Source organism: Melopsittacus undulatus, chromosome 4 (assembly GCF_012275295.1).
Source record: "Melopsittacus undulatus isolate bMelUnd1 chromosome 4, bMelUnd1.mat.Z, whole genome shotgun sequence".
In the NCBI taxonomy this organism is placed as follows: domain Eukaryota; kingdom Metazoa; phylum Chordata; class Aves; order Psittaciformes; family Psittaculidae; genus Melopsittacus; species Melopsittacus undulatus.
The window spans coordinates 93,503,650-93,625,545 of record NC_047530.1 but is presented as its reverse complement, the minus strand read 5'-3'; the positions used below and the strand labels follow the sequence as shown (position 1 = coordinate 93,625,545).

At 42.8% G+C, this 121,896-nt stretch overlaps 5 protein-coding genes and 2 long non-coding RNA genes across 13 annotated transcripts; 2 read left to right on the top strand and 5 right to left on the bottom strand.

The window, feature by feature from the left end:
• Positions 1–368: 368 nt before the first annotated feature.
• On the bottom strand, positions 369–16,990 carry LOC101876772 (lipase member M-like). 2 transcript variants are annotated; one of them, XM_031044637.2, is made up of 10 exons: positions 16,775–16,990; positions 9,132–9,270; positions 8,188–8,302; positions 7,731–7,929; positions 6,887–6,996; positions 5,911–6,047; positions 4,817–4,957; positions 3,788–3,859; positions 2,639–2,707; positions 369–1,209 (listed from the first exon to the last, which is right to left on the bottom strand). In XM_031044637.2, exons 1-10 carry the CDS (start codon positions 16,873–16,875, stop codon positions 976–978), a joined length of 1,317 nt encoding a protein of 438 aa, XP_030900497.1. In that variant the 5' UTR covers positions 16,876–16,990; the 3' UTR covers positions 369–975. The 2 variants fall into 2 exon arrangements, with proteins under 2 accessions (XP_030900497.1, XP_005144087.1); XM_005144030.3 differs by lacking the exon at positions 16,775–16,990 and adding an exon at positions 11,224–11,366.
• A 1,805-nt stretch (positions 16,991–18,795) lies between these two features.
• ANKRD22 (ankyrin repeat domain 22) lies at positions 18,796–27,746 on the top strand. Of its 3 annotated transcripts, none has more exons than XM_005144029.3 (6): positions 18,799–19,355; positions 23,404–23,595; positions 25,057–25,164; positions 25,487–25,564; positions 26,430–26,528; positions 27,277–27,746. In XM_005144029.3, the coding sequence occupies exons 1-6, from the start codon at positions 19,335–19,337 to the stop codon at positions 27,352–27,354; spliced, it is 576 nt and encodes a 191-aa protein (XP_005144086.1). In that variant the 5' UTR covers positions 18,799–19,334; the 3' UTR covers positions 27,355–27,746. The 3 variants fall into 3 exon arrangements, with proteins under 3 accessions (XP_030900533.1, XP_005144086.1, XP_030900532.1); XM_031044672.2 differs by lacking the exon at positions 18,799–19,355 and adding an exon at positions 22,291–22,353; XM_031044673.2 differs by lacking the exon at positions 25,487–25,564 and having other exon boundaries at positions 18,796–19,355.
• Positions 27,747–29,531: 1,785 nt separating this feature from the next.
• LOC101876441 (lipase member M-like) lies at positions 29,532–43,954 on the bottom strand. 2 transcript variants are annotated; one of them, XM_031044675.2, is made up of 11 exons: positions 43,936–43,954; positions 43,612–43,698; positions 39,858–39,996; positions 38,452–38,566; positions 37,148–37,346; positions 36,780–36,889; positions 35,348–35,484; positions 34,626–34,766; positions 32,278–32,349; positions 31,097–31,165; positions 29,532–30,235 (listed from the first exon to the last, which is right to left on the bottom strand). In XM_031044675.2, the coding sequence occupies exons 3-11, from the start codon at positions 39,987–39,989 to the stop codon at positions 30,005–30,007; spliced, it is 1,206 nt and encodes a 401-aa protein (XP_030900535.2). In that variant the 5' UTR covers positions 39,990–39,996; positions 43,612–43,698; positions 43,936–43,954; the 3' UTR covers positions 29,532–30,004. The 2 variants fall into 2 exon arrangements, with proteins under 2 accessions (XP_030900535.2, XP_030900534.2); XM_031044674.2 differs by lacking the exon at positions 43,936–43,954 and having other exon boundaries at positions 43,612–43,850.
• A 2,236-nt stretch (positions 43,955–46,190) lies between these two features.
• On the bottom strand, positions 46,191–58,293 carry LOC101870992 (lipase member M-like). Its single transcript, XM_031044676.2, has 9 exons — positions 57,896–58,293; positions 56,628–56,745; positions 55,767–55,965; positions 54,946–55,055; positions 53,577–53,713; positions 52,861–53,007; positions 51,718–51,789; positions 48,127–48,198; positions 46,191–46,992 (listed from the first exon to the last, which is right to left on the bottom strand). The coding sequence occupies exons 1-9, from the start codon at positions 57,977–57,979 to the stop codon at positions 46,759–46,761; spliced, it is 1,173 nt and encodes a 390-aa protein (XP_030900536.1). The 5' UTR covers positions 57,980–58,293; the 3' UTR covers positions 46,191–46,758.
• LOC115945667 (uncharacterized) lies at positions 53,644–57,923 on the top strand. Its single transcript, XR_004079947.2, has 3 exons — positions 53,644–53,730; positions 55,132–55,330; positions 57,728–57,923. It is a non-coding gene; the product is annotated as an uncharacterized lncRNA (long non-coding RNA).
• Positions 58,294–63,430: 5,137 nt separating the features above from the next.
• LOC117436088 (uncharacterized) lies at positions 63,431–66,297 on the bottom strand. The gene is made up of 3 exons (XR_004549573.1): positions 66,183–66,297; positions 65,359–66,090; positions 63,431–63,483 (listed from the first exon to the last, which is right to left on the bottom strand). It is a non-coding gene; the product is annotated as an uncharacterized lncRNA (long non-coding RNA).
• A 9,175-nt stretch (positions 66,298–75,472) lies between these two features.
• On the bottom strand, positions 75,473–83,825 carry TMEM72 (transmembrane protein 72). Of its 3 annotated transcripts, XM_005144027.4 has the most exons (5): positions 83,410–83,825; positions 79,493–79,559; positions 79,004–79,075; positions 78,121–78,260; positions 75,473–77,944 (listed from the first exon to the last, which is right to left on the bottom strand). In XM_005144027.4, the coding sequence occupies exons 1-5, from the start codon at positions 83,477–83,479 to the stop codon at positions 77,484–77,486; spliced, it is 810 nt and encodes a 269-aa protein (XP_005144084.1). In that variant the 5' UTR covers positions 83,480–83,825; the 3' UTR covers positions 75,473–77,483. The 3 variants fall into 3 exon arrangements, with proteins under 3 accessions (XP_005144084.1, XP_030900569.1, XP_030900570.1); XM_031044709.2 differs by lacking the exon at positions 79,004–79,075; XM_031044710.2 differs by lacking the exons at positions 79,004–79,075; positions 79,493–79,559; positions 83,410–83,825 and adding an exon at positions 78,852–78,987.
• Positions 83,826–121,896: the final 38,071 nt, after the last annotated feature.

The window sequence follows — 121,896 nt, the reverse complement described above, 5'->3', positions numbered from 1 at the left end:
CTGAGAAGCCAGAAGAACTTGAAACAGCTTCTTCACTGACAGTGCCAGGAACATTTATTGAGGTGGATCTGTCATTCCTTGTGTGTATTTCCTCAGCTGCCAGGTTAAGAGCATGAAGACAGTTGTGCTTTTTGTAGTAAGGGAGCTAACAAACCATTAGTGTGAGGATAAGTGAACTTCTGCACCTGTCCAACAATCAAATGATTTCACTCTGACGTAGGCTTTCTGATGTTGGATTGATTGGCATTTGGGCCATTAGAACCAGCTACTGCCTGCTTAGACGCCAGGGTAATCTCACACATGAAGATCTTTTGGGTCTGGCTTGCTGCTGTTAGTTATGTGATGAGAGGAAAACAGGTAAAACGCGCTGTCAAAAGGATAGATGATTTAATTTAAGCAAAGATCAGTAGTACTTCAGCAGAGAAAAAAGTATCTTCCGTTTTGGATTTTCCATGGGATAACACCTCTGTCTCAGGTTAAATATATTGATGTACAAGGGAAGAAAAAATGAAATCTTAGTTGTAATAAAACCAGTCCTAAAAAGCTAAAATCTTCCAAACAAAGTGATCCATGAAGCATTCCTTCTAATATGTTTGTATTTTCAGTGGTCATTCCCATGTACCTCAACTTCTTCAGAGGGACTGCAGTCACCAAGATAATGTAACACCATGGAAAATAATGTTAGAGAGTTGCAAACCCATCAACAGTGGCTTGTAAATGCCTATACCAATCCCTGTACACCTATTCTACCACTAAATAGAAATCTTTGGGGGTTTTACTGAGTGATTGTATAATGTAACCATTGATAATGTAACACCAAGCTAATGTAACACCATGGAAAACAATGTTAGAAAGTTGCAGACTCATCAACAGCGGCTTGTAAATGCCTATACCAATTCCCATATCCGTATTCTACCACTAAATAGAAATCTTTGGAGGGTAAACTGAGAGATTGTATTCCCTGTGTGTGAATCTTTAAGGATATTTTTCTAGCAGTTCAATGATTTTCCGATACATTTTCTGAGTTGCATCAAGGCCCCAGATGAAACTAAGATGACCCCAAGAAGGAAAATGCTCATGATAAATGAGATTTTTAATCCGAGGGAGCAGCTTTGCTGTGTCTTTTGGATCTGCAAATTTGTCCCGTCCACCACTCCAGACAGCAATTGGTGTGCTTATTTCCTCTATCTTGTACACAGGAGGAGTAGGCTGTAAGAAAGAGAGGAGACTTGGGTGAATGCTGTTATAGCAGGGATTGCATTTAGAAGAAGGATTCTATGGAAGCACCTCTCTTTCCCTTCTGCACTCACTGCAATTAAACAGTAAGGATGACGCTCACCCTCTTAGTGTCTATTTCCCTAACACCATTCCCTGTCTACCATGAAAGGGAACAATCCATCCTATTTCTAGGTCTTTCCTTAATATACAGCTATGAATTGACATCTACTTGTGTACTAAAGAGGTGGGTGTATGGAAAGAGCAGTGTGTTTATCAGGCAAGGATTGCAGAGCAATTGTTCTTATGTGTCCTGTTTTTGGCTTATGTAGGGTCCTCTACATGCTTTTATGGGGGCAGGGAGTGAAAGACTTTCAGTTGTATTAGACCAGACTTCACTTGACACTGTAGGTCACAATATTGATACTGATGGAGTAATATCATTATAGAGGGAATCAAAAAACATGGGCAAGTAGAATGGAGATCTTCTGAGACAGGAGGCAAATGACTTAATGCAGGATGGCTATTAGTCGACAGGGTGGTAAGGGACCATGCACAACATGCTTTTAAATTTACCCTTATAATCTAAGGGTGGTTCTATTATTTTTCTCATTGACTGCTTTTTGGGGGCAGTTCCCTAACCATCCAAATTATTGGGAATAGAATATTGCCACTTGAAAATTTAAACTGCAGTATTTAAAGACCGTATGTGTCTTTAAATGCAAGGTGTGTGAGCAATCTCTGTAGTTTTTCTCCACCTGTAAAATAGCGTGCCAACCATAAAATAACTTGCCCTGACTCAGAAAAGCTCATTGTAGGTCAACTGATTAGATCAAATCTAAAAAAACTGTCAGGTAAGTTACCAGTGTTGCAGGAGTGAAGTATTTCTGAGTGTTGACTAAGAAGTAACCAAAGTGCCTAGTGACTGAGTTTTGTCTCTCCTTTTTTCTGTACAGGATATATTAGTTCGTCACAGCAGTAGTCTCCATTGTGCTGTACTGAATCATCCCTTCTGTTTCATCTTTGCAGTAAGTAGCTTCCCAAAACCAAGGTATACATACCCACTTTTAGCTGTGAGATTAATTTCTTCCCTTAACTGAAAGGCAGACCTTGAGGATTTTGGGGGCAGTGAAGAGCTCCATACTCATCCAGTTCTAGGACTTGGCTATGGCTCTTAGCCTTTTGGAAAAGTTTTTGGACACATGTCTGCATCAGTAGGAGAGGCAAACCAAACTTTCTTAGCTGTCTGCAAGGACCTGCCTATGCCTTCTCTGTGAATAGACTTTTATGAGTATTAAATTCAGGTGAAACATTACCTCAGACACTCTCTTTCTGTATCACCTACAGCTGCTGAAATGTGAATTTTTCTGTTATTTTTTTCAGGACCTGAGGATGAGTTCTCAGGAAAACTGTATTGCCTTACCTGGTTGTATTTCTTCATGTTTTCCTTAGAGCCATAGTCATAAGCTTGCAATTGGTCTGCATATATTACCTATAAATATTGTAACAAGGACAATAAAATTAAAGTGTTAAGAGGCAGAGCAGAGTGCAGGAGGCATTTTCCTGCCTGTGACTGAAGGCAAGGCTCAGGCAGTGAATAGTATTCAAGGGGTACTGAGGATGAACCGTAGGGTGAACGGCTTCGTCACTTTTCCCCTTGCTAACTTTCTGCCCTGATCCTCAGCCACAACCCTTGTTATGTTTTGCTATTAAAATTTTGCTTGACTATCTTAGCTTGGTAGCTGGTGTCCCTGTTTGTGACACAGAAGTGTTCCAGGACTGTTACTAGTCTAGCGTAACATATGATACCTCTGCACACACCTTGGCACAGAGACTCTGGACTTCTTATAGAAGTTGTGATTATCTTAACACTAAACTGTTGTCTTCCTGAATGTGCTATGTCTAAAAGAAAAAACAAACAAAAAACCAAAAACAAACCCAAAAGATTAACCTGCTTTACTGAAAATATGTGCGCATTTTTTTTTAATCAAACCTTTAAGTAACTGAGGATATGCTAGAAATCTGTTGGCTTATCTCTTTTTCTGGCTCTGGGTGCTGGTGGTCTGGGAATGTTAGTCAGGGGTGTGTGCAGGAGTATGCATGTATTTAAGCGCTGGCAGAAGTAACACAATTCTCTGCACATACAGTCATGTGTTTCTGGGCCAACACTCTTTTGCCCTTGTCTGATTTGAAACATTGGCAGAACAAGCTTAGCTCTGAGAGTGGCATAAGATGAGCAGAAGAGGCAGGTCCTCACTTCCTGCTTGCGCCAGCAGAATAGTTTGTGTGGTTAACTGGCTTTGGGAGGTGAGCCAGGCTGCAATTAACTCTCTGGGAATAAAGCTTAACCTGGATCACTTCTTTGGCTTGTTGCCTGGCCTGATACCAAAGGGGCAATTCAGGTAATGGTCTGGTGTGCCATGGGAAACAGTGCTGCCTGTGGCAGGTGCTCATGGCAGCATGTGAGAAGATGGGATGGGTAGTTTCCCAAACCCACCCTCTCTGGACTTCCCTTGTGGGCTGTTTGTTGTATAAAAAGCAGTAGTAAGAGTGTGTCAGTATGCAGTTATACCTGATGCCAATGAAGAACATTCTGTACTGATGTTCCAGCAGGGTAATGTCCTACATATACGTCTATTCGACTCTATAGAGAAAGCAGAATTGGTATAAGTGCAGAGATCCAATGCTGTGACAGAATAAAGCTGTGAGGAACCTGAGCAACATACTGCTCCTGTGTTAAACCCCATTTTAATGGGATATTTGTTAAGTATCAAAAAGAACATAGAGGAGAAACATGTGTGAGATTACAGTAGGAATGAGTATGTAGAATTTTATCCATTTGGGAGCTTCTTTTCCACATTAGTGCTTAGTCATAAGGAAAACATGATTTGGGGACTCTGTATGGCCTTTGTATTTTCCCGTTTCTGCAGTTTGTATGAAGTTTAGTGCTGTGCTTAATCAGTAAAGGATTGTTAATACATTGTCTGCTTGAGCATAATGAGGCTACATGTGTGGGAGGTTTTTATGGGAACACTTGTTAAATAGTCTTAGTATGAGAGATGGAAGGCCATTGGAGAACAGACATTTGGCATGCCTGCAAGAAAAAAAGCTATCAGCCAGCATAAAGGAATTAAATCTTGCCATTGGGAGAAATCTGAAGAAACAAGTTTGAAAATGTTTTGATGGGTAACAACCAAAAGGAAACAATCTTTTATGTTCAGATGATCTGGATGTCTTCCTATTTAGGAAGGAAAATATGAATTGTGCAAAAGAAAAGAGATCTTTCTCCATCCAGTTTTCAATTTTAAAAAGCTTTGGTATCTGTGCAATTTTTCTTTGGCTTAGCCCCATAGGAGAGGACACTGAGGGACATCATTGCAAGATGGAACCATCCTGAATTCAGCCTTTCTTCCTTATGTGATTTGAATGTGTCAGGTGGTACACCTCGTCACTAGCTGAGGTCCTAGTTGGCGTTTCCTGAAAACCCTAACACATTTCTCTATGCCTCTGCAACTGTGTGTAGCCATAAGGCAGAAAAAATTGTTTTCCTTTAAAATTACGTGAGTTATGCTTACATCAAGGTGTTCTTGCACATGCTTACCGTGTTCAGATTTTGTAGCTTGTCCCCAGCTGTGAAGCTTAAGACACTGCCACAAAATTTTCCCAGAGATTCACAGATCCGTACTAGAGAGGGTTTCAGCAGTTTATTCTGGTGAAGAACTCCTTTGCAGCCAGTCAATAACTGAGGGAATCAAAAATGCAAACCTTTTTCTTCTTCTTGTAGGATTATTTCACATAGAAAAAAGTCATACCTTCTTCTCTACAACCTTACCTCTTAACTAAGATTGCTGAAACTGCTTGCCATCCCAGTATCCTTTAAGTGTGTTCCAAGTTTAAGTGTGTCCCAAGACCACACCACAGGTTCTTCCTGCTGTTTATTGTTAGGCATGAGTTCTGCAGGTCACTGTCTGTTTTTAGTGCACTGACTTCAGTGAGAAGGGGGAGTTGGCTGCACTCATAACTGCAAAGTCTCGGAAATCCCTTTTTGCCCTAATATTTCTCCCAGGAAGGTGCACAAACTGTATTGTGAGTACTGCTGCTAAGTAAAAAGGGAGCAGACAAATGAGAAGGGTGTAAAGCTGGATGGTCTATATCACATAGTGGGTACAACTTCGGCAGAAAGAGCATGTGCTCTGGCAGTTTAACATAAAGTATAGCATGCAGGATTTCCACCATTCCCACCAAATTCTATTAAATTGGCAAATTACGCCAACTATTCTATGATTCTATGATTCAGGTGTGAAATAGGTATTTTCCTGTAAGGAAATGTTCATAAGCATAAGTGAACTGTGTGTCTAATAAAATTAAGGTATTTCATTTGTAGTTTTCTACTAGTGCTCAAGGCTAGATTTAGTAGATTTAGATTGTGGTATTTATGAGCTTCTTTCAAAAACATTTAATTTAAACAAATACAAGTGAAAGTATGCCTCTTAGCTGAAAGTAGTTGCAAAAGAGATACCGTATCAAACCTTGCAGATTAGATCTGTGCAAAGTCTTAAGTCTACCAGCACTGTCAGCAGTCTGATACACTGAATTAATTCTAAACTCACCACCCCCTTAAAATCATTTTAGGTTGAGTGATTTTAGTAGAGACAAAGCAGACAATTATGTATTTTAGCAAGAGGAATGGCATACCTTGATTAGAAACTGGGGAAGCCGTGTATATAGTACCAGAGGGCTGGTACCATATGTGGTTGTGACTACTGGTCCCAAAGCGAAGAACACTTTAACCCTTTGAGCCAATTCAGGATAAGTAGCAAATGCTATAAAGCCTGCAAAAGCAGAAGACACAAGCCAAGTTAGTGAAGATCTCCTTAGATCAAATAAATAAAAAAGCAGTAGGCAACAAATTGAGATGAGATTAGCAGCCCATTGGCAGTTGCCCATTTCTGTGCTGCAGGCCTGAAGGAAGTGTTTGATTCTTATTTGGGAGACAGAGTTCACTCTAAATATAGAGGCTCATTAGAGCACATCTAGGTATTGGTTTTCTCAGAACTGAAAAAGTTGTGTTCAGTCCAATTTGGGGGGGAGAAGTTGCTTTAATCAGATTTTCTTAATGCAAATTCCTTCTAAAGTTCCCCAAACTCTAATAAAAGCTTGCATTCTCTGAAAGACTGTATATATTTATGCTGACACGCAGTAATACAAAAATTATCTGAAGATTAAGAGCAGAGTTTTTATTCGTAACTAAGAGTAAACCCAGGTAACAGTGAATGCACACATAAAGAAGGAGTATGGAAAAGGAAAAAGGGAAGAAAAAACAAAAAGGATGTATCACATCCTGTTTCCTGAACATTTCTCCACTGCTGCATTTGCTGAGAACTTTAACTGGTTGCCTAAAACATAGGAATCTAAAGACAAAGATGGGGATGTTTTGGCCTAAATTATTTGTTCTGGAAAAAGACCCTTAGAATACACATATGAGAAGAATGAAGAATTGCCTAAGAATGTGGTCATTTACATTTTCTCCTGTTTCTGAGTTTATTTTTGCAAAATGCAGTGGCACACCATGGCATAAATCCCAATGTCTGCTTGTAGATCTTATACATATATATATACATATCATAAACAGCAACATTAACTGTTTTGGACCAGGCAGTTCTAACATTACCTGCAGTTGCAGCCTCTGAGTGACCAATAAAATATACATCCTTCTGTCCAGTTTTATTCATTATGAAGTACAGCTCTCCTCGAACATCGTATTTACCTATCTCATCAAAGCTACAGGGGAGAAACAAAGAAAGCTATCAGATAATTTAGCTGTTACTGTGGGAGCTGCTGAACATAATTTTTTTTCATTGCACCAAGCAGGACTCATTTAAAGATGATGTTTCATGCTTTGTTTGCATTCTTGCTTGAGTTGGGGAAGGGAGTAGAGGGACACAGTGAATTGCGAGGCTGTCTGATGCCTTGCGCTCTCTGCAAAGGAGGTGTTAGTTTTGTCTCTTAGCTGAGGGTCTTGCAGAAGTGAATGTAATCATTGTTCTCACCAGCATGGGTTACAAAACAACATTTCTCAGCTGATATCAGTTGTGCTAGATAAGATTTGTACACTGAGCTGAGGAGTCTCCTCTCCTGTCTGCACCCAGGACATGGTATGGGAGGCTTCAAAGTTACAGATGTATCCCAATTTTGGAAGTATTTTTCCCAAAGGAACCAGCACTGTTTGGAGAAAGGTGACCTGTGTGCTTGCAGATGTGCTTCTGTATATGGTGATTCCAAAAGGGCCTGCCCAGATCATGCAGCCAAGACCTTGTTACATCCCCCCTGACATAACCAGAAGTGGCTGCATCTGTAGCTCTAGTCTCCTCATATGATGCACATCCCACTTGAAGTCAGATTATATGAAAACTATAATGGTCATATAATGCAGAAGGTTATATTTTTCATATAACCAGAAAGGGAGAGGTCCCCTGAGAGTTGCCTTCTTCAGTGATTCTTTTTCCATGGAGTACCTGAACTGCCAAAACTCCTTCTGGCAGGGCTTAAGGGTCTTGTGTTTTAAAGACCAGGTGTTTCCTCGGCTGTTTCCCAGCCAGACGTCATAGCCAGCATCTGCGAGGATGAAGCCCAAGCTGTTGTTGGGCAGGTTAGAAATCCAGTGAATAGAATCTCCTAAAGTGCCATGGTGTAGCAAAACTGCAGGCTTTTTCCCTGAAAAAGAAGAGGGTTTTCTTATGCTGTAGTAGGTAATGCCTAGTTAAAACTGGGGTGCAGAGTTTGGTTTTGCAGGATTTTTTTAACCTGTATACCAAATTCACGCCACACTCCTGACTAGGTGCTCTTGCTGAGACTGAAAAGTGTGGAACATGTCACGAAATGTGCAAAGGAGAAAGATTAGGGACCCATAGAAGGGTAGACTCTCAGGCTTTCTCCTATTTTTGCTCCTTCCATCCTATGACTGTGTCATACCTGTATTTTGGCTGTTCCTCCCAGCAGGAATTCTGAAAACACGAAGAATGTACCCATCCTCCGTAGTAACTTCGTATTCCTCGCTGGGGTATCCATGATATCTGATAATTTCACTCTGTGAGAAGGCAAAGGAGAGTTTGTGAACATGCAGGTTGTCCTGTTTTGGAGGCTAACCAAACTGAGCAGTGTGGGTATGGGCTGTTCTGAGACATCAGTGCAAGGCCCCTGGCCACCATGGCTGAGAATGATTAAGACAGGTCTTGTAAAAAGAGTTACCAAAGTCTTCAGTCCTGCTTAAGTGGTAGTTGTTTGGTATTCAACAGCACATTATGGGATGAAACAGGACTGTACTGAGTGACTAACCTTTTGGGAGATAGTTCTGTTTTGCAAGGCTGATAGAGAGTGTACTTTTCTATAAATTAAATACATAGGAGTGTTGATATAAGACAATGCCAAAAGCTGTGGGTTTTGGTTCAGAATTAGTCCTTCCTTATCAAAGTGCAGTTAGGTAAGCCAGGTAGGGCGGATCTCCTATTAGAAATTCACTTACAGCACCACCTATTACACTCTTGCCAGTAACGTGAGGAAATCTTTGATGATTCAGAGCAATGGGTCTTGGATTACTTTGTGTAATTCCAATCTGCTGTTGAAGGAGGAATTCATCATCCATTGCCACTATACAAGTTGTTACAGAGAGAGGTCTTTGCTTACTTTGAGACTAGAAACTAGTCTTTGCCTCCAGAGCAAAGGAAGTCTTTTCTCTGGCAGCTTGGACTGTTTGGATGGAAGCATCAAGGTGCTAGCACTGGCTTCTAGGCTAGTGCGCTCTCTCACGTTGTTGGAGCTACTTTTAACCTCCTCACTGGGACTGTTAGTGGTGGGGTAGTGGTAGTGGTATTGGGAGACACTTTAGAAAGAAAGGGAGAGAAAAAGACCAAACTTACAACATTCATAAAAGATTCAGGGTCACGAATCTTCCTGAACCGGCTTTCATCTGAGTTCAGAGTGGATGGTGTTGTGAATCCTGCTGAAAAGGCAATTGCTTGAGAGCAGAGCAGCATGAGGAGGCACCACATCTTGGCGCTGAGTGAAAGAACACATGCAGGGTTGTTTGCATTAGTAATGGTGTGGAATTCCACAGGAAAAGCCAAGTGGGGAGACTTCTGAAGGTTGTCCATGATCTGTTCCCCAAGCGCCTGCCAGAATAAGTACCTGTGTGAGGAGGGACTTTCTGCAGCTCACCCTGTTCAACAAGGAACAGGATTGCGTCAAAGGCTCCTGGAGGATGTGGAACCAACTTGGGGCAATGCGCTTGTATAATACTGGTGCTAATTTGTGTCATAAGTTCTTTCATTTCTTTCTCACATGTAGTCCTCCCTATCGTAAATCTGTGCCTTGGCCACCTGAAGAAAAGATTGTATTTGCATGGTTTTTTATGGGTTGACCAATGGTCACAGGGTAGCTCTTCTGAATAGAAATCTTAGAAAGCATTTTACTTAGTGCTCTGCTTTTGGGCTGCAGCCACCTTTGTAATCAGCATAGAGGAAACAGGTCATAAAACCAGAGTGTCTTATATGACCATATCATGGGGAAAATTTTTAATATTTGGAGAGCCTGAAAAGGATAGCTTAAGGTTTTGTTTTCTTTGAACTTCATGAGGGAGGGAGTTCTCAATTCTTTACATTTTTTATTAAATCTGTCATATCCCTTGAGTCACTGAAACATTTGGATTAAACCAAAACTGAATGTATTCAGGTCCACCCACTTGGTAGGAGAATACTTCAATTATTGTCATACAGAATAGCATTGTGCTCTGGAAGCACAATTTTATACGTGATATTCCACTGATTTCTGCTGCTTTATTCAGTTCATACAGAAGTAAAACCTGTTCTTCTATTTATACATGTGGAACAACATTTGAGAACAAAACTGAAAAGTTCAGCTTAAGTCACAATTCGTTTTTTACTGCAATAGGGTAGCTAAATTGTTGCCTTTAGAGGGCATACTTTTTCCCATATACTGTATTGTCACCTGACTTAGCTGGCATGTTTTGACACACTTTCAGATTAATGCTTTTTAAATCAGAGTGCATCAATTAACTCCAAGGCTTGGCATGTGATGTCTCATTAATTTCAGTGGCAAAGTCTTGAGTGTAGGAGCCTTGAAGAGCAATCTGTTCTTTTTATGTAATGAAACAACAAGAGTAGGATTTACCATGACAAACTGGAATTAACTGAAATATTTCATTAAAAAAAAAGAAAGGTAAAGGAAGAGGCCTGAAAGACACACTCAAAATGCCATTTCTGGAGATTGTTGGTATTTAATGAAAATAGGCTTTTAATCTTCTAAAAATTCATCAGTGTACTATTGAGAGACTCATATTTTATTTTTTTTTCACATACACTGTACATGGAACAGAAAAGCACCAGTGCAGTTAATGTGGCTAGCAAATGTCAAAATTTCCTGGTTAAATTACAAGGAAAGCTTACTTGCGATTGGAACTATGAGAGCAAAATGTTCTATTTATGCACATTATTTCAATACTGAGATTATCCCACATCCACAGTGCCATCCTTAGGAAAACCCCCCAGCAATTAGAACAAAATTAAACCATCAGATACTCCTTTTTCCTGTTTGCCCAGGGCAAAGACATCTTCTCAACTTATCAAACATGCACTTTGATGCATAGCATCAGGCTTGCAAACCAGAAAAGATGCAGGCTGTCTACTCTGACTTGCAACTGCACAAAGGCAAGGCTGTACATGTTTATGGAGAAAGGCAGCAGAGAAAAATATATATAGTTGCTCTTGTTCTTCCTTTTGTGCAAGTTAAACTTCTTTGTCTTCTATCGTGAGCCAACAAGCGCTTCTGGGTATACCACTAGGCATACAGATCAGAGAGGAAAAAGCTGTCTATTCTTACATGCAACTGCATAAAAATAAGACTGAATGTCTTTGTGGAGACAGGCAACAGAGAAAAAAGACATTACATACATATGACAGGACATACATATGAAGACATGTATAAGCAACTTACCTCTGTATTGACTGCCTTGCTTGTGTCCTCTGCCTCAGTTCCTAGTCTGTCTCCACTAGCAGACTGATCGACTGGCAGAAAACTTTGCCAATAAAAGGAGCAGCAGTAGAGTGCTGTGTGATGTCTGGACGTATGGGAGAGCATGTTTAAGTGCTGATTTGGCAGTATTTAAGGAGTGGAGTTATTTTATGATAAACAGCACCTTTGCATGACATTCTGAATGACTCAATTGCATCTTGGAGGAGATGTAAAGGTGTCTAACCTGTGAGTAAGATACTTAGCAAGGACTTGGGGGATTCTTGTCCCCTGAGGCTGTGACAGATCTTGTTCTGTACTGCTGCCTGTGTTGGCGACTGCTGTGGCCACATTATTTTAAGATGAAGGGAGTTAAAATCAAGTTTTTCGCAACACTTCCTACCCATGAACATGGTCTCTGCAGCTCTGGCTTGCATAGAAGCTGGTGTGGTCACTGATTCCACACCTGCCACTTGTTTTCTGAACTGCTGTTTGCATGTTGCTCAGGGACAATTCTTCTTTGTTAGGTAATCTTAGAATAAAAATACAAGTGATCTGAAAGGTGTGTGTTTAACCTCAAACATACATGCCTAAATCTGCTGTTCCATGAATGTCACAACTTGCAAAGACCAGTTTTCCCTGAGTTAGCCTGCTTATGTAAGGATTCTCAGGTATTGAATTAAATTTGAAAATGTGTAAACTTTGAGTCAGAGAGGATGGTAACCAGATTTTTTGCTTCTTCTATGCCGTTTCCATGAACTCTCTGAAAACACTGTATGTTTGAAGACCTCTGCCTAACCACTGAACTAATTGTAGTCAGCCCAGGGGCTCTGTACTCACTCAACCTGGCCTGGTGCCCTGGTACATCAAATTCTCTGGAATGTGGGTGCTATTTTGTATAGGCAAATGGAGTGAAGTAAGTCTGTGTTAGTAAACAAAACCAGATAGTCACCACATAAACAATGCTGCTTTATAGAGTGCAGTCCATGGAAAAGCCAAAAGTGATTTCTCAATGAAAAACATTACAGCTTGCACATTTCATACCCCTGCCTAGTGAGAGATACGTGTCGTAGTTTAAACCAAGTCCCCCTACTCCCGGAGAGTTAGGAAGGAGAATCCAAAGAATGTAGCCCCCACGGATTGAGATAAGAACGGTTTAATTGCTAAGGCATAACACAAAACCCCTACTGCCATTTACTACTACAAATAATAATGATACAGCAAACAGCAAGTGAAGAGAATACAACACCCCACCAGCCACCAACCCATAACTCACTCCACCCTGCCTGGCCGAGCACCATGTGCTCCCTCCTCCATTTTTCTCCAGAGCTCCCCCCTCCAGCCTTCTCTTTCCCAGTATGCATCCTGGGCATCACGTGCTATGGTATGGAATACCTCATTGACTAGCCTGAGTCAGGTGCCCTGTCTCTCCTTCCTCCCGGACTCCCCTCCTCCACCTGGCTGGAAAAAAACCTTGAACAAAAACACCCTCAAAACATGCTCAAACCATGACAATACGGAAGATTTTTCTCTGCTTTATTCCCAGCTAATGACATACTACATTTTTTTGTTTTGTAAAACTGTCAGCCTGGAATGATCTGCAACATTATACTAGTTTCACCAGAGATGTGTGATATCGTTTGTGATACTGTTAGTACGAATCTAGGGAGGAATGAAAGGTGGGTTAACCTACCTGAACAGGGAAAAGAGACTATGAAAGTACTGCCTGTAAAAAGAGCACAGGAAACAGAAAACCTAAAACTATCAGTCAGGTGGTTTTCCCAGGGCAAGGCTCATCCGGGTGTGCTGACCCCTGTGATTTCCCCAAATGCAGGAAATTCAACTGCCCACTCAACATACCCACTCAACATACCCACTCAGCTGTGCTAGTGGGGGACTGCATTTGCACTCTCTCCCTCCTATATCTTCTCTCTGTAGCAGTAGGATGCCTTTTGTTAACAGCTGAGACATGGGTTGGTACATGTGAGGAGCTGGATAGATCATTGCATAGATAGTCTCTCAACTGTCTGAACACCTGGGACAGTTTTTTTACAGCTGAAATGATGGAAAAGGTGACATTTTTTTTCAAACTCTCAGAGTTTCTGGTTTATTGCTGCCAAACAGTGGGCATATGATGCTGGTGCACTCTGTGTAAATTTCCGCCACACCTGTCATCTACATTCAACTTCATCTGGATCTAGGGACGCATTCCCAGCATCTGGCCTGTGACAGATCATCTCTGCAATGGCTGATGCCCTCAGAGACTGGATGTCTTTCTCTATCTTGGTCCAGTTGGCTGTACGACTCATAACATCATCCTTGTATGGAAACCTTTCTTTCACAGCTGCCAAGAGCTGCCTCCAAAGGCTGAGGGATTGTTTAGCTTTTGCAATTGCTTTGTCAATTCCCCCTTTCTTAGCAAGTGATCCCAGCTGCTTGGCTTCCTGACCTTCTAGTTCGTGACTGTCAGCCCCATTGTCCCAGCGTTGAAGCAACCAGGTGATGATGTGCTCCCTGATTGATGGGTAAAATATTTTCTCATATTCTGTAGCTCGGTTGAGGGCCAGGGTTGAGAAGCATCTCTTCCTCTTCTTCCTCTGATTCACGTAATAATAACTCTTGATCAGATGCTGTAGTAAGTGCATTGGTTCTTGATCTTTCTTCACTGTATGGGTTGCTTTTTGTGTCTCTTTTTTGCCTTTCTCCTTGCATACAGGGGCAACTGGTATTGGCACAAATTGGTCCTCTGGTTTAGCTACAGTGATTATCACTGCAGTATCTGTTGTTGGGGTTGGTGCAGCTGCTGTACTTGGGGATTGAGTAGCAACAGCAGCTGTGCTGTCTGTTGCTGTCAGGGTTTGAATAGCTGCTGTACTTGTTGCTGGGGCTGGCGTAGCTGCTGTGCTTGGAGCTGGAGTAGCTGTGTTATCTGTTGTAGTCAGAGTTTGAGTACGTGTCAATGGGGTTGGTGTACCTGCTGTACTTGGAGTTGGAGTAGCTGCGCTGTCTGTTGCTTTGCCATCAGACCCAGAGACATTTTTTTTTTCCCTTTGAAGGTGCTGGATAGTGTTGAACAGGGCTCTGTAAGCATACGCCAAGCCCCAGCATGTTGTCGTGATTTGTCCCTCTCTGGTATGACCAGGATGACAGCATACCTCGTTTAAGTGTTTTACTAATTTTTCTGGATTTTGCATTTGTTCAGTGGTGAAATTCCAAAGCACTGGAGGGGCCCACTGACCTAGATACTGCCCATACTGTCCCACACACCCTGCCACTCATGACTGTCCAGCATCGGGGAAGATCTTTAGGTCCTCCTATGTCATTGTCTAACCCTAAATAAGACCCAAACCTGACTCTGCTTAACTTTCGAGATCAGATGAAATGGTCATGAGTAAAACACACTATGTATGTGTGCCGACATGGTGATCCCCATCACAGTCAGTGGGCAGGTCTCAGGGGTGCCCAAAGGCCATTCAAAACCTTCAGAACACTCGAATGATGCTGTATGGTGGGGGAGCTGGGAACATAAGGGAATGTCTCCTTCATAGATTGACCACCCGAGGAGGGAAAAAAAGGTGTGTAATTGCTAAATACTTCCATTATATACCCTCCAAAGTATAGAGGTGGTGACCAAACTGGGAATGCAAGCCAGATCAGTTTCATGATCAATGAGTCTATTGTATTACAAATCATTACCATAAAGTGCAGTGAAACAAGAATCTTAGCCCAAGCTCCCCAGCTGGTAAAGATTAAACCAACAAATACTGGCTGCAAGTAACATGCTGAAACTCTGAGATCAAGAACAACAACTTTGAGAGCCAATAAATCAGCATTGTGACAAGTGACTATTAATCAGAAAAAAATGAGTGCTTATCACAAATACGATTGGACACACTCTGGTCAGATCTGTCATTATTTCAACCCTTCAGGCCCCATGCTGAGTGCCACAAAGAACTGTCATGGTTTAAGCCCAGCCTGTAACTCAGAACCACACAGCTGCTTGCTCACTCCCCCACCTTCTTCCTGCCCCGGCTCATGGAGGGATGGGGAGGAAAATCGAAAGAATTTAACTCCCATGGATTGAGATAAGAGCAGCCCAGTTACCAAGGTATAACACAAATCACTGCTGCTGCCACCAATAATAATAATGATAAGGGAAATAACAAGGGAAGAGAATACAACCTCTCACCATCTGCTGACTGATACCCAGCCTGACCCAAGGAGTAACCCTTCTGGGTAACTGTCCTCAGTTTATATAGTGGGCATTATGTGCTGTGGTATGGAATACCTCTTTGGTTAGCTTGGGTCAGGTGTCCTGTTTCTGCTTCCTCCTGGCTTCCTCTCCTCCCTGGTAGAGCATGAGACTGAGAAAGTCCTTGGTCAGAGCAAACATTACTGAGCACCAACTAAAACCATCAGTGTTATCAGCGCTGTTCCCAGGCTGAGAGTCAAAACCATCGCACTGCACCAGCTACTAAGAAGGAGAAAAATGACTGCCACTGCTGAACCCAGGACAGGTATACAGAAAATTATCAGGGTGTGCTGTCCTTACTTAGAGAGGCATGACAGCTGAGATGGTAATATTTTGTTTTGAAAGTGCTGGAGCAAAAGTTTCAGATAGTATGAAGTATCCAGCTATATCTTAACCCCCAGTGTCTGTCAGCTCTTTCTTAAGTACCCCAGAGGTAGCCTGTTCCTCTAAACACATCCCTGATCATCTGCAGGCTTGGAGGGGGAGGACAAAGAGGAATACATGTTTTTTCACTTTTGCAAAGACTGTAAAATACAAAAGTAGCATTCATCTAAGAAAATAGTCTGTATACGCTTTTCCTTTTGCCTTGGAACCCTATTCTTCTTCTCAAGTACTTTTATGGTTCTCATCAATTTTCTCCCTGCCTTTCACAAAATGAATCATAGAATCACAGAATGGTTTGGGTTAGAAGGGACCTTAAATGATCTAGTACATGGTGACCACGCCTATGGCAAGGGGGTTGGCACTAGATGATCAAAAGGTCCTTTCCAACAATAATTATTCTATGATTCAAGAGTCCTTGCCACAGGCAGGGACACTGTCCACTAGACCATGTTGTTCAAAGCCACATCCAACCTGGCCTTGAACACTTCCAGGGATGGGACAACCACAACTTCTCTGGGCAACCTGTGCCAGTGCATCACCACCCTCATAGTGAAGAATTTATTGCCAATGTCTAATCTAAATCTACCCTCTTTCAGTTTAAAACCATTCCCCCTCATCCTATCACCACTTATCCCTGTAAAAAGTCCCTCATGAGCTTTCCTGTAGGTCCCCTTAGGTATTGGAAGACTGTTATGAGGTCTACTGTGAGCCTTCCCAAGGCAGAACAACCCCAGCTCTCTCAGCCTGTCTCCATAGGAGAGGTGCTCCAACCCTCAGCATCTCTGGCCTCCTCTGGAATCACTCCAACAGCTCTACGTCCCTCTTGTGTTGGGGTCCCCAGAGTTGAATGCAGTATTTCAGGTGGGGTCTCATGAGAGCAGAGTAGAGAGGCAGACTCACCTCTCTTGACATGCTGGCCTTGGTCCTGTTGATGCAGCCCAGTATACAGCTCGCTTTCTGGGCTGGGAGCGCACACTGCCAGCTCCTGTTGAGTTCCTCATCAATCAACACCTCCAAGTTGTCCTCAGGGCTGCTCTCAATTCAAACTCCACCCAGCCCGTAGCTGTGCTTGGGATTGCCCCTACCCAGGTGCGTTTTCCACATGATTATCTGTTGTTGAGCAGGCATGTATGGGAAAGAAGCTAGCTGTTTATGAAATGCCTCAGTCTGCTGAGGTATCACCCAGTCACTATGCTACTTGGCCAATTTTAAATTAAGAATTAGCATATGTGATACTATTGATCGTGCAAATGCATACATGTGTCAGCAGGTTTGTACAGCCCCATTGGCTTTTACAGGACTGCTGTGCTCTACATTGTGCCCATGAACTGATTATGGGGATCGGGATCTCATGTAGGCTAGGATCAGCCTGCTGGCTGAACTGCTGGACCTGAGCCACAGGATGGGCTGTAACTGAAATAATCCAGTAGTCACTAGATGAGCACCTTATTCTTTCTCTGGTGAAGGCCCTTCTGACAAATTCTTAGCTCATTCCTGGCTCCCATGAAATTTTTGAAGTACAGTAAAATCCTTTCAGGAAGTAAGAAGCAGATTTCTTGCACAGACTGAGTAGGTGACAGTTTGCTCAGGTATCGAGTCTTGGCACCTTCTTGAGAAAAAAAGACTTATTCAGCAAAGAAAGATAAAATTTTCAGGATTCAAATCCTCATAAGCATAGTAATGAAACTAAGAGCAATATGTGAAGCAGAATTGGACCTGTCTACATAAATTTGCATAAATCTAATACCTCCTCATGGTTGTGCTGCTTATCTGCTCTCCAGCTAAAGCTCTAATCAAAGTAACACTTAACTGGTTCTCAAGAGAGCTTAAGATGTGATGTTGGATTAAATGGTAATTTACACAGTCTTTGGAAAGGTGTTGCCTGAAGCTATCGCTGTGCTTTATGGAGGAGAGTGTGTTTTGGGTTGATTGCTTGGTTTATTTTTCTGTTTGTTGGGTTTTTTTTTTTAAATACTTTCCATGTTACCATGCATTTATAGATTGGTGTTTGTTTGGGGAAGATTAAGTAAGCTACTGAGATATTTTATGTAACAGCTGAGCAATTTGATGTTTCTTTCAACAAGTTATAGTTTATAAATTCATGTTTATAACAACCTGGCTAGTTAATGTAGGAGAATATCCATTTCTTAGGAACTGGGTGTGAAGAAACACTGTCAAAGAGTATTTTTTCACCTTTGAGTTGTTAATCACTCCTCCATGTCTTTAGGCCAACAGAAATATCCACCATATGCTGAAAGATCAGTTTATTGAGATCCTCCCAATAGATTGTTACAAATGGGTGTCGTGTATATTTGTGTTACACACAAACCTAATTTTCTTCAGATAAACAACCACTGAAAGGGTTAGAACTGGTGCTAGCAAACTAACGCTACTATCAGTAGTGCTGTACTACTTCAACCAGAGAAGGATAGAAAGACTGTAAGTGATTTTATATGATCCTCCACCTCACTGAAGAATAAATATGAAAATGATATGGGAATAAAAGCTCTCAAACATAAGATAGGGGACTTGGATTTAAGACTGACAGTTACATGCGTTGTTTTAAAACATGTTTTAAAATATACTTGAAACATGAATTTTAACTATAAAGGAAGAAGATACTTTGGGTTGTCTGCAGCCACTTGAAATGCACATGCCCTACTTGGAAAGAGTGTACTACAGAAATACTATCAGCATCTTATCCTCAGAGCCATGAACACACAAAGGGGGTGGAGACATCCACAAAAATTCTCTTCCCAAGGAAGACCTAATGAAATTTACATACAAAATTATCAGGTTAAACATGAAACACATTAATTTTTTTTGGGCTGGGCTAGGAAGAGAAACCTAAGCAAAAGATGAAAGCAGCTGCTAATTTAATGAGACAGAAGCTAGTTATACCGGGAGGTCTTATGAAAGGTGTGGGATCTAGTGGCTTCTGTTTTCCCAGTAGGCATCTCAAGCTGTTCTTGCAGAGGGTTTGGAATGCATTTCATTCAGAAGTAGCTTGGGTGACAAACCAGCTACCATTCATAGTTACTTGTTTTAAGTATTTAGTTCATGGGTTTTTTTTTTTTACCTTTTTTTCCTCCCTTTCTTCACTTGTGAAACCTTCTTCCTCTCTTGCTCCTACCTTCCTCAGCCTGTTTTGCTACTTTCCTTTTTAGGCAACTGGAGGGTGTTATTGCAAAAATGACAAAGGAAAATGCTTGTGTGTTGTAACTTGTTCTGTCAGTCTCCCACAAGCTGCTGTTCTCAGGTTTACCTCCTTGGGTTGGGTTTCTGAAGACAATTGTTTCATGCTATCAAGTGGAAAACATTTGAAGGAAACGTATCTAAAGAAAGAGTGAAACTTTTAAGTTAGGTATTAACCAGATTCAAACAAGCTCAAGAATATTTCAAGTGAGGTTAACTTGCTGGGCTGGTGAACAAGAACAAACTCAAGCAGTGAAGAATAGGCATGGGGATACTCTATTCAGAGGTAGGTGACAATTTTTTGCACAGTAACTGAAGCTATTGAAGATACAGATATTCACTGGGTTTGATTTGTTCCCTTTGCAGCCTCCCATACAAGGCTTAAACAGATCTGGAAGTTCTTTCCCTTTGGAGATGCTGTACTTCACTATTACAAATTGTCAAAAGTACAGTTTGTAGGAGTAAATAAAATGCAATAATCAGTATAACTTGTGATTTCAAGGAGAAAGTACGTGTTTAACACTTTTTGTTCTTTGTTGAGATCAGAATGATTCTGAGCATGGTGCAAACAACTGCACAAACTGCAAACAACTTGCTTGTGTTGAATATAGCTAATAAAAAGCTACTGCCCAAGGGAACATTCCCTCCCACTTGATTTCTTTTTTAGCTCTTATCTTTATGGGTTTGTCCCCAGACCATGGTTCATTTAGCTTACCCCTGGATTTTAGCATAAATGCTACCTAAATCTATTCATTATTTCATAAAGTTTCCATTTGCACACTTAGGAGCAAGTGAGAATTTTGGTTCTTTTCAACTGTGAATACAGTGGATTACACTGTTTCTTTTCCCGGAGATAGCATTTACATAGCTGCTCCTTTAAAAGGTTACATTTCTGTGCTGAAAGCCATCCTTTTATTTTTAAAAGGCTACTAGATGAAATCAGGCATCTTCTCCTTTTTATGTGTTACAGGGAGCCTGAATCTGTACATTCAAAAGGTGATGGGCTGGGTAGACTGCACCTTGTCCTGAAAGGATTTGTTGCCTCTCTGCATGTGTACTACTCTGAGTTAGTATTTTACAAGAAAACAGGGTCAATTAGCTTAATTAAAGTGGTGTTTAGAGAATGTTCAAATGCTGTCCATATCTTCCATGATTATTAGTTAATATTTCATATTTAAAATTTTTGAATGAGATAGAGTTTTCTGGATAAAGTATGATTCATTTATACAGTCTAGAAATCTAGAGCAATGCATATAAGAAGGTGTATGTTGCCTTTTCTGAGGAGCAAGTGATCAAATACTAGTGCACTCAGTATCACAAACATGATTTAGACTTTCATGTTCAGTTCTTGGCCTTTGGATGCATTTTAGTGCACAGAAAGAGACTATGGATTAGTTCAGAATACCTGGATGTTCTGAAGTGACTCCTTTTTGTCTAAACAACTGCAAAGTGTTGGTGCAATTTAGGCAATCCCCTGCATTTCTTGAAGGAGGAAGCAATTATAATCTGAAATTGTGCTCCCAGTTGCAAGACTTGCTTTACCTTACCCTCCCCCTGGCTGAGTGTTTTGTCCTTAGTGCCATGCCTTTAGTTTTTATGTCACGTTTGGTAGAACTTGCTGAATAGCTTGTGGTTTTTCTTTACCTCAGCAAAGCTAAGCAGAGGGAGTTGCAAGAAGCTCTGGAAACAAGTAGACAAATGTGTTCAAGTGGATCAGAGTAAACTACCAGGGCCTGTTTGCAACCCCATTGCCCTCAATTGATAAAACATAAAAATAATTAAGAATTCAGTTGTGTAGAGGTATTGTCCTTCCTGACAGCAAAAGTTCTTTTTACTTTTCTTGCACCCCTTCTCTGGTGATCTCGTACTGAGTGATCTCAGCCGTAAAACCCCTTGCCTGTTCTATGACTACTTCTCACCTTTCCTGAAGCCTCTATATCTATTATTCTAGTTAAGTGCCTTCTATAACGGCTTTCTTTTCTTTCTGTGGGAAAGACTGCCTAATATAACATTTGCCACTGGTTGGAGCTTCTGATGCCTTTCTTACACAGGTGAAAGATTGCCACCTATTTGTATTTTTTCTTATCCTTATTCTTTCCTAAAACTTTTTTTTCTGAAGTCCTATTGCTATTAAAATAATGAACTTATATTTATTTTGACTTTTTGTGTCCTTACTTAAAATATTCTGCTACTATGTTAGCTCCTTCAGTCATGGAGTTGTATGTGTCAATGTGGGAGGTATATTACAGGTCTGATTTATAGGACTTTTTTCTGATTTATAAGGACTATTTCTTTGACTAAAAGAGGCATTTTCTAGAATGAAAACCAGAGGAGTGGGTCTCAAGAAAATCCTATAAAACCAGGAAAAAGTTTGAGGTTTTTTTTCTATGATTGAGACATATTAATGTGTGAAAGAATCAATCCTACATAGACCCCCCAACTACAGTGAAATAATAATAATTTTAAAAAATGTATCCAGTACATCAATTATTCATGCATTAGCTGTTGGAATGGATGAGAACTGCTTCCTTGCTTTCTTTGTACCCTGGATGTTTTCTGGTTTCAGTGGCTAAAAAAGCATGAATGACTTTCGTGTGCTGGTCTCTGTGGATGACTTCAGCCTCAAATAACATAGTCTTTTAGGGAATGGTAAATGTTCCATCATTATTAATGGCACTAGAACTGGGTTCAACAGTAGTGTAAGCTTAAAAAGATTGCATGAGTCAGTGAGAGTATAGGTCAGAAATGTTTTGTGTTTAAGGGCCTAGCAAGTTTAACTCTTTGAAGCAGAATAGAAAGAAAATCACAAAAGCACATAATTTGGTGACACAAGCTGCTGAACTAACAAGAATCAGAGTAGAAAAGGAGAAAGGTAGGAAAAGCAGAGGTGCAGACTGTGCCTGACCTTGTCTTTCCTGGAGAAGTTGCACTATTAGGCATCAACATGACAGAGAGTGAGGTTCTAGGGCATACTCATCTATTTAGATGGCATTGGTGTGCAGGTCACAACAAGAGGGGTTTAAAAAAGGAGTTTCTCCTCAAAATCATTAAACTGGTTCTGATTCTGGAGGAGTGTAAAATAGCAAATGGTATATGTAGGCTTTTATAAGAATACAGACAGATGCACAATATTGCATGTATTCTTTGTAGATTTTCTTCTGATAAAATAAAAACAAAGCAAGAAGTGTTGTGAGGTTTGATAAACTTGTAAATAATCTCTTTAAAAAGGAAAATCACTTCTCTTACGAAGCTGTCCAGAAGACTAAGCAGCAGTGATGCTGGAGGTAAACTTCTGTTTGTCTGAAGTGAAAATGTAAATAGGATTAATCTTTATAATGGGGGGGGGGGGAGGGGAGGGGAAGCCAACTGCAGGCAGAGTGAGGAAAGGGCTCAGAGTTCAGGGTTAGATCTTGTTCATGTAGTGTATATAGGATGTAATAAAAGGAGGATGGGAAGGAAAACATGCAGATATTATTCAAAGAAAATGTGTATCTTGCAAATTGGTGAATAAAAACCTCAGTATCAAAAAGAAGAAACTCATTCTCTTTTCCACTGGAGAACTCCAAATGCTACCAGTCTGCTGTACTTCCCACTGTTATAGGCCATTAGAAACTCAGTACTGTCATTCTCAGCCACTCCTTAGATTGAGTTCTTGCTGCTGGAGAGGAAGGGAGTTGCAGGATATGTGAAGGGTGCATAGAGATAGTGAGTAAATAGTTAAGCAGCAAATAGTTCTCAAAAGCCATACTGAGCTGTGGGCATACATGTGTGTATTTTTCAGGTTTGAGGTTTAACCTCAAGCCCTGAAAAGATACATTGTGGGGGTTTGATTTTTCAGGTCTTTGTTGAAAGTGTGGTTTTGTTCTGGGAACTGGTGAGTGAAAAGTGATACCTCATTCAGCAGTGCTCATCCAAAAGGAAAGCCTGTTGTAAACTTTGAGAGGCATGGGCTTGTTCGTGCTTGCTTCTTAATACAGTGAATAACTCTGTAATATTGGAAGCTGGCTTTATTTAATGGTTGCAAATGAACTGGATTTATTTCTTGGATTATATATCTTCACATATATATTGAATATGTATATTATTATGGTCCAAAATGAACAGAAAGTTCATTCCATTGTGCAAAGGCTGTGACTCTCCAGATTGCGAGCTGCTGTGTGGCAGCTGCAGAAGTATCTCTTACCACCATCTTCTGGAAGTCGCTTAGAATTACAAACTCTGTCAAAAGTGCTTGGCAGTGCTTGCATATTTTGGGATTTGCAAGTAAAGTCAGAATGGGAGGTAGGTATGTTTCAGTGAAATGTGTGCTGATTATTACTATCTTCTTTCTGCAGCCCATTTGTCAGGCAGCTTATAATAACGATTTCAGTGAAGTTCAGTTCCTTCTGGAGCGTGACAGCAACTGTCTGAATATCCAGGACAGCTTCAGTGGAGACACCCCGTTAATTTGTGCATGTAAACAAGGAAACAACAGGATAGTTAGCTATCTTCTAAAAAGAAATGCTGATGTCAACCTCAGAAACAAGGTAAGTGGCCACCCTTCTGTAGCCTTTCTTTGCCTCTCGCTTTTTCTTCACCCTGGTTAAAAAGAAGGTCTGAAGGAGAACCTGTCAATCTCTCACAAATGTATGCATGTGGAGAAACTGACTCCACAGAAACCTGCCTTATTGCCACTGCAGACCTGCTTTTGTCATGCTACAGTACAATAGCATGACACATAATAACATGCTGGGGGGCAAGGAGGGAAGCCTTCCACTGTTCTTCCCGTGTTCCCTATTCTAAATTCCTACTTGTCATGCACATGAGCTGTGACTCCCTATTTTCCTTAAGGTGATGAGGAAGTATGGTTTTGTGGTAGGTTACAAATAAAAAGTAGCTGAAATGTGTGTGCTCTGGTTTCATTAGTAACTTATGATGTTAGGGGTGATAAATAACCAGGGAAAAGAACCCCAGACTTTGTCTATTCTATTGTATTATCTGATACTCCAAGGCAATGTTTAGCAAGTTCATATACTTTTGTGGATGATCTTCTGTCTCTGGTTTCCAGTGCATTTGTTTATTTCACAGGAAGGCAGCAAATTATCATGAGGTCAGTGGCGTATTCCATCCCATCTCTTCTTCCTGATGCAAAAGGCTCTCTATCATCTTACCTCAAAGTCCCTTTGAAAGGGCTCAGTATTTTGCAGTAAAGTAATTTTAATTGTATTTGCAGCCCTTCACTAGCTGCGCTTGCCTTTCTTGAACGTGTCTTTGCTTCACCTTCACAGATGGAATCAGGCCTTTTGGTGCAGAGCTCAGCTGTGGTTCTTAGGAATGAGAACAGGAACAAAGGATAACACAGAAAAGCTATTCTGCTTATTTTGGCCACAGTGTAGCACTGTAACCTGGTTTCTCTAACTCCATTTGGACAACATACAGGAGGTTTAACACCAGTAGTCTTTAACATACAGCTCTACCCTTTAGTTGCTTTGATACACTTGGTATTCACAGTTTTTTTTAAACTCTGTTCTCACTAGAGAATACGGGCAGGTATTGCTGCTTGCCTGTGTTTCTTATGTGTGCCAAAGGAGATGCCATAAACTCTCATATGTTTTTGCTTCTGTAACCAGCACCTCTATAGGAAGAGTCACTGTGGGGATTCTTCCTACTCGTTTAACTTTCTGGGTGGCAGTAACAGTCACCTGTCTACTCTGCCCTCTTTTTCCCTGCAACTATGTCCAAGTTTGCAGACATACACATGGAATCCTTTGGATCCCACATCCTTCTTGCATGTAGAGCCCCATGTACATGACCCCGTATATGTTAAATGTGCGTCTGCTTAAGGAAGTAAAAGACATGTCTGTTTCTGCCTGAAAATCAGAAAATATTTCCAGTAGATAACCGAAAAGAAAGTCTATGAAATATAAAATGGTCTACTATTGTCAATATTAAATAAGAATAATCAGATCACTGAATCTGGTACTAATCAGAGTTATGTTGCGTTTTAGAAGGACCGCACTTGTCTGCATTATGCTGTGAGAAAAAGGTTTACCTTCCTTGACTACGTGCTCATCATTATCCTCATGCCAGTGATGCTTATTGGATATCTTCTTATGGTGAGTCTGGGTGAAAGCAGGAAAAACCCTGTACCTTTTCCTTTCCTCTTATCACCTTTCTCATGGCAGTATTTCAGGCCAGGAACCTGTATAGGATATAGACTGCTTTTTTAAAGCAAAGACTGATGGAAAGCAACAGAAGAAGCAGGGATTTTGTTATGACTATAGCTAGTGAAGCCACAGAACTGTATCACTGCTTCAGTCTGGCATTTGCAGAAGCGAATTTCCTTTAGGAAATTATACAGCATTTAGCCATAATCTACTTTGTACTATATGCAGATGGACTGTCTTACTGTATTACTCCTTCCCTTGTACCAAACAGGTCTCAAAGACTAAACAGAATGAAAATCTGATCAAGATGTTGCTTAGATCTGGAGCTGATGTTAATGCTACAGACTTTGTAAGTGGGTTTATACAAATGCAGATGTGTTTCTTATGTATGCAACAATACAAATAAACTTACAAATCTTCCAGCACCAGAGTCCTGCTTTCAGAGTAAGATCTAGGACTGAACTGACTGTCATGCACTAGGAAGATTCAGTGTTTCTCCTCAACACTTAGGCAGTGGTTTTGAGATGTACACAGAAATATTTCTCCACTGACCAACTAATTTCCCCTTTCTGACCAATGCCATCTTAAAAGAATCCAGGCAAGCTGGATGAGACACTTACATATTAAATACTTGATCCTATAAAGATTCTAGTGATATAAGGGTCTGAGTTTATAATTATTTATGAACTGTATTGGACTGGAGCAGATATGATGGCAAAGACCATGCCACAATGCTAAACCCTGTGTCTTCTCTTGGTCTTCAGAGTGCATTGATCTGCCATTTGTGGAGTTCAGTATCCACTGCCCTACTTGGGTGTGGAAGACAGCTCCCCTACTCTAATGTAGAAAAGGATAACACCCAATTCCAGCAGCAACCAAGTTCTAAAACTGAACTGTGAAAAAGACAGTACTGCTTAAGACATAGCTGTTGAGATCAAGATTGTGTAATCCTCTGATTTTAGTAAAGAACTGTTGGCCTCCTGCTGAAGATGACAGACCTGTTCTAGCTTCTGCATCCCAGGGAAGAAATGATTTTTTGTTCCTGTTGCTCTTACACAAATGTATCTTTTTGTTGTGTAGTGTCATGTCTTTTGCATACAGGTGTTAGGGGGAAGCTGCTAAGGCATCGTAGTAGTACTTAGGTAGTCATACTTACCTATAATTTACTGAAGAAGTAATAGAACTAAAGTTCATCTGCTTCTGTTTCCCTTTAGTCAGGAAGCACAGCACTTCACTATGCTTGTAAAATGAACAACCAGGCAGTTATTCCTCTACTGCTTCAAGCTCATGCAGACACTTCTTTAAAGAATCAGGTAAGAAGGTGAAGTTGATAACTGTATTTCCTTATCGTGATGGTGAACCAGCACATTGTAGGCCTTAGCTGGTGTACAGCAGTTTAAAAAAAGAGTGCACAGCTTCCTGGCAGCAGTCTTGTTTGCTGTGGGGTTTAAAGCAAAGTTTGCTCCAGCGCCTTTGCTGGCAAGAGCAACTGTAAAGTCCACATCCTTCACTGCTGGATTTCCACCAGTAAACATTGCCTGGATGTCTAGTGGATCTTCTTAACTCAGAACTGCCATGCAGTTGTTCTTAAGATGCAGGTTGCAGGGAAGTGGCAACAGCCTTCTGAGGTGCTTTTTGTGCCACTGGATACTGTTCTTCTGAGAGGGACAAAGTCAAGCTGCTTCTGTCATCAGAATAGCTCAAATGTTATCCAGATAAATACTGACCTGGGAGTGTCTGCATTATTGAGTTGAAGTGAGCAATTTACTGCTCATGTTTCTCTTGAAATCAGCCACTAACTTAGCTCTGCACTGACTCTAGACATTAGCCCAGGAAGCAGTGGAACGGCTGTTGCTGCTGGAGGGGAGGACAGAATTCTGCCCCTGGCTTCAGTGAAAGAAGGATTAGAACCAACATGTGCTGAAACCTCTGTTTTAGAGCAAAGGTGTGACAGTGAAACTTGTGCAGCAGTGCACTGTATCTGGGTGGCAAATTCAGGAAAGCTCTTTGTACTTGACCCCTATCTATCATCCTGCAACATGTGTCATTTGTTTCTTTCAGGATGGTGAGACTCCCTTAGATATAGCGAGAAGACTGCAGTTCCACAACATTGAAAGTATGCTAAGGAAAAATTCCTAGTCATTGAGGACTCCTGAACATGCAGAAAATTACCTCATCTGGCAATCCATCTTGTGCAGCAGCAGGAGTCCTGCAGAGGGTTGAGGGCTCCTTCTTCATAAAGACTTGGTTCAAATCTACTCTTTCGTTGCTGCAGACTTTTGACTATTTTGTGTGAGATTTGTCAGTAACATCTAAAGCCACGTGCACTGGAAAGTGTTAATTTGATCTTACTAAGCCTTGAATGATTACAGGAGTGTTCAAAATATTGACCTGCTCATCTGCTTCCCCAGTTTTATGGCTTGGCTTGTGAGGACAGTGGATTTTGAAAGCTAACTTTAACATGTCTGAATGCCTAATGATGATGGTTGGCAGCCAATAGAAAAATAAAATGCCCTTTAGAGTGTGTGTTACTTATTCTGCAGGGTATACAGTTGACAACTGAACAATGTGCCACAGCATTTTATACAAAGGCTGGTACCTTCCCCTTAGTATTTCTCTTCCTACAATGGCAGTGATTTTTTTGTTTTCTATTCATATAAGAAACAGCAAAAAGAGATTCTATTCAGCCTGGAGAAGAGAAGGCTGCATGGAGACCTCATAGCAGCCTTCCAGTATCTGAAGCGGGCCTACAGGGATGCTGGGGAGGGACTCTTCATTAGGGACTGTAGTGATAGGACAAGGGGTAATGGGTTAAAACTTAAACAGTGGAAGTTTAGATTGGATATAAGGAGGAAGTTCTTTACTGTAAGGGTGGTGAGGCACTGGAATGGGTTGCCCAGGGAAGCTGTGAATGCTCCATCCCTGGCAGTGTTCAAAGCCAGGTTGGACAGAGCCTTGGTTGACATGGTTTAGTGTGAGGTGTCCCTGCCCATGGCAGGCGGGTTGGAACCTGATGATCTTAAGGTCCTTTCCAATCCTAACTATTCTGTGATTCTATAATTCAAAGAGTTACTGGAGACCAAAAAGAAAGCCAATTCACAGGTTGGTTTAGTGCATTAAAAAATCATTTAAAAGTGTTTGGTGTGGTAGATAAACAAGTCTCTTGATCACTTTTCCATTATAAACAGTGTACTAAAGAAAAAAATCAGTAAATGGATTGCTGTTGATGTATCCTCCCCATGGGACTGGACAGGACAGCATGCTTCTCAGAGTGGTGCAGCAGAGAGGATGCATGTACCACAATAATAATAAATTCATGAGTCTTCTCTTGCCTAGGTGAAGGCAGAAGAAAACCTGTAGTGGTAAGCATGTATGAATGTGGCCTGGCACTTTGTGATTTAATAATATAGCAATAAAGGGAAATTTCCTTTCAGATGCTGTTGTATCATGCTTTCCTCATCTAATAGATCTTTAGTTTTGTTGACAGTTTTGGTAATTTCCTGTGAGCTGCCATAAGTTCACAAGATAGGTGCCATCATCAGCACTGCTAATGGCTGCTAGACTAGGTACGTGGACCAGCTAGTGTATTTGTCCTGTGTTGAAGAACAGATATATTTTTCAGTGTAAGTATTCTATTGGATGCTGACTCCAAGTATAAAGGGTCTTGGTTGGGCAATGGGAGTTTGAGGTCCCACCCAGAAACACCTCAGGAAAAAAAGCTACCCTGTCAGAGTCTGTAGCAATGAACACTTTGGGTGTAACCTGGGGACAGAAACTCCTACCTTCAGATCAAGTTGTAGGTGAGCAGATGTGAGGCACTTGCAGGGTAATAAAGATGCTATCTCTTTGGGCTAATGGCTGGGAAAGGAGCTGACACAGGCTGAAAACAGCTGACTGCTTTTCCATGCTGTAGGAACTGCTTGAACAAAGACAAAAGTCAAGACAAAGAATTATTTGGAAGTTAAAGCTGATAGCTCAGAGTGCTTGCAACAACTTCATTGGTGGTGTCAAGGGTAATTCATAGGGTAGAAGCTGTATTGTTAGGAGTGCAACTTGCCTGGCAAGTCTATATCTCATTCCTCAGCTGCCACCATGGTCTTTGAAGTTGGGGGGTATAGAGTGCATGACCAAATGTTTTTGTGACATCTAGGCATGGAGGGCAGGAAAACATTTCTACCAGTTTTTCTGACGTTGGATTCTTTGTTGTTTGGAAGTCATCTATTGCCTGCTCAGTTACCTGTGTCTCAAGATCTCTTGACTGTGTCGATACGGTAAGTAAATGTGAGGAGGGAAAAATAAATAAAAAAACCACCAAGTTTTCTGCCAAGTAGATAAATGATTTAATTTAAACAAAGGTCAGTTGTACTTCAACAAACAGATGAACAAATCCTACATTTTGGTCTTCATCGGAAAATACAAATTGGGCATGGGAATGGCTCTGTGGGGCATGTAAGATACACATGAGACCAACAGAGTTTAGCCTTAGGAAAATCAGTCTTGCAGTCTTGTGGAAATAAAAATTGTGCAACTTCAGTGATCTCTGCAGCGTGTGCTCAAGTGTATTCATGTTTTCCGTTTTCATTCCTATATACCTCAAACTTCTCAGGAAGACTGCAGTCACAGTAACACCATAAAAACATTCAAACTATGAGGAATGCAAGAAACAAATGCAGGTAAATACTGCTATCCACTATGTGTGTCTCTGTGTTTACCTCTTTCCCAGGTATCACCCTTATTGCAAAACAGAAATTCTGGAGATTTCTGCTGAGTGAATCATGTGTGTGTGGTTTCAATATTTTGTCATTAGTTCAATGATTTTCCGATACATTTTCTCAGTTGCTTCAAGGCCCCAGATGAAATCAAGATGACCCCAAGAAGGAAAATGCTCATGATAAAGGAGATTTTTAATCCGAGGGAGCAGCTTTGCTGTGTCTTTTGGATCTGCAAATTTATCCTGTCCAGCACTCCAGACAGCAATTGGTGTGCTTATTTCCTCTATCTTGTACACAGGAGGAGTAGGCTGTAAGAAAGAGAGAAGACTTGGGTGAATGCTGTTATAGCAGGAGTTGTGTTTAGAGGAAGGATTTTGTGCAGGCACTTCTCTTTCCCTTCTGCACTCACTGCAATAAAATAGTAAGGATGAAGACCACGCTCTTAGTGTCTATTTCCCTAATCCCGTTCCCTGCCTACTGTGAAAAGTAATGATCCATTCTGTTCCTGTGTCTTTCCATAAAATGTGGCAGAGTTGTCTTGCAGTTTAAAGCCTGCTTTTGCCTTCAGAACAGATACGAAAAGAGCCATTTCTGTTTACCAGTCAAGAACTGTGGAGCTTATTAATGTGTATATTTAGAATGAGAAGATCTTTAAGTTTTGTTGGAGCATGGAGTGAGGCTGTTGGTCTTATTTGTTATGCTTTGGATTTAAGTGTCAAGGAAATACTTTGGTCATTTATAATTTCACTCTAGAAATTTTCTGAGCTTCCCCAAACCAAGGTATGAATTTCACTTTTAGCTGTAAGAATAATTTCTTTCCTTAGCTGAAAGGCAGACCTTGAGGATTTTTGGGGCAGTGAAGAGCTCCACACTCATCCAGTCTTAGGATTGGCTGTTAGCCTTTTGGGAATGGCAGGTAAATTGACATATCATTGGACACATGTCTGCATTGGTAGAACAGGCAAACCAAAAGTTCTTAGCAATCTGCAGGGACCTGCCTATGCTTTCTCTGTGAATAGGCTCCTATGAGTATTAAATTCAGGTGAAACATTACCTCAGACACTTTCTCCCTCTGTCTGTTTCACCTACAGCTGCTGAAATGTGAATTCTTATGTTCTTGGCTTTTTTTTGGGACCTGAGGATAGTTTTCAGGGAAACTATTGCCTTACCTGGTTGTATTTCTTCATGTTTTCCTTAGAGCCATAGTCATAAGCTTGCAATTGGCCTGCAAATCTTATCTGTCAAAAGAACAGATAGAAGTGTTGAGGGACGGAGAAGTGGCATGCAGGAGACATTTTCCTGCCTGTAATTGAAAACAAGGCTTAGACAGTGAACTCTGACTTACTCCCATCCCTTCTCTGGCTGCAGGCTTCCATGGACATTGAGGATGGATTGTAGGGTAAATAGCTCCATCCTTTCCTCTTGCTAACTTTTCCTCCTAATCCCCAGTCACCTCCCTTGGTATGTTTTGTTATTAAATTTTCACTTGAGTACCTTAATTAACTAAAGCTGGAGTCCTTGTTTGTGATGCACAGCTGGGTTCAGTTGTCACACACGAGTAGGACCTGAATGTCTAGAACATTTCAGGTTTATTACTAAATTATTACTAGTCTAGCATAATATAAGATCTCTCTTTACACAGCATGTCTTTTGTTTGTCAGATTTGTCTGGCCTGTTCACAGCAGTGGTGACACTTGCAAAGGCTCTGTAGTTACATGAGTTTGGCTATACATGAGTTGTGCCCTGACAACAGTTTTGAGGCAGAACATCACAGCCTGCCTGATCTGGTTGTCTGGAAGAGATGTTATATGCCCTGCAGGACTGATGAGTAAAGAGTTAAGTACACGTCTTTTGAGGATTTTTTGTTTGGTTTGGTTTTTTTGTGTGTTTTGGTGTTGGTTATTTTTGTTTGCTTTTGTGTGTGTGTGTTGGTTTTCTTTTTTTTTTATTTTTGTCACTTTATTTTGCACTAAAGCAATTTCATTTGTGAGTGGTTGCATGTAATAAATGAGTGTCTGGCAGTTTAGAAAACCTTGACTTCAAGGCTTCAAGTAGCTGGGAATGCTAGAAAACTGCTTGCTGTATTGCCTTTGCTATTTTTTTTTATCCTGATCCTTACTGTCTGATATGTCCTGAGAAAATCTCAGTGTCTGGTACCAAAGGGGCAATTCAGACAATGGTTTGGTGTTCCATGGGAAACAGTGCTCCTTCTGGCAGGTGCCAATGGAAGCATGTGAGAGAATGTGATGGGCAGTTTCCCAAATCCACCCTCTTTGGACTTCTTTGTGAGCTGTTGGCTGCATTAAAAGCAGTAGTAAGAGTTTGTTTATAAGGCAGTATGCAGTTATACCTGATGCCAATGGATAATATTCTGTACTGAGGTTCCAGCAGGAGAATGTCCTACGTACGTATCTATTCGACTCTGGAGAGAAAGCAGAAGTGTTATAAATGCAGTGATCACAGACTCACAGAATCCCAAGGGTTGGAAGGGACCACAAAAGATCATCTAGTCCAACCCCCCTGCAAGAGCAGGGTAACCTAGAGTACATCACACAGGAACTTGTCCAGGCGGGCCTTGAATATCTCCAATGTAGGAGACTCCACAAGCCCCCTGGGTAACCTGTTCCAGTGCTCTGTCACTCTTACAGTAAAGAAGTTCTTCCTGATGTTAACGTGGAACCTCCTATGCTCCAGATTACACACATTGTCCCTTGTCCTATCACTGGATATCACTGAAAAAATCCTAGCTCCATCATCCTGACACCCACCTTTTACATGGTCATCCTCCTATCCACCAGGACCCCCAGGTCCCTTTCCCCTTCACTCCTTTCCAGCAGGTCAACCCCCAACCTGTACTGGTCCGTGGGGTTGTTCTTCCCCAGATGTAAGACTCTACACTTGCCCTTGTTGAATTTCATCAAGTTTCTCCCCGCCCAACTCTCCAGCCTGTCCATATCTCGCTGAATGGCAACACAGCCTTCTGGTGTGTCAGCCACTCCTCCCAGTTTAGTGTCATCAGTGAACTTCCTGAGGGTACACTCAGTTCTCTCATCCAGGTCGTTGATGAAAATATTAAACAGCACTGGTCCCAGCACCAACCCCTGAGGGACTCCACTAGTACAGACCTCCAGCTAGATTCTGTGCCATTGACCACAACTTTCTGCCTTCTTCCTTTCAACCAGTTCTTGATCCACCTCACTACCTGATCATCAAGCCCACACTTCCTTAGCTTATCTCTCAGGATCCAAAGTGTTATAAATGTTGTGACAGAATAAAGCTGTGAAGGACCTGAGCAACATACTGCTTCTGTGTTAACCCCCCATTTTAATAGGTTATGCTTCAAATATTAGACAGAAAACTGAGAAGCAGACTTAGGAATAGCTGTATAATTGTATGTGCCTGCACACTTTCTCCATGAAAGCAAGTCTGCTCCCCAAAGACAGTACTGTGGGATCCTGTGGTTCAGCAACAGTAGGGGAAAAACCTTCCAGTCCTTGCCAAGTAGATTCCTCAACTCACATCAAATTCCTATGCATGTATAAGTCTTTCGAAACTTTGGTTTCCTCTTCACTTTACTCCTAGTGCTAAAGAAGCCAACTTACAAAACTGATTGCTTTTTCTTCTGGATTTTTAGTTCTGCATTTTTATAGTTCTGTTAGGGAGATGTTCTAACTCCATCTCCCCAGATTCCTCCTCAGGCTTGTTATCTTGCCCTGAGAACCACATTAATGATTTAACCCAAGTCAGGAAAGATCGTTAATGGTTTAGCTCTGCAATTCAAAGGGACTGCAGTGCCTCTAATTGCTTTTGCATTGAACCTTCGATTCTCACTGCTTTCCTGCATATGCTTTTACAAGTGGTTGTAGATGGAGAAAAATGGTCCTCAGTCTTTACAGATGTTGTAGTAATAAACATTACACAGGCCAGCTTCTGCATACTTTGGCCACTGTAAGGGGAATTTAAGACACACTACAGCATCCAGATGTCAGTAAGCATAGGGACAAGTCTCCTGTCTCTCCTGTCCACTCTGCCTGACACGCTAATCTCTGTGAATCCCACTGTAGATGTGTTGCACTCCATAGACACAACGGAAGGGCTTCCTGTACCTCTACAGATTTTTTGCAGATTAAGTTGTTGAGCACAGTTCTAAGGACAACAAAAAAAAAAAAAAAAAAAAAAAAAAAAGAAAATGCCCCGTACTATAGCTCTTTAGGTCCAAGTTTTGGTACAAGCAGTCTGAAAAGTGGGAAGGGAAAACGAGCTTTTTAGTTATTCCAGTGTTTAGAGGACCCTTGGTGTCTGCATGTTAAAGAAGAAAACTGGGAACTGCATTACCAAGAAGTCTGACTCCATCATCCATTTGCTCTTTTTAAAGAGCATCTGTGTATGACCGAAACATGGTTGACTTAGCCTCAAAAGAGCGAACATCTATTGACATGTGCAGTATAGCTCCAGACTGCTTTCTATCCTTTCTGTGACTAGGATTTGCCTAATTGTTGCTCCCATCTGTCATTAGATCTAGTCCTGTTTGGCACAATGTCCTGGCATTCCCTCCTTCTGCTGAGAACTATGTTGTGATTTATATATTTTTACATTCCTGACAGTTACTAGATAAGGATAGACAGCACAGATGTAACTTCTGTAACTTCTGATGTCACCTCAGTTTTTCTTTGAGTAGGTGTTCTTGCATATACTTACTGTGTTCAGATTTTTTATGCTACCTCCAGCTACATAACAGAGTATGTGGCCACAAAACTTATCCAGGCTTGCACATAACTGTGTCACAGGTCGTCTCAGAAAACCAATCTGGTGCATTAATCCTTTGCAACCGAATAGTAACTAAGGGAAGGAAAAACAATCACAGCACTTTATTTTTTTTCCTTGTTATGGGAGTATTTTATGCATGAAACTGTTGCTAATAGCCTAGCCTCCTAACTCTGTACTCAAAGATTGCTAAAGAAGGTTGCCCTCCCAGTACCCCTTGCAACACGCTTTTCCCCATAGTGCATCAATTATCCTTCCTTCTTGTTACTGTCATCAATACTGGAAGAAACCATCCTCCATTTCTACTGAAATTACCTCAGTGCTCACTCATTTCTGAAGTCCCAGAGATTGTATAGCTGCTACTGTAGCTCTGGTTTAGTTCCTCCTGCATGAGGCCAGCAAAATATTAGTTAAGTTCAAGAGTCCTATGATGAGAGAGTTTCACAAGTCTCCTGCTTGACTGGGACCTGCTGCTACAAGCCCTATATCTCCAGTACTTTCCTCACAGAGTGTGAGAACATATTTTTCAAAAGCACTCAATTCATCCCAAGCTCAGCATCAGCATGTCATCTCTTCAAGAACACTTTGCCTCAGACTGAGTGAACCCTGTGAAGTTAAGTCAAGCACTGGGACTCTTAGAGGGAAAAGTGACATACCCGCATCAGTGGTTCAGGAAGACTTGTCATCTTAATCAGAGGGCTTGTAGCGTATGAACATGAGGTTACTGGGCCCAGAGCGCAGAATATTTTCACCCTTTTAGCCAGCTCAGGGTATGTAGAAAATGCTATGAAGCCTGCAAGTGCATAAGAGACAGCCTGAGTTAGTGAAGACATCTTCCACAGACAAGATAAACAAATAAGCAGTAGGTAGCAAATGAGAAATTAGTCTAGATCTGCAGCCCATTGTCTGTTGTTCATGTTTGTCTGTGCTTCATGTTTTACCTAAGGCGAATGTTGAAGCTAAGAACTGAAACTGATCTTATTTGGGAGCAAATTTCATTCTGAGTTTTAGAACATGTCTGGATATTGCATTTATCAGAACAGTTTTTGTAGGCAACATGTCAACGAGGTTTTTGTGATAAAATCAATTCCCGCTAAAGTTGAAAAACTCTCATAAAAACTGAGTTTTTTCATATTACAGTCTCTAAAAGTCTATGTATGTTCATGCTTCCATTAAACTGCAGAATAATTAGCTGGGAGCTTTGAATCTTTTCAACTGATTGTTTGCATCTAAGGCAGCTGAAGAAGTTGTAGATCATTACTTTGTTTTGCCATGAGGGTCTTTAAATAATTTCATGAGAGGAAAAGAAAAAAAATGTCTGGAACTGTGACAATATATGATTTTCCCACATCTTCTTCTCTTTTCTTCTGGGTCATTTTACCTTAATGAACTGGCAGTTGCTCATTTTCTAGTCAATGTGCATTCATGGCTCTTACACTTAAACTGTAAACATCAGGAACTCTCAACTTACTCTAAAATAAAGTTAGTTGCATTCAGAGGCCATGCAGTGAGTTAATGCTAAAGAGAAAATAAGTTATTGACACTTTTTTCCTAATGTTTAGTCTCTGACACTATCATTTTAAACAGTAATATTGCCAGTTAAAGCAATGCATAAACTATGCTTTAAATTTTAACATTGCCACTAAGTCACATGTCTTAGTAATGTTAAGGTTCTTTTTCCTTGTCCTGTTATTTGAAGTCATGCATTATATTTGCTGTTTTATCTTTTTAGCTTTTCCTTCCTGTTCACAAAGGAATTAACTGAATGTTTTAATACAAAAGAGGAACTGGAAAACTCCTGTTGCTAAGAATTTAAGAAAAATATCTGAAGTACACAGTAAATAACTACTCTCATGTCTCTAATTATACGAAAAATTGAACTGCATTTGGATCTACTATTAAGGGTTTCTTTGCTTATTAAGGGTAGTCAAAGCTCAGTTTAGAAAAGTTTTGCATATTTTCCAAGAAGACACTTCTGTGTTTGCTAGGTCTCCATAAACAAGAAAAACAACTGAATCAATAGGGTGACCCACATCCTGATCAGATATAAACATGAGTGGTTGTGAACCATGAGTGTCCTGACATTACCTGTTGTTGTGCCTTCAGAGTGACCAACATAATATACATCCTTCTGTCCAGTTTTATTCATGATGAAGTACAGCTCTGCTGGAATATCATATTTACCCATTTCATCAAAGCTACAGAGGAGAAACACAGAAGTTAGCAAGCAATTTAGCTATCACAGTGTGAATTACTGAGTATTCCATTTTGTTTCCCAGTCTGAAATCTCTTCCCCAGCCAATGCTCTCAACTCTGAGTAGTAGTGAGCATCCTTCATCTGGTTCTTTACTCTCCTTGGTTGTTGTAGACCCTGTTCTGGTGTTGGTTTAGGTAAAAACCATCAGACTGAAACTATCTAGTGCCCTCAGAATTTTTGTCTGAGTAATTTTCAGTACCTGAACCGCCAGAAGGCTTTCTGGCTGGGATTAAGGGTCTTGTGTTTTAAAGACCAAGTATTCCCTCGGCTGTTTCCCATCCAGACATCATAGCCAGCATCTGCGAGGAGAAAGCCCAAGCTGTTGTTGGGCAGGTTAGAAATCCAGTGTGTAGCATCTCCTAGAAGAGCATGTTGTAGGAAGACTACAGGCTTTTGCCCTGGAAAAGAAAAATATTCTTATATTGGAGCAGTTGTTAATGTGTATTTAAGATTGGGGTGAGAGTTTAGCTTGTAAGAGGGTTTAAATCTTTCCTTCTTCAAGAAGCTCCCAGGAGAACTATGCATAGATATTGGTTGGAGAAACCTGACGGGTTTGTTCCATGTAAGCAGGAAACATTTAATGACATTTCATAACTATTTCATTACAGGACTGGCAAATAAGGAATTTAATGAGGAGGCCTGTCCCCAACTCCTTTTGTATTGGAAAGCAAACTTACAGGTGCCTATACTGAAACCATCTATCCACAGCTGAAAGCTGCTGAAGGCATATGTGTATGAAATACAAACATTATTTTTTTTTATTTGTAAATATATTTTGTAAATATAAATACTGTATGAAAGATAAAGCAGCATTATCTACCCTTAGGTCTATTTAGTAGCCAAATGAGCAGGCCTCCTGATCTAACTTTGGTTAACCTTACTCTGACAAAGGCTGGTCCAGATGATCTCTGAAGGAGGAGATCCAAATAGGAGTAGGCATTCAGAATGAATTATCCTATAGTTCTAATAAGGTGTAATAAACAAAATAGCATCATAGAGGCACCTCAAATTCCAGGTGAAAATTCTTTCTCCATTCAGAAAACATGATAAAAAAATGAAATGCATTTGCTTTTCACTGATGACCTTATATCAACTTGCTTAAGAATATCTCTGTCCTTCGAAGGCTGGGAACTAATATTCATATGCCCAATCTGGGAGACTTTGTTGTCAGGCTTCTATTTTAAATGTATATTACTTAGAATGCTAATGCAAAACCTTCCAAAATCCAGTTTAACACATCCTCCCCAGCCCACATGAAAGAACAAACCTATGATATTACAAAATTATTAGAAAAGTCTCAAATAGTAATAGAGACACTGAATGCATAGATTTCAGGTGGACTCAGAATTCAGGCCAGATTCCTGAGTAGGTGCTCTTGCTGAGACTGAAAAGTGTGGAACATGTCACGAAATGTGCAAAGGAGAAAGATTAGGGACCCATAGAAGGGTTGACTCTCAGGCTTTCTCCTATTTTTGCTCCTTCCATCCTATGACTGTGTCATACCTGTATTTTGGCTGTTCCTCCCAGCAGGAATTCTGAAAACACGAAGAATGTACCCATCCTCCGTAGTAACTTCATATTCCTCACTGGGGTATCCATGATATCTGATAATTTCACTCTGTGAGAAGGCAAAGGAGAGTTTGTGAACATGCAGGTTGTCCTGTTTTGGAGGCTAACCAAACTGAGCAGTGTGGATGTGGGCTGTTCTGAGACATCAATGCAAGGCCCCTGGCCACCATGGCTGAGAATGATTAATACAGGTCTTGTAAAAAGAGTCACCAAAGTCTTCAGTCCTGCATAAGTGGTAGTTGTTTGGTATTTGACAGCACATTATGGGATGAAACAGGACTGTATTGACTAACCTTTTGGGAGATAGTTCTGTTTTGCAAGGCTGATAGAGAGTGTACTTTTCTATAAATTAAATACATAGGAGTGTTGATATAAGACAATGCCAAAAGCTGTGGGTTTTGGTCCATAACCAATCTTTCCTTGCCCAAGTGTAGTTAGGCAAGCTAAGTAGGCAAGGCAAACAAGGGTGGAGCTCGTCACTAAGGAACTCATAAGACCACCTACACCTAATTTTGCATGTACTGTGAGGAAATTTTTGGTGATTCAGAGCAATGGGTCCTGGATTACCTTGTGTAATGAGAATCTGCTGTTTGAAGGAGGAATTCAACCTCCCCTGCTACTATACTGAGGAAAGAGGTTGCTACAGAAAGGGAGGGCTTTGCTTACTTTGAGACTAGAAACCAGTCTTTGCCTCCAGAGCAAAGGAATTCTTATCTGGCAGCTTGGACTGTTTAGATCTTTTTTCTTAGCTGGTGCTCCCTATCATAGTGCTGGAGGATCTTTGTCCTCTTGCCAGGTTCATACCTTCCCTTCTTTGTACAGTAGCCAGAAATACCAATGTGTGTTGAGAAAGGTGACTGCAAAAAGGTGTCATGAGGCATCGCCCAGCCTTGTGTTCATTGTTTTTCTGTTTGGGTTCACCCTAAATGCAGGCAATGAAATTCTGCTGTTCAGTTGGTATAGACTGAAGAGTGTGGTCTGGCTTTGGTCACAGTCCAGAGATGAGTCCTGTTGCTGGAGTCAAAATACAGTAGCCTGGATCTCCAGTGCCCCTCTGGGGATTTACCTGTCCTTGGAGTCAAAAGTAGCAGCCAGCACCCTCCATTGCAGTGTTATGTGTCTGTCCTCATGCCATATTCAAGAATTGCATCTGTCCCTGGCACATTCATAGCCAACCCTCATTGCAGCGGTGACTGTAATGCAGTGGTTTTGGAAAAGGCAGGTTGAGAAAACAAGAAATGCAGAAGGGGCACTTTTTAGCCTCCTCCCTGGAACTCTAAGTGGTGGGCTATCGGGAGAGACACTTGAGAAGGAAAGCAAGAGAAAATGACCAAACTTACAACATCCATAAGGGATTCAGGGTTACGAGCCTTCCTGAGCTGGCTTTCATCTGAGTTCAGAGTGGAAGGTGTTGTGAATCCTGCTGAAAAGGCAATTGCTTGAGAGCAGAGCAGCATGAGGAGGCACCACATCTTGGGGCTGAGTGAAAGAACACATGCAGGGTTGTTTGCATTAGGAGTGACATGGAATTCCACAGGAAGACACAACTGGGGAGTTGAAGAAGGTTGCCCATAATCTGTTCCCCAAGGGGCTGCCATAATAAGTATCTCTGTGAGGAAGCACTCTCTGCAGCTCACCCTGTTCAAGAGGCAGGGTTGCAGAACAGGTGAGGAAAACACTTTGACATACCGCATGTGAACATGCCTGAACGCTCTGCAGGTGACAAGGGAGCTGTGGTTGGCAGACAGGGCCAGGTGTTGGCATGAATCTAGCAGAAGCCTGACAAAGAAGCATGAGTACTTGAGATGACCATCACCCAGATTGTCTGCCTTTATCTGCCTCCTCTTCTCTGCCAGCAGAAGTGAAAGGAGAAAAAAGCACTGTTTATTTCTTGTCTCGCCAGAAAGGAGGTGAGAGAAGTCTCTTTCTACCTGCCCTCTCCTCCTTTGGGTTCAAATTCCATTCTTGGTGCCAGTCAGTGGTGTGCTGGGGTGACAGACAGTCAGTGAGGCTTGTGAAAGGTGCAGAGGCAGTTATTCAAGGACTCTGGGAGAAGATTTAATGGGCTTATGGCACTATGCTTGCACCACGTCAGTGCTAGCTTGTGCTTTCACTGTGGGGTGATGTGCCCCAGACTAGGTTCAAGTTCTGTTTGAAACTAGCTCCTCTGATAGCATGAAGTGAACAATGTCACCATGTGTGGCTCCCCAGAAGCCCCATAAGTCAATTCCCTGTCAGCCTTGCCCTTCAGATTGAAACCAAGTCACCTAGGTCTCCATTTATCAGCCCCTCAGGCTTCTTCACTAGCCCCTTGCTGCCTGCTTCTTCCAAAACCCCTCTCTGTTATCCCCAGAAATTGCATTTTTCCTGCTGCTATTTCTGAGTCCAATGTTTCTGTCTCAAAATCAATGGCTACCACCACCAAGAAACCATTGAACAATAGAGGCAGAGACTGACTTCATGTTGCCAAGGGTCTACCTCCCATATTTTTTAGAAATGGCACTCCATATTGCAAATCTTGTATTGGTCATGGGAAGGTGAGACCTTGCCCTTGCCTGGGTTGACTGATGGTATCAGATTAGCTTCTCTGAATGCAGAGTACAGTCTATCTAGCACCAGGTTATGCTGACTTCACCTACAGTACACATGCTTCCAGGTTCTAGGCTTTATTTTCCAGAACCCAGTCAACAAATGCAGGAACACTTTCTTAGCTGTCAACATGCAAACGTTGACTTAGATGCTCCCTAGAAAAGGGAAGAGAAGTTTCTGCATCCCAGAAGGTTACTGGATGTGGGACTGTAAGTTAAAATTCCTTGAAGAACAAGAAAAGCAGTCCTTGCCTCAAGAGAGCTGAAAGTAAGTAGGATAGGATTTTTCTTTCCAATCTGAAGAACTGTACAAAAATGATTCATACATGAAGTTCAGGACTGTGCTTACACATTCGAGAAAAGCCCTTGTATATCTCATAGTTGTATGCTATGCCTGCATCTGTGAGGAGAGAATGAATGTTGCAAAGAGAAAAGTAGAGGCCATTCTGCATGTGGATAAAGACCATAAAGATCAGACAGGCTATATAAAAGTTCAGCAAGAGAATCCATGGGACAAAAGGGTCAGGTAATGCATTGTAAGGCTTCACCTCATCAAGGCATCTAGTAAAATTGCCTCACCAGTAATGACTGGGGACATTACTGCTTTTGTAAGCTTGGTTTCCTCAGAAGAAGAGGGCATACTTCTATGACTGCAGTGTGTTTATGTTAGTTCACCTTTCTGTCCATCCTGTAATTAACTCTGGATGTCATCTGTAAATATCTGCCATGTTCAGCACTGAGATACAAGCTTGTAAGGGAATAGATTCACAGGATTTTCTGAGGACTGTTTGCTGCAGGACACTACTCAATGGGGTTAGCGTGTTGCTGTGGGGAAGGCAGGCCAAAGACAGCTGCTGTATGTTCTGCAACTAGTTTAACAGTCAGCAAGAGTGAACTAGACAACTAGACAGTGCCCATGTAGCTTGAAAGTAGGCACAGCATGGCTGGGCATCAGTGTTTGTGAGAGAATGTCATAGGAGACCTGCCTTTATTATAGTTTGCATTAGGAAGTTAAGCAGACTAAGTAAACACGTTTTTCTGAAACCAGACATTGCTAGGTCCATTAGACATGGAGAATCCAATGTTTAATGAAGAATAGAGGTTTTCATGCAGCCACATGTTTCTGGAGTCTGCTTCTAGCATAAGACATCTGCTATGAGGAGACATGGTGCTCTATGAAGTGTATTTTGACTTGGAAATGGAGCTACAGATCAAGATAAAATAAGAAAGTATTCGCTGGTAAGTAATGGGGAAGATGAGCGGGATTTGTGGGAATTAGGGAGGGGGAACCAAGATACTTTTGCACTCTTTAAGTCTCTTTATAGGAAAAGGAATTTCAGATTTTTCTGGTACTTAACCAGAAATTTAACCTTTAAATTTGACTGAACAATTTTAAAGGAGTCAAACTTCATGAGTCATTGGAGAGTTCGAATGAACCGGTGTTTGGAAAAACCCAGAACTTTAAATTTGGCATCAAAACACACTGCATTCAATTCCCTTTGTATATTAAATCCCTCTTAATTTCTCTTGTCAAAACAAGAAGTCTCGCAGCTGCATAGCCAGCCAAACTCTTCTTAGCTTTCTGCTGTTTTATTCCATTCTAATGGCAGTAAATTATGCTTCTGCCTCCCTGCACAGGGAATCTTATTTGGGAAGAAAAAGTTCGGTTAATCTCAGCTTGTTTTCAAATCACTTTCAAAACAAGTCAATGCAGCGCAGAGGCTAAACTATTCCTCTTGTTAAGGCAAACTTTTCTCAGTGCCCTTTAATATCACCTGGCTTAGCTGGCATGGCTCATGGACTTTCAGTTATTTGCCTTTTAAACCAGATATAGTGGGCTAAGCAGTATCAGTCTTGGCAGACCACTGCTCCCTAAGCTTCAGGAGTAAAGACAATTAGGAGATACGAGCAACATTTTACCTAGTGAGATGGATGGGCATGTTAAACTGTCATTAAAGAATGCTTAGAAGTTAAAAAGGTCAGAGAGAGAAATGCCCTTGAAAGTTCTTTAGGTACTTTTAATGAAACTAAGATAGAAGCCCTCCAGAAATTTATCAATCTTTGTTCTTTAAGCAGTCTGAATTTGTTTCATGTAAGTTTTGAGGCACGCACACACCAACCAGAGAAGCAACTATGACTGAATGTATATGAGAATGTGCTGCCTTGCCTTACTTACAAAACATGCATGTGCATTACACTGCAATAGCAGGAGGTCCAGTTTACACGCACTGTTGCAACCCTGCGACTTTCATTCCCTTGTTCTCAGCCTGAAGAAAACAAGCTGAAAGAAATGAAATAGTTGTTCTTCCTTTTGTGCAGATTAAACTTCTTTGTCTTCTGTTGTGAGCCAACAAGCACTTCTGTGTATACCAATAGGCATACAGATCAGAGAGGCAAAAAGCTGTCTATTCTTACAAGCAACTGCACAAAAACAAGACTGAATGTCTTTATGGAGTCAGGCAACAGAGAAAAAAGACTTATGAAGACATATGTATAAGCAACTTACCTCTGTATTGACTGCCTTGCTTGTGTCCTCTGCCTCAGTTCCTAGTCTGTCTCCACTAGCAGACTGATTCACTGGCAGAAACCTGCGCTGATAAAAGGAAGCCAGAATACAATGAGCACTTCAGGGTAACAGCTGTCAGTGTCATGAGTTGGCAGCATGTATTGTAGAGCGTGTTTAAGTGTTGCTTTGGCAATGTTTCAGAAATGGGGAAATCTTTGAGATGAAAAAGATCTTCTGGTGAAATTTGCAAACCTAAAATGAGCTCTGGAGCAGGAGAGTTTAAGAAGTACCTGCAAATCAGTAATTAGGATGTTTAGCTTGTACCTGGGTGTTCCAGTTCCCTGAGGCTGTGGCAGACCTTGCCCTGTACTGTCATCCAGCTGAGGGGCTGTTCCAGATGTAATCTTTTCAAGACGAAGAGGAGGAAGCGTCCAGCTTCTTTCAACATACATGTTCAAGAGCACTGTCTCTGCTATTGCTTTTCATTTGCTTTATGTTAACTTTAACATTACAGACTGTCTTGTTTTTCAGTGAGCAGCACAACTCCTGAAACCCATCTCATTCTGCATTAGTTGCTCAGAGTTGATATGGCTTCTGTAAGGACACTCTGCTGCTAAAGAAGACTTGAAAACATCATACAACTTTTCTCTCTGAGGGAGCAAACACGGGTTCTTTCTTCTCCCAGGCCATTTTCATCAATTCTGAAAAGACAGTACCGCTGGTGATCTTTGCCTGACTGCTGAGTTACTTATAGACAGCCTGGGGACTCAGTCTTCACTGAAATTTGCTTAATAACCCTGGGCAGAAGGATGCCTTCTGTGTCCTTAGGCAGCTACAAACAAAGTAGGATCCTCCTATGTGAGGAGCAGCCTTTTTAGCCAATTAATTGATAATTGTCTTCAGAAGATCTTGTGGCTCATTATGGACTGATGAGCATTTAGAAGTACACCAGGTGAAAAGATGTGTTCTTGGGAGCAGCACTGCAAATAATATGATGCCATTGGGTGGTGCGGGAAGTGAAATAAGAACAGGATATCAGTGAAACCACAGTAACACTTCCCCTTTGCATGCAAAGTAGACAACATTTTTTGTGATAATGAAAAGGTAGTTTGGTAATTTCTCAGTGAAAATGAACGTTATCTCAGCTGCCTTGATGTCTTTAAGTGACAAACAATAAATTAATCACCTTGAAGGGCTTCTGCACCATGATGTCTAGTCCCTCCTCATGTTCCCAGGTGGGATCAGCAGTCCCCATGATTTTTCCAAAGCTCCTTGCCTAACCCGATTCTTACTGTTTTTCCAGAAAATTTAACACCCTGCCTCCCTTATGGTCTCCAAGGTTGCAAAATAGCTGAATGGCTGAAATCTCTTTCTTGGGTGAATTTAGGGGTTGCTTTGCTTCTTTCAGGTATATCGCTGTTTTATTTCCCATTTTAAGCGTTGAAAACTCATAAAGTAGGTCTCAAGTCCTCATGTGTTCTACAAGCAATGAGTTAGTTGAAGGGCTGACTTTCTGGAGGGTATTTTCCCCCTGGAATTTGCATCGGATGTAAGGAATGTTCTTGTCTGGAGGGGAGCTGTTTTGTTTGGTTCAAACTCTACTTATATTCATGGAGAACAAAGCAATGGGACAGGCTTCAGCAGTGGGCTCAGGAAATGAAACAGACCCGTTGTTTGTCTTGGAAGGGAAAGGAACAGAAATGGTACCAGGCATGGTTAATTTGTTCAGCTAATGAACCATATCACAGAGTGAGGCATTGACCCTTTGGTTATAGAGTATAACCAGTGAACTGTTTTAGTGCAACAGCTGTACCTGCCCTGGTTAACATCCCAGATTAGTCCATGTTAGCATTTGATTCAAATGGAGAACGATGGTGTCACTCTGAAAGGAAACCCCTAAATGCACTGTGTTTCTTTTCATAGTGAAGCTAATGGTATTTCATTGTGGAGGGACAGTGACCCATGGTGCTGTAAGCTAATAACCATGGAGGGTATCCTTTAAGGCAGAGTCTTTGTGCAATAAGTACCTATTTGAAACAAGATTGGTAGAGCCAGAGTTCCCCAGAAAATTAAATAGGATGACAATTTCTTCAGCACTGTTTTCAAAGCAGCCCTTCCCACTAATGGGCAAAGGGCTCTAATTACGCATGGGATGGAGATAATGGATTCTTTCTAGCTGTGGTTGGGTACTTTTCATTTTAGTGTTTAAAACCCAAAGGGGCTTCTCATAGCCATGATAAGGGTTAGAACAGCTCAGCTCTTTGGCAGCCAGTAGCTTCCATGTGAAATGGCAAGAGATGGGAGGTTCCTGCTGGGTTCAGAGTGTAACTTTGAACCAAAGTGACCCATTGGAGTGCTGTCATTGCCAAGATGAAGCTAGCTCCTTTCTCCCACCCTGGAGTGCTCATGTATACAGATCCTGAAGCTGTTGTCAGCAAAGATTGAATTTGCCGAGATTTTTCTGTGTTGGAGGAAGGGCAGGTATTGAACCCAAATTTGCTGTCTTCCAAGTGCATGCTTGACCCATGAGACTAACTACTGTTTTCTGCTGCATTTACCCTCCCTGTGTCCCTCACTCTTTCTCATGAAAAAAGAGAGCAGCCCTGTTTCAAATGAATACAAACCATCATCTTGTCAGGAGTGAGTTTTTTGTGTGAACTCAGTTTTTACTTTCTGTTCATTGTCTCATCTAATAATAAAATTAATCGATACCGTAACTGCTAGAATTAGTCTTGGCTTACTTTGTAATAACTGCAAACCCCATAAACTGAGAAATAATACACAAAGTGGAAAAAGCCTTGAACTCTCTGGTGTTCACATATCCAGAGAAAGTTAGTGCATTCACTACTGTTATGGTTTAAAGAAGAAAGCAGGCTGCAAAAAAAACCTTTCTTCTGTTAGCAAAGTACAGTTATTGCAGAACAAGGATGTATCAATTAAAAAGTGATTACTGATCCACAAGGTTGCCAGAATATATGAAGTGTATCATCAGGATGCAAAAGGCATTGCACTGACATGTAGTGGGAAATTAGCATCAGGAGGAATCCTTTCTCTGACTCCAACAGAAACCATCAGATGCAAAGTTTCGTGTACACCCAGTGAACGTAAGTGTCTTTGCATGAATCAGGTATGGCTACTGGTTGTGGGTTAAGGATTCTTCTGCATCAAATCAATAACTTCATTGTACACATGCAAAGGTGCATCCAATCCCCAGATGAAATCCAGGTGTGCCCATCCAGGAATCCTTTTATGATAGATGAGCCTTTTAATTTGAGACAGTAAAATGGATGCATCCTTGGGATCTGCAAGCAAGTCTTGTCCCCCAGTCCATACTGCTGTTGGTACAGTCATCTCTTCTACATTGTAGAGAGGAGGAGTAGCCTGGAAAACATGAAGCAGTACAGGAATGGATGTCTAGGAAAGCACAGCAAACTTTAGATGTGCATTTGAGGTTTCCTTTAGCGAGTGTTCAAAGTAAAGCTGCCTAAACCAAACAGGAAGAAGTTCCCTTGCTTGCCTTTTCTGTCTGCTTGCAGGGATGGCCCAACTGACAACACAGACAAAGGAAAATTGCCTCTTGAGTTGACAGTGTTACTATTGTTCTTTGCTTTCTCAGTCAGGAATTCACAGGACAGGAAATTGCAACAAGACAGAAAATGTCAGGATGCCTCTATAAACCCTCATCTTGTTCCTTCTGAAGCACTGGTCAGCCCCAGAAGACTTACACGGTCAAGTTAGAAAACACATGTGACAAGGATGAAAAGGAGTCTGGAATGACAAATAGCTTAGGACTCCTGGGTTTGGAAAATAGAGCCAGAGCAGGTTCAGGTGACAGAATTATACAGTCAAAAATGATATTAAAAAGGAGCACAGGAAGGAATCACCCTATTACTTCTCATAACACAAAACTTAGAAAACATCCAGTGACTTCACAGGGGCAAGCAAATTCAAGACAAACCAAAGGAAGCTGTGTTTCGTGCAAGCTGTCATTAAAACATGTAATTCACAATGACAGGCTGTTGTGGAGACCTAAAGTGTAGGAGGGTCAAGGACATTGAATTGAGGACAAATTCCTTATGCCTCTGGCTTCTAGAATCCAGGGTGGTTATTAGCTTTCCAGTTGCCCTCTTCCTAATATTGTTCTCCTGAGCACTTACACATTGGCAACTGCTTTGATCACGCTAGTAGGCAAGATGCTTCTTTAGTCTTATCAAATAGATGTACTTTCCTTTTTTCAAACTCATTTTTCTGTCTTTCCTGACCTTATTTCTTTTTATTTTTATTGATAATTTAATTTAAATGTTTCTGTCTCCCCTCACTCCTTTTAAAAAAGAAAATAATAAATTAGTGTTGCCATTAGTGCTTGCATGCTTTCTCTGTTGAATTCCAAACTGGAAAGTAGTAATACTTCCATCTACAGGTATTCTGAAAATGTGTCTCCTACCACATCCTTGCTCTCTTCCTGTGTGCTTCTGTGTTGTCCGAGTGTTACAATATTATTTCACCAAAATATACCTGTTGATATCTTTCCATGTTCTTCTTTGAACTGCCCCAGTCATAAGCTTGGAACTTCCCTGAATGGGCTTCCTAGAAGGAGGAACAAGAGAAGGGTAGTTACAAAGCCATCATCTAAGAAGTTTGTGAGTACTTTCCCTGCTGAGCCTCTGACTTCAATCTAAAGCCTCAGCAAAAGTTCTAAGAGCTCTGAAAAAGCCAACATTAAATTAACTAAAAGTCTCAATCAGTGAAAAGGAGTCAAATGTTTTTGTTACAACCAAAACTATCATGGCTTCTGCCCAGAAAGACCCAGGGATGCCTTTGCAGGCAATTTGTTCCAGTACTTCACTGCTGCTGATGTGTCTTCTCCTGACAGTCATGTTACCATCACTAACCTCTGTGAGAGACTCCTTCTTATGTTTTTAATTCCCTCTCTGGTTTGAATAAAGAAGTCACCATTTTTAGTTCTTGCCTTATGTTCCTTAGCTTTGCCTACAGCGTGGTTTGTTATTACTGTGAGAGACAAAATCAATGGGATCAAAACATTGAAGGTAAACTATCTGTTAACTCCTTTAATAGTAAGAACAGCAATGACAATGAAGGCTTAGGAATATTAGACTTGCATGTTTGTGCTTGCCAGTCTGTGGCTAGATGCTGAATTAAACCTGAGTCAATTTGCAGAGCTCCCCCCATTACGCTTTTGCAACCCTTTTTCTTTACAGGCCTAGGATGGTCACAAAAGCAATTTAATCAAATCTAAGATTTTATGTAAATTCACAGCCAAAAGTATTGTTTGATTTTGAGTAAATGCCTGTGCAGGTGTTACCCAAACTTATTTGTGCTGTGTTAAAAAGTGCATTAACACACTTGCAAGCTCACTATGTTTGCAGCTGCTTCCTGCTTTGCTCCAGAGCCTGCAGTGCTGCTGGAAAACCTGTCCTGCATGCAGCAACTTCTGTGACTGAGCCCAGACTCTATGAATCATGAAAGTGTGAAACCAAAGCCTGAAAGGCAGCTTTCCTCAGCACTGCTGCTGAAGATGTACTGTCGCAGTATCTTGCAAATAAAGCATATAACAAGTGTACTAAATGAAGAGTATACTATTTATAGCACTATTGCTGCTCAGACATTGAGAGCTTTGGAAACAAGTGATGAAAATACAAGGGCTTTTACCAGTAAAATCTGGTACTTTACAAAGCAGCCTATGTCTTGCTCATTTCTTGACTCCATAGAATCATAGAATAATTAGGATTGGAAAGGACCTTCAGCTACATCTAGTTCCAACCCGCCTGCCATGGGCAGAGACACCTCACACTAAACCATGTCACCCAAGGCTCTGTCCAACCTGGCCTTGAACGCTGCCAGGGATGGAGCATTCACAGCTTCCTTGGACAACCCATTCCATAGGTCTCACCACCCTAACAGTAAAGAATTTCTTCCTTATATCCAATCTAAACCTCCCCTGTTTAAGTTTTAACCCACTACACCTTGTCCTGTTGCTACGGTCCCTAACAAAAAATCCCTCCTCAGCATCCCTATAGGCTCCCTTCAGATACTGGAAGGCTGCTATGAGGTCTCCACGCAGCCTTCTCTTCTCCAGGCTGAACAGCCCCAGCTTTTGCAGCCTCTCTTCATATGGGAGGTGCTCCAGTTCCCTGATCATCCTCATGGCCCTCCTCTAGACTTGTTCCAACAGTTCCATGTCCTTTTTATGTTGAGGACACCAGAACTGTACACAATACTCCAAGTGAGGTGTCATGAGAGCAGAGCAGAGGGGGAAGTTCACCCCCTTTGACCTGCTGGTCACGCCCCTTTTGATGCAGCCCAGAATATGGTTGGCTTTCTGAGCTGAGAGCACACACTGAAGCCGGCTCATGTTCATTTTCTCATCGAACAACACCCCCAAGTCCTCCTCAGGGCTGCCCTGAATCTCTTCTCTGCCCAAACTGTAGCTGTGCCTGAGACTGCTTCGACCCAGGTGTAGGACCTTGCACTTGTCATGGTTAAACTTCATAAGGTTGGCATCAGCCCACCTCACAAGTGTGTCAAGGTCCCTCTGGATGGCATTCCTTCCCTCCAGTGTATCAACCAAGCCACACAGCTTGGTGTCATCAGCAAACTTGCTGAGGGTGCACTCAATCCCACTGTTGATGTCAGCAACAAAGATGTTACACAAGACCACTCCCAATACTGATCCCTGAGGGAAACCACTCGTTACTGATCTCCAGCCGGACATTGAGCCATTGACCACAATTCTTTGCATGCGACCATCCAGCCAGTTCTTTATGCACTGAGTGGTCCACCTATCATACTGATGTTCCTCCAATTTAGAGACAAGGATGTTGTGTGGGACAGTGTTGAACACTTTGCACAAGTCCAAGTAGATGACGTCAACTGCTCTACCCCTGTCCATCAGTTCTGTAGACCCGTCATAGAAGGCCACCAAATTGGTCAGTCAGGATTTCCCCTTAGTGAGCCCATGCTGGCTGTCACCAAGCACCTTGTTGATTTTCATGTGCCTTAGCACATTTTAAAATGTGCTCCACATTGGAAACATACTAATTTCTTAAGGTAAAGTGTACAGAACTGTGGACATAACTTATAAAAGTTCCTGGTTACACAGGAGGGAGAAAGATATATACATCTGTATACACATGCCAGCATACATGTTTTCACAGAAATACCATGTTTCATTGTTGGCTTCAAATGTACCTGTATCACATAGGGTACTTCTATCCTGCTGGCAAAGGATCAATGAAAAATAGTGGTTTGAATTATGGAGTCACATAATCACAGAATCCCAAAGGTTAGAAGGGACCACAAAAGATCATCTAGTCCAACCCCCCTGCAAGAGCAGGGTAACCTAGAGTACATCACACAGGAACTTGTCCAGGCGGGCCTTGAATATCTCCAATGTAGGAGACTCCACAACCTCCCTGGGCAACCTGTTCCAGTGCTCTGTCACTCTTACAGTAAAGAAGTTCTTCCTGATGTTCACATGGAACCTCCTATGCTCCAGTTTACATCCATTGTCCCTTGTCCTATCACTGGATATCACTGAAAAAATCCTAGCTCAATCATCCTGACACCCACCCTTTACGTATTTGTAAACACTGATGAGGTCACCCCTCAGTCTCCTCTTCTCCAAGCTAAAAAGACCCAGCTCCCTCAGCCTCTCCTCATAAGGGAGGTGTTCCACTCCCTTCATCATCTTTGTGGCTCTGCGCTGGACTCTTTCAAGCAATTCCCTGTCTTTCTTGAACTGGGGGGCCCAGAACTGGACACAGTATTCCAGATGTGGCCTCACCAAGGCAGAGTAGAGGGGGAGGAGAACCTCTCTTGCCCTACTAACCACACCCTTTCCAATGCACCCTAGGATGCCATTTGCCTTCTTGGCCACAGGGGCACATTGCTGGCTCATGGTCATCCTCCTATCCACCAGGACCCCCAGGTCCCTTTCCCCTTTGAAGATTTCAATTGTAAACCACAAGTTGCATGTATTTCCAAGAAGTTAACTATGGATTCATGGCAGGATATCAGCTTATACCCATTCTATACCATTCAGACAGAAGTGAGTATCTATTTTGATTTCCAGAAGTTTCTTAGTACCTGACTCCAGTGGACTATGTTCTGCACAGAAGTTCCAGCAGTGGTTTGTGCAATATACACATTGATTCGATTCTGAAAGAAAATATTCAGTGAGTATTCTCTTCCTCCCTTCTATTCAGATTTAGAACAAAATATCTGCCACAGCAGAGTAGTGTAACAACAGAAACAACAGAAATTGGAGTGGTATGGTCACCGAATCCTGCAGAGTTACTCCAGGTGTAGCAATGTCTCAGGTTTGGAGAAGCACTGAAAGAACAACCCCCAACCAGAACATTTTCTTGGATGACTGAGAATCTAAAAGAATCTACAGATAGAAAGGATAGTATAGCAAGTCAGCAACTTAGATCTCACACTAGATGGGCTCTTTTTTGGCAGGAGTCTATAACACATCCTGTGTGAGAGAGGATCGTTGTTGGGCAGAACAGCAAAAGGAACTGCAACTGCCTGAGGACTGTGTGACTGCTTCAAATAAAACACATCCTACTTCTGCAGGGGTTTCTTAACAAGTTGCTATGTAATCCTTCCTCAGTGAATGTGCTTGGAGATGTTTCTGGAAAAGGCTGGAGCAAGTTTGATGCCAGCTGGTCTGACCTACTGCTGTACTTAGCACAAGGTGTCCAAGTATATCTTAGTCCCCAGTGGCTGCCAACTCTCTGTCAGGTACCCCCAGGTATCCTGTGCCTCTGAGCAAATCCCTGGTGGTGCAAGGCTTGGAGGAGGAAGACAAGGGGGTGTGCTCCTTTCTCTGGAGCTCCTGAAAGCATGAAGCAAGTAGGGGTTTTATTTCTCTTCCCATCGTGTGCCAGTATACTGAAGACCTCTGATGAGACCAGTAGTCATAGTGTGAACCAAGAGACAGTGCCCTAGGTGAGGTCTGGCAGAAGGCAGACTGCAGAGTTTTGGGGGGACTTTGAGCAGCTGTTGATTGGAGGGATAGTGCCAAGTGCTCTTCTAAGGAGTGAGGCAGTGGTTCACTGCCAGTGATGGGGCAACCACCAGATATTGCTGTGCAGTAGTGGGGACTGTTCCTTAACAATGTGATGCTGACTAATAGAAATTCAGGATTCACTTCACACCATAGAATGTAAGTTTTGGGAGCAGAAGCTTAAACCCTCAGTAGAGCTGTAAAAGAGTTGTACATACCACGTCAATGTTTCTCAGGTTACAGCCACCCAGACTGAAAAAGACACTTCTACAAAGTCTGGCAAAAGCAGGGTTGCTGCAGACAGGAACTATTAGCCTTCTCAGACACTCAGTCTGAGGAAGGAATTCTCGTTTGCCAAGCAAACCCTGTGAAATACAAAGGTAACATTTATTTAAGAATGTACACTTGTATATTGTGCTGTTCTTTTAAAAAGGTGTTTGTGTCCTGTTCCTCTTCTCTAGCACTTTCAGTGGTTCTCAGTTGCTTTCTCTTCATTTGCCAGATGATGTCCACATAAACAAGAGAGAAATTAGGTGGTGGGTTTTTTTTTTCCATTGCATCAGCCTGCTCAGGCATTACTTAATTTGGGTTACATCACTTTTAATGAAGAGATGTGTTAAATGTTAACTCCAATTCATAGTTTAGGTCTAAGCTTGAACATTGATTGTGGCTTTGTCTACAGGAATCTTGGAAACCTTTGAGGATCTGCACCTCTGTACCTCTGTGGGAGACCTATCCCAATACTCTACTACTGCCCTAGATAAAAAGCTTCTCTTAATGTCCAGTCTGAACTTCCAAAGACTTCAGACATGAGGTAAACCTACCCACACACAGATGATTAGACTTTGTAAAGCCTTATACTTTCTGTTGATTCATTTTAAAACCTAAACAAACAAGTATATGGTTAAGGAGTTGAAATCAAGATATCACATACCCTGAGCAATGTTTCTGGAAGGTAGAGAAGTTTTGTCACTGGGCTTCTAGCGTACTTAATAGTAGTGACAGGTGCCAACGCCAAATAAAGTTTGATTTTTTGAGCCAGCTCTGGCATTGTTGAAAAGGCAATGAAAGCTGAGAAAACAAAAAAGGTGAGTTAAAGAAAATCATAATTTTTACATCAGACTATATTCATTATTTATAAATACCATTCTGCAATTTCAAACCTACAAGCAACCTTGTAGTTAGTTGTTGTTGTTAGTTGTTGTCCTGGGTTTAGCAGTAGCAGTCAATTTTTCTCCTTCTTAGTAGCTGGTGCGGTGCTGTGTTTTTGACTTTCAGCCTGGGAGCAGAGCTGGTAACACTGATGTTTACTCTGACCAAGGACTTTGTGAGTCTCATGCTCTGCCAGGAAGGAAGGGAGGCTGGGAGAAAGCAGAGACAGGACACCTGTTCCAAGCTAGCCAAAGAGGTATTCCATACCATAGCACTTCATGCCCAGGGAGGTAGCTGGGAGCTACCTGGAAGGGCACTCTCTTCTTGGTTGGGCTCGTTTTGGCGGGTGGTATCATATTCTGTTCCCTTGTTATTTTCCTTATAATTATTATTATTGGTGGCAGCAGCAGTGATTTGTGTTATACTTTAGTTACTGGACTGTTCTTATCTCAGCCCATGTGAGTTACATTCTTTTGATTCTCCTTCCCATCCCTCCGGGAGCAGGGCAGAGGGGAAGGAAAGAAAGAGGAGGGGGGAGTAAAAAATGCGTGGCTGACTGGGTTTAAACCACGACAGTTGTTCAGAGATTACAATTCAGCCTCAATTTGTGTTAAATCCCTCTTCTCCATGTGTTACCAGATTGTAGTTTTATTTAGCTCTTCGGAGACAAATTTCTGTCTATATTTTGCCTTTGCAGCTTTTTTTCAAACCCATTTAAACATAAATGCACACTTCTGATGTACATTCATACATTTCATGTACTGCTGGGAGGTGTAGTTTTTTTCCTATGGTCAATCTAATTTCATATTTTCTTTTTTTTTTTTTTTTGTGTGTGTGTCCTTTTTTTTTTGTCCTGTCCAAACTGGCCAACTTCTCTTTCTGTACTTTCATCTTCCTGTTTTGTTTATTTTGGTCAACTGACCAGCTGCTGTTGGGCACACCCTGGCCCACAATAATATCCAGTATAACTAAATCAATAGACTTAGAGGAGCAGTGCTCTTGGCCCATTATGTTTTACTGTCTTTATAATAAATAAAAAAAAATCCCATATGCTGAAAACAGCTTATCCCATGTTTTTCACACCTGCATAGAGCTGATAAAAACCCCAGGTGCATTCAGAATCACAGTACCTCAATTCACATTTTACTTACCGATGGTAGTACCTTGTGAATAGCCAATATAGTACAACTTTTCCTGTCCTGTTTTCTCCACAATGAAATTTATTGCTGCTGGAAGATCAAACTTTGCCATCTCATCAAAACTGCAGGCAGGAAATTGAAAGAGTTATGCATAAATTAAAAATCAGACTTTGAACTGAATTCACATTTCTATTACAGGCTTGTCAGCACAGAAACAGCATGAATTGTGAAGTGAATCATTCTGCTATTTCTCTGGCACTGGATACAGAAGAGACTACTCAAAATTTTCTGGGGTATTTTCTCCATGGGTTATTTTCTCCCTTTACATCAAAGGAAGGATTATAACTTCAAGAAGTGTCAGGCTGAATTGCAAGCGTCTATACAAAAGGGACAAGAGGTAATACAGTTACAGAGCTTCTTCTAGGGAACTACTAATTTATACAATCTGTCATTAAATAAAAAGTCTGATTTTAAAAGCTCATCAAAATAAGTGCAATAATTATTTACATTTTCTCCTTTTGTGATTTTTGTATTATTGTAATATACAGACTAGTGCTTCTAAATAATAGCTTTCAAAGCTGCCTCTGGAACTAAGGAAAGGCTTGGAGATGACCTCTGCAGATTCTTCTGTGTTGCTCTGCTGTTATGCCTCTAGAAACTTTTCTAGCAGTAATTAGTCTCCATTACTATTAAAGTTCACATATGTGTATAAGTGCACCTCGGCAAAAGTGAACATAGAGAATGCTTTATAAAAGATAGCATATGTAAAGCCCTGATTTAGCCAGCTTAAATAAATATGGGCAATGGAGATGCTCTTCAATGGTTCCATCTACCTGAAAGCCCAGAATTCGTCTTGATCAATGGAATAATTTTGATGTTTCCTGGACCAGCGATTCCCTCTGCTATTTCCCATCCAAACATCAAAACCAGCATCAGCTAGTAAGAAGCCCAAGCTGTTGTTGGGCAGGTTTGTGACCCAGTTACTAGCGTCTCCCAGTAATCCGTGTTGGAGAAACACAGCAGGTTTTAAAGCTGAAAAACAAATAGAAACAAAACAATTCATTTTCTTTTTTTTTCCTGGTAGTTCAGGGATATTACTGCCAGTACAGGATTTGTTCCTGCACCACCAATTTAAAGGGAGAAAACTAATAAAAACAAAACTGTAAAGAGAGAACTTCTAAGCTTCTGTAAGGATTTATGGAAAGATCTGCCTGACACAAGTGAAAACTAGTTTGGCACCCTCTGGTCACTGTATAGCTCAGCTGCATTAGTTTGAGATTCTCAACACTGATATAACGAATGAAGGTGTGGGATTGTTTGCAGAGGTTTCCTTTACCCAAAATATAATCATTACCTGATATTTACCAGGTGTAAGCAAAACCAAAGCAGAATCAGAAGCTGGAACAGCTTTCACAAAACAGGCTAATTGGGCAGATTACAGCCTTTATGCTATTTTTTTAAAAATAAAAAGTTTTTACTTATCAGCTCTTATTATGAGGGTATACACTTCATATATAGTGGATTTTTATTATAAATAGGTATGCTTGACATAAATCAGGTTAGTCTTGCCATAATTCTCTGCTAAAATTTCACTTGCATAAACAAGCTTTGATGGACATTTTATAAATATAAGGTATCTCTTTCCAGATCGTGCACTATCTAAGCTAGTTTTGTCTCATATTAACAAACTGTACCTGGGTTTCCCTGATTCTGTGTACCATAAGGGATCCGGTTAAGGGTAATAGTATAACCATCTTCTGTTGTCACTTCATACTCCTCACTGGGGTACCCCTTGTAAGTAATGAGCTCATTCTAGAAGAGAAGTTAAATGTATTTGTTTGCAGAAATCTGTTTTATATATAATATGCACAAGATATTCACAATGAAGAAATGTTAGAAAGCAGATACAACTGGGGATTTAGTCTACATATATTAAGCATCTGAATAAAGCAATATCAGGTGGGATATTGTAACCCTAATACTACAACAAATTTTCTTTGTTCTTTGTATTAGATCTAGGATTCAACTGCTCAGTTACAATCTGTTAAAAAAACCCTGTATTATACTACTGCTGTACAATCATCACAAGCCCTTGCACTCTGGTGATATAAGAATCATTATAAGCTCATAGAAATAGCTTATGATTCCATTAGCTTCTCTCTCATCTTCCCTTAGAGATGAAGAGCTGCTCAGATGCATGTTCCAGATCTGCTGTCATGCAAGTGAAACCAGTTTATTTAAACTAACTTCAGAGAAATCCATGGAGTTTCACAGCTGCCCTTTTGTGAATGGCACATATGCAGAGAGTACCACTGAATAACTGACTACATTATGGAAAAAACAAGAACAGCCACTTGCATAGTCACTAGGGAAATCCCTAGCACAGCCACTATTAAGCTCTGAAATAAAGTACCACTTTTGACATGTAACACTCAACCTGTTATAAAAGAGGATTGGTTTTTATACCTTGTACTCAGTGAATTACGCAATGTAATTTGCCACATGGCACAGAAACCCCAAGATTTTAACAAGTGACTAAAGATCTAAACAAGCTTGCTTGGCAAGAGGTGCTCTTCTGAAAAGCTGGCCACTATGCTGATCATTCAAAAAAATGAGAAAACATGCACCATTAGTTATTTAGAGTTGTCTTTGCTGAAGATATGCTGACATTCCAAAGGGTCATTCTTTCAGACAGGGAGATAGTGCCAGCAATAGCAAACTGGTAACTGATATTTAAAATTAAATTAACTCTGGAGATTTACTAAGGAAAGTTGTCTGCTTTAATTTCTATCAGACTCAAGAAGAGGAAGAGAAGATGAAGAGGAGAGAAGAGAAAAGAGAAGTAGTATATGCAATGATTAGAGATGATGGGTTAAATAAAGGCAGCTTATCCACTCTGTTATTCCTAACACCTAGAAACCCCTCTGCTCTGAGACATGTATGTATCTATTGAGCAACTTACAATATTCATAAATGCTTCAGGATCCACAGCTCTCTGAGTTCTTCTGAGTTCTTCTGAATAAGTAATTCCCTGCAACAAACACATCACAGCAACAAAGAGCCATATCTTCTTTCTGGATAAAACAGTATATTCATCTGTCAGTAGTCCTCCTCAGCACTTGTAATCCAGACAGGTTCCCTACTTTTTGGATGAGGGAAGTGCTGCCTAATACTGAATGAGCTGGTCTGGTACTCCTCACTTGTTAATTAAATGGAACAAAGCTGACTTTGAACACCTATCTAAAGGAGTTTGGCAGCAATCTGAATTATCTGCTAAGGTTTTGACCAGAATGCTGCTTTCAATCGGGGCAAAAATATCAGTGAATCCAAGGAAAGGAGCAAAGGATTCAGAGAAAAGGATTTCACTCATTCTTCTGAGAAGCAAGTCACTTGCATTACCATGCCATGCATTTGCTCTGTAGATTAATTAGGAAACTTTTTTTACTAACTCTGGGGAAAACTAGTTACTGGACAACTTGTAGCTAAATCGATCATTGTCACAGTGAAGTTTCCAAAGTGCAGACAACCAAGTTGTAGGATAGGTGGCTGAAAAAGCAGACAATTGAAAATAAACAGAATTAAGTATTTCTCATTTAATGAAGAACTTAGAAACCTAAATGGTAAAATTTATCCACTCCATAGGATGAGGATGAGAAAAGGAAAACAAAGCTTTGCTAAATATAATGCTAGCTAAAAACTGAGTGCAGAGAGGTCCAGTTTTATTCAGGAAATAAGAGACAAAAAACTGAGAGGAAAACTAGCTTGCTCAGAGATGCACATAGCAGCTCCGCAGTCTGTGAACACCTGCATACTCTTAGCTCAAACAAAATATAGAGTGTTTGAATTATCATTCTCTCTACACCATGCAAACCCCTAGAGGCTATGTGTAAGCCTCTGTTACAGACTTCTAAGCTAGACTGAATCAGCTAAAAGTCCATTGCATTTATTATTTTCCCAATCAAGAAGACTTTGTAACGTTTTTCTCAAACAATATGAATACCTAATACTTTTCTTATCACAGAACAACAATTTATAGTCTAACCTATAATACATACTCATATAATCTGTATCTTGGAAATGTTTAGCTCCTTTTGTAGAAAAAGGAATAACCTTTTTTAAAAAAACCCTTTCTTTTACAGAGTAAACATCTTTTGGTTGAAAGCTGCTGGAATCATATTCCCACATTTGCCATTTCCCCATGCCTCTCCAGTTATCCCAGATTTACCTAATTCAGGCTAGACAAGTCATGCTACTCGCTTTTAGCTGAAAGGAATCTTTCAAGAAATAGCCCTCCTGTCACTTATATAAGTTACAAGCAAAACAACACAATGAAATACATTTGTTCTCAAATAATTAAGTAACTCCTCAAGCCCAGGTTTGATACCATCTTTTTCAGTCTTCACTAGTTTGAGTGAGATGATTCAGAGATGAATTAAAGTGTTACTGACCTTGTGTCAGAAATCATGTGTTCAGCTGAGCAACAGAAACAACAGAAGAATGGAGAGAGTTCTAGGCTGTTTGGAAGCAGTGCTTGGTAAAGATGGCAATAAAATTATGGTCATGCGCTGTTTTTTCCCCAGTCATGCAGTACCTTGATGATAAACATCTATTTCTTCTCCACTCCTCATTTGTTCTGCTATCACTTCAGCTTTTCCCTAGGGTAGCACCAGGGAGAGGGGACTCCTTTTATTCTCACACCTTGTGCTTTTCATCTTAGCCACCACAGCTATAACAAGGCTCTTTTTACTATCTCAGATTGCTGGATTTTTAAGGAGAATACCAGCCTCTGTGGAGTGGCAGAGCAGGATCAGGAATTTTGAAAATAAATACATTTCATAGATACACCTTATCATATCGATTGAAATTGTCAATAAACTTCTTTTACTAACAACTTGCCAATTCCAGCTTCTTACGTTATGTGGAAAGGATGGAAAGAACTCGGATCCTTGGATATTTCTATATATGTTATAGCACATACTTTTATTCTTTTAATGCTTATATTGCTGTTCTACCTTGTTGCAGGAGTGGTTTCAGGAGATTTTCCTTTATTCATATTTCATCTCAAAAATGGCCACAGAATAAAGAGGTATTTCCTATATAAATAGTTATGAGGCTAGAATAATTTTTCTTTATCTGTATGGACTCAGGAAACATTACCATAATGGCCACTTGCCCCAGGGATCTCAAGCATACAGGGAGTAGGCCAATATTGCCCAGGAGCAGAAATTAGGCAGGTCTGAGTAAACTGTTAAGTCTTCAGTATAGTGACCTTTGTAAGCCTCTTCTTTTTGTGGAGTACAAGCACAATGCTCCCTAACTGGTGTCCTAGCTACCTACCAAGGTTTTAAATAGGCTTTGATACTTGTATTTATATGGTAGTTTGCATATTTTCTCCTTGCAATTGTTAGACCAGAATTATTACATATACCCTCAAAGGCAATTTTCTTTAACATTTACAGACCAGAAAGCAATATGAAATAAAATTTCAGGAGAAGACCTGTTCCTGCAAGATTTGCTAGGAGGTCTTCAAATACAACTATAAAGATCCATGCTCAGCTTTTGGCAGGGAATTAGGAGTGGAAATGCTCACAACCCAAAAAGCCAACCTGGGCTGCATCAAAAGGAGTGTGACCAGCAGGTCACAGGATGTGATTCTGCCCTCTACTCTGCTTTTGTGAGACCTCACTTGGAGTATTGTGTGCAGTTCTGGTGTCCTCAACATAAAAAGCACATGGAACTGTTGGAACAAGTCCAGAGGAGGCCACGAGGATGATGAGGGGACTGGAGCACCTCCCATATGAAGACAGGCTGAGAAAGTTGGGGCTGTTCAACCTGGAGAAGAGAAGGCTGTGTGGAGACCTCATAGCAGCCTTCCAGTATCTGAAGGGGACCTACAGGGATGCTGGGGAGGGACTCTTACTTAGGGACTGTAGTGACAGGACAAGGGGTAATGGGTTGAAACTTAAACAGCAGAGGTTTAGACTGGATATAAGGAAGAAATTCTTTACTGTGAGGGTGGTGAGGTACTGGAATGGGTTGCCCAGGGAGGTTGTGAATGCTCTATCCTTAGTGGTGTTCAAGGCCAGGTTGGATGAAGCCTTGGGTGATATGGTTTAATGTGAGGTGTCCCTGCCCATGGCAGGGGGGTTGGAACTAGATGATCTTGAGGTCCTTTCCAAAGCTAACTATTCTATGATTCTATGATTTTTAAAGAGCTGGTTAAGAACATGGAATGTTTCCAAATAATTGACTCTACATGAGGTGGGATTTCTTTTTCTGATCCTTCTTTATTTCCTTTCATATATTTTAAGATCTTTCATCTTCCCTCTTCAAAAAATACATTTTCTCTTTTCAAAATTCTTGAGTCTTCTAAAGCTCGAGATGAATTCCATGAATGAACTGTTTAAATATGTACTTGCTTTTAAGTACCTCATGGTATTCTAACTCATTAACATGTGCTAATAACCCACTGTAAACAAAGCCAGCTTCATTCCTTAATGCAAAGCAATGCTCCAGTGACAGAAAGAACTCACTAAAACAATATTGAGTAAAAGGACAATGTATAAATGGCATAATACTATAAACAGTGAACTAAGGGATAAAGTCATCATTGAAGGTTAGTGGCAGCACATTTGAAGTGACTGTTTGAGATGGGGAAAGAAGGTAAACAAGGGTGTGTAGGCTGTTTTTTTTTAAAACAAAGATGCACACTGCTGTAAGTTCACATGTTTCAGGGCAAGTTCTCACCCTACAAGCAGGCATAGAATTCAGTGGAAATGCTTAAAGGTTGAAATGTTACTGACAGAGGTGTGGCTGCAGCTTCACTAATGTGGTCATGAGCAAGTGAACTTTAAAGTGGTCCCTTTAGGTGCCTGTATATAAATAAGTGCCTTTTTAAAAATTATTGACTATGGTTTATGAAGCCTCAGCTCCTTCCAGTGCTCTTTCTGCATAACCTCTCTATCCCCAAAGAAATCCGAAGCAGCAATGGACAGGATATACTCCCTAGCATTTTGGTGTTTTCTGCCAACTCTTTGCTCCCCCCATTCCCTCCTGCTTCAAAAATTAGACCTGGCTGTGTAAGTGACTTAAGAATGGAAGATATTTGTGAGCAGCTGAATATAGCAGTTCTTCATGGACCAAATATGTCCTTTTGGATTCTTCATCTACATACATAGCTAGTGTACGTAGCTATCAGAAATATTTAGCTATTTTGAGTATGTTAAGGAGCGCCTTTAAAGGAAGATGCACTTTATTGAGAGACAGACTTGTTTTTGTCCAGATTTCCAGCCAGGAGTCTCCAAGGGAACACACAGCAGCAAAAACGGAAGGAACCCCTCTGTGTGCTCATATAGCTTTAAAAATATTCATGCCGTGAACGTGTAAACAGTTGTTTCTTGAGAGTGAGCAAAACACTGGGAATTATGAACAGGGTATAACAGTGTGTTCTCCACAGCATCCCTGGGGAAACACCCAGTTTCTGGCAGCGGGGATGTAATGCCTGCCCTCAGCCACCCCATCCCATGCTATTGCCTTGGCTGGAGTGCTGTCAGCTCCCAGAACAGGCACATCTGGGGGTGAAGGCCGAGCCCCCCCGTCCCACAATGGCTCCCACACCTGCAAAGAGAGAAGGGATTACTTCCAGTGGAGTCCACAGACAAAGAGACACAAGTGCAAAAGCAGAAAGCAGTAGTGAGAACATGTACTGCTTGGGTGAGACATTCCCCTCAGGTCTGTCAGATATTCAAAAATATACCTGGTGCTCATCATCAAGGTAAATGGCAAGAGCTTGCCTGGAGAATTTCCATCACACTAGAGTGGCATGATATTAAGCAATGAGTGAGGTAGCTCTGAGCTGGCACTTAACATCATTATGAATCTTCTGTGTGACAAAGGTGAAGTAAGAAGTGTTCCAAGAAAGGGTTCAGGAGGGACATAGCCCTCCTCACACTGGTGACACCTTGTCTGGGAATGCTCCAGGCAGCGCTGCCCTCCTCAGTCACTCATAGTAAGGCAGCTTGCAACCCCAAAGCTTAGCACCAGCTCCTCTGTTGACCTGTCCAAAGGCAACACAATTTCTGAAAATGGCCATCATTTCCATGGTACTTTTTGGCTGATGAAGAAGTTTGTGAAATGGATTGTCATGGTTTAGCCACAGCCAGCAACTAAGCACCACGCAGCCGCTTGCTCGCTCACGACACCTGCCCCCCCCCCCCCCCCAAAGGGATGGGAGGAGCATTGGAAAAAGGTAAAAACCGTGGGTAAAACCCATAAGAACAGTTTCATAATTTAAATGAAGTAAAATATACTATTACTACTATTAAAAGGAAATAGAGAGAGGAATAAAACCCCAGAAAGACAAGTGATGCACTATACAATTGCTCACCATCTGCTGATCAATACCCATCCCGACCCCAATCACTGATTGGCCCTCTCCAGACAACTCCCCCCAGTTCCTATACTGAGTGTGACATACTATGGTATGGAATATTCCTTTGGCTAGTTTGGGTCAGCTGTCCTGGCTCTGCTCTCTCCTGGCTTCTTGTATCCCTGGCAGAGGATGAGAAAACAGAAAGTTCTCGATTTAGAGTAAGCACTACTTAGCAACAACTAAAACACTGGTGTGTTATCAACATTATTCTCATACTAAATCCGAAATACAGGAGTGTACCAGCTATTAGAAAGAAAATTAACTCTATCCCAGCCAAAACCAGGACACATAGGCAAGCCAGGATTTCTTCACTTCTGAGGGTGGATGAAGTCTCTGTTGCAATTCATGAGCTTTTCATAGCTGTTCAAAGTGTTTTGCCCCCCAATCCACGAGTAATTTTTTTTATCATTCCACTAATTTTGTGGCAATGTATACAGCAATATCTCCTCATCCACACATGTGTCAACTGTAATTAGAAAAACACAGAATTCACACGTCTGTGTACACATGAGTGGACAGCTGAATTAGGAAGAGTTAATTTATCTTGCTTTTGCTGCTTAATGAAAGTCTTGGTAGTGTGAACTCCAATCTTCTGGCAGAAGCACTGGAACCAGCATGAGCACTAAGCAGGAGTTACGCTCAGTATGCACCAATCAGTCCTGGTGAGTGTGTGCTATTAAGCAAAGATGAGCAGAGTATGGACTGGATATGTGGCTGGGATTGGGTCAGGCAATTTGTTCCAGCCAGTGTTGTGTTGGCATCAGCAGAAGCCATCCAGGTATTTTTAAGGATATGGGTTGAAGAGTCTGTGAGCAGAGTGGCTTGGGTTTTTCTTAGGGCTAAGAATTAAAGTAATGGGTTTGCTCTGGAACAGAAGGAGGCTACTGGGGGTTAGAGGTTGCAACACAAAACCTCCATCTTCTGGTCAAACTGGGATTTTGCATATCTATAACTAGGTAGGACCAGGGTTGAGGTGGCTGCAGCCCAGAGTGGGCAGTGAGCTGAGGTCAGGGCTGGGCTCTGGTGGCTGGCAGCTGCGACTGACAGCTCTCTTACTGTGAAAACCCTTCTTCTCGCCTGTTTTCTACTGAAAAATTCTCTTCAAATGTGAATTCCATTCCTAATTACCTCAGTTCTGGCTTTGAATTGTTTTCATGCATAACAAACAATTTCTCACCAACTTTTATTAGGCAAACACCTTGGATAATTGTATCTCTGTCTTTCCGAATTGTAAAGCACTTAGTTTTGTGGGGGTTTTTTTTGTTTGTTCGTTTTTGGTTGGTTTTTTTTTTTTTTTTTTTTTTTTACTTTTATCTTTATACACAGTAGGGATTTCTTTTGAAACAGTGAGCATATAGCTAACTCATAGATATGGTCCTTTTTCTTTAAAAAGTGAAGATACAGTTACCAATACAAATAGCTGGTCTGCTCTTTTTTTCCCAAATAGAATCATAGAATGGTTTGGGTTGGAAAGAACCTTCAAATCATCTAGTTTCAATGACCCTGCTGTGGGCAGGGACAAAAAAATAGTCCCCATAAAATAATAAAAATAATCACAAAATTAAAATGATTACCCTGCATTTAGGACTCAGAATATTGTGTTTGTAAGGAAAATGGAACACGATACAAGTATTTTAACCTTAGCTATAGAAATGCACTTTAAATATCAAATACAGTCTGTGTTTTCAATAACAGCTTTCCTTATAGAGACAAAATTTGTCTACTGACCCCAAAGTGATATTTTTCAGAACCAAATGAAAAGTTCACATATTCTATTTTTCTTATGTCAACAATATTTCATTCTCTTTCTATGTGAAGGAAGTTTACTTATAAAATGTTAATGCCAACACACAGTCTCATACAGAAATAAGATAAATGAAACCACTTTCAAGCTCTGCTCCATTTGATGTTGCACTAGACATTCAAAGTTTCCGTGAAACAAGGGAGTATTCGTTCATTCAGCCAAGTAATGTCAGACAAAGTGTAATTCTTACCATCACAAAGAAAATCTATGTCTTTTTGATGGTCAGGATGACCTCTCTTCTTTGGAAACATTTTGTGAAGAGCCTTGAGGTAGGAAGATCCCTTGTGTGTCTGGATGTTTCATTCCCCTGGAGCATGTAACAGTTGCCATCTGAAAAGTGGTGAATTCCTAAGGATAGTAGCACCACATGTCCTTCACCAGGGATGCCTCATGACTCTGTTCTTTCTGCTAGTGGGACTGTCAATCTGCAGAAGAGGAGCTCCAATGCTGAACAAGAAACAGGTCTGAAAAGTCAGCAATTTGTATTTTCCTTTTGAAAGCCAACAGGAAAACTGCTTATGTCTTCACTGCCCAACAAGTTGTTGTGCGGTGATCCTCAGGCTGATTCTGATCTGAGCTGGCAGCATCACTACAGAGCTGCATATAGAGGTACCAGCATGAACCTGGCTGTGGCAGAATCACTTTTAGGGTGCTCTTTGCACTGCATTGCAGCCTGACCCTCAGATGGCAAAGCCAGGTTGGCATCTCCATACTACACTCACCAGCATCACTGAGTCACTTCTCAGCCAAAAATCCCTCTGCACTTCTTGTATCCAGTCTTGCTCAGGTCATCCTGGCACCTTGAAATATCTGTCCAGGTCTAATGAGTAGGACGTTGAAGCACTGGTCACTGTTGTGTGATTCTGCTCAAGTCATTTTGATCTCCAGGTCTTTTGTTTTCTTCCTGTTGTCCAGCTGGCACCTGTTTGAGGGATATTTCAGTTCAAACTGCATTCTTATTAATCTGAATGAATATTCAGATGAGTGAATGAAAATCATGGCTGAAATACTTACTTTCATGCCCTAAGGGATGTCAGACCTTATTCATATAAGCCCTAAAGACAGACATGTACTTATTCCAAGTTGTATTAGCAAAGACTTAAGAGAGTGGACTACTGGAGGTAAAGAAGTCACTGACGAGCTTTTATTCTGAAAAAAAAGAAAGGAATATCTGGAAAAAAAAGATTTAAACAGATTTTTAACAGGCAGATAGATCCTTGGAGCTAGCAATGTTGTTAAAGTTTTCATTCAATCCTATTAGAGTTCTTCTGTGTTTAAAAAATCATTCCCTGAGCACTAGATGTAGTAACACTGGTTTCCTGTCAGTTTGTACCTTACAGCTGTTTGCCAATTCCAGTTAAATATTTCCAATGGCTGGGGTATCTCTCTTGCTCTTATTCTTCCTCTTTTCACCTTCTAATCATGCTGCAGGACAACTATGGTGCTATCAGTGAAAACTGACCACAGGGCTCAAAATTTACAGGGGAACATGGGAAAACACAGACAGCATAATCTCCTGAGCACTGTTTCTTTAGGAAGGCAGCTAAACCATCCTCCCGTATGCCTTTGAATGAAATCATTGTGTGGTTCTAAGCTGTTACCAGATTGCTCTTGTCTTCATGTTTTAAAAAAGGATTGTGCCACTTCAAAACAATATAAATTTTAAGACTAGTATGATTTTTCAATTATATAGACAAGTGCAAATATTTTGCATAAATGAGTTATACTCTAGACCCTCTGATGTTAGAGATTCACCCTTAACCTAATGGGCAATGTGCAGCATAAAACTTGCATGAGGTGCATATACTGGGTACCTGGCCTCTTAATTTTGTGAGAAAACATTTGTTTTCCACAGAATGCACCGGCTTAGGAAGAACCTGAAGTTAGTGCTGTTCCTTTCGTGGGCTGTGCGTGATTCAATTTCAATGAAGTAAGAACTGAAACTAGACCTGTTCAGAGAAAACCTCACAAGACTCACCTAACAATGGACAGGAGTCCCCAGTCTCCAAGGGTTTTGGCATGTACACAGAAAGATACATTACCATTTTTCACAGTGTGAATTCTCACCTGGTATGTTCAGCACTCTGGAGGTTCTTCCAGATTGTACAGAAGTGAACCATGTCAGTGTGTCATGTCTTTGTCAGAGCTCATGTCCTAGTGACGGATGCTGAAGAGGGTCATCGGGCTGACCTGTGGAAGGATCCAGCCTTCCCTTCTTCACTGCAGGACTGCTTAGTTCAGCAGATCTCCCAAATGATGTCTTCTCTGCATGTGATGACTTTCCCACGTGCAATGCCTTCCCCGGGCTGTTTGGGCCACCGGCGCCTGGGAGGGTGAGCAGCATCAGGGGCAGGTCAGCTCTCAGATGGCTTCTATGACTACTGCTCTGTAATTTTCATGTGGAACTGCAGAGAATTACAGCCTTGGAGCTTGTTTATTTATTAGAAGTTAAAATCAAAGCCAGAGCTAGATAACTGCTTACGGCAAACTGACTTCTCTATGTGGTACACCAGCTGCCAGCTCCTAGTGGGTGAAATCATAAATACAGGGTTTACATGCAAACAGGGTGCACGCATGCAATCTTCTACTCACAATAGCTATTTCTTACCTTAGATGACAACTCACGTCGGAGGGAATCTGGGGCAGAATTGTTTTGCAGTGTCACAGAATTTCAGTCACTAATCTGTCTGCTTTATTTTATAATTATTTTTTTTTTTAATTCTTTGGACACAACTACCTGTGGAACACTGGACACAGAAAAGGAGTGTAGCAAGATAAGGGGCTACTCAACACACCAGTAATCTGTCCCTGATATGGCAAAAAGAAGTAACCAATAATGGATTCTAGTGCCATTTGAGATGTCCTTGGGCATCCTGCCTGCCTCTGTGATTCATCCTAGGTTTTGTGTGTATTCATTTTGGCTGAACTAGTTTCTTGCTCCATTGTTTCTGGAGGGTGAGAAGTGTTTTATCTTTATCAGTTAAAGATGGCTTTATTTACAAAAATATTAGTAAATAAGACTGGATTTGCAGGTATCCTCACTTGATTTTTGCAAAGCAGCAGCTGGATTTTTCTCTACGACTGAGGCACTTCTTTGAACAGAAACCGAGTGTCTGATATCCTCACATGACTCCAGGAACTGCAATTTTAATGGAAATGCCAACCAAACTTTCTATAAAATCTTTATTTATTTATAACACCATTATAATTTAATTAAAGTTATGACTTTTCATAGCTACTGCAAGCATAGCAAGAATTAATATGAACATATAGGGTTTGATGTTATCCTTTGACTTCAGAATACTTGATAGGTAATGTTTTAGTTTTTTATCCACGTCTTTGATTTTTTGCAGGTTTCAGAATTTTTTTTGTTAGCTCTGGTTTGTTATTTTGTGCTTTTTTTTGTTTGTTTGTGTTTTTCCCCATTACTGATATATTTGGGTTTGGAATTAACTCTAGTGATGACACTATTTACGCCCAGACTTCTAGTCTTGATGTGTTTCATTACATGCAACAGGCCATTGTGCTTGCACAGTTCTGTACAGCACACAGAGTGAATGTGTGTGTAACTGAAAAGTGTGTGCTGCAGAGGTTAGCTCTGTTAGTGTGCTAATCCTAGAGGGTTTTCTGCCCTTGAAACATCAAATACACTATGTGTCAGCTACCCAGAATGCACACATGCATTTCTGTCTGGGAAATGGCAGTCAGAAATTGTGTAACTGCAACTAATTGGAGACAATCATTCTGATATTTCACATCAAAGCAATGTGGATTTACCAGAGTGACACAAAATAAAATTGCAGGCTCTTGCTATGCAATGCACATTTGTCTTGTTTATTAGTAATAGATAGGGGAGCTCATTTAGGATGAGCCTGGTTTGACTAAACACAATTGTAGCATGAAGAGGTGTGGTATCTCCTGTACAAGCTGAGGAAAATCTGGTTAGCTGCAATCATGGTGCTATGAGAACGTTCCATTCCCATACACGCCCTGGTGTACCATGTCTGTGAGCCCCATCCAGGCATCTTCATCTGTGCTGAGAGGTGGTGTATTTTGTCCCACTTGTCCTCCCACAAAACCACACAGCTATGCTGCAAGAAGCAGAGTATTGCATAATGTGTTCAAATCATCTCAGAATTAACAAGCTGATGGAAAAGTTATACAGGGTAATTAATCATCATTTATCCAGGTTTGCTGCATTTGCTTTCTTCAGTCTGCCTTCTGGTCTTTGTAGGAGAAGGAGCCATTCCTAGTACATGTGACAATTTCAGTTCCAAATTTAACTACATGTTGCCAATACTCAGGATTATCGGAACAAATCTTTATTTAGCATCTCTTTTTCCATTAAGTGAGGCCAGCTCCTAACTAGCCAGTGTCCTGTCCCTTGTCTACTTTTCTGAACTTCAGCTGTCTCCTCAGTCCTGTTAATGCCCTCTACTCCCACTGTTTTCTTGCATGCCCCAAACACCTCCTGTCCCTCGTTTGTTTTTCATTTCAGTGTCTTGTCATGTTTTCTTACCTATCTTTTGTCCTTTTGTCCTTACCTAACTTTTTGTCCTACCTTACTTACCTGTGTCCTTTTCCATCTCTTCAGCCTTTTATAAATTCCTCCCATTTATTGGCTTTCCCACACACCCTTTTCTATTCTGCATTCATGATCCTCATATGTATTTTCTTGCCTCACAGCTGTTTCTCTTCTGTCCACCACGTCTTTACATCACATCAAATGCTTAGGCATATCAACACCTCAAGTGAAATCCCAGCGCTTCTAGTCATGGAATTTCTTCTATTAAATCAGATCACTGATCTGAAGAAGGTTATACCATTGCTCTCTTTCTTCAGACTCTGTAGCAGTTGGCATGGCCTTTTTTAGTTTACAGAGAGGACAAGCAGATGTGGGGGAAACATACATATGAGAAATTATCACAGTTTTAAGACAGGATCACTAACTTACCTCGGATTTCAGCCCTGGTCCATCAATGACCAGCCCTCAGCAATTCCACTCTATTCTAGTAGTGGCAACTTGAAATTACATCTGAATTGGAATTGCATTTATATTAGCTGAAGCTATTTCTTTCCATTTCAGTCTAGTCAAATCTAGTTTAGTCCATTCCACCTACTCCATTCCCTGACCCATGTATCCTCCTGAAACTCAATATATTCTTTTTATGGAAGACTATAATAGAAACTGTTGTCCCAGGTCTTTTTCTGAATATCAGGTATATATAGTAGAGGTTATTCCTGAGATGTTGCCCATAAAACTATTTCCTGACTGTTTTTTGCACAAGCTCATTTGTGAGGAATTCATACAAGGTAGAGCTGATTTACAGACTTGTGAACTCAGAGGTCTGTTAAAGTTTTTTGTTACTATTTTGAATAAATCAGATTTTAAACATGATTAGGTAGATCAAAGGAAATATAAACCACAGTATAGTAAAACAGAAATTCTACCTGGCTTTAGAGCAACTTGTTCTTAGCAGCTATCCTGTGTACTTATTGAACCATATACACACCTACTCAGCTTCATAAGAAACTTTTTAGATGTCAGTCTTTTTCCTAAAAGGATAGAACAAAGGCAAAATGCTATTAATAAAAAAGCTTTCATCTTAGTAACTACAGCATTAAACACATTGAGACTGCCAAAAGAAATGATTGTTTTCAAAAATATGACTTAAAAATCTAATTACTGTTACATGAAAGCTCTGCAAAACTTGATTACAAGTTATTGTTAATGATTTTCTACTTGATACTAGCTTTGACTGTATCCCATTCAGCTTGTAATTTGCACTGTACTTGCTGAGATTTACAATCTTTTTTATCAAGAGAGAAAACCCATATGAATGGCTCATCTGAATTCCAGTAATACGGGAGTTATAGTCTTATAAAATAGTGTAATACATTGCCTAAGCTAATTTTTATTACAGTTTTCTTACTGTTTTAAGGACTTAGCTGCTTGTCAAATAATTACTTTTTTTTCAATAAAACTATTGAATAACAAAACTAAGCTCTTGCATGGTAGCTCCATGCAGCCCTTGGTGGCTGTATGGACATTTCACAGGTGTCAGCCACACAAGAGTGAAAAACACAGAAGATGCTAGAACGAGCAAGCAGCTGGAGCTGAACTCTGGGTATTTTTCCACTGTCATTTACAGATCTAAGCAAGTAGAAAGAAAGAAGAGAATCTGTACAGAATGGCATGCAGGATGCTGTTTCAGGGCAGAGCCAACATAGTGGCTGCAATAACATTTCCATGGCAATATGAATTCTCTATGTTATCATAGAATCATAGAATGTTTTGGGTTGGAAATGACCTTGAGGTCACCTCATTCCAACCTCCCTGCCATGGGCAGGGACACCTCACTCTAGACGATGTCATCCAAGGCTCTGTCCATCTGTTTTCCTTTGCCTTGTCTGGTAGTTTGTATTGCATGACCTGTCATGGTACCTTGCCTATAAACACAGTGTTCACTGTTGATGAAGTAATTTATACATGTGGTACTTGTTTGGGAAAGAGTAATGCTGTAATTAATGGGTTTGGGGCATTTTTAATTGCAGCTGCAGGGCACAAAGCCAGAAATATTTTGCATTTTGTGCCAGCTTTTGTACAGTGGAAAGTGCTATGTAAGTGGAAAACAATGACACACAGTGGCAGCATATGAATAATGTCAGAATGCAAAAAGGTAATTTGTATTTATAACTATCTGATAAATAATTAGCAGAGGGACTGTGTTTTGCTTTCATTTGGAATTTTGATTTAGAAGGAATCAGCTTGAATGAGTGAATGATTGTGTCTGTGACTACTAGCTGAAAGTGAAGAAATCACAAAACAAGTTAGCAAGAGATTGATAAAATATTTATAGCATAAATGTGATAGTTTAGTACGGGATAAAAGCCAGGAGAAGTAACAACATCAGCAGAGCCTTTTCTGTTTCCAAACCAGTCAGCAGGAATTTGCTATTTCCTTCTTATAGCACTTCCACATGAGAGATGTTGACAGCATACAAGATTGTCATATTTTTACACTGTAACCATATGCAGTCCCAATGTGAAACACATAACTTGTCTATTTCTGGAGAATCATAGGAACATAAAACCATAGAATGGTTTGGGTTGGAAGTGACCTTAAAGCTCACCCCCCTGTCATGGGCAGGGACACCTTCTACTAAGACCAGGTTGGTCAAACCCCCGTCCAACCTGGCCTTGAACATTTCCAAGAAAGACACTTTGATTTCCATTTATGCAGCTGATGATTTCTTCTGAGCTTGCAGATGCTTACATGAGAAACAGATGCTGCGAGGACACACAGATTTCACAAAACTAGTTAGCACGAGATTGATAAAATATTTATAGCATAAATGTGGTAGTTTAGTACTGGGTAAGAGTCGGGAGAAGTAACAACAGCAGAGCCTTTACCATTTCCAAACCAGTCAGCAGGAATTTGTTTGCTATTTCCTTTTTATGGCACTTCCACATGAGAGATGTTGGCAGTAAGTCAAGGCTTACAACACGGCTAACAAGCAAGGCTGGGCATCTAGGTGACTATCAAACCCAGCCCCTCTTACAGGGGAGTTTCAGAGAGGGAAGCAGTAGAAGAATTAGGGTAAGAAGGAACTGTGCAATCACATCACTAGGGCAGGGAGGAACTGTGCAATCATATCACAGTGTGTATGAGTTTGTTCAGCATGGATTGGTCAATGTGGTGGAAAAAGGCTGGTATGAAGGAGTGATTAGGCAGAAGGAAGAGATGAGAGTGGGATGGGAATTATTGTTAACATGCTGTTTACAACTTCATCCTGTGCTGCATAAAGTTCCCTTTAGGTACAGGTTTGGATGAGCAGGAGCTGTGACAAGAAACATTATTCTTCTGGGGTTTTTTGTTTGCTTGTTGGGTTTTTTTTCTCTTTCTTTCTCTTTCTTCCAGCCCTCCTATCCCACTAGCCCCCTCCCCCACCCAGTCTGAAATACAGATTGCCTCTTTAGTCCGTGATCCAAAGACTCACATTGGAAAATTGGGTTCCTTGTGTTTTGCATCATGCCTCAAAATAAGACTCAATAAAATCACATGCTGAGTGAATAACTAGAATTAGTGTCCTTAAGGTACCTTAATCATTCACCAGGATATAACCTAAGTGCAGTCATTTTACCAGTAGTATGTAAGCTGATACATAGTGGCTGGAAGCCAGGTTCCTCCTTTTGCACACACCATGACAAGCAGATAAGGAAACTGACAGCTCCAAGGCATCCCAAGCAGGTATGAGAACTATTTCATGGTTCCTGCACAAAATGAAGGAGTCCAGCGAAAACAGAAGTTGCATTTCTGGCCCAACATGTGGGAGAATCTCCTGAATGGGACAGGAGAAGGTGCTCAGTGTGTGAGCATTCAGCATTTGAAATTAAGTGCAGACAGGTCCTTTCCTGCATGTGGATATGACTCAACATTGAACTAGGAGCCACCCACACTACTGATGTGACTATCAGTGTTTGCTGCCATGAGTGCTGCACATGAAGCCAGGATATTTCTGAGTACTGACACTGCAGAAACCAAACACTTTTCTTTCCAAATGTACCTGATTTTAGTACACATACTAGTTCACTAAGTTGTTATGGGAATTGTCAAGTAGCATTGCAAGTGTTTCCACTGAATATGTACATGCAAAGCAGGTGGATTTTATCTTGTGCAGAGAAATCTTTGGATGAAATTTTGAAGGACACAATTTCTGCCAGGATTACCAGGATCAACTCACAGAGTTTTACCTTACACTTGTATTTGTTTTGGATGACTCACCTTCTTTCATTTCAGTATGTGAATTCATAGGAATTTATAGTTTTATGCACTCTAACTCAGTGGATTAATCTCAATGGATTAGCTATATCAACTGTAATGGGGGCAAAAATTCTATAGCAGTGTTCATGTAGTGCTGATTGTCCAGGCAGCTCAAATTCTGGTATCACTGCACTGCACAGTTAATAAACTTCTTCCTTTTCTTCTTTTCCTGCAATTACCCTGCATATATGAGAGGTTTTCAAATACAGACACCCTCCCACCCCAGGAGCTCTCTAAAGCATCTCTGGTGCTTTCAACAGCCACTGGGACACCCCTCACAGCTATCTGTATGGAGAGGAGCCAACACAGAAGTGCACACTTGAGGGAATAACCTCTGAGCCCTTTGCAGTCATCTGACGTCCCCTGAGGCTGACCATTACCTCTGCACCGGGATTTTAAAGAAAGCCTGAGACTGTATTTCTTTAAGCTGCTCTAACAGCCTGCTGCTTGTGAAAGAGGTGGTTTTATTCCCCATCCTCTTCATTTTGTAGCTGGCCCTTCCTTCCATGAATTTATTTGGCTCATTACCCAAGAAGATAGCTACTTGCTTTCTTTTTCTGAATTATTTTTCCTCTGAGCTAACAAGCTCTGTATGCTGATGGAGCTGAAAGACAGCACCAGGGGTGGGATGGGTAGTGACGAGCAGAGCAGGGATGTACAAATGGACTCTTTGGCAGGGGCAATCCAGGGAGCAGGTCAGTGCCTGCAGTGGGATCGTACCAGTCTGGTGCCATTTGGGGCACAGCTGCCTCTCAGGAGCATCTACTTCCCTGGCACTGGTGCAGGCTCTTGGCAGACTCCAGGTGAGCCAGCCATGTACATTAAGTGATCAGGCAATTTAATACCACAAAAAAGATGAGCAACTGTTTTTCCAACCTTCCGTCTCTTGGGCCAGCTAGCTGTAGGGCTGGAGAAGATCCAGGCCAACACAAGTGAGTAGGCAAGAAAAGCAATCAGGTCCAATACTGTCTCCAGCAAGGTTCAACAACCACCTCACTTCTAGATTCTCCCAGTCTTGCTCCCTAAGGGAAACCTACAACAGACTTTTAAAAGAAGAGTCTAAATCCTGGAATGTCTAATTCTGCAAACTAATGATGGCAAACTCGTTTTATGCATTTCACGGAGCAATTCAATCTGCTCCTCACACACTTCATGGTGCCATGGATGCTCTTAACACATCACTTCTCCCCTTACCATGTGGCCCCATTGCTCCACCAGTAGGAAGCATGGGGATGAATGTGCAAGAGCTGAAGAATGAAATTTTTCATGGAGCAGTTGTCCTCCCCCAAGCTGCTCTGGAGCTTTGCTCAAGGCTAGAGAGGCAGCTGAAGAAATGTAGTCTTTCTGTAGTAAGCAGATTGCTGATGTAGTGGGAGCAGTGCCTTTTCGACAAACCTTATCTCTGTGTGTGTAATTATATAGTGTTCAAAGAGCATCAGATGATGCAGAAAGCAGAGTTTGCTAATGAGAGTGGGTTTAATTGCAGAGCAGATGTGTGTTCGAGGTGGGGAGCTAGCTCCAAGCTCAGTCTTTAGGGGCAGAGTTGGCAGGGGGGGTACCCTGTTGGCATGGCTGGGTCAGGAACTTTGTTGGTGCAGGTAGGCTGTTCAGTCACCAAGTGTAGAGGAAAACAGCCTCATGTTCAGTTATTAATGTGATGAATACACTAGCTTAAGAGCACAGCTGTGGCTGGATCCTGGACTTGCTGCTATCACTTGTGCAGTGTTAGGCTGTAAAAGGACACAACTTTCTGAAGACATTTTTGCAGGTGGAAAACCTCTTTAAAGGCAGATGTGTACGTGACTCTTCCTCAACACGCAATTACGGGGAGGAGGTTTAATTTGTGCAGCCAGATGGAGGAAGTATCTAATCCATGTATCGTGTTTAGAACATATTGATAAGAACTATCAATTTAAATGTTGGTGATGCAACAAAAAACTTTTTGTTTATATCTGTTTGTAGGACTGAGAAGTGTGTGCAACCATTCATAAGCAGTTCTTGTAGACAGAGTTGCATTATCAAATACAGGCAGTCGAATACCGTGAGTCAGTATATTCCACCTTCTTCCCAATCCATCTCCCAAATTAAGAGTCACTTAAAAAGAGTTTATTAAGAAACAGCACTGTGTTCTTATCTCAATTACCTTCTGATTTTGAACTCCTACACTTTACGTTTTCACACTCGACTGCTTTACTAAATGAACATGGTGATTGAGACTCAGATCACTAAGCCCCACTGGCTTCTATCTTATAAATAATTTTAGCAAGTCTCAGAGATCTTCTCTCCTTACCACGACCTCCCCCCAGTACTGTGTGCCTCTTCATCCCAGCAGTGGTGTCAGTGTAGCTTCACGCCCCATGCCTGAGAAAACCATGATACCCAAGTTCTCTCCCATGTCCAGCCAAAAGACCTGCATGACACTGATGAGAGGGTGTTAGTGTTGGTACAGGCACAAACAGCATTTGCCATCTGGAAGCAGAAAGTCTTAGTCCTCAGTTGGGAGAAAGCCAAGGGGATGAGTTGAACAGAAGAGAAATGCCTGATTATAGGTAGATGGTCCTCAAAGGGAATAAAACGTGGTAGGATTAAGCCAGAAGTAAAGGGTTCATGGAAGATTTGGCATGGAGGGGACTGGTGGGACAGTGCTGTAACTTTTATTATTGCCTCTGCCCTCTGGGGTCCATAATTAAATCACATTGGGACTTCCACAGAATCTGCTGTGCCAGCATGGTGCTGAATCTCATCACCTGAGCTGCCACATCATCCCAAAGCTCTTCTAACTCAAGAGGGCTGTCCAGGCATGGGACATGAGAAAACTCCAGTGTCCTTGCTCCTCCATAGGTGTCCCCAAGGCCAGAAGTGATCTCTCTGCAGGGCTCAGAGTGTGTTTCAGGGAAGTGCACTTAGCAGGTGCCAGCCCCAGGGGTGTGCTTGGTCTCATCCCATCTCTGAAACGACATTTTGGATGCCTTAGGCCTGGTGCAGCTGCTGCAGATGCTGAATGCGACCTGTGCTGAATGTGTCCCAGCACTGAGCTCTTCATTGTGCAGCAAGAGCAGGAGGGAGACAACTGTCCCCAGCAGAGGCTGCCCTGGGGACATGGTGGTCTCCCCTCCTCCTGCCTGCTGCTGCTTCATGGGAGGCACACACCATGGCTGTGATGTTAGGCAGGAGGAGCCACTCTGAAGTGTAGTGCCATAACAGGGGAGTGACCCATGTGTGAAGCCATGGGAACAGGAACCTGACTGTCTCAGCACTATCCTGGCTGAACCACCACCTGTCTCCTGAGCACGGAGCTGCAGGGGCTGGGGATCACCACTGGCTCTGTCACAAGGTGCGGGACCATGGAGTGCAGGAGGTGATACAGTTGTCACCCTGAAGCAGGGAGGGCAAGGAAGGCCACTTCTCAGGGCACTTTGGCTGCTGAAGTGGCAGGGAAAGATGCCAGTGCCAGGGGTAGCAGCTTTGTCCCATCCTCATTCCTGCTCAGCTTAAAATAGGCCTGTGGTGCTGAGGGGAGAGAGGATGACAGGTGCATCAGGTGGTGTGAGGATCGGTGTGGTGTCTGACGTGGTCTCTTCAGCCTCGCTGTCCACATCCTCCAAGCTCTCACTAACAGAGGGGATAATCTGCACCACCTTCTCCTGGAAGTGCACTTGCTTGCGTGGGGCTGGCAGGGCTGTTGGTTCAGTGGGACCTACTGGGGCTGGGCTCCTGTCCTTGCTGCCCTTCAGGATGCTTTTCACGTGTCCCAGCAGCGAACGGTGCTGCTCCCTCTGGGCCCCATGGAAGGTGTAGGTCTGCTCAGTGTCACCAGCAATGGTTGTGGCTGCAACGGTGGCTGAAGGGTCTGCATATTGGCCTGCCTCAGGATGCGTCTCTTTGTGCCCTGGGCTCTTCCTTCTCTTGCTCAAGAGGAAGTAGGCCAGGGCGGTAAGCACCAGCATGGACCCTGGGGAGAAGAACATGTTGGCTGAGGTGTGGTGCAAGGCAAAGGTCTTGGTCTAGCTAGCTCAGCACCATCTGCAACTGGACCAGCACCTTGCACATCCCCACCCTCTCTGGCGCTCAAAAGACCATGCTTCTCTTCTATCTGCGCTACTCCCCACCCCAGCATGGGCTTCTCACCAGGGATGGTGACATGCCAGATGAGGACAGGATGCAGGAAGCAAGCCACTGAGAGAAGCGTGTACCCCAGGAATTTCTGGAAGCTCCCTGGCCGTCTAGCTCGCTTCCAGCAGGCGTGTGCCAGGGAGTCAGGCTCATATCTGGGGAGAGAAACACAGGTCCTTGAGGGATGGGGCACATGGCACATGGCAAGAAGAATTGGACCTAACCATCCCCCATCTAGACGTGCAGATCCTCCCTCTGGTTTCCCAGGAAACCATTATGTTGGTCAGGGAAGGTAAACAAAGCCTGAGACTCTCCCATAGCCAGAAGAGGCCAGGGGCTACATCTGCCAGATGTCAGCAACTCAGGTCATCTCTCCTTGGTGTGTTTGCCCACATGGCTACTAGCTGAATGCGTACTAGCTGGACTAAGGTATTGCTTCTAAGATATCAGGGCTTTTGAGTTTATGCTAAAAGAAAGCAAAAGTGTTCAGCCTTTGAGAAGTACATAAGGATTTTCTACATTTTCACTTGAACTTCTGCAATGTCTCTGGGAATGGGTTGCAGCTCTCCCTGGGAATATGGCTCTTCCCTCAATCCCATTTCCTTGCAGGGCTTCATACTGTGTGTTAAGCAGGTACCACAGACCAGGGTTTGTTGTGTTGATGCTCAGCGAATTATGGCACAAGCCTGGCCTAAAACACAGGTTTAATTGGCTGTGGACATGGTCCCGGACATGGCCCCACTTACCTCCCCCCTGCCTGAATGCACCTGCCATGGCATTAGGGGCAGGACCTTTGGTTTGGTGCTTGTAGCTCAGCTAAGTCTTGTGTTGCCTGTAAGGTGCAAGTTGCCTCAGGAGGTCCCACCAAGGCTGAGAAGACTGGACAGGGTCTACTCACGTGAAGCACATCTCCAGGAACAAACTGATAAAGAAGAAGCCTTCACAGACAGTAACTGCAACCCCTGAAAAACTGAAAGGTGGAGCTGTCAGGGGGGCAGAGCTGGGCTTCAGTATTCTCTCCAGTTGGTAGAAGGGGCAAAGAGGGCCAGGCTTTACTATCCAGTTCACAATGAAGTCTGTGTGCTGGGATCTGAACACCCTCTGCTCAGCTGGTTTGTGGAGGAGAGCTCAAAGCCCTTCTGTCCTTGGGGGGTCAACTTGCAGGCAGTGTCACTTCTGGCCTGAGTCTGTAGTAGCATGGGTGATGCTGTAGCATCATTTTTTCTAACAGAAATAGCTTACTTTTCTGAAACCTGGAGACCTGAACTCCCCAAAGCTTCGGACACTGCTCCCTGCTGCTGTTGCAGTCTAGTCTGATGTGAAATATGGTGGAGGGGTCGAATAAGTCACCCCTGCCAGCTCTGACTTGAAGGACAAAAATACTCACAGAAGATAGAAAGCCAGGCTTTTGAACTGTCCTCGCTGCAGAGTTTCTATGGCCACACCGATCAGCACTAGAAAGAGAAGGTAGGAAAGATGCTGACTGCAGGGTTGATTCCCGACTCTCTGGTGCCCTGTGAGCTCCCAGGATCAATGCACCAGCTTCCCCAAGGGCTGATGAGGCTGATCCTCCCACGCTGTGCAGCACATTAGGACTGCCAGCACCAGTGATTCATGCTGACACAGCAGTCCAGAGTGGTCAGAGCTGAATGCTGGGCTTGACATACAGTCTAGAAACCCATTCCAGCAGCATCCCTATCACAGCAGTCTTGAGAGGTTCTCTGGGGATACCAGCTCACCTTGAACAGCTGTGGGAGGTGAGCACCAGTGTTCTGTGTCCCTTCCACCCCCTGCCATGCTGCTCCATCATAGCTGCCACAGAGACTTCCCTCCCAGTGCCCCATCCTCTGCCACCTTGGACCTCTCTGCCATGTACCCTCACTCCCCTGCCCCCACTGCTTGCCCAAGCCTGCTGCGCTCAACATGCAGCTGTAGGGCAGCAGCAGGACACAGGAACCACACCAGCTGCCTTCCCAAAGGGTCGTAGCCATGGCATCAAGATCCTTTGCTAGCCAAACAGAAAAACATATAACTGGAGCAAGCAGATTAAAACCAGGGCCAGCACAGCACACTGGGGAGTCAGTTTAAGGAGGATTAAGAGTATTAGCAAGGGTAAAATCTTCACTGGACTGGCTGTTGGGGGCAAATAGCTTCAGGAATGGAAAATTTCCTTCAACATCCTCCAGTTTCCCAAAAGACTATCTCCAATATGCAGTGGAAATGAAGTGCCTCACTCTAGCTGAAGTAAGTTGGTTGGTATGTGATCAGCCATAGCACAAAAGTTCCAGCAGCACGTTGCTGAGCAGAGCCTGGTTTGCATGGCCAAGCCATTGCTCTAGGCAATCACTGCACTCTTGTGGCCACCTGATGTCTCCATATCTTCCTGCCTTGCACTGGTGCTCAGGAAGTTCATTGCTGGTCACGCTCAATGCACACTAAGGCCTGGGGTGCCAGTTGGCTTCCTTTCTCTGAGCTGTGGTTTGTCCCAGCTGGAGAAGGGTACCAGGCTCCTAAACAGGGATGCAGACCAGTGTCCATGACGCCTGTGAGGTAGGTCAATGCTGAAGGTCTGTGCCTGAGCAAGCAGCTCTTCCACCTGGGCTGAACAAAGGCACTCTGTGTCACCCGCAGACATGGCCCCTGTCAACTAGGTGAAGGCATGGGACCCATCTAGCACCTCTCCAGCCCCGAGCAGAGGCACAGGGGGCCAGTTTCATCAAAGGGCTGTGAAGCTGTGGGAGTTGTGTAATCCTACATACAAAGTATTGTCCTTTACTATCTCGTGACTGAGAACCCTTCTTTATAACCGTTCTTACAAATGTGGAGTTTGTTCATTCATTCATTCCCTATGGATGAATGGAGAATTTAACAGCTTGGCTGTTACGCTCGAGTCTCTGATCTGGATGAGGAAGTTTCCTCATTTTGCACAGCTTCTGCTTTATCCACAAAGCTGTTTGGATGAACAATCTGAAAAAAAGCCAAGGGCTGTTTCCGACATGTTTGTTTGACCAGTTGCTGCCTTGATTTGGATCTTATCCAAACCATGTGGTTAAAGGCACATGATTAGGAATTAAATGGTTGAAAGCATGAGAATTAAGAATTAAGTAAGGATTCTCTCCTAGATGCAGAAATCACAAGGCCTAAAATCTCTAAGCTACAGAGATATCCCAAACACTGCAATGAATTCCAGGGCTGTTTGGTCACTCTCTGCTAACTTGCCATGAGGGTCAGCTGCTGGCAGGGCTGTCTGATTTCTCACATACAAGAAACCCTGCAGCCCCATCATTGCAGATAGCCTTTACCTCCAAGATCCTGGGGGAAGGGAGGTTTATATTATGTGGGTAACCTTCTGTGTTTGCTAACAGCTTATGGAGCTGGCCAAGCCTTCTCAGAATCAATTAGTGAGGCTGATGCACTCTACTCTCCCTTTCATTCCATTTTTTTTTCTAAATAAACCCTGTGGGATTCTCTTCTGCATGGTTTCCATTTCATGCACAAACCTCACACACCTCATCAGGCACTAAACACTGCACCAAGCTGTTTTCTTACTCCACTGAGACACACAGAGGAATGAAACACAGGCGCTTCTCATTCTTCACTGTCTTTTTGGGAAAGACAGGTGATACTGGGAATGCATCAGAGCTATGGAAAAGTGGAGATCAGTAGTGCAGAGGTCTATGCTCTGTGATGCTCAGCAGAGCGACAACCGAACTATTCATTCCAAGAAGAACTACAGAAAGAGGTTCAGATGATGCAAAAAGATGACAAGAAAACAACCAGGAGAGAGAGACATTATATTCCACTATGACACTTCCAGACTGTAAGCTTCCTTCAATTTTGCTGGTCTAAGTTTAGTTTTCCCATAGCGACAAGCTCGTATTTTCTCCCAGGAAGTTCTCTGCTGTGTTTCCTTGGAGTTTTAACAGAGAACATGACCAGCATGAAGTTCATGTGGGCCCCAGATGGATGAGGATGGAGGAAGGAAAAGATTTGTATTTGCTGGTTAAAGTTGTGTCCCAGCTCCTACCTGTTGCAGTCCCATCATGATATGCACTTATCTACTGTGAGTTTGTATAAACTCTGAGACTCAAATCTCTGCCTCTTATCAGTCATTTAAAGTGCATTCCAGAGCACAGCCTCCAGCTTCCCAGTTGAGGATTGGGTGTCCCTGAGGACCCAGGCTTTCTTCAGCTGACCTCTGTGCTCTTTACTTTGCCCCTCGCTTGAACAAAGTGTCTCTCATGGCTGTCTGCAGTTGATAAAGGAAACACAAAGGTAGGAGAGCCTCTGCAACCTATTCTGCAGTGTCTGACTCTGAAATTCCCAAAGGCCTGACACAGGAATCACAGGTACCACCTCAAGTCACCTCTTACCAGGAACTTCTGGTTGGTCTCTCCAGCAATTAGGTAAATCAGGCACTTTGATCTCTATTTTACTGATGGGGAAACTGAGGCAGACAGAGCAGTTTATCCTGTCATGTAACAGTGAGTCAGCAGCAGTACCAGAATGAACCCAAGGCCTTTGCTTTAGCTGCTTCCCCACGTCCCATCTGGAGATATGACCCATGTGAGGGGATCATCCACCACAGTTAAGTTCTTCTGGGTTAGACACTGTGCCTGACACATCCAGCTCAAAACACCTGTGTCTCACCTGAAACCAAGCTCTTGGATATGTCACCAAACCCAGAAGACACTGGTCCCAAGCAGCTCCGGCCAGTGGGTGAGAGGATGTAACTAGCCAGGTGGGTGAATTTATGATGTTTGAACTGCAACTATAACCTGAACTGCTTCCTGAGCCTGCTCCCTGATGGGTTACTAGAGAGGTAAAGCAGCACTCTGGCAGTAAGTGTACTGTAATGGCTGGGACCTCTCCATCCTGCCTGGCACAGGACATCTCACTGTGCACAACACAAGGTGCTCCTCCTTTTTCACATCCCACAGAGCAGCCTGGCAGTTTTGCACAGCTATGAGTATTTTGCTTTTCAGTCTCATTCACATCTTGCCTGTGCCCATGTTTGTTTTACAAAAACATAATTTAGTTTTCTGTTCTATTTGTGCTTTAGCCTGTCCTCTGCCATACTGAGTGCTGGCTCTCACTGTGTCTCATACAGCATTTGGAAAGAGCCTGATCAGGCACCCAGCACTCCCCCTCCCTGCATCCCAAAGCAAAAGTGATGAAGTTTCCTTGTCCCCCTCATAGTATGGAACAGTGGCTGCTCTGGACCAGAGGCAGGGAGACAGCTCAGGGGTCCCCACACCCACTCAGTGCCTTTTAATGCCTAAGAAAGAGAGAGCTCGCTCTTACCTGCTGCAGTGGAGATGCCCAGCAGCCGGCAGGTGTACTCCAGGGCACTCCAAAATGCCTTGTGCCGCATGGTGAAGAGATGGAGACTGTGGTGCCAACCAGGCAGAAGGTCCTCTTCAGGGCTCCTGCCTCACGCGTACCCAGCAGCTCCCAGCCACAGCGCGAAGCCTTGGACACCCAGGACCAAGTGACCTTCCTGAAGGAAAGGGCAGTGCACGCAGGACCAGCCACCTCCACGGGGCCTCCCAGCAGAGGGTGGTCGGAAGGGGAGCTGCCTCCCTCCACAGGGAACCGGCCAGCACTGCTTCCCGCTGCTCCCGCTCGGGTGCCAACACTCGGCCTTTCCTGCTGCTTGCTCTCTTTTCTGGCCCAGCGGTGATTAATGATTGGTAAGGGGGGTGTGTGTGAAGCTTTGGGAGCATTTGCACCAGTGCGCACCACGGCCTTTCCTGCTGTGGAAGGAGGAGGCTCTGGAAGCCCAAGCTGATTAAATGCATGTGAAGTCATTAGTGCTGTGCAGCTCCCGGCAGGTTAACCATTTGTGAGGATGGCAATGTTTGCTCCTGACGAGAGAGCACCATGTTGCTGGCTAGTCGCAAGGCTCCCAGGGCACCCCAACCCTGCTGCCTCCTGCTGCTGACCTCCGCCATGGCTACTGCCACTGTGCAGAGCTTGCCAGTCTCTGACTAGTACTGCTCAGGCAGTGCTCAGGCTGATGTGTGACCACAGGAACAAGGAGCTTAGGTCTGTTCCCAATGGTTCTACAGATCCAGGCCAACCATAGTAGGGAAAATGTGTATTTCTCTCCTTGGGAGCCCCAGTGAGATGTATTTCTGTGTTGTAGTCACCAGGGCCACTTGAATGGCACCAGGGTTGCACAACTGTTCTGACACGTGGAACAGGGTGCATAGGTACTCTGACCTCTTTGTACTGGATTCAGCAATCTCATTAGGGGCCTTCAGCTTGTCTCTGAAGGATGCACTGCCTCTGGAGAGGGCAGCCTTAGGCATGTCTGAAAGCCAAAACAGGACAGCATGGGCCTACTCTGGACACCAATTCCACATTCCTGTGTGCTTGAACATGGTGCATCTCACTGTGGCTCAACATGGATCCCCATGCTGCTGCTCAGAGAAGACGCGGTGTGGCAGCATCATCTGGTCACAGCAGTCTTGGTGAGAGGGGCATGTGAGCAAGAGCACAGTCCCAGTGGGCAGAGCAAACGGCTGTTGCCTGCGGGGTTCACAGGTCAGTGAGCTCACCTTGTGCTGCAGCTGCCATTGGTGAGCGGCTGAGGCCCCTGCCCCTTGCTGTGCTTGCTGTGAAGCAGCAGTGGCGACAGCGAGGGCCTGGGTGACTCACATTGAGTTCATACCCACGCTATCCTGCGGGGACGTGGCAACCTGCTGAGCCTGTCTCCAGTGATCCCTTCTGCCCTGTCTGAGACAACACTGAACCTGGCTGGTACATGTTGCACTGATGTCTACAGGGGGTAGAGACGACTTTGTCCAAGGTCACAGCAACAGCTTTTCATCCAATGGATGTTGGTCTGTATTTCAGACTGGGATTTTCCTGACAGCCAAATTCCTGAACTCATGAATGGGTCCCTAATTCCTGTAAATAACTGCAGATAGTGGTTTTCTAAACACAATGTGGTGGGTAGCAGGGATTTTGCAGCAGGCAATGTTGATGGTTTTGGGCAGAGCATTTTCCATGTGAACAGTGGAAAGCCCCACTGGACAAGAGCCTTCCTAGTGTCCTGAGGGACAGTGCTGAATGGTGCAGATCCAAAGTGTATCTTTGCCATGTAGCTCTCTGCCTTTGGTGTTCCCATTTCCTCTTGTCCTCCCACACTACACTGGGTGCTGGAAGGAACTGCTGCTTTTCCACAACTGATGACTCAGCAGTGTGTCAAAACTTCCTTTTCAAGAGAGACACAAAGAGAGAAACAGAGTCATGCCAGTGGGGAAGGTCACATGAAGGCTGGGAAAGAGCCCAGCCTGGGTGATCCCTGTACCCTTGCACAGAGCATTGCTGTAGGCTCCAGGAGTACCCTCCACTTCCAGAAACCATGAAATTAGTGGCTTGAGAGCCCTGAGGTTGTACAAACAGTCTGGATTGTTTTTTTCCCAGCTATCCTGATTTGTTGTTTTTTTTTTTTTTAATATTCATATATTGAATATCAGGTATTTCTTTACAAACATGAAAGCTAGAAAACTACTTAAAACACCTAAAAAGCAAATAGAGTTTTCCAGAATCCCACAGAGCCATGAGCTTAGGCTTGCACAAAAACAGCAAACACCATAGTGCAACCCTGAGCGCTGTCAGCACCCACCCTTCAGCAGCACCCAGTGCCTCTCAATGCAGCAAGCTGCTGCCTCTCTCCATGGCAGCGATCCCTGTTGCCAAAATGGACAGTGCAGCACACTGGGCTGTTACTCTGGAGCTCTTATTAAACTGTGCTGAGCCTCGGCCCAGAAACTAAATGACTTTGTCTAAGTGCCCTTGACAGCAATGTTTCCTTTCTGGAAAGCAACAAGCCCCAGGGTTCAAAATAAATGTGAATTTATGGGGAGGTGGGGGTGGAGAGGGGGTAGTGGTGATTGAGGAATGGAATCTATTTGGGAAAGGCAGATTAATAGTTAACAATTTAAACCTCCTGTGTCCCTCTCATATTCCCAACCTCCATCCTGTAGTGATGCATCGGCCTTCCTGAGGGTCCTTGTCCCCTGCCTGGGGAGGTCTGTGGTAACTTAGTCTTCTCCGTTCTCTGTTCATTGGTGCTGTAGTGCTTCTCTTATGCCAGTGCCCAGGAGGGGAGCATGGAATGAGCAGGACTGGTATCCTCAGGCTTGCTTTGTACCAACATGCCTTTAGCAGCTCCTTCCTTCCTTGTAGGACTTTTTTGGCTAGTACTCCTACAAGGCAACCTCATATGAATCTGATTTTTCATGGTAGAGGTGTCTCTTCTCGTTCTGTCTCTGTTCAAGTGGGGAGATTACATCCTCAATGAAACTGTGTCATTTGCCTGTGTTTTGGTGAGGTTTTTAAGGAATGAGCTTATGTAATTGGAAGAAGACTGAGAACTTCCGAACTTAGAGTTTAATAGCCTGTAACCAACACTGCAAAACCTATGCACCAGCACAGCCTGTTCTGTAAAAGCAGTGATCCCCATTACACATTAAGCCACTTCTCTTGCACAGAGACTTACCATTTGCACTTTGGCTGCCGGCCAGGATTCACATTTACAGGCTGCTTCCAGTGATAATATGGGTTGGTTTGAGAGGATCTAGTATCAGTGTCAGGGTTTCATTGTGGTGTTAGTCCTCATCCTCTCTCCTTCCTTGCACTTTACCCAAGTCATTTTGCTGTGGCACAGCCATTGGGGCTGTTCTTGTGTGACCAAAGCGACAGTGCAGTATCTGTGAAGAGCAGCCATCTTTGGAAAGCTGTGGTGAGCAGCATGCACCTTGTGCCTGGCCTCTGCTGAGAGCGGAGATTCCCCTCACAGAGTGTAGGGCACCACAAACCATGCTCTGGCAAAAACCTATGGGTACATGCTTGACTTAGCTATTCTCACTCCCTGCCTATCCTGTAAAAGCAGTTCCCAAACTGCCTTGCACAGTGCTCCAGAAATTTGTTTCTGTTGTTTCCCGCACTTCTTTCTCTAAGCCCTCAGCTATAACCACTATGTCAAGCAGCCTTGCTTGGTAGCCTTGGTCCCCTCTCTGAGCAATAGCAGCAGAGGTGGGATCTCTTTATACCATCTGAGACAGATTGACACCAATGCTCTCCCTTGGCTGCCAAAGAACAGTCTGTCAGCAGGTCCAGAGCCTTTGCTGTGGTGCCATATGCTGCCTCCCTGGGCCCTCCTTCCACCAGGTCACCTGTCATGGAAAGGAAATGGATTTTCATGGCAGCTGGCTGATGATAGACAGACCCAGTCGTTTAGAAGCACCAATAAATGGCAGCTGCGGGTTCACTGGGTACCATCTCCTTGCAGTTAGCAGGAGTTTCACTCTGCCTTGTATTGCCAGTGGTCCAAACCAGCTCATTCAGACTGGTTTGGACCAAGCTCATCCTGAGGTGAGCTTGGAGACTTCCCTCCTCCCCTGCAGCAGGGAAAAAGCCATGGCACTAGGGTGCCTGAAGCCACATGAACAGCAGAACTGCAGAGAAAATCTTTGGTGTGCCCCCTCTTCCTCTGCTGTAACCACTAAATCATGCATTGTGGAGACTTCAGACCTGGAGCAGCACCACAAGCCATGCTGGGGATGCCCGGCAGGGGACAGCAGGATCCCACCACTGCACCACTATCCCACTGCGCCCTGCAAAAGGCAGGCTGCAGGCAGCCCTCTGCAAGGCGGGGGTGAAAAGGCATCATGAAGTTTTACTGTCTGAACAAGAAAAACGTGATAGACACCACATGGATCTGAAAGGGGCCGGGGAGAGCCCAGAGCTGCAGTGAACATGAATCAATAACTGGCCTGTTTTGCTTTTATGCTCTACGATCAAAGGGTGTCTGACATGCTGCTGAACACTCACCCACTCCTCTGGGAATTCCCACCCCTCCAAGGACGGGGTCAAGGCTCAGCAGTATACTGCCTTGATTGTCCCTCACTGGGACAGCACAGCCCCAGTGCCGCAGGCTAGGCCAGCAGAGAGAGTGAGCTGCAGGGGCTGGTGAAGGGCCTTTGTGCTCACACTCTCCTGGGGACCTCTCACTGATGGCATGGATAGAGAGCCATTGCCTTTGTCCTGGGGCCAGGCCTTGCACTTGCGCAGGATATGTCTTGTGCCTGGTAGTGGCCAGGGGATGAGCTCTCATCCAGATATCCAGAGTTACACAAGCTCATCACACTATGGAGTGGGATGGTGTTGGGTGCTGCCAGGGAAGGGGGCAGAGCTTGGTGGCTCTGTGTCAAAGGCAATCGTAAACAGAAACTGGATGTGGGAACACATGTGTTGCAGCTGTGAGGGTCTCACAGACCTCTACTGCACCTATATCAGCCTCTGGTGGATGAGGGCCAGGGGTTCAAGTAGACTGTGCCTCTCACTTACTGGTAACTCCTGGTTTCCCTGTGAAATCTGCAAGCCTTCTCCCAAAAATCCCAAGGCTAATTCCCCTTGCTCAGAGGGGACCTCCTGGCAAATCAGCATAAACTTACCTTCTCTTATTTGGTCACCTGTTTAACACCAACCTTAGAGGCTTTCCAAAGTGTGGACTAACACTGATTCCCTGCAGCAGGATGTGTGAGAGACTCCTGGCTGGCCATCCCCCAGGGCTCTGCCAAGGACAGCTGGGACCAGTCCTCATCCCAGTGCCACCCTGCTCTGGGCGGGCTGGGCACTCTGCTGAGTTGGTGGTATTTTACGTTGGGCTTGACAGGGAGATGTGTGATCAGGATGTACTTGTGTGTGTATGTATGCATGCACTGAAACCCCACGTGTGTATCTTAGACCAAGCTATAATAACAAGAACTATCCAAAGTAGATTTATTTACTATGCATCTGTTCTCTAGTTCAATAGCAGGGCTCCCAGAGGTTGGTGGCCAGCTCCCAGAACCATGTGATTATGCAAGACTCTGCATTAAAACACAATTTAAATCACAGAATTGCAGAGAAGAGTAGCAAAAAGAGATTCAAAACCTAGAAAAAAATCCCAAGTGAAATAAAACTTTTTTGCTATTATTAGTAGTTTTACTTCTAATTGCATGATTTATATTAATGACCTTTGGGGGATTACAGTAAACCCAAACCAAGAATGCTGCAGTGGAATGAGGGAGAGGAGATATCAGGAGAGCTGAGACTAAATTCAAGGCACTAAGTTCAAGGCTAAGCCCCAAGGAAATGAATGCCTCCAATCTTGCCACTTCTCAGCTGCCTGTGAAGTGTTTTTGCTGACAACAAAGTGTGAGTGATTGGGAGGGCTGAGTTAGGAGTGGGACTGGGAGCTGAAAAGCACTGTGGAGGAAGCAGAGCCCTGACAGGGACAGGGGTGCTCCCCCAGATTAACAAGGAGGAGGGGGCGCCAGCTGGTGGGATGCACAAGCCTCCTGTCCAGAGAGCAGCAGGCTGCTCCTGCCATCAGGGATGTGCTCAGTACACCAAGCAGTGGGATGCTCCATGTTGCAGGCAGAAGCCCTCTTCAGTGGCACCATGTCTGCTGTGCTGAGGGGCAACACAGGAAAGTCTTCAGTGACTGAGAGTAGGGCAAAGCCTCAGCATGATGGGATTACATGTGGCATCCCCAGGGCAAAGGGAGCAGTGCAGGGTTTGGTGGTGGGGACTTGGGGCCTCATTGCTCTTTTTGGGGCAGACCAGGCTCTGGTCTTCAGGAGCCTGATCCTGGCTGTCAAGTGGATGACAGATCTTGAGTTGGCATGTAAAGAGGGAAGGGAGACATAAGGGAGCTGTGTGTGATCCAGAAACATGACTACACCCTGCACAAGTCTTTGCATGTCCTCTGTATGCCTGCTGCCCCTCAGTTCCCATCGTTTCTTGCAGGAGTGTGGGCCTAGTCAGACACCCTTGCAGTGAGTTGCTCCCGTACTATGGCTACTGGGACTCCAGATATCTTCAAAGATAAACTGATATGGCACATAGACCACATTACACACACATGCAGCAACCCCCCACCATGAAGCAGTCAGTCTGCTGCAAAACTCGGGAGGGAAACATCATACTGAAGCTGGCATCAGTGCCTCCCAAGCAACTGCTACACTAAAACCAGATCTATCTCCTTTTCCATAGAGTCTGCACATCTGGGCTGAAGTCTATAAAAACCCTAGCAGGTGGATTGGTTAGTATCATCTAAAAGGCAGCTAGAAGTGACTGGTAAGGCAGACAGGTAGGCAGAGCAGGTCAAAAAGACTATGCTTAAGATCATGTATGGCAATATAGACCTAGCTTGTGGCCTGTATGTGAACGCCATGGATTTCAGCCCCTCGGGAGGATGTGATCCATGTGAGCAGACATCCACTTTTCTCACTGGCACTGAGAAATCCCTCACCACACAAGAAGTCCCATGGTACTGAAGTGATCAAATAGGGAGGTGAGTAAAAGTCTTGAAAGACCCATCCACATAATACCAGTTTGTTACTAGCAGTAGGCTATATAAAGTCCAGCCCTGCAACACAAGAAAGCACAAAGCCCAGGGGGTATAAAAGATAACTACACAGCAGCAGTGCAGAGGCAGAAAAATAACCCATTAAATACTTGAGAGAAGCCTCAGTCTGTTTGTATGTAGCTAAAGAAGGGATGAAATCAGTCACACACATTGTGTCTGAATCAGCAGTTCAGCTGATGTTGGGACCCCTGAATAAAGATTGCAGCCTGCTCCTAAAGCCAGCCAGATCCTTCCTCAGTAGCTGCCAGTCGATAGGAGCTCTGGGCTGCCACACTAGGTGTTTGAACTGCTGGTCAAGCAGCTTAAGGCTCCATTTTCCTCTTCCAATTTCTTCATCCCTCCAGCCATCTCTCTACAAAAACATTGCTAATATGAGCTGTCACCCTGGGAGACAGCAACTTGTAGCAGCAATGCAGGAGCCATGAGCAGGGATGTGAAGGTGTTCACAAGGAGAAGCATGACATGTTACAGTGTACTGCAGGCTGACTCTCATCACTAGGACCCGTCGAGTGCTATGGCAATATAAATGGTCTCAGTTTTTATATTGCACTGACTCATTTCTGTTTTGAATGGGGAAACTGAGGCAGGGTGATGTCTTGATCCTGCCATTATCCCACAGCTTGTCAACAGCACAGCTCATTTGAGGATGATGAATCTTGCCTGCCTGTCAACGAGTCTGCACATGCCTTGTGAAATCCAGGGGTAGCTCTCAATCAAGAGAGTTACCCAGTTAAACCCTAACCTAAAAACATGATTCATTCCCAGAGCTCAGAATAAATGCTAAAAGTTGTGCTGTGATGACGAAGAGTAAGACTCACATCTGTGTGGAGCAGGTCTGTAACAAGATTGATACACCACTTTAACACCACAGAATAAGGCTGCTGTTTTACTTATTCCTGTATGGAGAGGAATTGCCACCACAGGAGGAAATGTAATAGTGTAAAACAGCTCACAAAGAGATCAAATATTCATGTGCAGGCTCTTGCTCTGGAGTATATTTCATAAGGATGGATGGAAGAGGAGTATTTTATCAACTAGTGGGAGGAAGGAGTGCTAGTAACTCTCAGTATAAACAAGCTCTGTGGATGGAAGTTTAGCCCACAGACATTTATCCATCCATCAAAACCATTTGACTTTTTGCCCTCTCTTCTGGCAGAGGGGACCTGTAACTTCTCCCTGCATGGGAGCAAACAAGGTGTGCGAAGCAGTGATTGATGCACCTGGTGATTGAGACGTAAATCAAAGAGCCTGCTTGCTACATTTTGAGACCCAGTGACCAATTTGTAGAAGGGTTTATGCAGATAAATAACCAGAGAGATTTATGTGAAACAACACAAAACACATGTTTTGGGCTGCAGAGATGTAGAAATGAGGACTTGAGGACTGGCAAGCTGTGTAGCTGAGATTATTTGTGAAAATGTTCCTGTTCAGTGGGATTTATTCTTGGGACTTTATTTTATTTGGCATTGCCTCCAAGAAACCACAAAGCAAACAAGCACAGCAGGATCCATCACTTTATTTACTATGTTGTCTAAAAGGGTTTCAAGCATATAAGTTTAAAACCAGGAGGGTTGTCATGTGACCCATACATAGGGCTGAACACAGGAAAGGACTGAGAGCAAGGAGAAGCAGCAGCAAAAGAGACAGACCTCCTGGAGACAAACTGGATGAGATTAGATGAGTCCCTGGAGGAAGCACAAATGCCAATTCTCTGTCACACTTTGCACTGATGGCTAGTCCCTGAACCTGGTGTAGGCTCTTCTAAGCCTGCTGGAAAGTAGGAGCAGCTCAGTGCTCTGCTAGTGTGACAGTGAGCTAGAGCTTGGGTTTGATTTCACTCTGTCCCATCCTTCAAACTCACCCTCTTAGGTGGCTGTGTGCACTGGACTACCTTCCTCCTGCTCCTTTGCACCCATGGGGAGGCAAAGAGGACTGTATCAGAGTGGTTAGCTTCATGAAGACTTCTTCAGTCAGAAGTGACCCACTGTGGTGCAGGTTAACAGTCACCCTCTAACCTAGCAGAGGGGTGTGCACCAGTGAGAGCTCACACTTCACACACCCAGTCCCACCACATTACATGCATCCCATGGCACATCGACTCACCTGACAGAGGGTCAGATCCCCTAGTGCCATGGGATATTGCATGTGGAAAGGTAGCTGTCTGGCAGTCTTCTGAGCTGCCCCGCTGGCCTATTTTTCCAGTCTGAGCTTCTTCTCTTTCAGGAAGGAACAAGGGAGTTGCTCAAACAAATTACTCCTAACATGCCCAGAGCCGTCCCCATATGGCGTGTACACATACACTAGAAACAGTAGGATGGAGAAATTCTTCTCCTTCTGGTTGCATACCACTTATCCCTTAAAATTCTTCACTCGATGTCATCCTGCCCTCTGACCCTCTCCTCCATGTCTCCATCTCGTGGTGCTGGAGGCAGATCTTAGTGCTGCCTGTAACTGGCATTTCTCACTCCAGGTAGAGAAAAGATCAGCTCTTTTATGAAAAATTGTGACTGCTCCTAAATGTTAGGCTCTCTTTCCCTGTGCAGGAGTGCAGGGCTTGGGATATGCTTGGCAATCAGCCTTCCTGTCCATGGGAAAAGGCCCCTGCCCTCATGTGTGCTCACCACATGGGCCATTTTATTTACATAGCTGGGTCCACATTTATATTTAGTACATTTGAGAGGCCACCCCAGGCATAAGCTAAAAAAAAGGGTGTAAGAAAATACATGAAGTTTAAGGAGAGGGGAGATGAGTGAAAAATGAGTGAGGAGGCTGGGCTTGCTTGGTTGTGTGGCCATAAGTGCTGGCACATCCTGCTTGCAAGCAAAGGGCCAGGAGTTCACCTTTGGATGTGAACTCTGGTCAGATTCAGGCCCTTCTTTAAGCATTGTCACCTCAATATGACTTAACTTTGCCTTCTCAAAACCCAGTTCAGCCTTGTCCTAGACTATAGGATATCTATGTATCTGTCTATACAGAGAAAGTCTTATACTTGTTTTGTAATCTGTGGTTACCGCCTAAGTCTGACCATAGTCAGGGCTAATGTTTCTAAAAGCAGTACTTTTAACTCAGACCTTTCATATGAGCCCCCAAGATATTTGCTGCTGATCCCTTAGTGTGAACCCCACTAGTAGAAGAAACCATTTGATGACAGTTGGGAGCCAATTATGCATTCCTCTTCCTCCCACACCACTCATGTCTGATATGCATTTATCTTCTTTTGTTTACTAGAAATACGCTGTGGGGCAGCATTTGCTTTCCAATTTGGAATACTTATTAAAAATGAAACATTAGACAGGACCATTGCTCAGTTGTTGTGGGCATGGTGCAGCTGCTGGGTTACCCTCTCACCTCCTCAGCCCTGGGATACTTGAGGGTGGTCTGCTTGTGGGCAGAGGGGTGAGTTTGAGGAATAGTTTGGGACTAGATTGTCCTGCCAAATAGAAAGTAACTTGCTTCAGATCTGATTTCGTCTTCTTCACAGGAAATGGTTGTGTAAAGCTGGTCAAAACAAATATAGAAAATGGCAACTTCTATAACAATGAACAACTTCTGTTGTTCAGAAGTTTTCAGTTAAGACAAGGTGGGAGGCAGACAGGCTGCAGCAGGGGATCTGTGAATGTGGTCCTGCAGGGCTTGTGCTACAGCCATTGGTATATTTTTGAGTCAAAATTGCAACACAAATGAGAATAAAATCTCAAAGATGCATGAAATTTTCTTACCTCTTTCTCCAACTCTACACCATGATCTTTGTAATTATAGACAGCCTTTTCAACAGGAAATTAAGAAGTCAGATGAATGTCTTTCAGTCCATGGACTGTTAACAAGCTCTTTGCTTGGACTCCTCGTCTCTGCTGCTTTTGGGGGATGTCACAAACCAGCTGGCATTGCCTTCTTTCTGAATAGCAACTATTTAGAAAGGAGAAGCATTCTTATTAATTTAAAGCACAAAGTTACAACTTGCTTTGGGGTACAAACCCTTTCACAGATTGTTTCTGTTAAAAAGAAAGCAAATTTTCAGGCACATTGTTATGCAAACAGACCATGTGCCTGAGCAAAGCACACTTGTATCTGATCATGAACTTCACTTATCCTGCGTGCTGCCACAGCTTGCCTAAGCACAGCTTGCCATCATGCCCTCCAGAAATGTTCTCAGCATGTAGTTACGAGATTATCCCAAAGCTTAAAGCTGTGATATGGGGCTAGCAATAGATATTGTCACTCATCTACTGGCAGGCATTCACATATTGTTTCTTCCCTAGCCTTTTTCTGCTTCCTAGGCTGCACCTGAAGGCAGTGTGGTTGGAGTTTTAAGAAACAAGATTGGCTTTACCTGGGAAAGGAGATGCCTTCTCAAGTGATGGGTGGGCTTGAGTGGTTGTAGTGGCCTGTGGGAGCACAGCAGAATGCTTAAATATCAGAGGCAAGCACTAGATAAGTTTTGCTGTGAGATGCTTGCTTCTGTGGTCAAAGTAGCTCTAAGCTGGACACAAGCACTATGTTTTAAAAGCAGATTTTGTGGGGTTGGGGAATATCTCTGGTACAGGTATCACTCAATATCTGGGTTTAGAGGTAGGGGTGTATACTCAGAGCAACCATGCTACACCTTTTTTTGCTCTTGGAGGTTCCAACAAAACTGATCACCTCATGGGTTTCTTAAATAGCACCTGGTAAGTAGCATCTGCCTGGCAGTAGGAGCTGGAGACACTTTGGGTGGCAGGCTGGCTCTGAAGGTGTCTTTTGCAGAGAAGCACACTACTCTATAAGTCAGTGCCATGCTACTCAGTACCTGGCAGTGGGTAAAAGCTTGTGATGTGTCTGGCTCTGAGGGAAGCTGGGGAGGGGGTTTGGTAGCTGGGTGGACTGCCATGAGCAAATGACCCTGCTGGGGTTTGGAACTAGCTGATACCCTCAGCTGTAGCAAAGTGAACCTTGCTGCTCCAGTATGTGCACTCTGGGCATGCAGCCTTGCTTGATTGCCTTTCCCATGTGCTAAAGAGCAAGATGTGCTTTAGTGCTTGCCAGTGGGTCTGCTCAAACATAAGCCGTGATTAAAAGGAATACAGAGGCTTGGGTTTATGGTCTTTGCTTATACACTGCCTGGAGTGAGGCCTGGTGTAAACATAGGGGAGAAAGTAAGAGTTTATCATCTGATGTTAATTAATCAGCTAGGCAGCGTATGATGAATCAAGGGTTTTGGTGCTATCACTAGCCTAGCATCACAGCTGCTGGTTGTCTGGGCAGGAGCAGCTAGTCTTATTTTGCTGCAGTCTAAGGCCTCGTGTTTGGTTCTGCTTCTAAAGTGGAATTAAATCAAGTCCATAAAACATTTTGTTCCTACACATGTGGAGTAGTTCCTGCCAGCATCCCCTGTGGCACAGAGCCTGCTGCAGCTATAGTGGCATTTCTGTTCAATAGTCTACTGGAGCTGGTCTGTGTCCACAAATAGCCCTGGATGCAGCTGAAAGGTACATTTCGTACCATAAATGTGTTTGGTAGATATGTTGCATCCAGGGAAACTCATTCCTTTAGCAATTACAGCAGAGTAAATGAAACTTTTATGAGTCTGAAGTACACAACTCTCAAGCCACAGGGTCTATTTCCCTGGCCATCCTGCAGCAATAACGGCTCTGTCTGTCAGTGATGTTAGAGACCTTGGGAGAGATGGTACTACTCACTCAAGCTGCTGGTGTAAACAGTGCTAAATTCCTGCTCAGCAGTTTTGCCCTCAGTAGACTTTGTGTAGCTGCTGATTGAGGCAGTTTGTGAGCATAGTTACTCAGAGCAGCAAAAGCAGTGTGCTGCTTACCTGACATGGCTGGGATTACTCCCTGCACAAACAAACAGGGTTTGCAGACCACCCATTAGCCAGCAGCCTGTTTCCATTAGTGGAACACCAGGAACCCCCTCCCCTTGAGGAGGTAAATTGCCCTCATGCCCTCTAATGAGAAGAGTTTTAATTATGAAGGGAATGAAAATGTATTTTATTTTCCCCAAAAACTTGTTGACAGTGCAAGACGCCTTGTCCTGTTTTGTGCTTTGCTGGCAGAAAAGCATATGAAATGAGCAGGGTTCTGGGGCTCAAGCAGGCTCTGTATCTGACTGCCAGCTCGCCTGGAGTTAGTGTGAACAGCAGTGTTTCAAGGAAGCTAATTGCTGAGTGTCCAGACTTGTAAAACTGCAGAGCTCTCCCTCTCTGCAGGCCTGCCTGCTGTGAACCCTCAGCACCCCACAGTCATTCTGCTCTCCTGGGAATAGGGTCTTCCCTCCCATACTGGGGGTCTTGTAAGCCCTAAATGGAGCTATGGCTTAGTTTGCATTTTTGATGCATAGGCTGCCTCTCAGGGGTGTCCGCAGATACAAATTTCACTCAATGTCACCGACTCAGTGGCTTAACATCTTTATGTGATAGTCTTGTCAACATTTTCAGTTAGCAGATATGAAATTTCCTATGATGGGGACTGCAGGATTATGAATCTTTTCTAGCCTATGGTAAATTGTTTCTCTTTAATGAACACAAGCTCTCTTAATCTTGTCTTTCCATATTTAACTGAAGTTATTAATGCTTTAGATTCATGTCTGTTTGCAGAACTCTCAGCTTCAGCATGGCAATTTCTTATGAGAGAACATTGCATTATCCAGCTCTGTTCAGAAGCCATCTAATTATACTCTTCAGACCATGTAATGTGAACTGAAGGGAGAGGATACCCTCTTTTAAGCAATTTAATCTATGCTGGGGAGAGAGACTCTAGGGGCTTAGTTTTCCTCTTGGCATAAGGAGAGACAAGAGTGGAGGCAAGATTATGCTTTGGTGCTCTGTGACCTTGATAAATCAGGCACCACAAATCACTGCTGTATCAGACCCAGGACTTAAAACTTTCACATCTCTTAATGGGTGGGAGGTGGAAATGCCCTATATTTTTGAGAAGATCCTCCTGTTTCTTACTCGCCTGTTAATTTAGCAGCTCCCAGAATAGCAACCTAAAGTAGCTAGATTCATAATTCATAATTAAAACTCCTATCAGTGTTCAGGCTCCACTGTTGGTTTGACCTCTATGCCTCTTCATGAGCATCCATTTCAAGGGATGCTTTCCTGTTTTTCAGTGAGGGCCCTGTGACTTATCCCATCAAGTTAACAGAAGGTCATATAATAGTCATAAAAATATTAGGAATCACTCCCACATTCCTCACCCCTGGCAAAATACTGCAGCAATCAGGGAACAATCAGAGCATTCTAGCTGGGCATCTAATAAATCTGGAGAGGTATTAGGCAGAACTGAAACTCTACAGCTGTTGGGGTAGAGGATGAGAGTATAGGAATGGCTCAGGAAAGGGGTTCCTTTTTTCTTCTACTGTTTGGAAGCAAACCTGTACTTCAGGAATGCCTTTAAGAGGTGTCAATGTTTCATTTGTTAAAAGGTATTGTTTGCTGTTTGTTTATCAGCTATATTATGTAGCAATGTAGATTCAGTGATTTTGAAGTAGGTTTGCAGAAATGCTGTTCTGCTCAGTTGCTTTCTCAGCAGTGGCTGTGCCAGTTAAGAGGTTTATTCTGCAAGCAATCTCTCTCTCCTAAAGGCCTGTGCAGGTCCTTGCTGAGGTCTGACTGTTGCCACATGACCAGCTTCTAGCTCTGTCCCTTGGAAAGCAGGAGCCATGTATAATTTGGCCTTTCTGTGCAGAGGAACTGCAATGTCTTATACAGGGCATCCTCCTCCTACACCACTCCAGCTCACTGAGTCCTCTCTGACTGCTCTCTTTCAGGCTCTTTTTGCAGCTGATGACTGATTCCTGCTGGCATTGTCAGCCCAGCAAGCAGCCAGGGCATGTCTCCTCCCTGCTCTGCCTGACTTGTTTCCTTGACTCATTCCCTACCCTTTTCTAAGCCTCTGTGGAAGGCCTGGGGGAATGTGGCTCTTTCCATTGGATCTGATAGATCTGATTTGCTAGCAGATCTGCCCAGGATCTAAGCAGTTGTGTGCTCATATCCTCAGGCTGATCTACATGGGGTTAGACTTGTGCCAAATGCAGTGGATGACACTGGTTGCTGCTGCTTAGACTATCACAGGATCACAAAAGTTTCATGCCATTTGGGGTTCTTACAGAAAAGACTTGTCTGACTTGCACATGCAGTCTTTCCTCCTTCACACTCTGAAATTTTCTAATTCCTGTCTTTTTCTGGAACCCCTTGGTTTTGTTGTGCCTTCTCTTGGCATGTACAGAAACATTGTGCCTTTCTTGGAGGACTGTGCCACTACCCTGTCTGTTCTGTGCAGTGAGATGGGCTTCCACAACCCTGCTCTGTCCTACATGTCATGCCTCAAACTTAACTGTGGTAGAGCCTTTATCTATGAATTGCATTACATTTTGTTAAAAATGTCACACAAAGGAGGAATGGAAGTACACTGCTGCCATGTGACTGAAGTCCTGTCAGTTTGCCTCTGCTTTTGCTGTTGTCCCTGGAGTCCTACCAGAATTGTGCTGACCTCCACAAAGCTTCTGTGCAATTTAAATTAACTTGCTTCTGTTGAAATCAATAACAAATTGTTGCTACACTGGTTCTCAGGAAGACAAAATAACCTCAAAGTAGATTAGGCTTTACTGTGTATGAGGGCCATTAAAGGCATTATTTACTGTTCTGCTTATCACTTTTCTGTTAGATACAAGTTTATTTCTTGTCAGTCAAGTTGAAATATACGTTGAAGTGAGTTGCGCAAGATCACACAGGGATAAATAGTTGTGGCTTTTTTGCAGCCTGAAGGTCTCCTGTCCATGTTCCGAACCCTTGTACAGCCATGCTCCCATCATCTTGCTGTTGAGCACGTTTGCTGTGCCGTGTGCTTAAGTGGGCAGCAAAAAAAAACCGATCACCTTGTCCCTGTGAGATCTTGAGCTGGTCCTCACTGGACCCAGCCATGTGATAGTCAAGAAACTCAGCCAGTAGCCAGCACAGCCTTGACTCTTAACTCCTACAATGATGCTGCCTTTCAAGCTGAATATTGATCTTTACAGGCTTGCTTTTAGTGTGTTTCTCCCAGTGGTAATGGCTGTATCCTCAAATAATTTCATTATGGATGGCAAATAACTGTGCGAGGTTAAGGATATCAAAAGTGTCTACAGAAAAGAATTAACAATTTCAAGAAACTGATGTATGCTTTTGTCACTCTATTGCAAAGTTCAGGCAAGCATTGCATGAATGAAGGAGCAGACTGCCAGGCCATGTGGCTGTTGAGGAAGGTCTTTTTGATGCTGGAAGTCAGAATCTATTAGAATTTTATCTTGAAGTGAATTAATGTGTTGACAATATGCTACAGGGGTAAGGTCACACACAGTCATTAGATTTTTCTCAGGGGCTTATTTTGCTGCTCACACAGTTTTTAGTCTGAAATGATGTATATGGAGGAGGGCAGGATGAGAGATGACTCCAGCTCCTCCTCCATTAGCCTTTTGGCTAAACTTCAAATTTTGGGATGGGGGTGTCAGCCACACTGTCTAGGAGTGAAGGAGTCTGATTTCCTACATCTACAAGCTGGTGGGACCCTGTACAGCAACTTTGGGCTGTGGTGTGTGCATGAGGAGTCTTAGCCTCACAGGGACTTTGGGTCCAGGATGGCACTTCTGGGATGTATTTGCTTCCTGCATCACAAGGATGCACTGGGGCCAGGTCCTGTTCTGCTGTCCCTCTCCAGGGGAGCAGACTGGGCAACTGCAGATCAGCTGCTGTGCAGGTGCCTTTTCTTTGAGGATGTCTGGCAGCAACATGCTGCATGATGCAGTGTGGCCTGGTGTCTGCAGGCAGCCTGGCCAGTCTCAGCTTTGGAGATCTGAAGATGGGGTTGGAGTCGCTCTGTAACCCCTTGCTCAGGCAAAAGCCAAGCACGAGGAGAAGGCAGACCTCAAGGAAATAGCTTCCCTGGGGTAGCCTCTTCAGGGACAAAAAGCCAAAGCCTCTGGAACAGAGCCAGACATTGATGAAAGAAAAAACTAATTTTCCCTTCTTGTGGAGCTTGTAGTACAGGAAATGTGGTCTTCTGGGACAAATAGAAATACAGGCAAGTTAACTAACCTAATGCTGTACTTGTCTGAGAACTCCCCAAACCCAGATCTCCCTATTAAGCTCTTAGCTGTTGGTAGTAGGAGCTGTAGAGCTGGAGATGGTGTCTGCTTTTTCCACACCCTCTGCAGCAGTCTGTCCAGTGTGTCATGTCACTTGATTCCTTTAGCTTTCCACATAATGTGCTGATGTCTGTAACTTCCTGGCTGATCCTTCTGCTGTTGCCGGAAAGGGATGTACAAGGAAGCCCTTCATCAGGTGTGGGAAACACCTTTGTGTGTCCTGCCTGTCCTCCTTCCTGGCAGCACTGTACCTGCTCTTCAGCAGAGACATACCTGCCTCCATTTAAATGGACTTGAGAGCTACAAGACTTGGATCTTTTGCTTATCCCATGAATTTTGATTATGGTTGGGTGATTTACTGCTGAAGCCAGTCTTGGGAGTTGGCAGATCTGGGTTCGCTTCCCTAATCCTGCCTTTATGAGCAAGTGGGATGGCTTTGGGATGGTCAGTGCAGGGAACTGCACCTCAGTTTCCACAAAGGAGTAAAAGGACTATTGCTTCAAACTGTAGCCGTGGAAGAGAAGGCGCTGGAGTGCATCAGATTAAATGCCAAAACCTGTTAGACTGTCACTCATCAACTGTGTTGTCCACAACTGTTGTTAAAGTGTAATACAGTCACTTGGCAAAGGCTTGCAGTGATAGGAATCTGCTGAGGAGAAACTGATTGCAGAACCCATATTGCTAACTAGGTCTTTACTTAGCTATCTCAACAAGAGGTCTGTGTCTTTAGGAAGCGCTGTGTTACCTGAGATGTCAAGACAATAGATAAGTTTTACTTGCACGAAGAAAATGGGTGGGGTAGAAACACAGAAAATGCTGGCGCAGGGATGGTATTTAGCATGCATGCAAAGCACTTTCCAAGTGCCTTTTGTTGTGTTAATTGACTGTTATTCAAGTGTGGTTTTCTCACCATGCTTCTGAGGAGTGGCCTAGCCAGATGTAAAGCGCTGTTCTTCCTAGATGAAGGAGCAGCTGTGTGTGTGCTATCTAGGTTTGCTTTGTTTTCAGTCCCAGGGAAGGGGGAATCCGAGTGCTCAGCTGTTCCTGAAGCCTTCCTGCTGAAGAAAACAAACAGACACAGTAGGGATTTTGAAGCAGACAATTCTGTAGCTGAAATCTTTTCCCCAGCAGAGCTCAGCACCTGCATGCTCACAGCCTGCAGGCAATGGGCTCTGTGGCAGAGGCTGTGCTCAAAACTAGACCCAGGGAGCTGCTGCCTCCCTTGGACAAAGCTGGGGAGTTGAGGGGCTGGGTGGGCAGGCAGACCCCAGCAGGCTCTGGGTAGAGGCTGGAGTGTAAGGGCAAAGATGAGCTGAGTCACACCAGGACTGGCAGGGAGTGCTTTACTATTGAGGTTAGGCTTTACTGTTCATAGAATTTGGGAACAGAAATCCAGGCTTTTTCTTTTTTTACAAGGTCTGTGTAGGTAAAACAGGAATCCCTTCCACCTTGGTCTGTGTTGCAGCACTGTCTTGTTCATGCAGTGAACAGAAGCATCAGACTGATGCTGCTGATGGTAGAAGATGGCAAAAAGTTCTTGATGCCCGGTTGTGAAGGTTCACTTCATTTACTGCTAAAAAATTGCGGTCTGCCTTCACAGCCTTGTATCCCCTGGGGACTAGTAATGCCACTTTGTGTAGTTGCATGAGTCCCCACTAGCTTCATCAGGCTGGAGCCCTCAGTGCAATTGCTCTGTCATGTTTAGCTGAGGGAGAGCAGAAGTGGGTGATGTGATGTTACCCAGAGCCCTGTTGTTTTGGGAATCACCCAGTGATGCAGGCAGCTCTCTGTGCTTAAATTAAGCTCTTGGTAGCAGACCGATTATATCAAACACTCAGTGCCCTGGCAGCACTTCTGAAAGCCAAACCCAGGGTGAATGACAAAGTGTTTTTCCGTTCCTTGGAAAGTGCATGCCCCTAAACTGTCTTCTTTTTCACTGCCCCACCATTCACGACACATGGAGGGTTTGTTTATGTTAAGCTGTGTAAAAAAAAAAAATCTACATGTTATCTCAGAGTTGGGCAGATTAATCCAGAGGAAGATTTACTTGAGTGTAAATCAAAGGCTTTGTTTTCTTGGATAATTCTTCAGTGTCTTGAGTCTAAATCCATCAAGTTATCCCTGCAGCATGCCAGTATTTCAAAAGAATTTGGAAACTTTGCTATCCACAGTTTTTTAACCAGACTGGAAGCACTGGGTGTATTGTGGTCTTTTTTTTTTCCCTGCTCTTCTGTCTTTTATGACTTATTTTAATGTTATGATTAACATTGAAGTGCTCTGCAGCCCAGATCAAGGCTGTACAAATAAAAACTACAACCCATATCCATGACATGTACTCCTAGTTCAGTGTATACAGATTCTGACCTGAGTCAGTGTAACTGCATGTAACTGATGTGCCCAGGGCAGTACTTCACTAACCTGTTGCTGCCCAGAAGTAAGAAAACATTCCCGTGGTTGCTATACTTTCTAGTTTTCTTAAGTGTTTCAGGCAGCAGTTTTAAGTATCCTTTGATTTTAATTACATAAAATCTTCTCATCCCCTTGTATTCCTTGCTGCAAGTGTTAGGTTATTCCGTGCATTACCCTGGGTGTCCTGCATGTACCATCATGGTGTCCTGTGCTGCCATGTCTGTACCAGGCACTTCAGGAAGTTGTTGCGAAATCTCCTCCTCAGCAGGTTTAGTACCTGTGTAATGGGAGTGGTGGTGAGTTGCTGCTTGTTCTGGCACTTTGTGGATTCCTCTGTACAGAGAAGGCTTTAGAAGTGTGTAACACTTTCATTCCCATTTCATGCCCCTGAAATATGAATGTATGGAGAATATGTGTCTCAATATATTGATAACTGGAGATGGGCTGTCCAAGAAGTGTTGGCAGAGCTGTAGAGATTCAGCAGAACAACATCTTGGGTCTGGGTTATTCAGAAATTTGGGCAGGATGAGTTCTGTGTGTTGGCAGATATTTTATGGTTTGTGTATAGCAGCTTGGCTTCCTGGGTTGATTCTCGCTTCCAGAGTGATCTGCAGGCATTCCTGTCAAGAAATTAAGTCCTGCGTCCCCTGTTGCATCCACAGGGCAAGGAGACTCTCTGCTGTCTGCTTTTGCCAGCAGCTGAGAACACTTTTCAGTTGATCACATATATGCAAGTTGAATGATTAAAAAACATATAACCAAATAGCTGTCAGTTGCTGATGCAACTGTTTGGTTTGAGTGAAAAGGAAAGCAAAGTGGCCCTGAGGCTGAGCTCCACATCTGGCTGTCAGGCTGCAGGGAAGCTGAATGCAAGGGACGGCTCTGGAGATGTTCAGATTCTCAGCCAAAGGCACTGGGATCACAGGGAAGTGTAGAAATCCAGATGCAGGAACAAGAGTGGTGTTTTCACGGTGCGATTCCAGCAAAAGGGCAGAAAGCTTAAGAAATAAAAGGTTAATTAGCTAGAACTCTGGGTGGTGTTTTGTATGTGTCTTGTAGGGTTAGGAAACCAGAATCTTTAAGGTAGCCTCTTCCTTTGGGATTTAAATGCAGGGTTCAAATAGCAGTCAGGACAGGGAGAAATTTTGTTTCCCATGTCACATCAAACTGGAAATGGCAAGATATCTGAACCTATTGGCGGCTTGCACCGTCAGGTGCAGAAGTCTGAGAATTGCCAGCCAATACTTTCCTGGGCTGTTTCTTTAATTCAAGTTGCTGGTGTGTGAAGTTGCTGACTCTATCATTTTTGCTCTGAGCCCCTAAGGATCATCTTCTCTTCCTTTTGGCTTGTGGAGAGCACTAAAGCAGAGCTCAAGTGACGAGTCTTTTTGCACAACAACTTTGGAACAAGGCAGCTTTCTTTTCCACATCTTGTGCAGCTGTGGGCAGTCTTGTACACTCCCAAACTTTTTCACTCTTTATTCTGTCCATGTTTCTGGCTCATGCACCTTAACTGAGCTGGGTAGAGTCTTGGTGTTGACGTTGCAATAAGGTGACAGTTCCATGTTGGCGTGAGACTCAGAAATCAGCACTTGCCTTTGCATCACAAAACATGCTGTTAGTGTATTTCCAGTGCTAAAAACTTGCTGTCATGTGCGCTGGGGATAAGTTGGGTGGTAAGTTCAGAGCATTGCATTCTGCTTTTCCTGTTATTTTCAGATCCATTTTTATCTTTGCCCAGATCTTGTTATCATAGTTCCCCATGCCCAGGTTTCTTTTTTCACCTGCCCCAAAGGAATCTTATTTTTAATGGACATCAGACGAACAACAATTTCTGTGAAGTCTGTCCTTTTTGGAAAGGCCCTGCTATTCCAATCTGATGTAAAATCCGTTGCTCTCATGACTGACTCAGCCTTTCCTTCCACAGGCTGTAACCTCTGTTTCTGGAGTAAGATACACAGAGGTGCTGCTCCCATGGATGCCTTCCTAAATGGATATGAAGTGTTATTTGCACTTAAAATCAGGTGACATTCGTGGTTGGCTGACATGAGCATGTGTCTGACCTTATAGTTGGCCCAGTTTTAAAACCAGATTCCTGCTTGTAGCTGCCAAATCTTAGTAGGTACATAGTATTCCAGCTGGTGGCAGAGGCCTTTTCAAAGAAGGCTGGGATGGAGAGCATGTTGCTGTTTCCAGTACTTGTGATAAGCAGCATTCATGGACATGTGTAGACATTTTCAGGCCCTATGTGAGACGCCAGACTTAAGGATTTCATTAAATCTATAATCTGTCATTTGCCTGCATATCTGTCATCAGGCAAAAGCAGTCACACTGCATTTTCAGGTATTCCACATTCTTAGAAGAATTTACTTTGAGGGTAAGATCTATTTGAAGAAAAAGAAATTTCATGGTAATATTTCTTTGAAATCTGGCAAAGATGGAGTGCTTTATAAATGGCCTAAGCCATTTGTATAAATCCCAATAAACAATTGCAGTGCCAGGGCTGACTCACCTACTGTTCTGGTCCAAGTCACCCTCAGAATTTACCTGATATCCAGTTTCCACCCTGACCTCAGCTGGTCTCCTGTTCAATCTATGGATTTGTGTAATTTTTCATGTTGCTTTGGCCCAACTTTTGATGCTAAGCACTGTCCAACACCTTTGAGTGTATTGAATTTTCTAGGGAATTTTAGAGCTCGAACAAGTTATGCTGCCTTGACATTCCCTTTTGAATACAATGCTAATTATTTGTTGTCTTAGTTAGTTAGTGCTTCCTCAAATTCCCTTCCAGGTGTTTTCGCAGACTTCATCCCCTAGGAGGTGCTCTGAGATAATTTCCCACTGTGGTGATAAACTGGCAAGTCTGTTTTCTGTGTTTGCTCCTTAAATCTTTGTTTAAACTATGTCAGGATGGTGTGCTAGTTCTCTTTTTTTGCTATAATCTAAAACCTGACAGCTGAGAAACTCTCACTGTGAAGGAGAATATCTTCAGCTAGTTATTTCTTAATAAAAGCTTGGGAAGGACAAAAAAAAAAAAAGAAAAATGCTTTCTGGAAAGGCTGGAAGTTGAAGCCTGAACCTGCAAAAAAAAAAAAGAAGGAGTGTATAATACATTGCTTAAACTGTAAATCCAGGCAAAAATCCATTCCGAATTTGCTCTGGGATTGATGCTTGGCAGCAAATCATGGCTGAAGACAGGGATGTTTTTGGCCCCACTTAGGATTTCCCTTCATTCTGTAGCCAAGTGCAAAACCACCATCCAGCTGCATTCCTAGATATAGCACTGACCTTTCAACTTATTGGACCACAGTTTGACTCTTAATTGAAATTGCACTATAATTACACCTTATGTCCCAATGGACACTTGTCTCGTAAAACCAACACAACACATTGGAACAATCTGCTCTCAAGTGATGCAGAGCAGGCTCTGAGGAACAACTGCCTCATCTCTGCTGGTGGTGGTAGCTCCTCCAGGACAGCATGGCTGGAGCTGCTATCAAAGAAGTTGTATGCCTGAGTTTTAGAGAGGTCAATGAGGTTGCGCCTGGTTTCAAGGGAGTTGGCTCCTTCCCTTAGTTGACCATCCAAAACATTCCTACAAAATAGAAGCAAAGCCCCAAGGTAATTGGAAAGAAATTTCCCTGAGATCTCGCAGCAAGAGCAAGTTGATTCTGGATATTGTGTGCTGCTTCAAGTCTGCTGTGACATTAGCACAGGTCTGTAGACTAGTGTGCATGGGTTGTGTCAGTGCCCTGGTTTCAGGACTGGAATCTTTGTCCTGGCTGTGTTTCAACCCTGTAATAAGAAAAGCACCAGCTCCACTGGCCTCTCCATTGCAAAGGCATTCTGAAGGACAGAAGATGGCAGTTATGTTTGCCTAAGTTCCTGATCTGGGCAATTAGAATACCAGGAGCATGAGGACATAAATGTGCTGCTTAGTTTAACATGTTTACTTTTGTTTCCTGTAGCTCTGATGCTTTCCTGATTGGAATAAGATGCAACTTAGAACAACCACCTTAGTACCAATTTTGTGCCAAGTAATATAGTGATATTTATATGGAGCATTCACTTGCATTTGCACATTGTACCTCAATGCTGTGCCTAGGAAGAGGGATGCAGAAGTATTGTAACACTGGTTGCAGACTCTGTTGGCAGGGAGGGGCCTGACTGAATTTGAAGGTCAAGTGCAAGTGAATATACTTGGGTACTGCTTTCCACCTAACAAGACTAAGGTGAGTAAAGGAGACTTCAGCTGCACAGAGAAGCTATCTCCAAAGCAGTGATACAGAAAACATGCTATAGCAGAAAGCCAGTTCTGCAGTATATTGTTGAAATAACTATTATTTAGCACACAGTGCATGTGAGTACTGTACAGTAAATGTGGGTTTAGCAGTAGCAGTCAATTTTTCTCATTAGTAGCCGGTGCAGCGCTGTGTTTTGACTTTCAGCCTGGGAACAGACCTGATAACACTGATGGTTTTAGTTGGTGCTTAGTAATGTTTACTCTGACCAAGGACTTTGTGAGTCTCATGGTCTGCCAGGGAGGTGGGGAGGCTGGGAGGAAGCAGAGACAGGACACTTGACCCAAGCTAGCCAAAGAGGTATTCCATACCACAGCACATCATGCCCGGGAAGTAACTGGGAGTTACCTGGAAGGGCTTGCTCTCTTCTGGGTCGGGCTCGTTTCGGCGGGTGATACTGTATTCTCTTCCCTTATTATTAGTCTTATCATTATTATTATTGGTGGCAGCAGCAGTGATTTGTGTTATACCTTAGCTACTGGACTGTTCTTATCTCAGCCCATGTGAGTTACATTTTTTTTATTCTCCTCCCCATCCCTCCAGGAGCAGAGGGGGGAAGAAAGAAAGGGGGGGTGGGGGAGTGAGGGAGATACTGTGTGGTTGGGTTTAAACCACGACATCAGGGCAATTATTCATTCCTGGACTCTGTCCAAACTCCATTCAGTGATTGTAAGTTATGGGAAATCTGTCACTTTTCCCAAGCTCCTCCTTGGTCTAAGAGCCTTTTCTTCCTATCAGTCTCCATTCACTTTCTGTCAGATTCATACAGTTGTACCTGCTCTGGCCCTTCTTTCCTGATTCCTCCTCTTTGTTTTAAACATGCCTATGAGAGCTGTACAAACAGTCTGTATCTTCAAGTTACCTATTCCAGGAGGAATTTGCCAATGCTGAAGATAGGCATTTGTATCATGATGGATAAACTTATGGAGACAAAGTGAAGTATAGAGTCTTGGGGACTTGCTTGAAAAGTTGGGTAATTGTTTGCATATGAGACTGGTTAATCACTGTCATCAGCTTGTATGCTGAGGGTATGAAAGGAGGGTCATGTGGTGGTGTGGGGATGTGCAGTGTTGAGAAGATGCTATTACAAGATTAGTGTGGCTAAATGGCTAATGCTGTTTAAATTGTAGGAATGCAGTGTAAAGACTGTGCAAATCATGTTTGAAAACGTGCATGCACGCAAGATGGCATAGGACTCAGACATAGGCCTGCCCTTAGTGTTAATCTGGGAGGACTGGGAAGGAGCCATGTTGACCTCACTTCAAGTGTGTAGCTATAACCAAGCCAAAGAACCTGGGCCTTGATTTCTCAGCATGATTTTCTCATTTCTAAAGACATTTGATCTTTAGCTCTGTGCCTTGATATTTTACCTTACTCTCACAGAAGCTTGTTAAATTTGGTGTTTGTGGGGCACTGAGACTGACCAGTGGTGAGCAGGATAAATTAAGAGAGGTGAAAGTAATAGCACTCTGCAGACAGCAGGACTCAAGAGCCCATGCTGAGCAATGGAGGTGGAAGAAAATAGTGAGAAGCTGTTAAATTAGTCCTACCCTTCCTGTGTGATGCCTTGTAGAGCAGTAGTCCATAAACCTGTATTTTAACACTGGCTACACTGAGAGCTTTTCCATGCTGTTATAATGGTTCTTTTAGCTTTTCTCATTTGTTACAGGTCAAGTGGGAATGGGTGTATAAATGCTGTGTGATCAAACATATGAGGATGATGCTGGGGAAATGGGAAACACAGTTGATGCTGTCTGAATGCTGATTGCTCCAGGCATCTTCAGCTGGGCTGAAACGGGTCAAGTGAACTGGGTCAAGAGTAAATCACTTCCTAAGAAATGGCAAGTGCAGAATGATGGATATTCTCTCTATCCAGTGGCAAACTGCTGTTTTGCCCATTGATGGAATAATTTCCCAAATAATTGCAAATAGTTTACTTGTAATCAGGGAAATCACCAAAGCCTGACTATTAACAACTGGCTTCCAAATTCAGCAGGAAGACTTTGGGATCCTGATTTGCTAAGCTGAGTGTCAGGGAATCGCTGCCATTGTCTGGGCTTGCAGTGTGAAATGCCACATGCTTACAGCTGAGGACAAGATTACTTTGTGGTATGCTCCAGATCCCAGCAGCATCCTATCCACCCTCCTGTCCATGAAAAGTAGGCTGTGTACACATCTGAAGTGAAACAAGCAGGGTTTGGTTCTTCCCCACTCCTTACCAGCTGAAGACCATTTATGTTTGGGATTCTCCAAGGAACTTGGGGAATGCAGCACTCTGCTCCCACAGCAGGCTGGTACCAAACTCTCATTCATGTGGTTTGAAAGTTCCAGGTAAAGCTTTCCCATCTAGAGGATTAAGCTCTCTGGAATTTTCTTGTCTCTACATACAGAGAAGAATAGGAAGTTCAGCATTTTCAGTAGTTCAGGAAAAACTGTGGCAAACATTGCAGATTCACTCACAAATTTGCACACCACTTTGCCCAGGGGTTTCTGTGAGGGCAAGCAAATGAAGACCATGAACTTCCTAAGACAAGATATTTGTAAGCTGTGTGTTCCCAAGGAAAGCAAGGATGGCTTTTCCAAATGTGAGCTATTTGAATGCCTTGTCTGATTAACCACAAATTTGGCTACAAAAGAATTTGGCAGGGGAGACCACACAGGATAAACTTCAGGCAGAAATTATCTACTTGGAGGGGAGAGGTCTTAAAACAGGACTTATGGTGGGAAAAAAGTTAAAACTTAACAGGATAGAAAATGCTTTTTCAGCCACGCCATGACATATCTGACAGGAAGGAATAATCCTCTTTGCCTTGCTTGCTGCATTGGGCAGAGGTGCCAAAGTTTGATGAATATTTAGGGCAACAGCCACACAGAAATCCCTGTCCTCTAAATTAACATTGACCACAGGCTGGTTTCCTTCAAGGGCACTCAGGTGATGAAGACCATAGGAACAGGAAAACACCACATGTTAAATCTTTATCACTTGTTCACGTATGGAGCCAGGCCTTTTTTCTGTTGTCAGAGGTGTTGCAAGTGTTTCACTGACATTCAGCTCTTGGTTGATGAAGAGAAACCTACGTAGCTGCAGAGTTTGTCTACTGTAGGCTGCAAAGTCATAAGGAACATGAGCAATAAATCCCCTTTACTCCTGGGGAATATATGCATTTTCAAAGAGAAATTGACGTTGTTAATCCCGCACCTTTGTTAATAAGAGTCAGCCACCTGGAGTTCAGTCTTTCTCTTAGAAATCATTATTCTCCAAAAAAAAAAACCAACAAAAAAACCACAAAAAGCCCAAACCAAAAAAGCCACAGGTGGTGTCATCTCTTTATTCCCTTTATAAACTTTGAGCAGATCTGTCTGTGATGTTTTCTAACTTTTTTTTTTTTTTAATCCACCAAAAAGGTTGGAAACATGGAACAAATCTTGGCTCTTTGTAGTGTGACCAGCACCCAGGCTGTTCAGTGACAATGACCATGGTCCAAGTCTGCACTGATGCAAACCTATCTCATCTTTCCCATCTGGAGTATCCTTGCCTCTTGGCTGCCCCTATGCTGCTGCTGCCTGGGGTGAGGGAGCAGACTGGGGTAGAGCTGGTCAGGTGCTTTCACAACTTTTCTTTCAGTAAGTAGTGAGGCTAAAACCAATCCAAGATTCCCATTTATTTTTAACACTCTGGACAAAAAGCCCTGCATGTTGAAGAGGTAGGATAAAGATTAAAAGACTTGGCAACACCAAGGTAATTTCTTCTCAAATTTGGCCTATGCTTCAGGTTTCTGAAGAATAGCTTTTATCAGTCTCCCAGGAGAGTACTTCCAAACAAATAAATGTTTTCCACTGATTGTTACAATCAGAAAGGGCAGCCAGAAAACTTGAAACCAGTGGAAAAATGAATTGTCAGTTGTTGTCTTTGCCAATAGGGAAGTAGAAGAAAATAAATAGTGTTTGTTATGGAAATATCCTTAATTTGAAAGGTGTTGTCCAGTCCAGATTCTAAAAAGACTATTAGCAATAGTGATGAGGACTCCTGGCTTATATCTTTGATTTATGTTTCAACTTGTTCACATGCATCTAAGTGTTGAAAAACTGCCAGTTTCACAAAGCTTTTTATTCATAGTTATACAGGGCTCATATTGCAGTTTTGTGTATAGATAATAATTTTGTGTATCTTGACATTGTAATTTTTCATGTTTGCTAATAGTTGTTTTCCAAAACCTAGTGTCTTTTTGAGGCCTTTGCCTTTACTGCAGGCTGTTGCTTTCTCTCTAATCACCATTGATTCAGCAAAGCACTTCTATTCTAATTTCAATCATAGGAGACCAGCTATTGACTCTAGGGGTCTGCCTTGAAGTTTAATTTTAAGTAGGTCTGTGTGCTTCACTGGATCATGGCCTAAATGGGAAATGATGTCTCACACAAGCAGTCCTGAATAATTAATATATTGTTTGGAGACCAAACAGAGTGAATCAGTTCAGCTAGATGTTTGTGGCTGCAGCTCATCAATACTGATGTCCATAGCTAAGATGTCCCTCTCCCTGCAAGATCAGCTCTGCGTATGAGTGTTTGCTGGTGGTGCAGTCTGTCACAGGTACAGACTTGAGAACTTCTCTTTAGACTTGGATACTGTCCCAGAAAGATTCATGAGGACAACAGGGAGGCATTAATCTCAGTGAGCAGAGTCAGGCTGGCAAGATGAGATCAGGCTCCTGCTTAGCTATTCTGTTCATTGCATTCAGCATGTGTAACTGCAAGTTGTGATTCAAGCAGGCATTTGTAGTGTTATAAGAGTGCCACTTATCTTTGAAGTGCCTTACAAATATTACTAGCTCACAAGATCTTTGAGATACATCAAGCTTGTTTTTACAGACTGTGACTTTGTTCCTCTTTGCATGTTTCAGAACAGGGGAGATCCCTTTAGCCTTGTTGCAAGGAAGAGGAGGCTGTTTTGCCTTATTTGGGATTGATTGTTGTTTTCCACTTGTTTTATTTGCATAAGACTTACCAAGTGTGTCCTATCACTGCCAATTCATGGGTCCACATTTTTAAGTGCCTATTAAGATACGCATTTAATGTCCCTCACATTGTGTGAAGAAAAATCTCTTTTCATGGCAGTCAAGTATAGGATGTTACATGTTTAATCTTGTTTTTGGAAAGCTGTGTAGTGCGCTATTCCTTTTTGGTGCCCAAAGGTGCCATAATAGATATCGGTAGCTTCAAGGGAGCTATATGCACTTTGTACCTCACCAGAGAGGAACCCATTTACTTTAAAAGCAATAGGCAACTGTTCAAAGAACCCTCCTTCCCCAGTCTGTTGAATTTTCATCACTGCAGTCAATGTATTCTGCCTTCCTGCCTATAGCAGAGGAAAAAGACAGCGAGAAGGGGTGATAGCTGGAATCTCATAATTTCCAATAGCTTCTTGCAAATGCAGTGTTGGACTTTGTTAGTGGGGAGAAGGATAGTTCTGGGAGTACAGCAACCCATCAGAAAAACCTGTAAGTTTTCTACCAAAACTCATTAAGTTTCTCCACCAGCATGTGGGAGGGTCTGGCAAACAGGTAACAAAGATGATTCCTAGCTCAAAGGTCGTAACACTGGCAGATAGGGATTTTGAAGTTAATCAGGGTATGTTGGTTTATGACCCAACCATGGACTTCAAATGCATGCAGAAAACATGAAAACCTCCTTTTGTTGGCAATGATTCCTCAACTGCTTTAGAAATGTCTCCACCCTGCTTACTTATCTACTGTATCTTGGGTAAAACTTTTGTCTTATCACCTTGCCTTACATGGTATGCAAGAAGGAGAGTTGCATCATCAGGCAAGAGCTATTATTTTTGTCCTTCTAAGGACATGAGAGACATTTAAGTACATCTTTGTGTCTTGTGGCTAAGTGCTCAGTGATTAGGCACTTGATTAAGAGTTTAACTTTCACTGTAAAGCAATACATGCCTGTGCATTATACACTGTCTGGCTTGATAAAATGGTTTCATTTATTTCATAAACCTGAGCTCGTTGGACCATTGTTGGTTGATTGTGTGTGACAGTGTGCTACATAGAACGTATTACCTGTGTTATATAGAATAGTTTTGACTGAGCCTTCTAATCTGTTATGCAAGGAGAATATTTGGGTAACATCAAGCAGAGTTTAAGCTCAGATTGTGCTCTCTGTGCCATAAACTGATCAGACATTCCTCAACTATCTGGTACTCTGATAGCATCACTGCAAATGAAAGGAAATGTAGTTAACTAGGTAACAACCTAGCCCCCAAGTTCTCAGGTCTTCCTCTATTTCTGCATGATTCTCTCCCATGCCGACCTGTGGACAGTACTGGGGGAGAAACTATGGCAGGCCAATCTGCAGAATGACAGTTATTGAACAAGGGCAGATATGAGTCCTTCATAGCCAAAAGCTTGTGAATGGTCTCCTTGTCCTTTCCAGGAGTATTACAGGAATCTCTCTGACTGGCCAGTGGTCAAAGATCATTCTGTAGAGTCAAAATTAGGATACTGACAGTCTTGACTAGTACAAATTTACTGGACTAGCCATATAACAATACTCTGGAAATTCCTTTCAACAAGAACAACTTTGTGGTCTAGATTATATTGCTGACAGAATATTCAGAGCTCTTGGTCAGTTGGGAAATGATTAAGATTTTTTTTAAAGGTGTTCTTTTGTATTGGTTGTTCACAAATGAAATGCAGATGCAAGACTGCTTGAGCTATAAATCTGGCCTCAATCATCCCTAACATTTCAGCATCATACTGTGCAAAATGACCTCCACTTAAGTCATTTCCAAATGACTGAGCTTCACATTTTTCTTCTGTTATTGTCATCAAACTCACCAGATGTCACAATCAAGGAAGAGGCCCTAATGAGAAGCTGCTGGTAAATTTGGCATGTCTCAGTCACTTCCATGTGAATACCTGGAGAACACACTGAGCATCTACAGCTGCCAATATGAATAAAAACCAAAATGAAGAATGAGAGCATGGGTGTTAGCTGCTCTTTCAAACTACTCTGTCTAATCAAAATAAATAGCTCTGTCAGTGTATAGGAAGGCAACAACCAGACTCATGAACAAGGTGAATCTTTCCTGTCTTGTTTCCACAATTATACACTACAACTAAAGCTGGAGGTACAGTTGTCTTCTGCAGCAAACTGAGCATGCTGAGCAGTGGCTATAACCATCATCAGCCTGTTATTTTAAGATCTTATTAATACAACTCAGCTGAACCATTGGCTAATACAAAGTTACAAATATCTTGGTGTTCCATTATATATATCAAGATAGCAATGGATAGTAAATTTATGTTGTTCTCTTGCTTGCAAATGGTGAAGTCACTGGCTGCATCTCAGTTGCTAACTTCATATACAGAGTAGGCATTTTCCAGATATTTACATGGATTAACATATGTGTTTACATCTTTCTCCACCCAGACAGATTTTCCCACTGATTGAACCTGAGAAATCCAATGTAGGGAGCAGAAGAAAATGAAGAAAATGTGTGCAATGTTTCTCTTGATGTATGTTTTTATCCCAGGTGCTCTTATAATTGAGATACCTGAAAATGTTTCGGACATGATTAACTATGACCTTTGGTGAACAATCCCTAATATAGAGAGCTAAACTTTCTCAGACTCAGGATTGTCCTCAGCCTCCTTCTAATGTGCAGGTTCTCTTCATGAGGATCTTCATAGTGGAACAATCCAGGGTCCAAGTCTGAACACCTAAATATCTTGCACAAAAATATAGGGACCCCTGTGGCTGCCTTTTATGACTGTATGGAGAAGTGTTTGTAAAGCTGAAACCTGTTCGCAAGTAGTTTGTTGAATCAGAAGCTAAGTTACCACCTGGTCCCTTTGTGTAGTTTCCCTTTGGTGTTTTGCAATTTGTTGCAAATGGGAAGATTTACATTATTAATGGGGAGTGATTTTTGAGCCTGTGGCCAATGTGCGTTTGGCCAAGAAACAGATTTTTGTTCTGCTGCTTAACTTTGGAACAAAGGTGTTTAGATCAAGTAAGGTCATGTAGTCAGTGATAAGAAATCGTGCCGTTTGCCTTAAATGACCAAACACGAAGGCTCAGCAGTAAGTTCTAATAGTGGGTAGACATGTGTTAAGAACAGTTTGGTAATCACCTGGTGTTTTGGTTCCTTGGGAAAAGTTATGTTTGGCTCCATTAAATGGAAAAAAAAAAGAGGTAGATCCCCACAATCTGCCTAGAGGAAATTTGTAAGCAGAGGGACTGGAAAAAAAAATGTTTAAAATTTGACCACCAGTTCTAATTATTTAACAAACATGGTATGGATACATCTGTAGTGGAAAGGATGATGGGATGTGTGTTGGAGAAGGCTGGACTGAATCCAGACCTCTAGGATGATTTTCTGTGACAGCTTGGTTAATTATAAGAACCACATGAAAAAGACACATAAACTTCATCCTGTTCTGTTTTAAAACTTTCCCCAGAGCACAAGTCCTTCTTTAGAGGTTACCTACCCTCTGATATGTAACACATCCCATGTTGTTTTACTAAGCTATGACTCTGTAATAAGTGTTTGAAATTTACAGCTTCAGTTAGTCATAGACTTGAGAAGTGTTTATTTTTTCTGTGTTCTTCTTGCTATGGAATGAATGTAACTCACTGAGTACTCTCAGGCTCTAGCCCTAGACTGGCAGCCTTGTTCTTTTCCAAGAAAGAGTGCATTGGCTATAGCATACTGGTAATATGAGTGAGGTCCTCCTGCCTGTTACAGAATAATAATTTGCAGACTGACGAGGAGAGACTAAAACTGAAGTCAGATAAGGTCATTTCTGGCTGAACTGAAAATAAAGACCATGTTTTAAAGGCAACTTAGGGAAATTGCAGCCACTTATCCATATTGGTTTACAGAGAGTCTGTGCCTATTTGGATGTGGTGGTCGCAAAATGGGGGGTTCCTTTTCCATAAGTAACTCATTTGTTTCGGTGACTTAAAATTCTGTATTTGGATAAAGGTCTGTGACTGCTGGCAGTGTTTGTGATTAGTACCATGTTTCAAACAGCTCAGGGTCTTTTGCAGGCACAATGGGAGCTGCTGTGCATGAAGGATTCTGGATCTTCTTCAAGAGACTTAGAAGCATTTGTTTGTCTTTTGAGGAATACTGAATGTGCTTTGTGGGAAAAGGAAACACCACTATTAATGCAAGATGTATATTCACTAAATGACTAACACATCAATTAAATCCCAGTTAAAATTGTGCTTCTGTTCATCAAGACCGATTACCAAGTGTTTACTGTAATGTTTTTGATTTATTATTTCCATCGTGTTCTAAACAATAGCTGCATAGCACATACGTAAAGCTTTATTTCAAAAAAGTCTTTGTAGCTTTCTGCTGTGTAGAAAACTTCAAGTTCTGTGCCTTTGTCTTCTGCTTCCAGCAATGAGTACCCACTCTGTGCACGGTAGATACAGGGTGGGCTCCCCCAGAAGCAGTGGTTACCCCTGGGCAGGGGGCAAAATGCTGCACCATGTTACAGGTTGCAGACCCAGCAGCATGGGTTTTCTATGGATGGCACAGCTTCTGCTATAAGAGACATTTTTCAGTTGTCAGTATCTTTGCTAACCTTTTGCTATTTGACCTGAAACTTTTTTTTCCCAGTTAACTTCTTCATAACAATGTGTGTATTTTTCTTATTTTAATGAAATTAATAAGATCTTGGTTTTATTTTGGATAGTTAGGGGAAGTTTGCAGTCCTGCTTGTGTTCAAGGGTTGTAGGTCCATTTTATTGGCATTAGGTGGGAGGTATTTTATTCTCATTTTTCATTGTTTTCCCTTTGACATTCTCAGTCTGGGCTGGACATTCTCATTGGTGAGTCAGCCTTTTTTCTGTGTACCTCCTCATAGCATTACCTTACAGGCTTCCTTTGCAGTCTGTGGAGATGTTAAAACAGTGTGGAGGGCTGAGGCAGGAGTGCTTGAATTCCCCTGTCAGTCGAGATTGCCCTCAAGAGGAGAAGCTGGGCTCAGGGGCTGTGTTTCTAATGTATCTGCACAACACATGCCCCATGCATGAACACTGCTCAAAGGTGACCAGTGTCCTCTTCCTAAGCTGCAGCAATCACTGATGATGGCCATTGAGAATGTTTTCAGTGGTTGCCATAGACAGGATCAAATTCTGTGGTCTGTGTCTAGCAATGTTCTTGAAAGAGTAATGTTGGAAACATATTCTGTCTCTTATTTTCACAGCAAAACATAGCGGGAGAGCTGCTCTGGGCCTGTTGAGACAGCAGTTGCTGTATTTATCAGGATGAGTAAGAGAGACACCAGATCAACTGCTGTTGCCTTTACTGCTATGCTGACACAAAGCACCATGTGCAGATGGGTCCTCTCCACCCAGAATTTCTCTGATTGGGCACCATTCAGATTTACATGAAGGGTAAAGCAAAGCTTAGCCTTCAGTTGAAGCCTTTTTACAAGTAGATTGAGAAGGCTGTGGGCATGGGCCCCTGAAATTGTAATATATATATATATGTATTCACTGTGTGTCCAAACCCTCTGCTCTTTGCATCCTCCAGACCTCATCTGCCTTTGTGGTGATGTCAGGGAGAAAAAATTGATAAGGGCATTTTCAATGCAGTGACTCCACCATGTTTCCTATGAGAGGTTTGAAACCAGCTGCTTGGGGTTTGGCAGCAGCCTGAGATGACAACTACTGCCTACAAAGGCAATGGGAGGTATGGACCTGCATCATGGGATCTACCAGGAATTCAGGGCTCTGGAAGTATTCTCAAAGGCTGTATTCAAGTGGCAATTATTTCCCTCTGAAAATATTTTTGGGCAGATAATGTGGCCCTTAGGAGGTGGAGGCTGCTTCAGGCTTGCCAAATGGATTAAAATATAAAGCTTTCCTATTTCCTCCGAATCACTTGGTACCCAGCTGGGGGTGCTGCAGAGAGGATGAACTACTCTTGCCCAGGATCTGAATAAGATTTTTCTTCATTCAGCAGAATGTAAAAGAAAAGTAGAGAATGATGCAATAGGGACTTATATACTGTTATGCAAACAATTGCTTGGCAGCAGAGCAAAACCAAGCAACCCCACCAGTGCTCATTCATGGTTGGCCAGCAAACAGGAGGACTAGGGTCATGGGGAATTCTGCTCAAGTGCAGGCATCCAGGGGAGATGTCAAGAAAGAGTGTAGGCAATGTAATCACCTCTAGGTGCAGAAGTTACAGTCCGTTAGAAGAGGGAGCTCATAACATCCTGCAGTGAGTGAAGTGAGACTGGAGCTGAAGTAAGGAGGAAATCAAGGGTGGAGGATTTTCTGGCTTTTGAGGTTTTATGAACCTTGCAAACTGTTTTATAGGTTCACAAAGCCAGTTCAGTCTGTGAACCTTTTTTTGGTGGTTTTTTTGTTCTTTTTTTTTTTTTTTTTGTAATTTAAACCCTTTTGTTTCCAGGGCCATCCATGTTAACAATAAAAATAATGTCAAGCAATGAATTAAAGTTGAATCTGTTCTGCAAAGAGTAGAACACCCCACCAGACTCAGCTGAAATGTAGAAAACACATGCACTGCCTTTATTCACTGGGTGATGTGTTGGCTGCTCATGTTGGCTGTGATTTTTTTCTAGTCTCATCCTTATTCTCAGTAACTTCCACTCTTTTCTGTGAATCTTTTCACTCCAGTTTCCTAAGGAAACAAAGGTTGTGCAGTTTATCCATTTATACACGTATGAGTTTCTTTTGATTTCTCTTGTCCTGTGTTTTTACTGTGGCAATTAAATTAATCCAAATTTACCAAGAAGGCACAGTTCTCAAAGGCAGCAATATTCCAATAGGCACTGTGAACATAAGTGCCTGAAGAGAGGGCCAAGACCTTGTTAATGCTTTGAGCAAGGGGCAGAACTTCAGGGAGCTGAACTCATTAGGCATTAAACTTACCCCCCACCAAAAAAAGAAAAAGAGGGCTCAGAAGAAACCATGCTGCTGCTCCAGGAAAAGCTTGCAACTGCCATGAGACTTCAATCCTGAGGAAGCTGTCATTAGCTCATGGAGTACTCTGGGTTTCTGCTTTGCTGAATGTCTCCATTAAGCAGTATGTAACCTATAACACCTGAGAACAAATCAAACTGACAGGCCAAGCAGCAGTGAAATTAGATCAGTCTGTTTGTTGTTCCATGGCTAGGCATGACAGAAATGTGGAGCTTGTTTCACAAATTGAAACATCCAAAATTATCAGCAGGCCTGTGACCATTCTGCATTCTTGGTTTTTATTGGTAGTTACTGAAGCCAAACAGCACCAGACCAAGTCTGTTACTTCATCTCTGCTTGGCTGGAAATGTTGCTGTGGTCTGATTGTGCTTTTGGAAATATCACCATTAGAGGATGCTGGATCTGGAGGCAACATTTTGTGAGTTAATCCTACTACTTATGGGATGAACTCCCTCTGGAGTGCACTGCTTGTGTGCTTTGGAGTGGACTCCAAAATACAGGCATATGTGAAAGAAACAGTGATGCGAATGTTTTGGAGTTAGCTTTCAATAATGTTATGTCCGATTTTCCATACATTCCCTGCAATTTCAATGGTAAGTTTAGGAAGGAAGAGAGAAAAGTGAAAAAATGTAAATATTTATAAAAGGGGTGGGGAAATGGTTACCTTCTTGCCAGCATATGTCCCGAACAAACATATTCCAGGGGTATGAAAGAGCCTTCAATACTTACAAAGCAGCTTTGCTTGCTGATAAGGAAATAGAGCAGCTGGGCTGTGGCAGTAAGTGGTGTATTTTCTCCAGCTTTTTTTGAAAGATCATCTTGAATTTTTCATCCCTAAAACTCTTTCATTTCTGCCAAACACTCTGTCTGAGTCATACACTGGCACTGTAGCATGTAAGTACTTTAATGACCAAAAATCAGGTGCCTAAATGTATGTTTAGTGAAAGCTTCAGAGCTTTTCCGCCACACCTTGTCCTGCATTGGGGTCCAGCATCTGTCCCACTTGATTGGGGATTGCCTCCCATGTGCAGCTGTTTGGGACAATTGCTTTGGGAAATGCACAAAGGTGCCATGCATGTGTTCTACCCTCCTATATTCTGCTATAAAGTAGTGCCTGCAGTCACTCATGTAAAACTGACTTGGCTGTTTATGCAGCTACTACTGTTGGAAGTGCTCACCCAAGGCCATGGTGCTCTGCAGGGTCCTGCCCACATTAATAAAAACATGTTTGGAAGAGGAAACAGGAGTCCCTGACTCTCTTTGGCCTTGAACCACTTCCCTAGTACATGGCTAGATGAAAAATTCAGCAGCTCAGGAAAGACTGTTGCAGTGTCAAGGCTGTTCTGTTTCATGGGAGTTAGAAATTAAGCCTTCTCCTTTCCAGAGTTGCTATGTTCAGTGTTTTCCAAATTAAAAGTGCTAAGCCTACTGTTGAAGCATTTTGTTTTACAGACCATGAGGCCTGGCTCTAAATCTTCCCTGGTACTCTCTAACCATCCATCAGCTGGTATGGGGCTGGGGTGCTCTGTTCTGGTGCCCTCAGAGCCATCATTGTGCCACCCAGGGCCAAAGGTGCTCCAGACTGTCTTATATTGTGGCCACATGCCTTTTGCCCTTAGATAGGTGCTGAATTTAGCTCTGAAAATCATAGCAGGGAAAATAAGCTACTTTTTGAAGTGAGTTGATTCTTAAGTGAGCTTCCCAAACCCAGAGCATAGAGGGACATCCCCTGTGGTAATTGGTTTCCCATCTGGCTAAGGAAATATGGTAGGTAGACAGGCAGTGTTATGTGCGTAAGTTGTGAGTGTGTGCTGTTCTAGCCAGAATGGCAAAACCCATCTGTCAAATGAGTAACACCACCAAAGGAGGGTTTTGCTATTTCACTGATCATGATATTTTGGGGGAGGAAGGGGAGAGTGAAAAAGCTGGTCTTGATCCATTGCAGGCTACCTGCATTCCTTCTCCAGGGCGGGTGCTTCACAGCCTAATTCCCTTATGCTCTCTTATCAGCAAGAGGAAGGTGTGCTGTTACTGGGTTGCTGCTGACTGCTCCCCAACCACCTTTGAGACAGGAACTGTCACTCAAGCTAAACTAAAGAGTGCTTGAGTACAACAGGAGAAGGAAAAACAAACTGTCAGGAACTGAATCCAGAACTCCTGATGTTCAGAGCTGCCTGGATGACATCAGCCTTTTCTCCCTTCGCTAGAGAAGTGCCCCTCTTGCAGAGGAACCTGGGTTTCCAGAGCTGCCCAAAGGAGTTATGCACCCAGCCTCTTTAGACTGAGATGCATAATGTCAGAATTCAGGATTTCTGGGACTTCTGATTGAATTGCGAAGGTAACAAGAATTTTTTTGAGGACAAAGGAAGAAATTGGTTCTGAGACTGTGGGACTATTTGTGACTTCTCACTGACAGTTGGAGTGTTTGCCAAGTGCTGATGAGACTGGGAGGTGGGTCTAAGAAATGTTCTTTATATGCTCTGGGTTAATGAGTTAACTTGTGTTAAATACCCTATTCCATGCAGTAATTTTGCCCTCACAGCTCAGTGATGCCACAGGATG

What these genes read in the sequence shown, in the direction of transcription:
- LOC101876441 (XM_031044675.2), bottom strand. Translation starts at nt 39,989, where the DNA reads ATGTGGTGCCTCCTCATGCTGCTCTGCTCTCAAGCAATTGCCTTTTCA. An exon ending in AAAGCCTTCTGGCGGTTCAG is followed by an intron (nt 36,890 to 37,147) that starts GTACTGAAAATT and finishes TCTCCTCTGTAG; the next exon opens with CTTTGATGAAATGGGTAAAT. An exon ending in ACATGAAGAAATACAACCAG is followed by an intron (nt 30,236 to 31,096) that starts GTAAGGCAATAG and finishes TCTTTCTTACAG; the next exon opens with CCTACTCCTCCTGTGTACAA.
- LOC101876772 (XM_031044637.2), bottom strand. Translation starts at nt 16,875, where the DNA reads ATGAGGAACTCAACAGGAGCTGGCAGTGTGCGCTCCCAGCCCAGAAAG. An exon ending in CTGAATCTTTTATGAATGTT is followed by an intron (nt 8,303 to 9,131) that starts GTAAGTTTGGTC and finishes GCCTTCTCACAG; the next exon opens with AGTGAAATTATCAGATATCA. An exon ending in ATGTTCTTCATTGGCATCAG is followed by an intron (nt 2,708 to 3,787) that starts GTATAACTGCAT and finishes CAATATTTATAG; the next exon opens with GTAATATATGCAGACCAATT.
- LOC101870992 (XM_031044676.2), bottom strand. Translation starts at nt 57,979, where the DNA reads ATGTGTTTGTTGCAGGGAATTACTTATTCAGAAGAACTCAGAAGAACT. An exon ending in TTCCAGAAACATTGCTCAGG is followed by an intron (nt 53,008 to 53,576) that starts GTATGTGATATC and finishes TGTATTTCACAG; the next exon opens with GGTTTGCTTGGCAAACGAGA. An exon ending in ACATGGAAAGATATCAACAG is followed by an intron (nt 46,993 to 48,126) that starts GTATATTTTGGT and finishes CATGTTTTCCAG; the next exon opens with GCTACTCCTCCTCTCTACAA.
- ANKRD22 (XM_005144029.3), top strand. Translation starts at nt 19,335, where the DNA reads ATGGGGATACTCTATTCAGAG. An exon ending in ATGTCAACCTCAGAAACAAG is followed by an intron (nt 23,596 to 25,056) that starts GTAAGTGGCCAC and finishes GTTGCGTTTTAG; the next exon opens with AAGGACCGCACTTGTCTGCA. An exon ending in ACACTTCTTTAAAGAATCAG is followed by an intron (nt 26,529 to 27,276) that starts GTAAGAAGGTGA and finishes TGTTTCTTTCAG; the next exon opens with GATGGTGAGACTCCCTTAGA.
- TMEM72 (XM_005144027.4), bottom strand. Translation starts at nt 83,479, where the DNA reads ATGCGGCACAAGGCATTTTGGAGTGCCCTGGAGTACACCTGCCGGCTG. An exon ending in GGGCATCTCCACTGCAGCAG is followed by an intron (nt 79,560 to 83,409) that starts GTAAGAGCGAGC and finishes TTCTCTTTCTAG; the next exon opens with TGCTGATCGGTGTGGCCATA. An exon ending in AGCCTGGCTTTCTATCTTCT is followed by an intron (nt 79,076 to 79,492) that starts GTGAGTATTTTT and finishes TCCACCTTTCAG; the next exon opens with TTTTTCAGGGGTTGCAGTTA.